The sequence below is a fragment of the Chelon labrosus genome (genome assembly GCF_963514085.1).
Source record: "Chelon labrosus genome assembly, chromosome: 3".
NCBI lineage: Eukaryota > Metazoa > Chordata > Actinopteri > Mugiliformes > Mugilidae > Chelon > Chelon labrosus.
The window spans coordinates 18,147,427-18,263,932 of NC_140339.1; the positions used below are offsets into that span (position 1 = coordinate 18,147,427).

The window sequence follows — 116,506 nt, forward strand, 5'->3', positions numbered from 1 at the left end:
GTTCCCTCCAAAAGCATGGCCATAAAATGTAGAAATCCATAATGGATTTTAATAGATATATCATTAAATATAGATATGGTTAAAGTAGCGAAACCCCCCAAAATGGCACAAATACTGTGGTTGCTGTCTGCTCTGTATTCTACTGCGGAGAAAGGTTGGGTTTGTTTGTCAGGTTTTGTGGGGTTGATATTGTTTGTCACCTTTTCCGGCTGACAATACCAATGCTGCCTGACTTCATCACTTTAGTAAACAGTTCCATCAGTCAATGACATTTACGCTGCATACCAACAGCAAAAAGGTAAAACAAGTTCACAAACACTAGATGCTCCATCATCCTTGTTGTTGTGTGAAGTATGAAACCTACAGATCGTAGCTTTGATCAACACAACAACGGGAGCCATTGCTTCTTTAAAAAAAAACAACAACAACAACAAATACGTTATTTGAAGATGAAAATCAGTCTTGAGACTTAACAAGCAGCGTTTCAAATTGAACCCGTCGGGCCCCTCAAACATACCAGGGATTATAGATATTTATACTGTCAGAGCTGTTCACAGGCATGATCTGATATAGCCTTAAGCAGTGCTGTAATAGCCAGGCTTACTGGGCGACCGTTGTGAATGCCAAACTGAAGCTATTTAACAGTTTTTGTGAGAGTGCCTTGCATCCGTGAAATGTGGAATACTGTTAGCATATGTAAATCCTCATACAGTTGAAACCGGATGTTTACATACACTGTGTTAAAAGACACATAAACATTTTTTCCTCACTGTCTGAAGTTAAATCAGACTAAACCTCTCCTGTTTTAGGTCAGTTAGGATTACTAAAATTATTTCTATTTGCTAAATGCCACAATAATGAGAGAGGGAATTTCTTAGAGAATTTTTTATTACTTTCTTCAAAGTCAGAAGTTTACATAAATTTCCTTAGTATTTGGTAGCATTGCCTTTAAACTGTATGACTTGAGTCAAATGCTTTGGGTATCCTTCCACAAGCTTCTCGCAAAATAGTCTGGTGGAATTCTGGTCCATTCCTTGCAACCGAGTCAGAGTTGTAGGCCACCTCACTCGCACACGCCTTTTCAGATCTGCCCACAAATTTTCTGTGGGATTGAGACCGGGGCTTTGTGATGGCCACTCCAAAACATTGATTTTGTTGTCCTTAAGCCACTTTGTAACTACTTTGGCAGTATGCTTAGGGTCATTGTCCATTTGGAAGACCCATTTGCGCCCAAGCTTTAACTTCCTGGCTGATGTCTTGAGATGCTGCTTCAGTATTTCCACATAATGTTCTTTCCTCATGATGCCGTCCATTTTATGAAGTGCACCAGTTCCTCCTGCGGCAAAACAGCCCCACAACATGATGCTACCACCCCCATACTTCACAGTTGGGATGGTGTTCTCAAGATTACAAGCTTCCCCCTTTTTCCTCCAGATGTAACCGTGGTCATTATGGCCAAACTGTTACACTTTAGTTTCATCAGATCACAGGACATGTCTCCAAAAATTAAAGTCTTTGTCCCTGTGTGTATTTGCAAACTGTAATCTGGCTTTTTTATGTTGCTTTTGGAGTAATGGCTTCTTCCTCGCTGAGTGGCCTTTCAGCCCATGTCGGTACAGGACTCCTTTCACTGTGGAGAATGACACTCTCTTACCAGCTTCAGCCATCATCTTGACAAGGTCTTTAGCTTTTGTTTTTGGGTTGATTTGCACGTTTCGGACCAAAACACGTTCATCTCTGGGACATAGAACCCGTCTCCTTCCTGAGCAGTATGATGGCTGGACATTCCCATGGTATTCCCATCTATACTTGCGTATAATTGTTTGAACAGATAAACGTGGTACCTTCAAGCATCTGGAAATTGTACCCAAGGATGAACCAGTCTTGTGGAGCTCCACAATTCTCTTCCTGATACCTTGGCTGATTTCTTTTTATTTTCCCATGATGTCAAACAAGGAAGCAGTGTGTTTGAGGTGTAGCCTTAAAATACATCCACAGGTGTGCCTCCAATTAACTCAAATGTTGTCTGTTAACCTATCAGAAGCTTCCAAAGCCATGACATCACCATCAGGCCTTTCCTTCATTGTGTAAAGACGTAGTAATCTTTGTGTATGTAAACTTCTGACTTTGAAGAAAGTAATAAAAAAATCTCTAAGAAATTCTCTCTCTCATTATTGTGGCATTTAGCAAATAGAAATAATTTTAGTAATCCTAACTGACCTAAAACAGGAGAGGTTTAGTCTGATTTAACTTCAGACAGTGAGGAAAAAATGTTTGTGTCTTTTAACACAGTGTATGTAAGCATCCGATTTCAACTGTATGTATCATACTGTAGGTTGCCTATGCATTTTACCCAACGGAAGGTGGCAAAAACATTGAAAACTCGTGTGCAAATTTTAAAGTGGCCTCCGAAAACTTTTCACCCTGCCTCTCTAGTGTTTTCAGTTGGTGTTACTGTTTTGTGCTGCTGTTGCAAAGACTTGATTCTGTTTTCCACGGATCATAGGAACCATCTACAACAATGCAGGGCACTAAAACAAGCCCTCAGCCTTCGAGAGAAGAAAGCAGCATTAAAGCAAGTAGAAATTGAGTATCTTTTGAGAAAAGTATACTGGGTCAGTGTCATGTTTATTCATTCATTAATTTTCTGTAACCGCTTGTCCTCTTGAGGGTTGTGAGGGGTGCTGGAGCCTATCCCAGCTGTCACTGGGCGAGAGGCACGCCAGTCTATCGCAGGGCTAACACAGAGAGACAGACAACCAATCACCAATCACCAATTAACCTGACACAGATAAACTCACTATCCTCTCTCTGTTCCACACAAAAGAAAGTTACTTCTTTCTTTGAGCATTTATTTTCCGCGGAGAATCCAAAGCTGTTGACGAAAATTAAACAGTGACGGCGAGTCTCTTAGAAAAGCAATCTAAATGTCATCTCCAGTTTAGTTAAAAACTTGGGAAACCAGTGTTTGACTCTTGCAAGTGTTTCAAAATGTGCTGGAATATGTGCTATATTTCACGTTGCATGCAACCCTTTACAGCTTTTATCAATCAGTAGCCTCAAGACCACTGTTATCCTGTCATATTCTTATCTATGACCACAAGGGTCTAGCCGTCGGCTAGCTGTCATCTTACACTGTTTGAAATTATACAGACATAGATGACATGCATGGAAATGGAAAACATACAGTAGCCCAAATTGAAAGTCGCAGTAATAGTTGCAGTAATAGAATGTGCTGCTCTTTCCCCCCCCCCCCTCCTGTCATAGATATTGACCAAGGAATAGCTTATCTAGTCATTCAAGATGTGCATTAGGCAACCATGGCAACACTGAAGTATGCCAGTATGTGTGTGAAAGAGGATCAGAATGAATGCTGCATATCATACTGTGAATAATTTGTCAGCCCCTCATTAAAAGTTAGTAAAACCGAAACGCCGGCCACACTCATTATTTGACAGTTTCTCCAACAGCGCCTGGGGCATTGTAATTTTAATTGCAGTACAAATAGGGCAGTGTCTGTGACAAACATGATGCTGTGCAGCATTATCTCCACAATAAATCGGTTGTCATGCAAATTAACTAAATAAAGGAAATTCTTGATTTTAAAAATCCCATTTTATTTTAAAATATCTGCACAGTCCACACTGAATTATATTTAGTTGGTATGATCCACGGGCGGCACAGTGGCGAGGTTAGCACTGATGCCTCACAACGAGAAGGTTTCCGGGTTCGAATCCATGGGCCGACTGGTCCTTTCTCTGTGGAGTTTCCATGTTCTCCCTGTGTCTGCGTGGGTTCTCTCCATCCAAAGACATACTCATTAGCCGTAGGTGTTGGCCCTGTGATAGACTGGCGACCTGTCCAGGGTGTACCCCTGCCTTTCGCCCGATGACAGCTGGGATAGGCTCCAGCAGACCCCTGCGACCCTTAACAGGAATAAGCGGGTACAGAAGATGAATGAATGGTATGATCCAGTTTGTAAGAGTGTGAGTTAGGGTTTCATGTTAGCAGTTATTATGCTGCATCGTCATTGTTGGGATTTTTAGGTGCATAGGAATAAACTGTAGCCAAATGTGACCATTTCCCTTGTTAGGTTAGTTTTAAATTAACCATAATCCTGATGGTTCAAAAGTTCTGACCGCTATCTGCTATTGGTCAACTGTTTAAGTGAATATCTCACAACTGGCCACCTTTACATGGACAAATTACATGTCCCACAAATAATGCATAATACATAAATCTAAAATATCTAAATCTGAATACTGTATATATTTTCTGACATGTGCAGAAAGAATGTATTTACTCCAGCCAGTGAAATGCAATTAGATAATTATTTAGTTCTTGGGTGCTAATATTTTTCTTGCTGAACAGATGATCAAAGATTTACACCAACCTTCTCAATCCTACTGTAAATTCTTTCTGCTCTCTTTGATTGGGTTTGGTTTCATGAGGCATCTTTGTCCTGATTGGGCTATTATTCCTATTATTCCATTGATCTGCTTTAAATAATGTTGTGTTTGTTGTGTTTACATCCTCTGTGTATTTTGCCAGTGTGTTAATTCCATCAAAAAGACAAAGGCCCATCAGTGATCAACAAGTGTCTGTTCATCTATCTATCTATCTATCTATCTTTGTCCGAAACTCAGTGTTTTTCTGAATTGTATTTTATGTTCTGTGGCAATGTTTTGTTTATTCTTGCTTCCTGTTATTTATATGCATGGCAGTTATGCTATGCTATGCTAAAGGTCAGTGAAAGGCTGTAATTATGGTCTCCTGCATGAGAGGTAGACATGATACATTCCGTCTGTGTCCTGTCTATGACCTCCACATCCTTGCTTTTTGATTTTAATAGGACACATTATATCCTGTGTTGGCACCCTCAGTTAGCACTGGATGTTAATTACCATGTCTGGATTTGTCCTACATATTTATTTATATATTTATGGAGCGACTGGGTGTCTGGCTTTAAGGAGTTGGAACACATGGCAGCATTTACATACTTTCGAACCAAAATATACTCACTGAAATGTCTGTGGCTATTTCAAAATCCATTAATACCAGATCATGATATAAGATAAAAACCTTTATTTGTATTACTGATCAAAACTCCACTTTCTGTAACTACAGTATGAAAGCTAAACACACATGTGCGCCTCATGCAGCTTACTGTTGACCTGACACGTAGTCGCCTTCGGCACAAACACTGCAGTGAATTGCCAATTAAACACGCCACCTACATCACTCCTACTTTGTTGCATAGTGAGTCACCAAAACACCAGTGTGGTGCAGGTGAAGATGAATCCCTCCATAAAACTGCAGACTACAACTTCAAAGCTGCAAGTTGAATTGGAAATTTTCTAACTGTAAATTGCACAATAAATTCAGTCTACATTTTTTATAGAATATTTTCCTCGAGCGCCTTATAAATAGAGCGTGGGATTGTGAGTTGCCACTATTTGTGTCTGCAAAGGGTATCCATAATGTCTAATTTCTCCCTGGTAATAGGATGTTGGTACAGCTGGATTCTTATAGCCCTGCGCAAGGTGGTAAATTCGATCGTAGGACAGCAGAGATCAGTCTGTCAGCTGTAAGATTTACATTTTACATGCTCTTAAAGTCCTTGTCCGACACCAAGGGTGCCAGAAACCCCTGCCAGATTGCCAGACACCAGGCCAGTGATGGGCCCACACAGCCATTTTACGGCTGTGCTTTCTAGGCTTTATAGCCCATGCTGATGCACTGAGGACACAAGCGAAAAGGAACATTGATTGACCACTTGGACAAGGCCGAGATGCCATAACTTAAAACTGCAGCCTGATTGCTTTTTATCCAAGTAACATGATAGGCCTTAGGATCCGCTTTAATCAAACATCAGTGATGTTTGTTTATATTGCAGCTTGGCATCACACCAGTTGCTCTATATTCCATTCTATCTATCCCATTTTCACTGTGGCATTTGTTAAATAGGCAGACTTCATTCATTATGGAGGCTGCGCATAATCAAACACAACAACACTTTTTCAACCTGTGGATGTACAAGAAAAAACTTTATGTTTTCATGTTTACTTCATTTCTAATGATTTGAGACATCTAAATGTCTTAAAAAGTAATAAATTAGCCAAAATGTAGACCTTGATTGGCATTTCACAACATATTACATTTTGTAGCTACATGTTAAATGGGAATAATACCTTTTTTATGAATTTATTCATTCATATATATTGCATGGCTGAGTGGCACTTGCGGATTTAACCGTGTCGATTAAACATCACGTTCTCTGACTGCTATCATTTCTTCAACACTATTCATTCATTCATTCATTGATCTTCTTTACCCGCTTATTCCTGTTAAGGGTCACGGGGGTCTGCTGGAGCCTATCCCAGCTGTCATCGGGCGAGAGGCGGGGTACACCCTGGACAGGTCACACTATTAATTGAGAAGCATAATTGGGATTTGCAAGTTCTTATATATGTGGAAGATACTAAATTTAAACCAAGACTGAGGCCAATCGCTCGGAGTAACTGGCAGGTGTATTGTTTGGGGTGCATTGCCCAGTGCATTGAGGACTTATACATTTATCTGTATAAGAGTGTGTATTTTTGCCATATCAAAATCACTGTGTAATGAATGTAAGCAAGCGATGTAACTGCGTACAATTCAAAGTGCTGTTAAGGTCTTAAAATATACTGTAAAGGTTTTTTTAGAAGTCATCATGCATTATTTCTGCCGATATCAAGTTATTTGCCACAAGTTCCAGAGAAATTACAAGTCAAGGCTGTCAGGCTTTGGGTGTCAAAGTTTTACAGCTCAGGAGAAGTAGGGTATTTTCAGTTGTTGATGTATTTGGTTTTCCATCATTCATTTTTTGTAATCTACTGAAAATCTTTCTTTTCAATAAAATAACTGCTTCTAAGACAGGGTTAGGGTGGTTGTCGGCTTGACTGTAAGGTATGAAGTATCAAGTGGATAGATGAACGCCCGAGTCTGTTTTTAAATGTTTATTTTGACATGTCTGCCCAATGATGGACTAAAGTTAAGGTGAAAGCCCAGAAGTTGTAATTAATTTGTCTTTATTCCTCTAATTTCTTTCAAGCACCTTACTTAATGAAATCCCACAGCTATTAATCTTTTGACATACCTCTGAGCTACTTTGTCAGCGAGCCACCGTGAGTGCCCAAACCGAGCCTGACATTTGACTAATTGCAGTCATTTGAGAATGATCACTTCTGTAATGTATTGGAAATGCACAGCAGCGTAACGCAACATGCAGCCCACCCCCCGCACCCCTTCTCTTCTCTGTCATGACCCACTTTATTGTTGGAGTAAGGTGAAATCTGTCTAAAAAACTTGACTAATTGGAGCAAGGTAAGTGCAGTGGTAATTATTGCAATCAGAAGCTCTTTTTTTTTTTTTCTTCACTAGGTCCAGTCTTGATTATTTGCAAAAGATGAGAATGAGTCCATGCCACATGCGAGTCATTCACTGCTGCACGGCTTATTCCCCTCCCTTCTGTTCCACGGTGGAGCCGCTTAAGAATGACTCTTACCTGTCCTTGCCACCATCCAAATTGCTGCGTTTTTGATGAAGACCTCAGTCACAGCCTCCTGGGCTAGAGTGGAGAGCTCATTACAGCCAGAGGAGTACATAAGAAATAATGAATAGCGGAGGGTAAGCATGCGTATATGAGAGAGCGAGAGAGTGAGTGAGAGAGTGTAGGGCGTCGACTGTGGAGAAAGTTGTAAATATGAGCTATGGGGAAAGCCCTTTGTAAGGTGAAATAAGGGCCACTTGGGGACTCGCCGTATACATTGCACCTGTCTTATCATCATTTAACTCTTATTTGTTGGACTTACTAAACTGTCAGCAATTCCCTGCCTTCTTGGCCTTTTCCTGTAAAATGCCATGGAAATGCTGACAAGCTGCCAAACCACAGCTGTCTGGGAAAAGACTGCCGCTGCTTTTCCTTGACTTCAGTGTTTTGTCAGGATTAGACGTACGTACACACACACCTAGTTGCATTTGTATTCCAAAGTCCACCTATCAAATGTAAATTCACTTAACAGCAGCTTTTTCTAATTGATTCTTCCTCTTCTCAGCTCACTTAAGAAATTGGTAATATCCCTTTTTTTCTCATCATGCTCCTCTCTGAAACATGCTTCTCCTATCCTTGAAGTCTGTCAGTGATGTTTCCTGTAATTGTGTATTTTCCTGGACCAATTCAATTGTCTCTTGATGTATTCCTCGCTCAGCTGAGCGTGTCATTACACACATCATTTGTGTGCAATTTAATGCGGTATGCAACAAGGTTACATTTCTGTGGTGGTTCAAATTGAGGACTCATAGCATTTCAGGCGCAATCATTTCTGTCTCTGTCTCTCTTTTTCACTCACTCTCAGAAATTGCTTCGGCAATGATTCCGCGCTCCTCTGCTTCACTCGGTCATGCCGCATTTTGAATTCACATTGGGAGATATTCCAATTATCAGTCAGGTAATGTGATGAAAATGGTGACTTTCTCTCTTTAGCCCGGGTGTGCTGATCAATTCTTCTCATGTGTACTGCATCATGAAATGATATCCATCTGTTGTTTTGCTGTGGGTTGTATACAGTACTCAGTGATGATTGTAACACAGTGTGTTCCTGGTTTCTGGTGAGCTTAAATAGGAAGAACTGCAGTTGTCTCTGGGTCATTTAGCATTAGCCGCTACATTTAGGTGACAAAAGGACGGTTTGACACATTAAACTGCGGCAGTCACAAAAAAGTATTTACCCTTTTTTTCAGTCAGTTGTTTGAACTGCATTCACAGAGTGTTTTCATCCACGGTCCAGCCTAAAGGCTGAAAATGATTTGGTAGCTTTATTTGATAGAGGCCATATGGAGGTCTCCTCTTTGACCTATCATACAATAGTCCCTCCTATTACCTTTCTTTGTTTTTCTTGACACATTGCTCAATCACGAGGCCCCGGCGTATGTGAAAGTGACAGGGTTCTCATTAACTTTAATTATTGCGTGCCAAGTCATCTGAAGGCATTGTTTAGTACCAGGAACCGCCCAGCCCCCCACTTTCAGCCACGGGCCCTGTCCTCCATCACCTGTGAAGGTCTAATCTTATCTGCGGCTGTTGCATGGCTGTTCATTAATCACTCTCCCAGACCAATCAAATGGTGACTGATAGTTGACGTGGCCTTGTCCGGCCATCCCTCAGGTGCTGGGAGTTCTTTGGTTGGCCTGGGTACTGTAGCTCTTGCGCTTGATTTTTGACGTGTGTCTGTGTGTGAACAAAGCAGCGATGTCCTCTACGTGGGACAGAGCGTGTGCCGTGTCACGTGTGCCAATGTCCAGTGCACCGGAAGTTCACCATACTATTCTGCTGCTAATGACTCTGTCTCATAAGGAGCAGTGAGCCCTTAGCCTGACTTTGACCAGACTGCATATAAATATGGACACTTCCTGGCATCATTTAATTAATACTGTGCTTTGCACTGAATCCCACCAGTTACAAGGAAATGTTGGAATATACACTGTACATATTTTTTTTTTTTTTCCAACTCTCAAGGTCCTACGGGACTGCTTCAGAGCGGTTGGCATGGCAACATGCAGTGAACGCGATGTCACATTCTGTTTCTGTAGCGTCAAATAACTAATACGAAATCATCAGTTATGTATTAACTACCTAAAATGACTGAAACCATCCTTGAAGGGCCTAAGTCCCATCCACTACCATGGAGGGGGCGGAGCTTATGACCTATACTGCAGGCAGTCACCAGGGGGAGCTCTAGTTGCTTTGGCTTCACTTTTGAGGAGATGTTCCAACGTCCATCTTTATACAGTCTATGGTTTTGACAGAGTTTTAGCTGTGATCTGGGTACCAAACTGTTTAGCTCAGCGACAGTTGTCTTTCCTGGACTCATTTCTTATTCTTGTAGTACGCCATTAGGATTTCATTTTAGGGCATGTGTCAACGGATGCAGAGATTAAAAACCTCTTCATGCAAATGGATAGTCCTACAACCAATCAGAACCATTTTGTTGTAAACTAATTCAACTCCTCAGCACTCAGATGATGTGTTTAATTACTTCACTGTCCATCACTGCATAAAGCGTGGCCAAGTGAACATAATCAGTTCCCAACGGACCGACTGCAGACCAGCAATCTGCTGCAAACATTTTGTGGGCGGGGGGGATGTCGGGCTGGCTTCCAGGCTAACCCTTCCCACTTACTTGGCGGAAATGGAAGCACTAAGTCATCGTTGTATTTCTTGGTCAGAGTCAGCAGAAGATGTGCTGTGACTGAAATCCACAATTGCCATGAATGGAAAGGGGTGTCAGGATATTGGGGGGTCAGGGAAGAGGGAGGGAGATAGAAATAGTTTGCTCTCATAGCAGCAGGATATAAATGGCACGAAGATGAAACAAATCAACCTTAGGTAGCCCCGGCCGTTAGCCAATCCATAGTAATCAGTGAGACTGCATCGAGCTCTCCGCTTCATGGACCCTTACCAATCAGCAGAGAAAACAGAGAGCTGTCATTTGTTTTCCTCTGCTCGCTGATGGAGACAGAGGCCAGTGAGAGTAAAGTGTGGTAATTATATATGAAGGGGGGGGGTGCATATTTCTCTATTTTAGTGCCATTATCACCTTTTTAAAAGTAGTTTTGCGCCACACTGTTTGTCAGTCGCTTAACGGAGTGTCCCACTGGCTGTGATTAGAGGATTGATCAGGGATGTGAACTAATGCATGCCCACCGCTGATGTCAAAACACAGATGGCATGACTCACTTTGCAGCTCTCTAAAAGAGATTTTGTTTAGTCTTGTCTTATGGACAAGTCTGGCCAAATAACTTCCAGGGGGATGTGCGGCATCTATATTTGTATCGATCTCCATTAATTGCTGTGACAGTGAAATATGAAATTAAACACGAGGCGATTTATAATTCATAAAATATCACTTATCTCCTCACACAATGTGCAGGCACAGAGGCGGTGAAGACACAGACGAGAGACGTGCACGTATGCACGCATACACGCATACACGCATACACAAACGCACAACATCTGCTTTGTATGCAGTGGCGTCGTAAGATGATCTTCCTGATGATTTGGCATCGGTGTGCTCAGGTTTTCATAACCTTTGGATGCCTCCCATCCTTGTCCTACAGAGAACCGAGGACAAAGCTCTGCCCTATTAGAGATGAATAATGAGCCTGTTGGCAAAAGAGACATTGCTAATGTTTTGTCCAAATATCTCAAATCTGTCCCCAATGATAATGTATTCTGCGCTGGTGCCAAACAGCTCTATATTTGAAGAGGTGATTTCATTGCAGATATGACTTATAAAATCTTTAGACTGGAGAAGAAGAAAAAAAAAAACAAAAAAAAACGCCGTAATGTCTGGCGGGTGTATAGGCATCGCAATAAGGGCTTAGTTTGTTTTCCTGTAATTGATGCTTTGTCTGTGTGGCGGCATAGCTTTGTTTGTTTATGCTAATGGCTGTGATGACCTGTTGGTCCCCAATCTAGCAGGGAAATGGCAGCCAATGCTTTGGGGAGTGAGCCATTGATCTCTCTTCAGTGCCTCTTTCTTCACAGGTACTTGAGATTAACTGAGCCAGAGCGAGACAAAAGAAAACATTACAAAACCGGGGGAAAAAAAATTAAAATCACAAAATTACTTCTGCCGTATGCATATATAGCACACCAGCCTTAGGCTAATTAATGCTTGTGCGGCTTCGAGCAAGCTGCCTGGTGTAAAAGTGCTCGCTCTGCTTTCCTGATATCGGGCTCTCGAGGCTTGATGCTGCCTAAACAGCACAGCTGTAATTCCACTAAGCAGTGCACTATGCAATAACTATTAAACAGAAGCACACAAACAAAGGGGTGGGATGTTATGGTTGTGCTTCTCTAGAGCCCCTAATATTCTACAGTGTTGCAGTGACCAGTTGTACAAGACCAGGCACACCACATGCTTCGATCAAAACAGTGTAGCCGGCGTACAAGTGCTCACACTCCAGTAATTCTGAAACACAAAAAAAAAAACCCAAGGGCAACTTGACTTGTTTGGTTTCTTGAAGACATTTCACAACTAATCCAAGTAGCTTCTACCATCTTTTGATTCAGCTTTGTTCTTTGGACATACCAAGACCTGGAGAACTTTCACAGACCTTTGAAGCCCAGCACCATTCTGAGCAATTATTGCCTTTGTCAATCTAGTAAAGAAGCATAACACACTACCACCATCCATCTCTGCCTCCTGTAGAAGTCCACACCACCGGGCAACAGAGGCACAAAGTCCAGCTTCATGGGAGTCTACAAGAATTTTCCCCTTAAGGACTCGCAACATTTAACTTTTTCTTTTCAAACTGGAAAACACGACTAGGGTGAGGCGACCAGGCTCACAAAGCTGTTCCCCAGGGTAGATTATTGCAAAAAAAAAAAAAAATCTTTGAACAGGAACACTTTTTCTTTTCACCATGAGCTCTCACTCTTGGACGCACACTCTTTGAAATGTCAGTTCTTTAGGGCAGCCGTTCTAATTTTTGTTCCGCTCAGTGTAAGTAAATAGGTCTGACTGTGAGTTTTTGTTCCCAGATCCCGGGAGGTTGGCATGCATGCTCAGCAGAGAGACCTCTCGCTGCAACCTCCCTCTAACATATTGATCAGGAATGGCTATTGGCGTTAGCCCTGTGAATAAAATGCTGCTCTGCTGAGTCTAATTCCCCACTGGGCGACTGAATAAAGAGACAAAACCTTTACCGCTATTTCTGTGGGCCTCTATTTAGCCCGTATCCCAAGCCTAATGATGCAACCAGCCGTCACGGAGTGGGGAGAAAAAAAAAAAAAATGGAAATGTCACTTTTGTGAACGACACCGTCTGAAATGACTTTATATATCTGTTTTTCTGCCTGTCACTCACATGTTTCAGCCTACGCAGCAGAGCAAGAACGGATCACAATGAGATGTTTTATGAAATCAAGGGCAGGTAAATAGTGTTGTTTTCTGGCTCTGCGCTCAGGCTGTTGACATCAAAGAGAGGAAGAGGCTTGACATGTGCATCTAGAAACATTTCTCTGCTGGAAGAAATAATCCCCTCGACATGTGAAATTACTGGAACATGAAAAAAGACAATGTTTATACAGATTCAAAGTATAGAATGAGCAACGTTTTGTATCCACATCATAGGAACAAGCATAATTTTTTTTTCTTCTTCTTTTTTTTTTTTTAGTGACTTATGCTAGTGTATGATGAGGGGAAAGGACCTCTTCATACTTTTCATACTTCCAATTTTCAGCTTTTAAAATGTTCGTGTAAAAATGATTGCTTTTTGTAATCTGTCATTGTCTCAAGTGATTGCACACAGGGAGTCCGTTCACTTTGAACATTAGAACAGGCACTAACCTTTTGGTCCACCAGTAACTCATCCCAGTAATCTGCTTTACTTTATTAATTTCATTGTATTTTCCCTGAGTCTCAGAATGACTTTAGGTAGTCGAGTGATTTCCCATATATCATTTATTTATTTAGTAATTAATTTATTTGTGTATTAATCTATGAGCTATGTATTTAATATTAAATAATGCACAGTCCTCTTCATGAGATTTATGATAAACTTCGAGCTGTCTCAGTGGTCCTTTGTTTTCTGTTTGGCTGGAATATAGGGCAGTACAGTTTGGGTGCTCTTATCAGAGACAGTTTGTGTGCTGCTATTTCGTAACAGTTTTTTGCGGCAGCCGGGGTTTAAGAGACCTTTTCTGGGTAGTGTGTGAGCTCCTGTCGTCCCCTTCACGGGCGAGGAGACATAGGAAGGGTCCAGACAGTTATGGAGGAGTGAGTGCTCGGAGGAAGAACGTCTGGGGGCGACCGAGCTAGCCAATAGACTTGGCTCAGTGTCGCTGTCTGGTGTGGTACAGCCACTCTTGTCCTCTTGCAACTCCTCCTGCTCCTCCTCCTCGTCGTCGTCGCAGCACAATGCGTGGTACAGGATTTTGTCGCTGAAGCGGACTCGCTCTCTTGTGCCGGAGGTACGCGAGGTCTTGTGGCTGTGCGTGGAGCTGCTGGCCTCCTCGCTGGACGAATCTGGAGTAATAATGCGCGGCCCGTTGGGAATGGGCAGTCCGCCGTTCATCTGGGAGTAGACCGAGGCAGTGGTGGGGGGCGGGGTGGGGGTCTGTGTCTGGGTGGGGATGGTCCCGCGGCCCAGATCATGTCTTGAATCCCCTGGTTGCTCACTGGATCTGCGCACGGCTGCGCCAGCGGCCTCCAGGTAACTGCAGAACTCCCAGCTGTCCGAAAGCACATCTGCATTGAGGAAGTCCAGTCTAAAGGCCTCTCCCAAACCCCGCTCACTGCTGGACGTGCTGCTGGCCGTGGCCACCGTCCAGTCATCTGGCTCCAGGTCAAAGTCAAAGTCGGACGTTAGTTTATCAATCTGACCCACCACCTGTAACGGGAAGAAAGAAAACACAAGGGAGAAGAGCTGGTGAGACAATAGAGAAGTAAAGTATAGCAAAAAGTGGAATAAGAAGTGATTTTTAACCACCGTCTGCTTTCCATACAGTTATCATCAAGTCTTCGTTTGGTTGTAAAAGACGAAGCAATTCAAGCTGAAGTGATCTGTTCCACCTGTACTATGGCTTTCTGTACCACCTATGCAGTTTACACAGAGGGTCCATTAATACTACACACTTTTTAGAAGTAATACAAAAGCTAAATGCTCTTCCTTTAAACAATAGATAACAAAAAATTAATTGTAACCTAACTTTAATATAAATCTCTGTGACAGTTTATCCGATACCACATCACATGAAATTTCCAGATGCTTTACATCCCACTGATTTGGCCCCTGTGGGCAAGTTTAACAAAAGCTACGATTTATTCACGGCTGCTAATAGATCTGTGTTTGCCCGTACAGCTTGCCATCACGCTACTTTCATTCATAAATCCTTAATTGTTTGTACATGTTTTGGAAATAGTTTTTATTTCCACCAAGGCCTCCCGTGGACAGGTGTTGTAAATTAGCTTTATGCTACATCGACACTAAATTAGATATCCGCCGGAATGAGGCTGTAATCGTCAAAGACGCTGCCGAGAAGGTGAGAGACGAGAACCGAAGAAGCCTTCGAGATGAGCGGTTAAAGCTGTGTATCCTGAATCCAATGTCTGATCCATTTTGTCTTCAGGGTGGCTTCCAGGATGAATGACGTGAACCGTCACAGACCTATAGCTTTACAGTATAAACCCTTAACCCAGTTCTTTTGATGCGCGTATTTTGATGTTTTATGTCAACTCCAGTGCTGCTGTAAGGTCCATTTCAAGCAGAATACACTCAAATGTTCACCTGCTGTATCACGTAAAAGCGTTTCATTTGCTGCTGCCTCTAAAACCCGACTGCCTCACTGCTTAACCTCACTGCTTCTGTCATCAGCAGCCACGGTGTTGAGTGTTTGATGAATCGAAAGCACTTCAGCTGAAATCACGCTGGTTTGCTGACAACACCTAAAATCCAAGCCCTCTATACTTGACATTTTAGCACCTTCAATCAGCTCTGTTCTGCTCTCAACAACAATCTATTGTGAAATGAAAACACTCCGCAGTCGTGTAGCTTGTAAATGATACATTTCCCCAAACTATTCAGCAATTAAGCTCGGTGTGTTTTTGAACTCCGGAAAGTTTTCTAGACCGCGCGCGCGTATGGGTTTGCAACATAATTGCAGCTGAATAGCAGAGAACGTGTAGTTTCACCCTGAGATTTGCAGAACATGATCCTGTTTCCCCCCCCTCTCTGCCTCTGTAATTATTTGCAGTGTTTGCTTCTTTCTGACTCTTATGACTACAAAATGAGCGTGGCTGTATCAACAACTCCGAGCCTCACCCCTGCATGTGTGATCACAATGCAAATTCATTCTTTGTCCAAACTTTAAAGGAGAAATTATGACTCGCTCGCTGTAAATGCAAACACGCTGATAAAGTTGGAGTAACTGTTCCGCTCGCGTGCTCGCTAAAAGCTCAAGTGCAAACACGGCGAGTCAAATCCGTGCGCTTGATGATCTTTCGCAAATATCTGGAGACAGGGATGAGCTAACATAAATTTGCTCACGGAATCCTTGAATCAAAAATGAGAATGCCGACTTAAAAATGTAAGAGGAAATAAACCTTAAATCCGTCTGAAGGATGACTTGATGCTTTTATTCTCCTGCCGTATTTTTCCGTGCGACTCCTGAAGCCTTACCTCCAGAGGTATTTTGTTCTGTTTAGTCAAACCGGCTGCATTAGAGTCTGGTTGTGTACCTCTGCATGTTCAGCGCTGGCTCATCTGTCAATGAGCTTCTCTGCAGATCTGCCAGTTGTGGCATCTTACACCTCATGAGTACCTGGACTGTGCTTCTCTATTGGCAGACTGCCTGGAGGGAATTGGGCTGTATGAATCCTCTAATCCTTGCATTACTCAGCCTGTTTGCTGTGTGATTTGCAGACTTTCACTCGTGCAGCTGTTAATGTAAGATGCTTCTCAGGGCCAGAGGAGCATGAGTAGCTTTGTTTACTATATTACTCAACTTAATTTAATCAGTGTTAAAATATTATCTATAAGAAGTATTTCACAACCTTGTCATTACACCACAGCAGGCCGTCGGCTGGTTTGTTGTTTTACACGTCTTGTCGAATGCATTGGTTCAAAGAAAGACAAAAGGTACTGGATGAATATGGTTTCTAGTTTCAGTGCGTCCACTGGTTGTTGCCGTACCTTTGCAGCAGATCATGACCCTGCTTACTTCCTGCTTTAAAATGCATCCCCGCCGGCCTCAGCTGCCGGTTCGCCTGACCCTTCCCCGCGGCATGCGGTTGGCTAATTTAGTCTGGTAACTGTCTCGGCTCCGAGGGTCTGCTGAATCTTTCTAGGTCACTATGCAGCCCCTGCTCAATGCAAGCAACAATGAACTCCTGTCTTTGCTTTTTCTTCCAGTCAGAGAATGTGCCGTGAAGGAGCTACGGAGTGAATTGGACGTGCAGATTGCTTTAGCTCAAAGGATGAATGAACACATCAGGAGCAAGTCATGCGCACAATGTGTTTGAAATAGAAAACGCTTTATGAAGATCCACAAGAGTCAAAAATAGAAAGTAATTATGGCGCTTTATTTAACCAAGGAACTCAATCGTATCCGTGTATCACACCACATGTCTTTTTTTTTTGAGATTGTATTACTGTATGTCTGATGTGCAACTACAAAATAAAAGCCGGAATCATACATCTGCGTGGGTAGACGGTGGATATAAACTTATGGACTTTTATCTATAAAGTTATAACCTTCTCAAGATTACTAAAAACCAAAGAAAGGTATAAATACAAAACATAGATCAGCCTAACCGCATACATGTGCACACCACCGAAATAATAGTTCAAGGACCCCAGGATTTTATTACAGCACTCAGGCTGTTTGCATAAGAATCTATCAGCTTGGCGCTCCTTGACTTGGGAGTACTTTCCCTCTCCTTTGACGTCCTGTTCATTATAATGTCGCCATTGTGCAATATTTTCCCCGCTTGTTGATGACTGCCTCCGCTGTGTTCGGTGATATATTTAATACCTTGGAAACTTTTTGTTGCCCTCACATGAGCTGTACCTTTCGACAACGAGACCCCATGGAGGGTTTCTAAGGTCTCCGTGGCCCAGTCCTGCAAGAACAGCTGAGATTTATTTGAGATATCAGACCTACTTCAGGCGAAGACACGCGTGCACGGTTTCAACTGAGCATGAACACAGCCACACACCCAGTTCTAATAGGATGTGCACAATGATGCAGTTAGGTTGTTATTGTTTTTAACTTTTGTGTCACACTGGCTTTTAGTGAGGTTTGTAATTTCACAAAAAAAAATTTGTTAATTGTTAATAATGGTAATTATTCTGAGTCGTATTCCTTTGTTTCCTCCAAAATGTTAAATTCTGGATATGCAGCTTGGAGCCGTGATAAACCTCTGGAGTCAGGCTGTGTATCCCCCACAGACTTTATGGCACTATCACTCTACGAACTTTATGGTGCAGTGATGGCATATCCTTGTGACTGAGAAGGCTCCATTTGCAACACAGTTAGGCAGTAATGTATAAGCGTGGCTATAAGTACTGGGGATTTGAGTTTAACTTCAGTCCTTAATTTTCTCTCAGTGCCTCTGCTGACAACTTCACTTACGTTGCGGTAGACAGTGCTACTAAATAGCGCGATGATGGCTGTAGAACAATATCCACGGTTTCCCGCGTGTGAATGGTGGGTGCAAATTAAATAAATAAGATGTTTTTTCCGGTTATATTTTAGAACATGATCTGTCTTTTATAGCTGTTGGATTACCCAGCAAAGTCCAAGCACACATGATCTTGTTAGTCCATACAGAGCAATAAGTGATATTGTAATTTTTTTTTTTTTTCTGTGTCACTGCACTCTATCAGCCAGCAGCCACGAGTCAACTGCGGTCACAGCATCTGATCAACACAGAGTTCATTCATTTCAGAGCTCTCAGAGGTGCTTTAAAAGAGAGGCTGCCTCGGCACCATCAGGCGGGGGTTTATTACTGTACCTCAACACCTGTCTGAGATGATTGGGCTGGGTAATTGAGGGTCAGACTGAAAGAGGGCACTTGGAGCCTGGTCTGTGACAGAAAGGCAGAGTGATGGAAAAGACGGGCAATGATAATCTCACACAGAGCGACGGTCAGTAATGTAAAAACTCTTGAAGAGCCTCCTCTCAGGCGGAGTGGTGATTTGGGAAATAGATTCAGTACTGTCCACTATCATTACAAGAGTCCTTTTCTCTAATATCCAGCTCCACCTGGTATCATGATTTATTTATTGTGAGTGGGTACATGTTTCTTTTCCCCCCGAGTGAGCATCTGTTCTTTCACACCGCTAATTGAAAATGTACTGGAACATTAGTACTGTAATATGTTATTTGCTACGAATGTTTAATATGTTGTGGAGGAATACAGGTAGAGGTCAAAATCGGCAAATGTGAAAATTAAGTGTAAAACTGCCTCTGATGAGGAGGGGAATACATACCACATGTTCTAATCACCGAGTTGAACTTTAAACAGATGTTTAATGCGAATAGCTTGTTTTGATGTGCATTGACGGCGTTCTGTTTAAAAAGATTTTTGTTAGCGGTTCGGTAAACAGATGGAAATTGCCATCCTTTGCGAGTCTCGATATAAAAGGGCATCTTTAACGTGCGTTTCTAATGATCCCAGCGGAAAGGGTTTCAGGTTTTCCGCATTCATGTCGGATTACATATTCTAGTATTTACTAGGAAATAAAAGCAGCTCTGGAGGATGGCGTGTGTAGCCGCGCGGTTTGTACATATGTAAAAAATAAATCAGGTGTGAGCAACCAAAACTAAATGAGTCATAACACCCTCACTGGGTTCATTTGCAATGCACGCTGTATGCATTTTCTATGGATCACTTCATTGCACTGTGTTCGAGTGGCCTCTCTCCATCTGTTCCTGTGCCATCCATTCTTCAAGGAGTCATTCTCAGAGTTCTCTGAGACAAGTTTGCAGTGCTTGTTGGTTAATTATGCAGCATCCAGCGTCTAGCGTGGATCTTCCTTTTTGTTTTTTATGGGAAAGTGTAAAATGTTCAGTGGAGCCATTCAAACAAAAAACACTGTGTTATTTCTTTCTCAACATGTCACAATAGATTTCCAGCCTGCCCCCGTGCAGCACTTCCAGCGCTGGAAGCGGTTAATGCCAGTTAGAACGTCTCAGCAATTATCAAAATGGCCTTGCATGCTGGCTTCGTAAGTAAAGCGTTTGCAAATATTGTTTTAATGCAGCGAGCGCCTGCAGTTTTGCACTTCCTTCTTACTCTTCTGTACCCCCTCCTTATTTCCCCTCAATTTAATTCTCCTCAAGACGAGAAGAGGGGGGCTCTCAAGCCTCTCACGTAGTAGTGATATGGTTTATCTTATCCCCCAGAAGCTAATTTATCATCCCCGACTTACTCTGAAAGGACATATTTACTGGATTCACCAGAAAAATTGTCCAGTGGCTCGTAAACATCCGCAATCTTTTCCAGACATCTTATTCACTATTGGGTGAAACGCGTTTTGAGAGCATTTTGAGTTTTGCTGCATTTTTAACTTCACCCATCTGAATGTGATCAGCATAGAAGTTACATTACATGAAAGCTCACGTCAAATTTGCGAACTAAAAGCAGGTGGCCTGACTTAAATATATACGCTTGCTTGAAGTCTTAATGATGTGGTATGTGAACATAATACAGAGTGGATAATTGTAATACTGTCGATTCCAGCCTCTGTCATTTAAAACAGAGTAAAATACTAATGTAGCCGCAGCACTATTTCCATACACACAATGTTTAATTTCAGAAATCCCATTTTGCATTTCTCCTGTGTGAATGCATAGGAATAAATGTTGCATCCTTCCCCTTTACAGACACATGCTTGATAAAGACGGAGCTGCTTAGTGTGATTCGGTGTTGAACTGATGATATGCATTTTTCAGAAGTACAAGAGAAAACAGTATATACATTTTTTTAAAGAATTTGTTTCATAACCATTTGGTGCATCTCTGGGCCGATGTGCTGCTGATCTGTGACCATTCTGTGTGATATGTTGCACAAATCAAACAATCCCTGAATGATTTGAATTAAGTATTAATGTATTTGCATATTTCTGTGTTTGTAGCGCTCGCTCCAGCGCTGCATATGACTTACTGTCACATACTATGAACTAACTAACTCATCCATCTACTTATGCGGCACTGTCAACAAGACTAATTAACTAATAATTCCATGTATGCATATTGTGCTAGACAAGTATTTGATTTTATAGTTGGGATTCATATGTCCAGTGAGTCACGGGGGCTTGGAGACATTACAGAGCAGCCAGGAGGGACCTGATTTAGGTCAGGCCATCTTGATTGGTGAGATGTATTGCGTCGCGTTGGCACAGGGATGAAGTGTCCTTTGAAGTGTTCACTGGAAGCATTTGGTGTAATTATCCTGTCATGAGAGGGGCTATAAGCCTGAGACTTCATTAGGCACATGCCTCCTGCTTTTTCATCTTTTCTCAAAAAAAAAAAAAGAAACACTCATATTTATTGAGGCCTTAAAGTGCTAAACAACGCCGTGATGAGTGTGGGGCCAGTACCTCCTGACAACTCACTAATCAAAAGCATCATTACTAACTTCACCGCATAATGGGCCTCATTTATCCCCCTGGATGTTCAGGAGAGGTGGGCTTCTGCAGTGCTTGAGGCTAGGAAAATCAACCACTTCCTTAGCCAAATTTAGGTCATTAGACTTGACCAACTCATCTACCGGCTGTAAATTTGGGAGGTTTATACTATCATCCTGGAGAGGGGTACAGGGGTTGTACAATCAGTGAGGGAGCAAGATGGGAACCGTTTTCCAGCAACAGGGAGGCAGCAGATGCAGCATGTGTTGGTGCTGGCAAAGCGCACTGATCATTTATTGAGGTTCTCCTTCAGTGCGTCTATCCGTGTTGCGAGGCCTAGTGCCGGTAATGACCAGAAAAAGATGGTAGAGGCACGCTGTGGGGCTCCTCAGTCTGTCTGCTTCCCAGAGATAGCCGGAGGATTAGGCTTGTGTACACGGGTCACGCTGGTCACATGCGAGGCAAAAAGGCGCATGTGAGTGCAGCCAGGCCACCGTGACCCGTTTTAATAAGTTGAGTTTTGATTAACAACACGGTGTCTTTCTGCGGAAGAAGGCCAGCGAAGGTCTGAGGTGGTTGCAGTTTGTCAGATAGCTGCAAAAAAAAAAAAATGTACGTGCATGTGGCGGGTGGGAGGGTAAAGGCGGTTGACCTGTACTGGAAAAAAAAAAAAAAAGGGAGAGTCTCTAAGGCAGAGGGGAGAATACGACACTGTGGGAGCTGGCTCAGCCCAATCCAGCAGTAAATCCCTCATCCTGACACCTCACACTGCCAGTTTGTCTACAGGCCAAACCAGTAAGCAGATAAGCAGCGAGTCTATCCTGGGAAGAAAAAAAAAAACACACACACACACACACACACACACACATGGTGCAGCGCTATAGCTACATGGTTATCCCATTTTGTGGCAATGACTAATCATAATTTCTGGGCTGGAAAATAAATTTAGATTTACTGTAGTTACACTTGATTTGATTTGTTACATTAACAATGCCTCACCGAATTCTTACCACGGCAGTAAATCGGCGTAAACATGTACATAAAAACACTGCAGCCTAAAATAAACACTTTTTTTTCTTCCATGCTGTCAAAGGCTGTTTGCTTCAGACGCCGCGTACAGTTAAGCAAACAGTTAATGTTGACTGGAAATTAAATGCATCCACATCTCATTACAGACTACTATTATTATGTTTGTGATTATGTCGGAATACTTGTTTTGGGTGCGTCTTGGAGTTATTTACGGCATCGTCTTTTAATAGTCACTTGTAGAACAGCTCCGTTTCAAAGTTATTTTATGAAGGAATGAAAGAAAGATGTGGGACGGATGAAGAAGACGCGCAGGGGGCAAAAGACTGATAGACAGGAAAACCATCATCTTCTCCAAGCCTTTTTTCACGTCTAATTTCCGCCACTTTTAAGGATCTCATTGTCAGCTTTGTTCCACTCCTCTCTGTATCTGTGAGGACCATATTCATATCTTTAAAAAAATAAAATAAAATTGCCTGGGCTAAAACCTCTTTACAGCATCAGAGTTGATTTGCACCCCACTCGCGCGGCCACATTATCACTCATATCCAGTCACGCACGCTGCCATCGATGCCTTTATCGTAAGTGAGGATGAAACTGCAAGCAACCCACTCAGCAAAATATTTTGCTTTAGCCAGTCCCTTCAGCCAACAGTTCTATTTATGCTTGCGTGAGAAATGATCCATGTCAGGAGTTGCCACGCAATAGCTATCACCTGCTCTCTTTTTGTAATTAAACATCGCTCTTTCCAGATTTCTGTCATGGCTCCTATCGCAGACTGTCTTCCTGGGCTGGGGGCAGATGATATTGTCTAATGACAGTTTTGGCAACGTGGCAGCGCTGGGTGTCACATCACAATTCCAGGGGTGTAAATGGATTTGCACACCCCCCAAAATTTGGAATAACACATAAAGTTGCTAAAAAACTACCCTGGAGGCTAACTTTTTATTATTTTTTTTTTCTCCCAAGAAAATGTGTTTACAGTTTTCCGTGCAAAACAACGCCGCCAGATGCGTGAGCTCTGAAAGCACGTGAATGACGCAGTGTGTCTGTGGGCAATCTGATACGTAGATGGGTAAAAGTGGACGACTCTGCCATCACAGCTTCTGGACCGTTTCCAGCAACACTTACACACATTTGTTCTTGGTGAGCAAAGGCAGCATCAGTGCAGATTGCCTCCTCATTCATGTAATCTGTGTCACGTTCGGTGTCAGCTTCACACTTTCAGCTGTTCATGCTGCCATTGTATGCAGCAATCGAAAGGACTAAGTAGTGCAGAAGTGAATTAAGACACAGTTCCTGGAGCTGCAGGATGTTAGCTGCTGGGAAATTGAGTACCGTGAAGAGATTGTTCCATGAGATTGTTCTGAGCAGCAAACCATGGCAACAGTGAAGCGACTCCTCGCCCCTCAGAGCAGAATAGGCCACCATTCTGAAAATGCCTCATACTGGTTTTTGTTCAGCCACTGCTCTGGTTAAGTTTGGCAACGGCAACTCTTAAAGGAGGAACATAAAGGAAGAATTGCTATTATGGTTAAAAAGTGCAAAATGTGGTTTCAAAGCCTGCGTTTTGTCAATTATGCTTCCTGAATTTCTTCAAAGGATTTGTGCAGAGGCGTAGCAACTTTACGCAACTTCCATATTTGCTGTTGAGCAACTACAGCCAACCCCAAAATGGCACTTGTCAGGAAAACGTGGACAGAGGTTGTTTTAAGCATTTGAATAACCGGTGCTGTCCACTGCCTGGTGATGACAGTGTCTGCATTGAATATATATGAACCAGTAGGAAGCAGTGTGCAGTGAATATTCCACAGTGAACATGTAAGTATGGATTTAGTATAATATTCAGGAGAAAGCTATCTGCAATTTCCATTTTATGACATGCTAGATAAAGTACAGGCCAAATCTGCTTTTATTCATAGTCTACATTGAGTGTTATGAACTCTCTACCTCTTTTTACTCAAATGTTTGGCAGCACTTTACTTATTATATATAAGATCTGAACTTGTTAATATGTGTAATGTAATAACAGCAGCCAGTAGATTAAAGTAAAATGAACGAATGGATGGTTCAAATGCAAGGAAATAATTTCTACATATGGGATCAATACAGCATAAATCCTTCTTCTTCTTCTTCTTCTTCTTCTTCTTCTTCTTCTTCTTCTTATTATATACACCAACAGTCAGGCAGGAAAGTTGTCTGACATCATGTGGAAGCAGATGCTTGTGTTGCTGTAGCTCTCTGTATTATGCTCACAGTTAATGGTGCTAATTAGCCGCCGCATAGGTAAAAATGTGTGATTATCGATCGGCAATCAATGTTAATTAGTAATCTTTGCATGTGCCACAAATGATTAATTATCTGGCTGCTTTCCATCGAGCTGTTGCACAGTCGCTTCTACTGTAGGTTTGCCTGCGAGTTTAAACCAAGCTAATGGAAACGAGTCAATATGACGTCCTGCTAGTAATCCACCAGCAAACAGTCCAATTTTAGAAAAAGAAATAGTGAGGTTTTTTTCTGACGTGTGTATTTTCAGTGACGACCGCTCGTCACTCTTAAAGAATATACAGTCTATACATAACGACGTTATAGTGGTCTTCACAAACCCAAGCTGTCAAAAATCAAGCTGAAGTATGATTAGTGAACTGAAAAGTCTGATACAGGCTGCACGCAGCAAGTTTCACTGCACTACAAATAATCAGTTTTCAGCTTTTTTTCCCTGTTGGTTAAACACAGGGTTTGATTTCATTGCTGTGCTTTGTTGTTCGGGCCACAGCTTTGGAGGAACTGTCCAGGACTGAGAGCAGCAGCTAACCCTACTATTAATACAGGCCATGCAATCAATATGCCACTGGCATTTCTAGGTTTCCTTGGCTTGCAGTGCTTATCTTAATGGGAGTGTGCTCCCATTTTCTTTTATTGTGTGACCACATATATCATTACCCAACAAATATAGCCGGATCTACCGCGCTGGAGTGAAAACACTGAGGCTCGGAGGGAAAAAAAGGAAATACTATGCAATTTATTTTTATTTTAAACTTCTCTCTGCGGCTTTACGGAAGAAATGGTGGCGAATATTCAATTGCTGCTTTGTTTATACTCCTTTTTTTTTTTTTTGTCTTTGCTGTATGCTTTGGCTGGCTGCAGCAGCATTATTCCATTTGAACCCTAACAGAGAGGATGATGTACTGTACATTAGTGGGCAGAAACAAATTTCTGTGGATAGGTATTTCCATTCCTCCTCCTTCCTGCTTTCCTGGGGTGGCCTGGAAATGATACATGCTTAGTCACATGGTGCATTATCTCGCTAAAAGACTGTGACAGTGTTGAGATGCCTCGAATCAGCCAGCCAAGGTTGCGTGATTTGTAGCTTTCAGAAACTTCTCGGCTGCTATCAAGGCAACTAATGCAGTATATACCACAAAGCATATCATTGCATAGCATCAACGCAAGAGGAGAGTGAGCTGCTATTGTCGTGTCATAACAAACCCTGAGCTCTGATAATTCTAATTTTTAATAATTCGATGACCAAGTCCGACCTAGCACTTAGGTAACGTGGGTTTGAACCTGGCATAATTCACTACTATCATAGGCCCTACATGCTGCACAGTTTGAAATCGTATGCAAGATATGTTTATTCTTAGATATCTCTTTTCACACGATCGCTGCACTAAGCACTTACTTGTGGCCACCGTGTTAGCTTGCACAGCTCTCCTCTGACCTCTTATCAACAAAGCATTCTCGCCCTCAGGCCTTTGACTGTGACTCAGTGTCTGGAGGAGTGAGCTGTTAAAAATGAGCACTGTATTTTACCTTCCCACGGTAACAGATGTGTTATCATAGGGTCCCATTTACAGTGATGCATTATCCCAAGGTGTTATTGACTTTTCAGGACGTACTGAACTTTACAACAACTCCAAGAATAAGTCACAAGTGATTTTTGCCTCACAAAGACATATTTCTTTACATTTTTAAAGCCAATTCTTAAAGCCAGTTTTTAAAGCCGGTTTCTCCTGAGCCATAGATGGAGGAAGAGCACCCTTCACTTCAAGACATAACAACCTGTGGCTGCCGCATTAAAAAAATAATTGCGGATTTAATTTGTATTCTCGTAAAATGTTTGTTTGAGCTCTTACACCCAAATGAGTTTTATTTGGTGTGGTGCTAGTACTTACGAACCAGAAAATGTGCCCATATCTCTGTGAAATCACCCTGGCCTCCGTTACTGCGTTTACAATGTCGCACTCACCCAGTGGAGCAGATCAAGGATTGCTCTCTTGATGACATAAATAGAGCCTAATAGAACTGTTCATGTGCGCACGCATCCACACTGTAACCATGCTGTAAGTCAAGGTTAAAGTATTAAAGAATATAGAACCGTAGGCAGAGAAAATTGTTTCTTTGATCCGGGTTGGTGCAACATCATTTACAGGAAACAAGCTTGTGTTTGATAAATTTTCTGCAATCTCTGAATTGATAGACAGAATTGTCCCAGTAAATGTTCACATCCTCACATTCAAATGAGAACAATATGGAAAGAGAACTGTATGCATTATTCAGTCCTATCCCAAATGTTTATTGTTACTTGTTCAGTAAAATTGTCCTGATTTGTGGCAACATAATATACACCGATCAGGCATAACATTATGACCACCATACTAATATTGTGTGGGTCTCCCTTGTGCCTCCAAAACAGCTCTGACTCATCAGAATATGGACATGGACCTTCTGAGGGTGTCCTGTGGTGTCTGGCAACAGAAAGTTGTTAGTGGGGGCCTTTGGGTCCTATAGGTTGAGGGGAGGGACCTCTGTGGATCAGGCTATGCTACGGGGTGGGGGTGCCTGGTTTGGACTAGGTGAGTGGTACATGTCTAAGTAACATCCACACAAATACCAGGTCCAAAAGTTTCCCAGCAGAACATTATATTGTCACAAGATGGTCAACGTTATTTACTTCTCCTGTCAGTGGTTTTAATGTTGTGACTGATTGGTGTATCTGATCATTCACAATTAGCCACAACATTAAAACCACCAGCCTAATATTGAGTGGGCTCCAAGTCACTGGGAGCTGACCCTTTGGGTCCTGTTGGTTGTAGGATGGGTCCTCCATGGATCGTGCTCATTATGGTAAATTCCATGGATGCTCAATTGGATTGGGGTTTTGGGAGTTTAGAAGTCTGGATAACACCTGGGGCTCTTTGTCGTGTACCCTGAGCCGTCCCTGAGCCGTTTAACTCATTGTGGCGGGGAGCATTGCAGTCAGTAGGTGGGTGGTACGTGTCAAAGTAACATCCACATGAATGGGAGGGCCCAGTGTTTCCCAGAAGAATGTTGCGTTGTAATACAATGGTCAATGTTATTCACCTGTCAGCGGTCCTAATGTTGTGGCCAATCGATGTATATTACATCTATTATTTCTCTCTGTGGAAACAACCCAATACACAAAGGGTTGTGGCACCTTCACACATTATGATTGGAAGTGAAAACAAAGACCTTGATTGATGGCCAGCTCCTTTTTTCTCCCACCACTGTGCTGAAGTAGGCCACAGATATTGGCATGACTCCCTCTCCTACTTCTTTCTCTCAAAACAATTTGTCATTGCTTCCAGGCCTCTGCCATTTCTATCTGTGACAATCTGTAGGGCGGTCGCCTCAGAGAGTGACAAAACCTGTCACAGTGCGTCACTTTCACTCTCTCACTGGCAAGCGGCACGACATCTTTGAGTCGGCGGCACCTTTATCAGATATGGCAGTTCCTAAAGCTCTGCCTATAACAGCAGGCAAGTTCGAGGAGAGGAGCCGGTGACTTTACAGAGACCTATTTGCAAACAAAATCACTGGGAGACATTCCCCACAAGGCACCATCTGGCTGCCACATATACCTGCCTCCGTTACTCCCTCGCCATCGCGGGCTTCTCTATTTATAGACGCTCTCCTGTCCACCCACCCACCCACACATTGCATCTTGTAAAACAGCAACCAAAATCTAGCAAACCGAAGAATCTCCTTCAGGCAATCAGTCATGGGGGTGACAGGTGTCAACACATCTCCCCTGTAATGTGTGGATAACATCTTCCTAACAGACTACCGTCGCCAACAAAAGAAATGAACAATCAGCCGGCTCCTTGCCAGACCTTGTGGAGAAACGATGACCTTCTTTGTCATTATCTGAACTCTTCTCCTATTTTTAGCTTGGCTCTGTTAGTGTAAGTAGTGAGATGAGCAATAGAACAGAAAGAGACACCGAAACATAGTGACGGTGTTAGGCGTGACTCAATCTCTGTGTGTTACAGGTAGAGAGAATTCGTGATGATTTTGAAGGTTATCCGTCAACCGCCAGAGTTATCAATAAGGCAATTAGTGTCTCATCTCTGAGAAGAGTATGCTGCGTTCTGATCATCGGTGTTATGTTATTGAACGTGCATTCACCAGCAAGGGAATGATATCGAGAGCCCTAACGCAGAACACAGGCGCGCACTCGCAAGCTTGTCAGACATCTGCTGCATTTTGATAAGGGCCACGGCGACTATATTTTGAATCCTGTAAGAACCCTCACAGCAATGTACCGCGTTGACGGCGACGCTAAGATGTCACATGTAATTAAACGTAAGCGAACAAGAAGCGCCTGACTAAAAGACGTTCTCTGCACTCAAACACAATTTCTCCTGTATTTATTAGCACATTTAACATATCCTCTTTCCATTTATTCACATTCTAAGGTTTTATCCTCTCAGAGCAGGAATGAACTTTAGCAAAATTCCTGTGTAAAATAAAAAAATAAAAAAATACAGCCTTTGAATGTGAAATTAGTCATCAAAATCCAGATGTTCTGGCACGGTTCCTCAGTAAGAAGCTGTAACAGCCTTCCTGTCTCCCTCTTTCTCTCTCCCCCTCTCTTTCCCATTTTTGGATGGATTTCATCAGCCATCGCGTCGGGAGAACAATAAGTCAATGTGCATGGATCAGCTCCTTTAATTACATATTGAAATATTACTCATAAGCTCAAAAACATATTGATTACTTGCTTGAAATCTGCAAAGAATACATATATGTTCCCCTCAGAGCAATATCGCGGCACATTTTCCTCCCAACAATTCTCTTGATTTGCGTTTTAATGTGTGTGTCTTGATAATTATAGGTTGCCGAGTTGGCAGGGAAACATGGTGGTGTGTGTGTAGAGAAGCGCTACCTCAGTCACACAAGCCCTTCCAGCAAGAGGAGCCTGGTAAACAAATCTCACCAAAGTGAGAGGGGGGAAAAAATGTTTAACTAGGGCAGTGTTTTAGTGCCTCATTAGCATTTTCCTACCATTTTCTGGACACATTTTTGAATCATCTTGTCCCCAGTGTAGGAGAAACCATTATCAGTGTCCGTATCACCAGATAACCTTCTAGTGTATGCGCAATCACAAAAAAATATCTGTTAAGTTGGCTCATTTGCATTTGACTAAACCAAATGTCAAACTTCCCAATGTATGAATCTGGAAGGTCAAGCTCACATACAGTAGAGAAGATGTAAATAGGACGTCCATGGTTTACCCAACAAGGCATATAGTCCATTGTAGCATGCATCACTGATCCATCAGGTATCCTCGCGTCTGCTACATTCTGCTCTGCCGTCTAGTTAGAGAAACCACGCAACACAGCGGGGTTCTCTACCTGCATTCTCCAGGAACATTAAAAGGGCCAATTACCTCAGACAAATAAGCAATGTACGGTGAAGGTGAAGGACGGGAGAGGCAATTTTCCATCCTTTTCTTCTCTCACTTCATCTTTCGCCCTCCCCGCTTCAAATTGCCAGTCCATAAACAGTGGGCCCATTGTACTGTGCTGTTGACACAAATTGGAAGGAGTGAAGAACGGAAATGTATTGTTCTATGTAAAGCATATTCATCTTTTCAATAAAGTTGGCTTTGGCAGGGAAGAGAAAGTGTGAAGTCAGGCGCAGCATGTAATTAGCCAGTGGAGGTATGGTGGGGAGGCTTCATCGAGCCATCTGTGGGGGAACGTTTGCGAGGATCTCTCTGACTAAGCTCTCGTCGCTTCTTTGTCTTCACCTGCGTTTCTCCGTGACCCTCTCCTCTAAGTGCTCGGGCTGCCAGCAAATTACATCCTCCAAAGCTGCTGGAGCGCTTGTTTGCAAGTGCGCATGACGCAACAGCTGGTGCTCACCAAGGCATCTTCTGATGCAAGCTCCTCGCTTTCCGCACACATTTCTGCGAGCTTCCTGGAAACATTTGAAAAGCAGCTAACATTAATAATCCATGGATTCTGTGTTCATGCGTGAATGCGGCAACCAACCTACAAGTGCAAGTCCTTAGCAGGCCACTGTTTTGACACCTTTCAGGGCTTCTCCCTCTCCCTCTGGCAGCTGAGCTTTGATTGATGACAACTAAAGGAGTGGTGAAATCTGAGGGCTGGATGGAGAGATAACTGACTGGCTGAGAATGACTCAGTCTGTGGCAGAGAGTCAGTCTGCTGCAGCCTGGAGGAAGAGAGCGAGACAGCAGTGCAGCAGCGAGAGGAAGCAGAGAAGGGAGAAGGTATCACGGGGTAAATGAGGCCTCACGGTTTGGTAGTGCATATAGCTTCATCATCCTTGGCGCATGTTTGGGAGGCAAACGTGACGCGTCCAGTGTTGCTTTATTTGAAGAGAGAAGCGTCACGGAGTCAGAGCGATGTGACCAAACACACAGCGGGGCCTCGCCAGCAGCAGTCTATCTAATCAATCTGCTGTGGGAGGACAGAAAACACACACAAACAGCGTCACGCCCACAATAGGAACCCGCAAAGCTACAGTATGTGCACAGGCTCTCGGGTTACACGCGGCCAAACTTGCATCTTCTGGCAGATACTCATACACCCACGCAAACACATGTATCAATCAAGCTAGCTTTTTTTCCCCCCCTTGTCAAATAGAAACACACTTTCACACACACACACACACACACAGACACAATGGGTACATAAACAGCACGCAGCAAGTCAAACTGACTGTCAGGCTGACTCCTTCTACTTTAATCCTGATGGAAAACTGTGATTATTTGAATGGCAGCGTGTACATCTAACCTCAGGGTTTTAGAGATTTATTTATAGGCCAGCAGTAACCCTTAGACTGTGCACGGCACCTCTGACTGCATCCCTGACATCATCATGCAAATTCTCTCCGGTGTGACCTTGAATTTTATGCGGTGAAAACTACACGGATGCAGAGAACGTGCAGTGTGATCAGGTCAGTCACGGCGGAGGAAAATGCCCCCCACCCCCGCCTCCTTTATAGCAGGCATTTATGCTTCACGTTTCCTTTTTTTTTTTTTTTTTTTTGTTATTCACAAGGTGAAGGCTGCCAGTAACGTCCGAGTCGCGGTGAGTGCAGTGTGGACACTGGTGTCGGGGGGCTTTGGCATGCTCTCCCTCTTTAAATAGCCCCAGATCTAATCTGCAGACAGCAGCAGAGTTCTGACAGATCCTGCCTTGGTGCCTCCTCCCACTAGGTGACACATTCTTTATTTATTTTTCCTCTCCTCCGCTCTGGTATTCACTCCATGGAGCACTGGCCCCTCAAGCTATTGTCAGTTCTGTTCTCCATCCATGTCTGAAAAACCAAATGGATTTACAGGGTTTACTGTCAACCCCTCCCTTTTTCTGGGCTTACGAATGTGGCACAGTCTTCAATTTCCACTCTTTTATTTCCACGCTATCCATCCCATCATCGTGACTCAGTCATTCTTCCCATTGGGGCAGTGCTGTTGTGCCACTGGCTTTTTTTTTTTTTTTTTTTTTTTTTTTAAAACATATCTTTCACGGGTGACCCCATAATATGTTTTGACCTGTGTACAATACGGGTGAGCTCAATATATAAAGTTTATGAGGCTTTCATGGCAGTCTTGACAGCTTTGAACCTTAATGCAGGAGAGTGCTGTTTTTCTCTCTTTCTACTAAGCTCGATAAACTGGAAACCGCCATCTGTCTATCACGGGCTAACTGTGATCAAATCAACAAACCGTGTACTGTAACGTGGAAAGAGAGAGAGAGCCAAAGAGGAACCACAACAAGCTGCAATCAGTCAGTCAGTCAAGCTTTGAGAGGTAGCAAGCCCTCAGTACGTCTAGTTTCTGTAGTAAACATGTCGGTAGATGATAGTTCCTGTCTCTTTAAGGAAGATTTAAGCATAAAACTTGATGTTGTCACTGCTAAAATACACCTGTAGCTATTAGTTTCCAGCATTACAATTTAGACATGAAGCTGTTACTATATGGTCACTAAAATAAATATATAATTCGTAGAAAGACAGGCACCATGGCTATAGTTTATAGCTTATATATGCTGCTTCTAAAACGAATCAGCAAGACATGGGAAAAGTCCATCTTGCTCAAACCACCATTTCCTCACTTCACACCATGACATCTGTAACCTGTTAGCAACATCACACGCCATCTCAAAGCTTCTCTCGTCTTTGAGTGGGCCCCGGTTTCTGAGTAAGTCTTCCAGTTCGGCGTCTTTCAAAAAGAGTAGCCCTTCATTAATAATTCCCGTAACAGTTTCACCTCGTGGCTTAAGTAACCACCGCACTAGCAAAAGGACTTCAAAGCCATGGGATAATCCTAAGGCAGCCGTCTCGTAAATGTCGGCCCGCGTAGCCATTTCAATGTAAATTCTGTACATACCGTCCCTCACTATTCCGCGGTGACAAGCCTGGAAATTAACCAATATGTAATGCTGCAGCGTATCTCGGCAGCGCAATTCTGCACTCTAGTTGAGGCAGCAGCTGTGTGGACTTTGCCGGGATGAAAGAGAAGAAAACAAGGAATATGGTTTTGCTTTATGCAATTGGGTGATGACACGGTGGAAATCCATTTCTATGAGATATTCTCTCGACCCTCCTTACTCTGTGCACAATTAATTTGATACAAGCTAGAAGCATAAATCCTAGATGATTATGCCGTGTTCAGGACAACAGCAATGAATATTTTCATCTTCTCAGGACTCAAGAACAGCAGGAGACGGGGAAATTAGTTTTGTTGTATTATGTAGATGCCGGCACATTCTGCAGCATCGACAGGATTCACTAGCTGAGATGTGGGGGTGTATGTGTTGGGGGTGTGTTTGGAGGTGAGGGGGTTATAGTATTAGAAGTAAGCATTCCTTTTATGTTTTTTTTTTTTTCCCTTTATTTCCCTAGAACAAACATAAGGCGTTCTATGTGGTGGTGGTCCACGGATTATTATCTATTGATTACTGAGTCTCTCGAGCATTATGTAATTGGAATGTTAATGTAATCGTAGCCAGCCACCCCCTCGATTTCCCCCTAGAACACGAGCACAATTAAAAGCGGAGTCGTTCAGGCTGGAAAGTGGCCAGCTGTAGTGGGTTAATAGATGGGTTTGGCCAGACGTCTGCGAGGTGACCGCTAGCTGGCAGCCTGCTGGATAAGGTTGCAGATTGTAAGTGGACATGTACTTTACTTCCCTCTGTGTGCAGTTGTCACTGCAGATGATGAAGCACCCTGAATCTTCCCCCTTCTCTGCCTGTAGCTCCCTCGTCTCGCCCTTACTCTACCCTTGCTAACCCTTCATTCTCTCGCCAAGGCCGAAGCAACTATGCTGACATGTGGGCACCATCTTCCCAGCCCCCTGACTTTAGACCCCAGAGTGGAGTGTCTCTATTGACTCAAGGGAGTTCAAGGACTTAAAAAGAGCATCATAATAAGAGAGACAGAAGGGGACAGAGGGAGGCAGCCGAAGCCAGAGACCGTACCCTTTGATAACCCATGCCCCATCTTTCAGTCAAATAACCCATATTGTCAACAGTGCTTACTTGGCACTGCCCTACTGTACTTATAAATACACATGCCCTCAAACCTAGAGTAAAATCAGTGCAGGCTCAGGCGTTATCTGCTTTGACCTGGAATGACATGAAATGGCATGCTAAAATATGTACATTGCTCTAAATATTCACCCAGTGTGTCCTGGTTACAGCTACTTCTTATTTCAGCACTGCTCTGCTTAGTGGTTTCATTTGGCATCTGCTCTCATTTCCAGAGTAAAAAAAAAAAAAAAAAAAAAAGAAGACAGAGAGAGAGAGAGAGAGAGTGAGAGAGCTGGGGCTTGGCGTGCTCAGTCAGTCACAAATGTTACTCTAGCTTTCCGTGTAGTTTTTGGAGTTGATCTGTAGCGCTGCGTTACCGGTCTTGAATGCATGCGTTGGTCAGAAATGAGCAGTAAATGTTCCCTGGACATATTGCTGCATAAGTACCCGGGAAAGGTTCCCATACAAGCACTTAAGGCAGAGTGAATTATCAATGTGTTGCTGTGCATTATTAAAATCCAACGATTATAACCAGCTATGTCTGTTTGACAAGTCTTAATATAAATTAAGAGCTGTCATTTCCTCAAAACAAAGTTCGTCTAAATCAACAGCGTCTCCAAATGTTAAGCCCATATTGTGAAGAAGGATCGAAAACCACGAAATGCTGATTTTCCATCGGCAGCTCTAACTCGTCAATGATGCATGTGAATATACTGTACTCCCTCAAAAATCTGTGCGGTGAAACAAGTGGCTGATCTGGCTCGAGGAGTATTCACTCCACTCCGCTAATGCAAAATGGAAGGAAATCAGAGTATGCCAGCAGGGTAATAAATAATAGTTAATGTTCATCAAAGTTTCTGATACCAGTTTCTGATGCCATCAAAATGCACATGAAATATTCATTTAATGGGTGACACTTTGTTTGGATAGTCCACTGGTGAAAATTGGCGCCCCATTAAGTGACTTTAATGTGTCACTGAAATGCCTCGGGTGTTTCAAGAGCTGCTCATAATTGCGCAAGAATCCGTTAGTATATCTCTGGGCTACAGTCAAACTTATGGTTGGGGTTACTGTAGTGTCTTTAAAGCTTTAACGCGGCGGAGAACGAGGAGCAGCAGTACGGTAGAGGAGTTTCTTGCAGCTCTGTCTTTGGCCTCGCTCTGGCCTGATTAGTATTCTGTCTGCGGCGTGGGGCACTGGGCTAAATTTAACCAGTAAAAAATAAGGAACTGGACACAGCAACTCTGAGAGAGGAGAGCTGACCGGACCTGAACTGCTCCAACACCCGCTGGAGGACCAGTGTTTGTGTTTTTTTGCCCTTGGCCATCTTTCTGGCGCTTGCGCAACAGTCCCGTATCTGGACTAGATTGGGTGCTTCTAATGACATGCCTCAGTGCTGTTGGCAGGGTGCTTCAGGCCCACATTTACACCAGCACAGCCCGACTACTGTATCGCTGGGATTTAGCTCAGAGATGGCTCATTAATAAATACTTAGTCTCTCAAGTTGCATGTCATTAGGGAGGCACATTAATCAGTGGTATGAATAAACATGGGGACATGCATCTCAAGCGCTCTCATATGCAGAGTTGATATTAACATACCTCTGTCTGCATCCGTACAATTAACAGTTGCCCGCTAATGAAGGAATAAATGGGGATAAATACAAGGAAAAAGAGGGTTTGATATGTAATATGTCAGCGCTGCCGTAGCTTTTAGTTCCTCATCTTTCTATTGTCACTCTGAACATGTCCCTAAGTACCTTCCGATAGCGACGACAGATCCTCCTGCAATCATTGCAGTCCACCCGATTCATTAGCCTCCAGATACCCAGCGCCGATCTCAAAAACTCACCATTCTGCTGCGAGTAATGAAAGTGGCAATAAATGGAGAGCTTTGTGGGGAGCGGGAGAGAGTGGGGTGGAGGGGAGAGAGAGAGAAAGCGTCCATCTATCAATTAAATGACAGGGGCCAGAGTGTGTGCGGTGAATTAAGAGAATCCGATGGCCCATTTTTCCTCTTTCATTGGAAATCATCAACGCTAAATACAGCAATAGCAGATAAAGGCAGGGAATCCAATAAAGTATAAAATGGATGGAAAATACAGCCACTGGCTGGCCGTCGCAAAAGTTTACAGCAGGTCTGCCGTCACAAGAGTTCTCCCTTGCTTCAGAATGTCTCACTGTGAGGAGCTGCTAAGGCTTGCTGTGGTGGGCCTTTCATTAAATAAATGATATTTCCAAACAGAGCTGCTACACCAGATTATTTCATTCTTTATCGTCCACAGTGTTGTGAGCGCACACACCTCCCAAAAAAAGGCCAACGTTTTCTCCAGCAGTTCTGAGCCTTGAACCGTTCCTGACAGTTATTTTGACAGTGCGGCATGAAAGGAGGGTAAGGAGTGGGTGGTCGGGCTGAATGACGAGGTTGTTAGCGGTGCCAACGTGGCTTTCCTCTTCCTTCAATGAAGCTTGTTTTCGCCTTTAATGGCTCGATGCACCTCAAAGAGATGATACCCGAGGCAGCCTCCCGTTGTTGGCTTCTTCTTTCATTCTCTCTCTCTTTTTTTTTTTTTTTTTTTTTTAATCAGGCTGAAATTATCTGTTGCTATTTTATTTGTCTATCCGAGATAAATGACATTCGTATTGAGAGAGATATACGTGAGTAGAAAATAAAATCCAATTTATGCATCTTCATGGATCAGAGGTCTTAGTATCCAAAGTATTCGAAGCCAGCTATTCTAATATAATATGCCACAGATTTACCTTATTAGCTTACCTGTTTAGAATGCAAGACCGTGACACCGCAGTGCTCTGACATCGTTTATTCAATTATTAGTTTGCGCGAGGCCTGGCTGCCCCAGATCTCAGATACAGCTGTGTTTTTTTTTTGATAGCTGGATGTTCACCAAAGTTAAGTTTGGCTCCGCAACAAAGTTTGTTATTCCTCAAGGATATCCACTTGTGTCCTAGAGTTAGAGATCAATAATGTATCCTGTGCTTCTACTAGGCTCTCTGATAAAAAAAAAACAACAATGTATTTGTGAAGTGAAAGTAACATTTATTGATCTTTGCCATCCCCCTATTCTGTGTGTAAGCGCATAAACACTGGTTTAAATTCATTACTCAGACTGCGTCCACCATGGAAGGTCAGTCGACTTTGACAGCAGGAGTTAATTGTTAAAAAAAAAAAAAAATATGGCAACAAAAGTATGCTAAAAATAGCTATAGCTTATGGGCTGTTTGCTACTCTTTTCCGTCTTCCTGAGTTTAGACTCATACATATGTATAGTGCTGAGGCAGTCAGGCAGGAGTGGGCTGAGAACAGCGTGTGGCTGTGTTTTGCACTGTGTATATCTAATTGCCTGACCACCAACAGTTATAGGCATATTCAAATCCAACACTAAATGTTTCCTGAGCTGCTCACCGCTTCCCAATCCCAAAGCCAACGTCCCCGGAGCCCCCCCGTGCATGCGAGGCAATCGGCCCGTCTACCTGCGGCGAGTAGAGAGTGCAGTGAACCTTCGGCAATCTGTCAATCAGGCGGGGACTGTCAGAACGAATTTCAGAGCATCAGGCTCCCGCTACCTCTCTTGCAGGATTTGGCTTCAGAACTGTTTCCCCACTGTCAGTGATGTGTCCATGCAATTAGACTGAAGGGAGAGGTAATGGTGTCACCCTCCTCCAGGTGTCCGCATGGGCGGCATCTGGTCAAGAAGAGGAGACGGAGTTTGACGGGGTGCAAATATCTCAGAGGCACGATCGCGCACGAGCGCCACCAAGTCTTCGCGTGGACGTGTCAAAGCAGCATCTTTTTTATCTCTTGGCTGCAGGCATCAATTAGTGCAGTCGGAGAGCTTTGTGTGGGATTTACATTCACAGCTATGTTATGTGCAAAGGTCATTCTGTCTCATCCTTGTGTCAAAGTAGAGTGCTAAGAAAAAGTTTTGAAACTAGAATCCCTTCCAAGTCTCTCACTCTTTCATTTTATTTCTCCTGAGAGACATGCTGATGAGAAGAGTAACTTCCTTGACTTTAGTGACAAAAAAAAGAACAAAATGTCAAAAGTGGTTTATCTTTTTTTAATAAGTTTCCATTCAACATTTTGTCTAAAGTTCTGAAACAATCAGCTGGAACAGCATTAACTAAGAAATGAAGCTCCGAGAGGAGGAGATTCCTTTTTGAGTAGGATCAAAGCGGGGCATCCTAGTGGCAACTCAGCTCTGGATACAAAGCCCGAGCAGAAAGAAGGGGCACACTGATCTGAGCAAAGTGGTAAAATTAGACTTTCATTTACATATCAAATGTGGGGGAAATATGGATATCACAGACTTGCAAAGGGATTCCTTAATTGATTTGGGAATGTTATTGCGTATCACAGCACACGATTCTCCACACGTGATCATGTGTTGGTGCTGTTTTGTCATGTGTTAAGTCATTTAGAGATGGTGAACTTCTGTTTTTGAATGCTGCAGTTTTAAAATTACTCATTAAATTCAGTTTCTTGTGTACTTGTGATCCTTATATTAAAGGACAATTTCTGTCAGTTTAGAATGACAGCATGACTGTTTTGTTGAAGCACTGGACTTGTGCTTTGCGTCAAAATGAAACGGGATACATTACAATGTGGCATTATCAGTTATTGATGCATACCACTAAAATATACTCAAAGGTTGTAGTTAATTCAGCATTTCTTGTAGTTCCTTGCATTGCCTAACGTCTTAAAGTAATGGATTATTGTTACTATTTATAAATTGCATTGTAAAAAACTAAAATGTGTCAGTAATACTGAAATTTTAAAATACTGTCGTAGTTTTTGGATAATGGTTTGTTCATTGTATACAGCGCCTTCATACAGCACCTTTCTTCCCAGAACTGTCTCCAATAACCATATTGTGGTTTTAAAGGACGTCTTAACTTTTGGTGTTGACATTGCCCTTGATTATTATTATTTTTGGTTAATTTCATCTTTCTTCATAATTCAGATGCACTGAAAGCACAGGTCTGCCACAAATGTGTGTGTGTGTGTGTGCCACCACAAATTTAGCTCCTGGCAGCCCATTTAATATTTCCTCCATTTAGGTCATAGCAGATGTCATTGACTGAATGTAGACCAAAGCTATTTTTGGTTTGTTACAAATGACTCTGCAAAGGAAAAGTGATGCAAGACAGATGGATCGGATGTTTCTTCGGGGCAAAGGACTTGAGAAATTCCAGCATCAAATAAGTGAAGTCTGAAAGATTAAAATTAAAAAAAAAAACACAAACAAGCACACGGATGGAAGAAGAGAAATTTTCCGTGCTCCTTTGTGAACCCTTGCAAATATGCTTTGACTAACAGCCGCTCCAGTCAGCTCCCAGTGAGATGCCTGAATGACAGGTGTTAAACAGCAAGGCTGTTTTTTTTAGTGTTGTGCATCTGCGACTGACTTGCAGCCATAGAATTATGGGATGAACTGCTGACCCTCTGGCTCATGCACCCCGAAGAGGAACACAACTTCCCCCCCGGCCCAGTGCACACGGCTCCAACTCTGAAAAAGAACCGTTGTCTGCAGGCCAAGAGATAAGCTGTCAGTCTCTTTTCTTTTTTCCCCCGTCTCTCCCTCACTCCTCCTCTCCCCCCCTTCTCTTTCTCACTCTGCCTCCTTCTCCACTTCATCTCTCAATTCCCCGTGTCTAAATATTTTCCCTGGCCACAGACACTAATACGAACTGCGACGGACATCGGGCGCCTCGCCGTGCCGTATCCTCGCCCTGTTTGTTTTGTGCTGACAAAAGCCTCCCCCACTCAAACCCAGCAACGGATGACCTGTGTCTCTTCACCCTCACCTGACTCTGAAAGTCCTGACTGTGGGCAAACCACTCCATCAAGCTGCCCTCTTTGCCAACATGAACAGCTGATTCTAGGAGTTATTGCAGCTATGACCTTGACAGCCACTATGGAGGTCACTGTTGCAGGTGTACACTGCTTCATCGTTCATTCCCTCCTTCTAGTCCACGTCTAAAGCCGAACACAGACCCCTAAACTTTAGGTAAATTAGTCTTTTTGTAAGTCACAAGTGCACACAGAACTGGTAATAAAGCTCAACCTGCAGATTGGACTCTATGATTTATTTGTAGTGCCAGAAAATTTAGTGTAGCTCTGCAAGAGTTGTTGCGGTCATGATTAACCTTAAGTCCTTGGTCACACTCGGATTGCAAACACTTATTTCTTCACACCAGACACCTCACTGTATTCACTGACAACAGGAACCATCAATGTACTATTTTACAAAAGACATTTTGACAGAAGATTCAAGGACAGCAGAATAGAAATATGATGCGCTGTAAAACTTGTTCGTCCTCATTCATCAACACTGCAACAAACGTGCAAACTTATCGCTTAAAAGAATCTGCCCATATCTTATCCTGTCCGAAAGTCATTCTTAGTATCTTTGCCAACCATCTCATTTCCACTGAATAATCTGCGCTCCTCACTGGGAGCAACAAAACTGTGAGTCATAGTTGAATTGAGGACAGTGGAGAGGCTTTACTTGTCAGACTCTCTGCTATTTTGTACTTTCCTTACCACTCACAGTATTCAAACATGGATTTTGCTCTTGTTGAAGCGAATGTATGCACGTGCATTACTTGCGGCTGTACACGTGACTCAGTGTGGACAAACGTGATTTTGTCTCGCATAATGAGCTCGCTGAAGAAGTGGCTATGGTTAACGAAGTACAATTGGAACCCCCGCGGCTGTTTTGACTATACTGCATGATGTAGTTTTGTATGGAAGCTAAGAAAAACACAATAATTACTTGAAAGGAGTCAATAAAACTATACCAGTTTCAATCAACCTTAGAGTGTATCTCCTTGCCGAGTTCCAAGCTTCAATGCCAAATATCAAGGTGGGCGCCATCAATAGACTGTTTAATCAAGTGGCTTTTTGTATTGATACTTATCTTTAAATTAATAAAATAAATCATGCAGGCAGCCTAAAGTAATATCACAATTATTTCTGTTTGGATTACCCTTTTTGTTATCCATCAGAAACCATAAGCACCTAGCAAACCATTTATAAAATCCAACAAACTGCAGGGTGAAATGCAAAAGATTTTTTTTCTGTTTGTGACCAATAGGTTTTTGTTTGCGTGGAATATGTCATTTTCCAAATATACTTACGCAGCTAGGCTCAGTTCATATAAAAACTTGAGTCTGGCAGCACTCAATTTCATTGCAGGGCGTGTTTCAACCTATACAGAGAAAAAAATACCTCTGCAGAAATTTGATAGTCCTGTAACCAATCGGAGCCATAGTCCTGTAACCAATCAGAGCCATAGTCCTGTAATCAGTCGGAGGCATAGTCCTGCAACCTATCAGAGCCATAGTCCTGTAACCAATCAGAGCCATAGTCCTGCAACCAATCAAAGCCCTTGTGTTGTAAACAAATTCAATTCCACATTGCTCAGATGATGTATATGACCACGTCACTGTTACCCATCCATCCATCAACACATAAAGCCGATTCGATTGGCCCAGCAGATATTTGCCACGGCATAATCAGGCCCCAAATGGGTTGCCTCCAGACCAACTATACCCCACAAAAATATTGTTGCTAGGGAAAGTTTGGGCTGCCTTCCAGGTTAGGCTCCTGCAGCCGTGCATGAAAATTAGAATTTCTCAGTGTAGCAATTCTTCAAAAGGAGACCTTACTGGACACGCTGTAAAAATGAAACACCGCGTGAGCATCTCAGAGAGCGTATGTCGGATTTCTGACCACTTTTTAACCTCTTTCTGACGACATCAGCGCCAGTATTTGAACTATCGCAGTGAGTTTAGTCTCATTCTTGGTTGGTAGCCAGTTCCTGGGAGTCCTTGTTGTGTCCTCATCGGTTGTTCAGCAAGAACTCAACAAAGACTCTCTGGAGATGTTAAGGGCTAATAAGGCAACACTGCTTTTCAGAGCACTCGCAGTCACACTCCACACTATCTACACTTATTAATGTCAGAATAAATTAAATATCTTTCCTAATTAGGCATAAAATGAATCACTTTTAACTTTCATTATGAGAGGTATTATTAGGTCAGAGTTAAAGTTTGAAATGTTTCCTGCATTGATAGAATGTACTTTAAAATATCTCATTCTGAGATTAAGTGGATAAAGTGTTGAATAATGGTAGAAGTCATGGTTATTATTTAACATAAGGATTAAATAACTACTCACAAAATAATCACATAATAATCAGTCGATTAATCTATTGAAATACTAATTGCTGTCCATGGTTTATCTGTACATTGCTGTAGTCCAACAGCTGCAAGGTTATAAAACTGATTATTGGCAACTAGCTGAAGAGTCTAGTGGTAATTCCTGTGCTCTCAGTATTTTAAGACCCCTTATCAGATCACATTTTATAATCATTCAGCCATTTGACAGCAGAATCGTCAACCCACGCGCCTCCCACCTGTGACCACTGACTGCTTTGTTCACTGGAACAAAACAAGAAGCAATCACTGCACAACAACTTTCTTATCGGCTATTTCCACTCAATATCAGTGGTATCAAGCCAACATGGGATAATCGAATCTGGTTCAGAAGATAATTTATTATAAAAAGTCCAGAAAAAAAATATGTATATGAAAAATGAATTCACTAGGATCATTAGGAATACAGTACATGAAATATCACGCATTTGAATGTCGACTGTATACATCAAACGAGCAACATCCTCTGTAACTGAAAAGGATGTGGTAATGATTGGCACAGCACAATCATGAAAACAGAGACGACAGTCCAGAAAGTTGTTAACCTTGAGATTCTTTCTTTTTTTCCCAATCTGCATTTTGCACAATCATAATGAGTAATTTTTTCCCTCGTATTATTCTCTCTAATCAGACCCTTGTAACACACAGTCCCCTGAAGCCCGCATCAACCTACAGTCTCATCTCCAGTTAATATCCTTGAGAATAACCGCAGACAAAAAATCTAATTATATTTTTCACCCTTATAGACCTTGCTTCTTTGCATAAAAGTCAGAAATCTTCATCATCTTTTGCTATGAACTGCCAGCTGCACAGGTGACTGCGCCGATGACAAAAAATATTAATCACCCAAACAGTTTGTTGACGTGTTCTGTCCCCTTCTGCTCTTAGCTGTGTGTCTGAATAATTAGCCTGTCCTCTCCGCTGTGCCTCTTTGATTTTGCCCTGCCCCGCGTTAGATAGTGTGTTGTCATGCTATTGACAATGACAGTGGTGGCAGCCATCCATGCCGTGCCGCTGGCAGGGTGTGAGCTGCCAGTGCAGAGCAAATTCAGAGAGGGAGAGATGGGCGTGGGAGAGTCCAGAAACATGGAGCGCTGTCTCTGAAGGCACCCCGCGTGGTTTCACTTTTGTGGTTTTACAGCTAAAACTCGGAGGTGCCGCTCCTTACGGAAAATCACAGTGGCTGTGGTTGAACATGTACAAACATGTCATTATGACAAAGGCCACTTATAATGAGCTAGGAAAAAAGGGATCCTTCTTTCGCAAATGAGCTGAATTCATACGGGAAGTAGAACTCATTATTATGGCCAACTTATTCACCTGCAGCCTCGGCACCTGCTCCACCAACACTTACTGGCACAAGCCTCGCTCCATGTTGGATATGGCTTCCCTTTGGATACCATCCCCAACAAAATCCAACAGCAACAATCCAACTTGCAAGCCAGCGACAAGCCACCCAGCCAAAACGATTTAAGTCAGAGTACACGACGGATTCCAAAGCAAGGAAAAAAAAAACACTTAAATTCAGGAACCTACAATGAGTGCCCACAATCTTCTACTACCCTGTATATGCACCCAACTCACAGCATGCAAAGAGTCTTCCTGAGTGAACAGGTGTTACAGCTTGATGCGGCTCAGTGTGTCACTCTGTTTTACTTGGCTCATTCTCCATGTGTATGTTTAATTTTTGTGATTCACAGGTTCAGTGCAGCTGTCTGCGGGGCATTTTTGCAGGGTTGACTGCTTTTATGATGACTAATACCAGATTGCTGTGCTTTAGCTCTGCAGGATAATGGAATCCAAGTTTTAAAAGTACATCAGTGGGCTTATTGTAGACTTTACCGGTCTTGTAAACCTCACTTGTATATTAAGTGAAAAACAAAACTGATTAACGTAGCAAGACGGGTCCCTCTCAGGTCTACGGCGCAGATTAGCTATGACATCTTAGGCCAAGCTCAGACGCCCTGTTTAGATATTCAGTCAGACAGGCTCCTCACAAAGTGTAGTAATTAATGACATTTAAATGTTAAATGGATCTTGGTCTGGTTGGCATTAATTAGGTGGATTAGAAACAAATCCCAATAAGACAATCTAATGTTCTGGCATTTCTAGAGTTGTGGTGCTCACGTGGCGAGGTGCTTTACCTCTGCATTAGCCTAATATTTCCTCCAAGACACTGAGATCTTGCAATCAGAGAAATTAATGCAAATTCAGCTGACCCCTCTTTCGCTACAGTATTTATTATATAATTGTGGATGAGCAAAATAAAATTGCAGCAAACTTTACAGATAAAAGGAAACTTCGCATTTGTCCTTCAAGCTTAATTTCAGCCTCAGCTGACCAATTTACACACAAATACGTTCACACATACGATGCTTTATTTCCTCCAAAGTCACATTCAGAAGCAGTGCTTGCTTCCAGGTGGTGCACTACAGCTAACAAGCTCCGCTAAATTAAATTACAGCAAACAATTTCCACTGTGAGACAAACAAAGACCTGGCATCATATTTATGAACTTCACGAGAGCACTAACCAAGCATTAGCTTATCCCTCGAGAACACCCAACGTCCTGGCAGGCTTTTGGGTAAAAACTTTGGGCTTTTGGTCCTCGAGCTAAATAATTATTTGGAGAAATTGTAGTCGAGGTGTTCAAACATCAGGAAGCGTATGGGTATTCTTGTGTGAAAACTTCTATAGATCCAATTTCATTTGGCTGACAAGCAGACTTTGAGTTAAGAATTTTTCAGAAAGTTTTAGAACTTCTTTTCGGTATGACTGTCCAAGGTACTCCACAGTTACTCTGATATGTGCCAGTAAATTGGGTTTATGCTGAAGTCCCCTCCATTATCACGTATAAAAGTGACAGTTATGTTGAGTAATGTGCCTGGACACACAGTGTTACCTCTACAATTGGTTCTCCATAGAATTTCAGTTGTTTTCATGGGTCCAAATTGAGACATCGCTTATTTTTATGTCCCCATAAGTCATAATAAATATAGTAACTCAATTCCTAATGATAAAACTATCAGTATTCCACATATCTCTGAAGTGGAAATTTCTGATAGTAAGATGCTTTTAGCATCAAGCAGCTGAGATGATTCAAACTAAATCGTAGAGGAAAATTTGAATTCATACAACATAATCAACTCTAAGTGAAGACAGGACAGCTAAGTAGATGTTGCCAAACGATGATGCCAAAATTTATAGACCCTAAAAAATGAATTTTTCATGGCAGTGCGCCCTTGTTTCGTCCTCTGTGGGTGTTGTTTTTCCCGACACAAAGAATTTATGTTCGGGGAAATGTGCTTGGTAATAAACGGTCAGAGTCTACGCTAATGTATAAGTCTGACAACTTCCTTATAGAATCCTCGGACATTTGTGTTTTGGGATAATAAAATCGGGGCTCAGTACAAATGCACTTTGTAACAACAGGAGTCGAGGCGTCATTCTTTAATATCCTGTGAAATGTTATCTAAAACACCAGCATTAACGAAAGTGAAACATTTCAGTGAACTGTTCTCGTTCATAAACTCAATAGATTACAGAAGCATCGCCTACTGCAAGCAGCCACTGGTTTTGTTGGATGGTTTTGTCACAACCTGCCTCAAAGGACTTACAAAATGTGGAGAACACAAATGAACCTTTAGCTCCCACTGCAGCCAAACCAAGTCAAACCAAAAGAGGGAGAAAGAGAGAGACTGCTAGGACAGATGAGGAGGTATTTCTTGAGGCCTGGAAACTGTCGCAGCTTCTTGGATTTTATTTTTGCAAACTACTGACAAATTTGAGACTTTTTTCCATTTAGATTTTTCTAAAATAAAAAAAAAACAGCGACACAAACCCCAAAGATATGTGGAATAAATGAACTTCCCACTTATATATTATATATTTCAGTTTCTAAACCGAAGGAAAAAAAAATCAACCCAAGGGTTTTATGAATCGATATTCAAATCAAAAATCTTTTTTTACAGCCAGTCCTGCTTTATTCATACAAATGATACAATTTGCTTATAGAAAGTAACCAAAGAACGGCAAATTGGAATCACGTTTGAATTGTGGGTCTATACATTTCTACAGAATACTTAACACATTTTAGTTAAATACTAATCGTAGTACTTCTGGTCTAGTTACCCACCATGATGCATCATTACAGATGCTGTGCCAGAATTAGCACAACAGCTGTGAGTCACACTATTGCAACTTGTCGAGCTCTTTTTGGCAACTTTTCTCACCACACAGAATGAACCATCAGATGCAAAAACATTTTCCTCTGGTTCAGATTTCACGAATGCTGAATATTCATACACTTAGTCATTGTATCTTGTCTTCGTGCACCTGCTTGACTTTGCTGATATATGATATGTGAATAAACCCAAAAATCCCCGACAGGCATTAAAAGGGGTTTTTAAAGGCCTGAGGACACAGCCGCTTAGCTTTGTGCCATCTAAGTTCAGCGTTTGCAGCTGAACAATCTCATTCAAAACTGGGTTGATTTGTGATGCATCACAGACTACGGCTAAAAATAAAAGGAAGGACAAAAAAGCCTCCTGATGATCCCTCAGTGTAACACAGTTCCAAAGATTGTAGCTGGATTAAGCTGCTACACTGGTGAGTGGGTTGGCCCACGCCGCCCCGAGCACTTTCACAGGCGACGGAATTGGATGAAAATGTAGCATCTCTTCAGATCAGATCACATTATTCATTGCCGTTCCTCCTTTTTGCCTTTCGTGCGTCTGCACACTTGGACAAAATTAGTGTCCTCACCTGGTAAAAGAGACAGCCAGTCTGATGGCCTAATGGAGAGAAAGCTGTCCCTCTGCGTACAGTATGCTTTGACACAATGAAATGATGTCGCTATTCTTGGAGGCTGCTTGTGCACTTCGATGGATGCCATTTTTCACACCATTAACTACAGCCTACTGGTTTTATTCACAGCGCAGAGATAGGCCAAAACAATCCTAAACACGCCCACGAACGAGCACGATTGAAACAATTGATCTAAGCTGTTCCACCCAGTCTGTCGCAATTCTGTGCAGCAGGAGAAACCATTATCTCCATCCGCCCTTCATCTCCCCCTCTCCCTCTGTTTTTCTCTTGCACATATTCTCTGTCTTTCTTTGCTTTTGCCTTTAAGACCCTTTTTTCATCCTATTCGGCTCTACCCTTGCCTTGGGACAAGCAAAGGGGCTTGTAGAAAGTACAGAAGCATGGTAAAAAAAAAAAAATAAAATATCCCTGCTTTATCCAGAACTAGCCCACGGTAGGTGTGTTAGTTGATGCAAATCAATGAGCACAACAAGTGCAATTTTTGGAGTGTTTACCTCAGCAGAGGTCTAACCTAAAGCCCTCATTACAGTCTGCGCTGAGTGCAGGGTTCGCGGAGGGAGGCCGAGCTCAAAGGACCAGCTAATCCAGTGGGTTTTACAGGCATGATGGGCTAGTCAATATGCTGGGCCTGCATCCTAAAGAAGCTGGAGGCCCACAGCAGAGCAAGGTAAAGTAGGCCCAGGGGAATGCTTTGCGTGGTGCAGTTTTTATTCTCGCCACAGCTTTCAAGGTTAGACGATGCTAAATTCTTAACCCGTTGTTTACCTCTGCGCCCTCCCTCCTCTGCGATCGCCTTTCAATCCTCAATTCTGCTTACATTTTAATATGGGCACCGGGGAAATAAAGATCCTATACTGTTATATGCACAAGATGTATAAAAATCTCCTCTTAGCGGAGATGGGTCCCATTTGTATCAGCTCGTCTGCTCCCTCGCAAACGCGAGCACATCTATGGCCATATAAGAATCTATTTAAAAGCGGCTCAACCGAGAGATGATCGGACATTCTACTTCAAATCCCCAAGCAGTATTTCATCAGTCCTGAGCATAATTGAGCTCCTGATCCATTCCGGGGATGGACAAATTTATGTGGAGCTCAGCTTTAGGCGGCAACACAGGTGTGGTGATGGCAGGGGTGTTTTGTATTCAGCGAAGGATAGATAAGGCTGGAGGTACCTTGTTCTTGTTGTTTTCCTGAGCAAAGAGAACTCTGCTGGAGGCACGTCACCAAGTTTAATTTAGGAATTTAATTTCCACACACAAAAGAGGTCAGAGAAGGAGAAACAAATTGACAGACACAGCAGGCCGGTACTTGTCATTTCTTTCAAATAGCTTTTAATGAGAAGAAACCCTTTGGTCCAGGTATACCGGGTTGAAGGGTACTTTCCTCGGTGTGTGGCTGCGCTTTCAGCACTGCCCCGTGAGCATTGTTGGCCTGCAAGGACAGCTGGTCGGCATGTTCACATGTCAGAGATTGGGCCAAGCCGTGCCTTAATCTAAAGTAAATGGATTCAGTATTGGAGAACAGACTGGGCCATCCTCAGTGGAGATCACTGGGCTGTGGTCAACTGGGCAGCAAACCCACAACGTTGGCAGCCGACTCAGAACGGTTGTTTTGTGGAAAATGATCCATCGCAGCACAGCTTTGTGACTGATTGTAATTTCTGATTGTAGGCAGTCATTTGGACAAACAAAAAGAACCGCGAACACCTGCCAAGTTTATTACTCAGCCATATCAAGTCATTAATAGCTAGATTAAATTGGGTATTTATTTCCAATGTAATTACTCCAGCACGTTGGCACATACATAGTAGAGGCACGTTTTCTAGGGAAATGAACATGTTTTCCTCTTTTTGTTCCCTAATTCAGTTTTTATTAAGACCGGTATATTTAATTTGTTGAGAAGATTGAGCCCATTGCCTAAAATGGAAACAAATGAAAATGCGATTATTGTACTTCTTCCATCTGCAATGACCAATTTTCCCTACAATATCATTCCCAATGCCCTGAAATGTTCCCCTAAATGTGTGTTTTTTTTTTTTTTTTTTATATGGTTCTACTCTGTGAGTGAGAGTGCTAGTGATTACAGGAGCCCACCTCATGGTTAAATGTTGAAGTGTTCTTACTAAGCACTTTTCTGCTCCCTGCCCTACTCAGCAGCAGCATCAGCAAGGGGAAACAGAGTGAGGAGAAGAGATGGCCCCTTAACCAAAAAAAAAAAAAAAAAGGACCCTTTGATTTTGGTTTGAGTCTCCCTTGGGCTGCTTCTGGGATTGGAACAGATTTGGTTCAGCGCTGAGCGCAGTAGCTTCAGCGGAGAGGGGCCGTGTTCCCCGCCCGCCCAGACCTGGATGTGTCATAACTGGTTTCGAACTTGATCTTAAGACACTGCTGGCTTGCGAGCTTACAAGATTGCTGTAAGGCTGACTGATCTGAGACCAGGTTTTTGGATAGTTCACTATCCAGACTTCAGACACACAGCATTTAAAGACCAGTAGTAGCCTCCCTGATCAGACCATTCAGTGTTTTCTTTGACAGACTCCATTTTAGCCCAGAGGCCTTGATTTGACAGCCAGACCAGTGTGATCATGAAGCTGGTACTGGTGGATGAATAGGAAATGAATAGACCGCCCATTTGTGATGCATACACCGATCAGGCAAAACATTATAACCACATTCTTAATATTGTGTAGGTCTCTCTTGGGGCTCCGAAACAGTTGTGACTCATCAGAGAATGGACATGGGCCTTCTGAGGGTGTTTTGTGGTGTCTGGCAACAGAATGTTGTTGGTGGGGGGCTTTTGGGTCCTGTGGGTTGAGGGGAGGGGCCTCTGTGGATCAGGCTTGTTCCAGTGCGTCCCACAGATACTTGATCAGTTTGGGATCTAGTGAATGTGGAGGCCAGGTCAACACCTTGTGCTGTTCTTCATGTTTTATTTGAGTTGTTCCTCAACCATTTTTGTGCGTGTGTGTCAGGCTGCGTCCTGCTGGGGATGGCTGCTGCCGTCAAGGAGTGTCATTGCTATGGGGTGGGGGGGTGCCTGGTTTGGTCTAGGTGGGTGGTACATGTCTAAGTAACATCCACATGAATGAATGCCAGCACCAAAAGTTTGAATTATCACTAGATGGTCAATGTTATTTCCTTCTCCTGTCAGTGGTTTTAATGTTGTGGCTGGTCGGTGTACATTTGGCCCTCATGGATCTGCCATTTAGAGATGGAAGCTTGTCAAGTTGTTTTCCAAAAACAAGCAAAACCTGACTTCTGCTGCTGGTAATAACAAGTGAAAACATGATGACTTTTTTTTTTTTTTTCTTGCTCAAAATCATTCCTGACATACTTAAATCTCTATTATATAACTCTAAAACTGCTTGGTGGCCGGTCTCATTAATAGAGCTGTAACTCAGGGCTTCATTCCTAAAAAAGCTGACATTTGGAGTACACTGATTTCACCTGACACTAGTGTTTTGCTGCCTCTGTCCTCTTCCTCTTCCTCCGGGCCAGCGGCAAGCCAGTCTCCAGCATTGCATGAGCATATGCACAGAAATACCAAAAGGCTGACTGACAGAGACCAGTGTTCTGGACACTCTGTGCTCTGCTACTGATAATTGCTCTTTGTCCAGCTTATTTCCCGTCCTCTCTCTCTCTCCGAGCGTTAATTCTACGAGTTCTGATTGCTTTCCAGTGTTCATTTGTCTTGAGATGAGCACAGACGTGAAGCATCGCCTCCTCGTCGTGCCATCGTTCTGCATGATAACTACATCCCCATAATAACAGTCCATCATTCCTGTATGGTTCCATATAAACACGTGCACCTCACCGCCAGCCCCTTTTCCATCCACACCCCTGCTGCCATTTCCCCCTTTTTTTGCTAGCACCTAATTAAACTATTTTAATTTACCAGTCTGAACCTCTCTAATAACCAACATAGTTGCACTCAGACATTTGTGTTTCCATAGCTGCCCTCACATTCACTTAAATTCTATTTTGGCTAAAATAGACCACTTCAGGTTACAGAGGTTACTTTGCATCCTCTCTTGTCGTACTTCCAGAGAGTCTAGAGTTTACATGGTATCTAAATGAATTATACCCGTAGAGTTGCCGCTCCTGTCTGTGTTATTATTACAAATGGAGTAGTTGATCAGTATATTACCTCCCAATATCCTTCCTGAGCTCCTTCTCATTTTACCTGTCATGGAGCCTGTAATGAGATTTACAAGTAAGACAGGCTGCAGTTGACAGCAGTAGGCATTTAAATTCAGCAAACTTGGAAAAGCTGCCCTGTTGTTCTTTGTTGAATTGTTGTATTGTGCACTACAACAGAAAACAGTGATACGTTACATGCCTCCATTTCAATATTTTCCATCATAACCATGTTATATGTCCTGACTACTAATATTTATAGTAATTTAGAGTGTGTTTGCTTAATTCTATATTGGTAGATGACTTTTTTTAGAAGTAATATCACAATTTTATGTATTTATCTGCAGGCTTGTATAGGTCACCATATGGCGTTGGTTTCCAAGCTGTTTTTTCCTTCAAACAAGTGATTAGCACCCCTTAAAAAAAAAAAAAAAATTAAAAAAGACAGAAGCCACAATGTTCAGTATGATCTACTGCTCACCATTGGTTTTAAAACTGGACTTACTGTTACAGTTTGATGGACCAATCACATATCGCTCTGCTGTTTTATTTTGCTGCTGTGTTAATTTTAGAGAATTGTTCATATTGGGACCAGAGGACTGGAATGAATTAAAACTCCTGTATGCTGTTAAAATATCTCAGAAAAAGCTCAGGCTCATTTCGCCCTATTTCGTTGGTATTACTTTTTAATTCAACAATCATTACTGCTCTTTCGCTCAAGTTCCCTTTAAATGGCTGAATGTTGCGGAGTTTTTTTGCTGAAATCGTTTTCTTTCTAAAAACGTTTCTGAATGTCACGCACCAGCCACGCAGCGGTTAAAGTTTAATGCCGGGTTCACCACAGGTTTCAATCGGACTGCTCTGAGCGTTGAGACTCAAACTCACCAATTTTTGCCAATATATAAGATGTGAGCTGGGAGCGTCCTGCTGGGAAGGGATGCTAAGCAATGAGGATGATGAAGTCTGGCAGACAAGAAAGTAAGCCCCAAGAATGACCCCTTTTTAAGACTTTGTGCCTTTACGAGGAAAAGAAACCACTTCTGTGTGGACAGACACGGCCGATGTGAAGGTCTTTCTTAAAGGACAGTTGTAGTAACTCTGCTTTATATCTTCTCCTTGACTGTGCTTAATGTTTAATCACGCCGATGCTCATTAATATGAAGCGTCTTAGGCCACATTTTGATGAAAAAAAGCTCATTTTGAAGACGATTCCAAATGTGCCGCGGTTCGTGGTGTTGTAAATATATTGGTCATTCTACTTTATATTAAACAGCGGGGTCTAGCTGCGTTCCCCTGAGATCCCACAGTCCAAGCCAAGTATTGGCAAATGAATCAAAAAATAAATTAAATAATTAAAAAGAAATGTGTCACCTACTTTTATGGTTGTGAAATTCCCCTTGGGCCTTGTTAATCTTTTTTCGTTGGTGTTTAAAATATTTACTCAATTAAATACCGGTAAACATTGTAAATCCTCATTTAAAATGCAGTAAAGAAATTGTCCTTCTCTGCACTTTAATGGCCTAGAAATACAGAGATACAGTGTGTTTTTTTTTAACTGTTGGTGCTTAAGTCTACAGTATACCATCCAGACAGCAATAACTTGATTAGAGAACCTCCCAAAAGTTAACATTTGAACTCATTTGACATTTAACGGTATGGGCTAAATGCTCTAAATGAACACTGAGATATGCAGTGTAAGTGCCTTAGAGGCAATGGACAGGATCAGAAAATTGAATGTAGGCAGATTCCTTCTGCAGTGTGACTAATAATGTGTTAAAATTAGTTTTTTAATCGCTTCTCGGATTCCGCTTTTAGCCAGTTGGCACAGTGACTCTGTACATATGTGATCTTGAGCTATGAGAGCGGTACCGTGAAGTAAGTTTAGTAACACGCTCGTAACTTCTTAATTTCTGGGCAGCTTTGCGCTTTGGAGTGTCAGCCTTAACTCCGCGGAGCGCTGCGGCATCTCCGGTTCCCCGAAGACCTTGTGGGTGATAATCAGTCATTACTGCTCCTTCGCCGAGTTATTTATTTCACTACGTTCGCGCAGCAATTCATCATTTATTTATGTGACAGTTGTTATCTGTTATGGTGTTCCTTTCATGTGGCCAAGAAGGGGAGTTTTTACGGAACATTAGGCTTCCATGCATCTGATGGAACTACACTGATTCTGTTTCTTCGTCTTTTGATGCAGCCGGGAATCTCCCAGGTCACTTCATTTGCAGGATATTGACACCAGCGTTATGACTGCCACTGCAGCTAATATGATTACTTTAATGTGTGGGAATGTGCTCTCCCAATAAAAAAGAAAAAGAAAACGACATTTGAGCCACTTTGCAGAGCCCTCTGTAATGGGGGTCTGGGATAAGAATTGTAATATGCGCTGGAGCTGGCACAGGCACAGGCTGTGTTTTTGTTTATAAATAGCTCCAGCCAGCTTTATTCCACTTGCAGTTGTCCCATAATCATCAATCACTCCCGCACACGGGCCGGCTTCTCCTGCTCACCAGAGAGAAGGTGCGCTTCGAGCGGTGCCCCTTGCACCTCCGACTGCGCGAGTACATAAAGTAGAGCGTAGTGAGCGGGGCAGAGCTGGGAGTCGGGGAGAAGGGAGAGGGATGGGGTGGGGGTGGGTGTGGTGGGGGTGGGGGGGTCACTACGTGCACCAGCATTCCCCAATTCGCTTCTTCGGCAACATTAAGACATTTAGGTGGGAGGCTAATCATGTGACGTGCTCGGAGGACGCGGGACGGGGTCAGACGCAAGTGCTTGCTCGGGTTTCATTTGTCTCCGTCTCTCTAGCTGCCTTCGTCTCTTTCTGCGGAGTAGCTTTGCGAGGGGAGCTCACAGCTTTGAGGACACTGCAGGGGGAAGATCCCAGAGAGATTTTGTACTCTCGCACACGTGAACCGATCACTATCAGCCACCACACACACACACACACACACACACGTTTAAGTCGACACGCACAGTATGTTCGGTAGCTGTTTCTTGTTCAGACTGTATACACACACACACGCACAAATATTCCAGCGTTACCATGGCAGTTGTGAAAATACAGTAAGAATCCAGATGATCCTTAACAAAATGGTTATATAACTATTGTCCTGTATCTTATCTAAGCCTGCGTCTGTATTTCCTTTTAGCACGGCTTTGCTGCTTTTCAGCAGCTCTTCACATCTACTGTACCTCCCACAAGACGCCGCTAAACACATGAAGGACATTTGTAATTGCCAAAGAGCAACTGTTTGCTGAATGTAAAAGGAAGACAGCCTCGTTGTGGTTGCAATCCACAATAGCCTCCTACTACAAACACACACTCACAAAAAAAGTGGGATCCCATCACTTTAGTATCTTAATCTAAATCTCCACGCTGTGAGAAGAATTTTACACTTAATTAAATGCAGCCCTCTTGAGAAGCACACCCACCTGGCACCCACGTTCTCTCCCTCCCTGCGTCTTCCCCGATTACCCCCCCCCCCCCCCCTCCTCCCCAAAAGCCGGATATGTGGAAACTGATTCTGATCCTCACCTCCCGGAGTTCCTTTGCCACATCCTTGAGCTCCTTGAGAATGCCGTCCAGCTGGTCAATCACCATCTTCATGTGGCTGCGGATGCGTTCTCTCGGGCTGGGGGTCTCAGAGGTGTCCCGGGCCGGAGCTCTGCTGAGGGACATCCTTTACAGGGCGACGTGGGGCCAGTGGCCAACAGGCTGAGGGCGTGGGGGAGCCGAGTCGGGGTCCATGTCTTTGGCTACGAGGAGCCTCAGTGCTACTGATCCGAACAGGGGCCCCGGCCACGCAGGGAGACCTCAACATCTTAAAAGCACCTGGGCAGCCAAAACACCTTGACGCGCCCGCACTCTCGGCACCGGGTCACACTCTGACATCCATGCCTTCTGGTGGACACTTCCAAAGATGAGGAGAAAAGGAACATGGGAAAAGTCAAACGCAGTAAATCCATGGAAAAAGAAGAAGCAAAATACACGGGCTAAAGCTGGTGTGATACTCTTACATAATCGAGTTGAGCCAACTCATCTCATGTGTCAGTGTGTACGTTTGAAATTGTTACCGGGGAGATGTTATTTAAAACGCCTGTCTATGCAGGGAAGAGACTTTTCCCTTCTTCCACTTGTCCACTACAATCTTTTTCACTTGAGAAACACAGTGACATAATGGCAGGCTAACATACAAAAGTGAAAGCAGAAAGGGGGCTCATGGTAGCCTCCTTCGTGGAGGAAGCTATCCAGCACAGATAGAAAAATAGAGCTCCCAGCAGTTTCAAAATGTGTTTTATTTTATTGGCGGCCAGCGGGGACGAGATTTGCCTTCTAAATATAGTCCCTCAGTAAGGGCTACTGTCTTAAGGAGGGAAAGGACAGATCCTGTTGGGGGAAAAAAAAAAGGAATATTCCTCTGTGCAGTGTGGTGCTTCCTCCTCCAGGAAAATAAAAAGACTCTCAGTAGAAACTCACATCAAAATAAACTTTGCTTCACATCCATTTTCTTCGCAGATGATGACCTAATCACGTTGTCCTTCATTTCTCGTCCGTGAAAGGGACGAAGGCAGGTCTTTTTCACGCAGCGTCCGATTGCAACCCCCCCCGCCGAAACGCGCAGCTCATTCAGTGAGTCGTGGGATCAGAATGAATTGATTTCTAAGCCGGCGGAACGTGACCTGTGATGGGAATTTGAGGAGGGATAAGAAAAAAATCATGGTTCCGATGAGACACAGCAAGAACGGAGTGGAGGGGAGAAATGGGGGGGGGGGGGGGGGGAGGCTGGAAGGCGAATGAGCACCTTCCCCTGGAATTCGGGTGACAGCTTGTCTTATGCAACGACGCTCTCCAAGTCCTCTCACAAAAAAACACTGACCCACAGCGGTCCACAGGGGTGTGCCCAAAAACCAAGGGAGCAGAAAGAGAAAAAGGATTCTCTCCTCTCCTTCAGTTGTTGCTAAGGGAACCCGATCTGCCTTCTTGTGCTGTGATTGGATAATTATTTTACTTCTTATCCGTGTAGTGTTGTGTTTTCTCAGTGGACTCTCTTCAGAGAGGCAGGGAGCTCCGTGCCATCCAGCAGGACAACATAAATCCCATGAAAGCTTCCCGAAGGAGCCCCGGAGAACAAGCAGTGGGGGGGGGGGGGAGAGCTTCTCACCAAATCCAGGGCGATGCCACTGCCACTGCCACAGGGTGTGCTGGCCAATCACACATGGCACCTGGTCAGACGGGAAGGAAAGCAATCACTTATTCTCTCTTGTCTCATCTCCTTTTTTTCATTTTTTTTATAATTTTTTTCCTCTCTATCCCTCCCTCGTGCTCCAAAATCGCAGCGGCACCAGTACAGTACAGCGAGGGAGACTCAGAGAAGGACAGGAATTAACTTGACGATTTTTAGCTACTGTCACCATGCATCTCTTGCTTGAGCAGCACTTGCCTCCACACACACACACACACACACACACACACACCTACTCACCTTTCCCGTGCATCACTTTGCTGTTGCTATGCCCAGAGCAAACTGTCCAGGCACAGCAGGATCACTCAGGCTACATACAATCTGCTGCTTCTTTGGAAGTCTCTCTGTCGCACACACACTAACACCTTCTCCTTTCACCGTCTTGCTGTTCTCCCTCTTCCTCATTTTTGTCTCACACTCCTCTCCGTCACACACGCACACACTCCCAAACACACACAGAGTTCTCTCTCTCCCCCCCCCCCCCCCCCCCCGCCCCCTCCCTTACTTACTGTCTTGACAGAGAGAGAAGCTTCTATCAGCAGGGTTATTTCACTCTCCGGCTGTGGCTCATCAGAGGAGGAGTACGAGTGGAGGATGAAGCTGTGGAGGAGGATGAGGAGGCAGGAGGCATGAGATGGGAACGATGAATGGCCCTGATGGCACTCTTGAGAAGGGAGAGAGGAGGCTGAGGATGACTAAGAGCCGGAGCGGCGAGGAGGGCTCCTGCTTCGGGCTTGCGATGCCACAGCAGCCGCTACCATCACTCAGATAACTGCGCTGCTGAAAACACGCCACCCGTCATCCCCCCGTCCAGCGTTCGCCCGCATCTGAAGGCAGCAGACAACGGCTGTGGTGCTGCCGTGAGAAAAAAAAAAAAGGGGAACTGTGTGATTCTTATGACAGCCTCTCCCTCCCTGCCTGTCGGCCTGTTTTTGTCTCTCTCTCCCCCCTTCTCTGTCACTCTTTCTTCCGTCCCCGTCTCTCTGCCCCTGCGCCCTCGCTGTGTCCTCGCTGACTGCCGGATGAAGGGAAGCTGATGCCAGAGTTTATCGTGGGGCTCAGGCTCCTGCCAGCACCACTCGGCTCCTCTGCTCGGCTCTGTGGAGGAGGGGCTTGGTTGCTTTAAAGGCACAGTGTATCGCACAGTCCCTCTCCTCCTCTCCCCGCTGCCGTCGACACTCCCTCACTATCTCCTCTCACGCTGCCTATCTAGCCTTTGTCACAGTTCTGTCGAGGGTGTTATCTCTCTCTTAAATCAAGATGAAGTCTTCCACTGCCGCCAGCCAAGCCGTCTCAAGGGACGGGGTGTCCAAAGATTCCTGGCTGTTACATCATTAATATACAGAGCAGGTTGGTGTTTGATGACCTCATCTGACTGAGAGACTGAAATGGGGAGGGAGGACCAGCATGACTTTTTCTCTGCCTTGTCCTCTTCATCAGGATATTTATTTTCAACACAAGACATGGCTCCGCACAGGCCTACCAGAAGAACCACCCTAAAGCAAAATTAAATTTCCCATTTAATTTAAAAATAAATTAGATAAACGCACACTGGTTTCTTGAGGGTTTTGGCTGATAACTGTGGAGAGCAGCCAGAGGCTCAGTGCGTTCCTTAGCATAACTGCACGTAGAAATGCAGTGTGGATTCAGGTTAGGTGGGTCCTTTCATGCAGATGAGTGTGTTCTGGTGTCCTCTGTGGTTTCTACCACTAAGATCACAGACGTTATGCTGATGCTGTAAGGCTAATTGGGGGAATATTCGGCGGTATAACAAATTCTCTTTCGCGTGTTGTCTTTGATTAATAAATGATCGAGTTTGGCTTTTTAGTTTTATAGTAAATAAATGCTTCATATTCTGTGTTATCATTTTCCCGAGTACACGATCACATTGTGTCATATCAGGACTTGATCAAACTTTTAATATTTGGAGTTAGGGGGGCTGCGAAGGATCCGATAGCTTTCCTTGCGTTTACACCCGACTGGTGCAGCGCTGCACTGACGAGATGCTTCTCACAAACTGTTCCCTGAAAGAAACAGGTGTCCTTGAGCATGCTGCCTTTGTAGCTTCACTGCTTAGTCTCGCTGCACATATGGGAGGCTTCCTCCGTAGAACGCTGCAACAGTTTACAGTTGTTGTTTTTTTTTTTTTCCTTTCTTTGTGACATTGCAGGAACAGATTTTTTGCTAGGTGATGGTGTTTTTAAGAGAGGTTTGTCCAAAAGAGAGAATGGGATCTAAATGACCTCTCAGTGGAAAGGCTCAGGTGCACAACACTGATAGCTCCGTGGCAGAGATGCCTACTTTGGAAGGGATTATTTCCACCCCCCACAGTAAAATATATATTTTTAATGCTCAAGTCATCCTGACTTGTGAGTTTTACTAGAAATCTGGAGCGGGTCCAGCAAAATAGTAGTCCCACTTAATATTTCTGCCTTGGATTTATTGTGCCATGCCGTTTATGGAGACGTTTTATAGAACGTAATTTTTATTTTTTATTTTTTTCTAGTTGGGCGCGGGCTGACAAACAAGCACAAAGATGCATAAACACAATAATAATACACGGGCGCAGACCCACAAACACACACTCGGAATACACACACATAAACATTAGAGTTGGCCTTCCTTTCCAGGGGAAACTATTATTGGTAATTTGTACCATAAGTATGGAGCCCAGGAGAGATTTTATTTGGCTATCACCAATAAGTTTACCTCCCTATAAGCAATCATATCGTATTTTGTTTGATACAGCAAAGATCTTGTTCTTTATTGTGGCTCTTTTTCCTGGCTCCCCACAGTTCACATCCACTGGTACACGATGTACACAGGATTTATTTTTTATAGCATCGTGGAGGGATGCGAGCAACAAGGATCAATATATATGCACTGTCTCCCCATGTGGACGGAGCATACACATATACGATTACATGGCTGTGTAGGATGAACTTCAGAGTACTTTGGATTATTGATGAGCAAGCAGACTGTTGTCAGTTTAATATATATAATAGAAATGCCTCACATGTGGAAAGCACTAAAATAAAAAAAATATGCCAGAATTAATTGCTTATTTTGACTTTAAAATACTTAATATAACATGACAGGAGGCAGTTCACTGAGCCAGACTTTTGATTTTATGATTTATTTGTTAATATATTTTAAACAACACTTTGACATTTGTGCTTCTTCACTTTCTTGGAGAGAGCATTGATGCCGCTCTCATGTCAGTTCAGTTGATAAGACGACTACAGCCAGAGGCCAGTTTCTGTAGCCCAGAGGAGAATGTGGCTCAGTGTAACAAAACCAACCAACTAAATTAATCAAGTGCATCATTTAATTTGGACACACCCAAAAAATAAAGTTAAAAAAACAAAAAAACACCTATGGCAGTGTTGCTGGCAACGAGCCGTCCTGGAGTCTTGTCATCACTTTGAGGTTGCTAGGTAACCAACAGAGACTTCAGAAAGTTATTGTCCTGTGGACGCAGCCAGGCTAGCTGTTTTATTTTGTTCCCAGTCTGTTTGCTAAGCTAACAAGCGGCGGTATGTTTATTATACTTAACCATGACATCTTAGTTTCAATATTGTCATCCAGTTTGATCTACTTCTGTAAGTGATCAGATATCTGTGAGTTTTATTGAATGAAAATAGGGACTTGTATAAGTTTACTGCTGTTTATCTATCAATACATCCCTCTTTCCTTCTTATTACCTTTAATTTGCTTCACGGCTCAAAAGGTTGCACAGAGAATATCCTGTCATCTTCATGGACTTAGACTCTTCTCCATCATCTGAACAACATTCCTAATGCCGTGTACATCCAACACTGCTAATCTTCGATGCCATAGCAGAGCCTAGAACCGTCCCTGTATCCATATTTGAGCTTCAAAGTGAGGCTCATTAGCATACATTGGCACCCAGTCTTATCGTGCGCATAGCTGATATCGGACATCCGCCCATTTTCTGATCTCTTGCTGACTGTGATCCGTTTGGTTTCATTCACGGGCAAACTAGCATCATGCTACGTTGTTTTGCAACCGCTGCCTACTGCTGGAAATCCCACATCCTGATCATCAGAATCTCATCAAATAAATCCTGGGCGAGTGATTATTTTTACTCTGAATTTCTGCCAAATCCATTGTAATAATCTGAGATATTTTGTGAACAAACAGAGAGGCAGGCGAGGGGGAAAACATGACCTTCTTCTTCAATTGTCAGGGGATTAGCTACATTTCATGGCATTATCCCTTTAATTACTTTGCATGCATTATGCTTTTCCTCTCCTGGCCATTGTGTGGCAGTGTGGTGTAGTTGTGACCTCCTCCTTTTTTCTGTGCTCTGACTCTAGACTAAAATGGTGGACAGTTTGAAAAGTTGCATATTGCTTGGTGTTTGACTGATGCTCTGAAATATGTACTCTCACGTCATACTACTTCTACCGTGTCGTGTGAAGAAGTCGCATGATGCCGTGTCGGAGGATTGTTGGGCATAATTGCGCTTTTTAATGCACATTCAACATACTGTATCTTCATAAATTAATGACGATACATGTGGCACTTAGTTAGTGCTTAGCGTTATTTATTTATAGGTATGTATAGTCGAATGGTTCCCACTGATAAAATACACTCCCACTGAGAGGCTTGAAGTAAATCACATTTCCATAGTGGAATATTTGGCTTTATGATGACTGACGGGGAATGATGATTTGTAAACCAAAGGCACTGAGAGGCACATCTGGCGTCTAAAATATGCGCAGCCAAACATAGATGTTGTAGCTTGCTTACGATTTCCTGTTGTGTCCTTGGTTTCATACAAACACTAAGGGACAGAGAGCTCAGACCCAGCCTGTCTGACAGTGACACCAGTCTCTCCTCTTGGCCGTCTACTGACCTTTTGATATTTCACTCTGCAGCATCCTGTGTGTGTGTGTCAGTCTGTATGTGTGTGCGGTTTTTAGGAATCATGCAGCATGCAGACGAGCGCAGGCTGTCTCAGACCACAACACCTTGTGATGGATCAGCGCTCTTACACACTAAAATGAAGCTGAAGCGTTTGATTGATTTCTCATTTACTCTCCTCACCAGTGTGAAAATGTGGACGGCGCGCGCAGCTGCACGTGGGGCCCCGTTTGGCCCGAGAGGACCTGTGGCCTCGTTGCGAAGGGTGGCCTTGTGTCATGTTCGAGACATGCCAGGAGCTGACACTGCTCACCAGTCCTCAGTCTGCTTGGCTTGGATCAATGTGGGCTTCTATAATTTAGAGTGCTGCATGATAAAGGAGGGGTCAGACAGGGGGCAAGTGTGTGTGACAGATGGCTGTTTTTTTTTTTTTATTATTTTTGCCTGCTACCGATTTGTACACATGCAAGGGATATAAAAACACATTCAAATGTCAATGCACCTGCCACCGAGGGTATTTGAGCCCATTTATCCACTTCATGCTGTGAGAGCAACATGCAAGGAACAACGTGAATCTGGGGTATGAGATGCTTGAGTGCAGGTTTGGAGAAAAAAATAAATAAATAAAACACTTATGCAACTAAAAATCTACTGCAGACTAACAGATGCCGTTACCAAGTTGTAATAACACATCTGTTTATTGCAAGAATTAGATATGAATAGCTGATGATGTTTCATTTTCATCGAGTGACACCGACCTATCAGAACCACAAATTAATCCGAACAAGAAATACAAGAAATAATCAGTAATATGCACAAACATGGTATCGCACTGGCTCAGTTTCTGGACGAGCCATACTAGCTCACTATGTCCTTTTTTTTTCTTTTTTTTTCAAGCGGTGAGTGCAATAGCCCAGATTTTCACAAAAAGTGCATTGCATTGCAGCGTAATTACCAGCTCCCACGGCAGATAAGATAACCGGATGAGAATTTGTCATCAGTACTTCCTACTTTTGAGACTGCTGCAGGTGGTATCTTCAGCGCTGACCCATGCCGACCTCATAGCTTCTGTGACAGCTTTTTCATTTTGGTGGTGCAGGTGTGCGTTAAGTGATTTGATTCGTAAATGTCACAAATCCTTGGCCGTGCTTGCTTCTTTATTTCCAGAAATGCTTTCATCAAAATCCTCCTTTATCGAAGAAAATGGGGCTCCATATGTGACACAGCACCTGGGTGTGTTCAGTTACCGTTCATGCAGACCAGTTTAGATTCTTGTGTAGAAAACAAGTCAAGATTGTGCTGCCAATATAAATACATTTGCATTACTTAGTCTAGTTAAAAGATACATTTAGTTTCATCTTGATTGTTCAGCTTGCAGGCCAACAAAATAAAAATCATGTATCTCTGTGATCACTCATGAAAAATGCAACTAATGTTATCTGCATTAGCCTGCACGCAATCATACTGAGGAGATGCAATCAAGCTCTCGATCATTTTTAACACAGAAATGGTTAACAGTGTCTAGTTAACCCTAAATGTTTACAGTGTACGGTATATTTTCATGTAAATTTTAACCTGCAAAGAAACAACTACATCTGACAAATAAAACTTGGTGAGTACACCTACTACCACTGTTAATACCCTTCTACTGGCGATAGCTATAATGTGAAATGGCGACAACAAGTCCTCAGCTCCAATTAACTCCAGCGCAAGAGCATGAACACACATGTCGAGCCCATCAGCTTACTGTGGCATCAACACAGCACGATTGTGGATGGGGTCTGTCACAGTTTGGCCCTGCTCATTGTGGGCCAGTGTGGTTATCTCCTGCTGTGAGGATGCGGTGGAAATAGAAATGAGCTCAGCATGCCCAGACATACTGTGGCTTCCATTATATATGATTTCACTGCCTTAAGGATGGAAAGCCGTATGCTCCGAGAAACCTGATTGCAAAAGTCCTCCTCCATTGATTGATGTATCACTAAATATTCACATTACTGCCCAATTTGCTCTCAAGCAGGCTGGTCCAGTAACATGATAGCATAATAATCCATAAATACCAACAAGTACATTATGATTTTTACATTTAATGAACTATCCTTTCACGAAACATGTATGAACAACCTTTTCTTAAGAAAAGATAAGTGAATGATTTCAGTGTATAGTTGCCATCTGCTGTTTAGTTATGAGTCTCAGTGTTGTGTTATGGCCACACACTTACCGAAAGAGGGAAACCCGTAGTGGTTAAGAGTAGCAATTACTTTTATTGAAAAATTGCAGTTAATATCTTCTATATAATTTTCGTACTGTGCAATTTCACCCCAAGGGCCAGATTGGACTCTTTGGTGGGCCGATTTTGGTCCACGGGCCATATGTTTTACACCCCTGATATATATAGTCATTTGGATTCTGCTACTCTTTTCTTTACTGCTTTTTTACAGCCTGTTAATCAAGCAAAAAACTGTTAACAAATTCCCTCTATACCACAGGAGAAAGCATTGCCCATAGGGACCCTGGGGTTTAAGTGTAGTAGCTGGTAGGTAAGGATTTCATATGTTCAGCTTTCTTGCAAGGACACATTTATCATGATTAATTGGACTCATTTGCCTTGATTGTAGCTGTGCAAAAGCTGCTAAGAAATGTAGGATTCATAGCAGCAGCAGGAGAGGGCTTCGCCTTGCATTGTGGAAGGTGGTAGAAAAACCATGTCAAAGCAAAGTCTAGTCTTTGATGTGGAAGATAAAGGGGATAGTACAACAGAGAAATCCAAAGCTACCGGTCACACAAAATATCTTGAAAATAAGGCTATGCAACTCATACGTGTATGAATTATTCAGAAGTTGAGTTTAAAATTAAATTGGGCAAGCTCTGTTGTTTTTGGAAGGGACACATTTTGACTGTTGTGTGAAAGTGATTGCTTCATTCAACTGAGTATTTTTTCATTGTCTTTTTGTAGGGCTGGGCACAGTCTCTGAAAAAGGCAACTAGATTTTCCCCATCAAGCTGATGTAGGGCTGACTGATTAGGATGAACCACAGGTCAACAGTACCCCGTCAAGTTAAAAACACGTGGCTTGGTAGCACATATCTGGGATCAGAAGTTCTCAGCATATGGATAAACCCCAGCTTTTTCACAGTCTTTAACGATATACATCGAAACTCTCGCCCACTCATATGAGATAAACTTTTAAAATGATTCTGTCAATGTTGGGTAATTTTTTGCAGATGTTTCTGTACTGTTGCAGTCTTGCGCTTCATCTCGTAGTAAATAAAATGCGCCCCACTCGGCTGCATGCCTCTATTTGAAATGTTGACATAAACTATCTTTGCTGCTTCAGCTTTTACACAAACTTTGCAACTTGACCAGAATTTAAATCACAGGGAAAAATCTGTTAACACCTGCAGCTCAGTAGCCATACAAGCTGAATAGGTCACGTCATTTTGAAACACCTTGACCAATCATGTTTCATAGAGTGCAGTGGGCAGTGCTTGTTATACTGTCTTTCACACTCAAACACACAGGCATGTCTTACTATCTTTATGGACCTCCATTGACAGAATGCATTCCATAACCCCTTCAGATAACTGCAAGGTGTAAATACCCCTCTCTTTGACCCCAGCCTTTCACTGTCTGAAGCCTAAAATCCTTCAAACCGCCCTGTGGAGCAGTGAGGACTTGGGGTATAAATTAAAGGATTATCTTATCTTGTCTTAACATGATAGATTCAAACTAACATTTGTCCACACAAACACAAAAAGACACATACAAACCACACAGAGGCATAAGCACTTTCCCCTGTCGGCTTGTGTGACTGGGATTGTGTGACAAGAGTTGCTAATTTGCAGGTGCTGCTATCATCCCCACTCTGCCATCGAAAAAAGCATGGAGTAACCAGCTCTGCATTTATATTATCTGTGTCAGTTGGCATCTCTCAAACTGCCACAGCACTTGAAAGTGGATGAGCGAATGTCACTTGCAGTTATTCTCAATATTCATGCAGACCAGGGAGATTTTTACAAATCCTCTCAATTGTGCTAGGGAAAGGATATTAAAGCTCAAATTCACAGAAAGATAAAAAAAAAAAAAAAAAAAAAAAATGCCTCACCATAATCCATAATAACATTTAATCCTATAGTGTTATTTGCGCAGTTTGTTACGATCACCATGCATCAGTGCTTTAACAATCAGCCAGTTTTATGTTTATCTTTCAATCTTCCATCAATTCCCCTTCGTGTTCAATTTGCTCAGGATGCCCTCTCTGTCTCCTTGTGAAATGCTAAGTAGTCGTCCCCTTTTAACCCTGCCCTTCTCTCAGAAGCTAAAGTATCTTTGGTGCGCCGTTTGCCAAAAGCTATAAACAAGTGTAATAGAATTGCGGGTTAGCCGAGATAGCCGACTGTGCATCTCCCATCACCCCTGGCTCCCCAGCCGTGTGCTAACAAGCCCGGCAGCATCATTGTGAATTCATAACAAGTCGCACCAATGTGGGTCATCTCTGCTGCCTCTACATCTTCCTTGTTGCCCCTCCTTCTTTCCGTTTTCCTCTTCATACTTGTTTTTTGGGCTCACCTGTTTGCCTATTTGACAAACATTATTTGTCTCAGCTGGGCAAGGGACTTGAGTAAATAAAGAGTATTCTCTTCCAAGACTACCTCACTCGAAGGGAGAATAAAAGTGTGTTTGTCACTTCTACAAGCAAGAGTTTAATTAAAGAGGGCGCCGTGAAGTAGTGTATTTTGGAAAACAAATTGTGTTTTTAGAATTCATGTCATTTTTCAAGTGTCATATCTGTTTGATTTGTCGTGCAACACACCGAGTCCTCTGTGTCCACCGGGGATTCAGAGATTACCTCTAAAATAGCAATGCACTGTTGTGACAATTGTGTTACCGCCTTGTCAACGGCATGAAAAAATCTGAAATGAAATGACATGCAGCAAAAAAGTGTACCTTTTCTTTTTTTATTATTATTAACTGTCACCTTTCCAGAGACATTCAAGTTGATAAATTCTTGACTGTGTGTGTCTGCTGTCTATAGTAACTGCAGCCATTAAAGTAAACAAAATGATCGATTTGCTTTTGATGGAGATTGTTTAATTTTAATTCTTCTTTACCTCAGCTGAACATTTGGTTCATATATTTTTTTAATCAAACAAATCTGTCTTTTTAAGTTGTCGTCAGTTATGGTCCATCTCACCTTTGGTGATCCCCAAGGCTCCATGCTAGGCCCACTTTGTAGTGTGCATGACATTTTCATAAGGGTGATGCACAAATATATGGTACATTAAAAATATATATTTTTTTCAGATTTTCCTCACAGAACACTGGAAATTGAACTTGTTCGTAACGTATCCGTATCATGTATCCTTATTTCACAATATCCTCTTGTCTTCCGATTCCAAATGTCATGCCTATAACCACAAACCTAATATTTATCTTTGACCTTTCCATTGAAAGACATGTTACAGAAGTAGTTCGGTGATGTTGCTATCAGCTGAGGAACACTTCAAAAATGTTCTCTTCCACTCTAATGTTAAGGTTTTATATGCTTTTATGTCATCTTGAATTGTTTTTTGTATATTCACTGTATTCAGGGCTGACCCTATAAAAGCTATTTCATATCTTCTTGCTGTACAAAATCAAACTGAACAACTTTTATCAAATACTACCAGACAAGATCATATCAGTCCTGTTTTAGACTCACTGGTTTCTTGGCAGGGCTTCGCTGGCTTATCCAAAGTCCCAGAATAAAAAAAAAATCCAGAAACTAAAAGTGACTTTTTTATTACATAAATTAAACACCACTTCCTATACCTCGAATATAAATCACCTTTAATCATGTTGACACAAGCGAGAAGGGAAATGTTGTACATTAAATGTACGCCTGGTATCCTCATTACATATGACTTTGCTGTTCTACAGATCAGCCCTTGAGACTGTTTTCCTAATCAGCATCGACAAAGTCCTCACAGTTCATCAGACCCAACCTTCAGGTGCTGGCTAATGATGCCTTTTTAATTCCTCAAGAGGAGTCATTAGTTGATTCAGATATGTACGGGGTCTGAAAAGGAAGATGCATTCAGGCAGAGGAGAAGGGGGGTTGCTCCAATAAATGTGCCAGTGAAAATATGAATATGAAAATGTACTGTGATCCAAGGGCTGAATTATTCAGCTCAGCCCTGATGCCTACTGCCACTCTTATTTCATTGCCTAAGGCGGTTTCTTTCTCATTGCCATAGTCTGAAACATAGCAGGAGATGCCAGAGGAAGATTCTTATCCTCTTGGTAACATTTGTACAGTAGAAATCAAGTGCAGGTTTAAGGACACAGGTGGTGACATTTTACATGAGTCAACTGAACAGTTCATTATGATCTCAAACTAACTTTTTACTCACGTCATCAAAGTTGCTCTGCCTTTCCGACTGTTCTGTCTGTTGTTTCTGCGTCATGAATTCAAATGATATGTGAGCAAACAGATGTACACCAGCATCAGTTTAGCCTTTACTTTACAACATAGGTTGAACTGGAATACACCACAATTTACACCAATCAGGCATAACATTAAAGCCACAATGTTATGACAGGAGAAGTAAATAACATTGACCATCTTGTGACAATACAATGTTCTGCTGGGAAACTTTTGGACCTGGCATTCATGTGGATGTTACTTAGACATGTACCACCCACCTAGACCAGACCAGGCACCCCCACCCCGTAGCAATGACACTCCTTGATGTCAGCAGCCATCCCCAGCAGGATGCAGCCTGACACAGGGACACACACAAAAACGGTTTAGAACAACTCAATAAACATGAAAAACAGCACAAGGTGTTGACCTGGCTTCTAAATTCCCTAGATCCCAAACTAATCAAGTATCTGTGGGATGCACTGGAACATGCCTGATCCGCAGAGGCCCCTCCCCTCAACCCATAGGACCCAAATGTCCCCACATTCTGTTGCCAGACAACAAAGGACACCCTCAGAAGGCCCATGTCCATTCTCTGATGAGTCACAACCGTTTTGGAGGCACAAGGGAGACCTACACAATATTAAGAAGGAGGTCATAGTGTTATGCCAGATTTTATAGCTAATGTTTATTTCATCAGTTCTGTAAAGCATACAGCAAAAATAGTCTCTTAAAGTAATTTTGCCTTTTACCCAAAAGGCATCTTTTGTTCTAAAGAGGCAGGTGGGGAGTCCCAGACTTTTTAACCTCTTGTGGGAGCGTTTAGGGTTGTTGAGGTCAATTGCATTTGTGTTGAGCTGTGTAGAGAGGGACCTCGAGACTGCCTTGGCTGTAGGTGGCTGATAGGTGGTGTCTCAGACCACACCTTCTGTTTGATCGTTCCATAGATGGCTTCTTTGACCCTTCTCTTGAACATCGGTCTTCTCTGGCCAAACGTGTATGTTGTCCTCGGCTCAGAGGTAGGTGACTGCTGAGCACTGACCTGAGGTGTTGGCTCTCTTGTGTTGAGCCATGCACTTGTGAGGTGGTTGTTTTGTTTTCCCACTGCACATGTCTGTGCATTGTACTGCATACACTATTGCTCTGCTTGCAGCTCAGTGTTTTGTCCCTAGGGTTGACAAGGTTCTGCCCTAGTGTGTCACTGGACTTGGAGTGCACAGGGACTACACTCCTGAGTTTTTCAAATTCTTGGAGGATTCACCTAAGTTGTTTGTTACATTGTTCTTTCCCTTGATGTATACTATGTGTCTTTTGTGTGACTGACAAAGGCTGCTGACATCCTCCTGAGTGAACTTGATATTTTGGTCAACTGTGGTCAAATTTTTAGTGTCCTCTTTTAACCTGAGTGTCATCTTTGAACTTGAACCCGTGAGTGGAAGGAGTTTCTGTAAAGTTGGTCAGAGCTCTCCTCTCAACCTCCCATCAATCTGTTCAGAACATGAGAGGTGAAAAGTCTTGTTGTTTTTGTTTGCCATGCTAGTACAGTGATGGATACAGTCTCCCTGACATTGTTTGGTCTATTGGACCACCCATTTTGTACCACACTCAGAAATCTCAATATTGATTACATAGATTGCTGTTTGATGTTTATGACCCCCATCCTGACAATCCCCTTACATTTTTTTAAAGGTCATATTTGATGTGATGTCTCACATGACTTCCATTGAGCTGGGTCAGAACAGCAAATTGGAAAACTGTTGTCTTTTTGTGTTCATGGTCTCCTGGTCAGTGATCTTTTCCTGTTGAAACTGAATCATGTTCACAGTGCTCCTTCTGGCCAGTGGTCACAACAGATGGATATACACCAATCAGCCATAACATTATGATCATAATCGCTGATCAAGTGAATGCCGCTGATTAATCTCATTGTCATGGGACATATCAATGTATGTTTGGAAGAAAGTAAACATTTGACAATTTGACAAGGATCAGATTGTGCTGGTTCTAATAGAAGGGTGTCCGAGACCAGTCAGGGTGCCCATGCTGACCTGGGTCCACTGTTGAAACCGCCTACTATGAACATCAGAACTGGACCATGAAGCAATGGAAGATGATGACCTGGTCTGATGTATCACGTTTTCTTTTTCATCAAATAGATGGCTCTTTCTGTGAGAGTCACTTATCTGGGGAACACATGGCACGTGCTGTGCGCTTGGTCTGCAACGATGTTCCTGTGATGGTACAGGTATCAAAGTAACATCTGCATAAATGCCAGAAACCCAAATAACATTATATTGTAAAGAGATCATCAGGGTTATTCACATCACTGATTGATGGTTTTAATGTTCAGGCTGATCGGTGTATGTGTGTATATAAGTTTTTTTAAAGGCCTGGGAGTCAGCACCCATCTCAAGCTTGACTGATTTGCTCAAAGGTCATGGAGATTGGCATGAGTCGCGGGGTAGAGGCCGGAAAAGTAGAAACTAGCCACATGTGCTGTCCAGACCAACCGCTAGATCAGCTGTTATGATCATTGACCAGGAGGAAGTTTGATCAAAAGAAGATGTTCGTGTCAAACTGGCTCAGTCAGACAGAAGGCCACTGTTTTATAAATATTCATATTCCAATATTATAAAGTGCCAGTTAATCTCCCCAGCAGTGATGAAACATGCCCTTATTCCTATCATCCTTCTCAAATCAGTTCACTATACAATTTACTATAGCCTCAATCTGGAGGAGAATTCAGGGTTGAGTGGGGCCTCCACCCTCCGATTCTCCCCACTCTCATCAACACATCACATAGACAGAGTACCCTGCCCCTCTTTCCCACCCGCCCCTCTTCACTGACTCATCACAGCCGCTCAACATGTGTCAGGCTAGCCAGCGGCCTCCATCTGTCTCCCCAAGAGCCAGCCAGCCATGTCCATCCCAGAAAGCCACACAGGCAGAGAAAAAGTAATTCCCAAGACAAAGTGCGTTATGCCATGCAGCCGTTCCCCTTGAAAATGAGAACTCCATTTGGGGAGCAGGGGTAGTTTAGCAGGCAGACCGCTTGCCTGTGTGTCAGAGAGGCTTGGAAACATGGCCCCGGTACACAGTTGAGAGCTGCATGGCTGTAGATAGTGAGGGGAGATTTGTCATCCTGAACCACATGGTGACATGATGCTGGGCTTTTTTCAGTGTAGAGGAACAAGCACACGCGAGGTCTAAAAAGTCCATATGGTTACACACATGCACAAGTTAAACATTTACAAAATACTATGCGAACCTGTTGCACATACGTATACACCGATCAGCCGCAACGTTAAAACCACAGACATTAGAAGTAAATGACTTCGACCATCTTGTGACAGTACAATGTTCTGCTGGGAAACTTTTGGACCTGGCATTCATGTGGATGTTACTTAGACATGTACTACCCACCTAGACCAGACCAGGCACCCCCGCCCCATAGCAATGACACTCTTGGATGGCAGCAGGCATCCCCAGCAGGATGCAGCCTGACAGAGGCACACATACAAAAACGGTTTAGGAACAACTCAAGAAACATGAAGAACAGCACATGGTGTTGACCTGGCCTCCAAATTTACTAGATCCCAAACTGATCAAGTTTCTGTGGGATACACTGGAACAAGCCTGATCCACAGAGGCCCCTCCACTCCACCCATGGGGGGCTTTTTTTTTTACATTATTACCTGTTATTTCATTAGATAAGGATCATTGAATACACAGAGACCTAGGTAATAGTTAACTCAGCTACAAGTTAAACACACACAGATGCATTTGTCTTTAATACACGCTGAGGAAACACACAGCTGGCAGTTTCGGAAAAAAACAAAGAACCCTCAACATACAAAGCCCACCCATACCCTCTTTCTCTGTTGCAGTGTCTCTCGCACTGTCACACAGGCAAAGCTCACACACAGTATCTCAGCAGGTAACCAGAGCAAAAAACAACAAAAAGATTAGTACCCACTGTGCGTTGTCTTTTGCAATTTAAAATGTAGAATATATAAATGCAAGGAGCAGACATTAATGCCTCCATCCGCAGGGCTAATGAGAGCGTGAATAACATGGAAACCGATAAGGAGCACAGGACAATGGAGCACGGGGCTGCGGAATGTCTCCGCTGAATGGCACGGTTTACGCTGAGGGATGGTTTAAGCCAAGAACAGATAACTGGAAATCTTATGAAACATGGATGCATTTTTTTCCTTATTCGTATCTCTAATAGCAATCCAGCCATGTAGCTTTGTTGATAACAAGCCGACATGGAATCGTCGTCAAACTCTTGGCGGTTATCTAGTCAAATGCGAGGACGACGCAAGTGTAGGAAACCTGAAATTATTGAAGACGTACAAAGAGATGGTATAGTGGTGAAGGTAAGATTGTAATCAAGTCATTTTCGAGGCCAGTAACTTATCTTCTGTGCTCTGAGCAAGGTTAATAAATAAAACTATTTTTGCTTGAGTAGAATGCATCACAGTTTGATTATTCTCCATCAACAGAAGAGATCGTCGAGGAAGATATAGAGATAGAGGCTGGAGAAATGAAGGAAGGGTAGAAATTATTCAGCCGAAAAAAAAATATCACTGCCACTTGCACAATGACAGCCGTATAAAACACTCACGCACACCTTATCAGTGTTGTGCTCAAAATTAATCTTGTAGCCTTGATTTATTTTTAAAGGCGTATTTTCTTGAAAACTCTTGAGGCAACTGAGGCGGCATTGAAAAAGGTGACATTACCCCGTCCCACTCGCGGGGTGCTTATTTACTTATAAATCATATTTCAAGGCAGACTGTAAAATTAAATGACTTATCAGGGTGGTTGTTTTTTTCGGCTTTGGGTGAGGAATGATGGCGCGTTTATTACAAAGACAGAAGGGGGGAAAAAAAAATCTTTGAACACAAGATTTTGAATGTGGAGAACGCTATTATACAACAGCGACAGCATGCACAAATCTGCACACTTTCCCCACATGAAAGAACTCCACCGTTACCTCGCCTTTTAGACGTCATGTCACCATGCGTGGACTACATTTCACATGTATGTAAAACGGGCTTGGGGTTGTGCTGACCTTTTCACTCCTTTGTCTCCCATTATTAGCGATTACTGCCAAAAAATATGACATTAATATCCCCTTCTTTGCGAGTTACAATATCCCCTGACCCCACATTCCCCTCTATCTGGCATATCCACCACCTTGTCTCATTGAAATTCTCCTACACGTAACAGCTTACCAATCGAGGATCATTAAATTTTAAGAGCAGCACTACGGTGTTATCCGAAACTGGATCATGCAGTGAATGTGAAAGCCTGAATACTTTGTTGTCAGTCTTCTAAACTAACAGCTGAATCTCCAGCAGGCACCGCTGCCTCTCCTGTTCTCAGTCCTCTGTGTATTACAGCTTGCTCAGTGATGATGCTGATGTTTTATTTTTTTTTTTTCTATGGAGAGAGATCAGGCTATAAGGGAATCTTGCTGACACGCAGGGTAAAACCAGTTTTTCTTATGTCTAATAATCCCGAGGAAGGGCCATTTATTATAGCGCCCTCTGAATTTTATATATGCGTTGCATTAATCACAGACCTCTCCAGCTGAAGGTCCTCTCAGTTTAAAGATGGTTTATTGTATTGCTGAGCCAGTAAATGCATGATTTCGTGGCCGTGCGTTCGTGCCTGTGCTAATGTGACTCGGTTTGCGTTTTTAAATGTACCTGTGCGCTCATACGTATATGCATTTGCATTCCTTCATGGGAGGAAAGAGAGAAAGGGAGTGCTGCAGACTTTCATTATATGTGGTGGCTGAAAGTAGCCCGTGATGACTTGTAAGTGCGCGAAGGCCACAGCTGTGAGGAATATCAATAGCAGGAAGACAACGGTGTGATTGTTTGTCGGTGTGTGCGGCGGTGAGTTGTGTGCCTCTCTTCATGTGGGTTATTGAATAGTGAATGCATCCCATGTGTGGCCATGCAAGTCTTTGCAGGAATCCAAACTTATTTACATGTATGCATTCCAATACCTCTGCCTCATCTGGTTGGTCTGTGCAATGGAGATGTTTGGCGATATCTTTCATCCTTTATATAACTCTTGGGGGTCAGACTCCCCACAAAGACAACAGGGGCCCCTATCAGGGTGCAGTCACTTAATGCCAGTCTGTCACTCATCACGAGGCGCCCCTCCATCTCCTCACTGCTCATATGCTGCCCTCTGCTCGGCTGTCTGAGTGACCGGCAAATGATGAGAAGTGACAGCCAAGGACAACCCAGTGCTCGTCCACGGCCTTGGAATTGAGTCACCATGCAAAATAGCAGCATACCCACAAACACACACACACACACACACACACACACACAGTGAGCCAGACAGGCATGTGTACAGGCAGGCACCCATGTTGTGAAATTAATATTCGGCGTCAGCGTTTTCGCTAAACGTGTGTCTGCTCGTATTAACTGAGGACACTGCTAGGGGAAGTATGTACAGTTTAAACTGCATTACTCTGCTCGAGTTCACCCACAAGAGTAATTACTTAGCACTCCACAACTTTGAGTTCTTGTATGTAACAAATGCGGAAACAGAAAATTACATGTTCTAGTTTAACAAGGAATCCGTCTGCATTTTGATGGTATATACTGATCACCAGCTGTACCCCTGGTAATTACACATAGCACTCCAGAAGACCTGCCCTCTGGTGGAGTAGGGTTCACACATCCTCCTACACAAAAACAACAACAAACTTCTGCTTTCAATAGAATCTAATTGCCTCCCTCCGTCCTCTTCTCCTGCACCAAGCTAACAAGTCTCACACCAGTCTCTCCACGTAATGTAAAATTAATATCAACATCCATCCCGCTTCTGGCAAGATATCAAGACAGCATGCTGACATCTTTCACCCCAGTAAACACATTACTGTGACATGTTTCCATGTCATATGCTACTGCCCAGAAATAACTGTATATATGTCCAAATGTTGAATGCTTCAAGGCGGTGTTTCAGTTTGTCTTAAGTACAATAAATGCAATTCAATAACTAATTAAAAAAAGAAATGAACTCTTGTGCACACCATTTGGGAAAAAAAAAATAAAAACGCTCTTGCTTGTTTGCTTGCTTCAGTTTTTGAGTTCACAACTGCAAACACTTAAACATTGTTGAATAGGTTAGCCAGCCCGAAAAAAAGGACACTCAAATGTGTCGCAAATGACGACCTGATGTAGAATGTGCTGTGCACAGTTCTACCTCTGAAACTTAAGATCATACATCGGTATATTTCAATGACAACAGCAATATTGAAATTCAGTCATTTATGTAAAACGCACGTTTGATGGAGAAGATGTACCTTTAATAATGCCACCAATCCTTGCTACAAAATCCCTGGTTTCTTTCAGTGAAATAGGAACAGAACAGATGCAGAATGGTAATTTTACTAAACATAATTTGGCTATTAGAGTGCTCTTAAAAGTGCAAGCATTTGTAATGCACTGAAATAAACAACAGGAGTGCTCTGTGATTGTCTTGATGATGCATGTTTGATCAGATACAAACAGGAGCTAAACAGGAGTTGAGGTGAATTTTGCGAGTCTCATCGTTGCCAAAGTGAAACAGCTAAACACGCAACTTATTCATAATGAAATGGTGCTATTGGCCGCTCAAAGCCAAGGTTGATTATATTAAAACATGATCAGTGAAAAGAACCTCTCTTGCACTGAAGCAAGATGCACTGCTGAACTTAAGCATGCATTATTAAAAAACAACAAAAATCATGTGTACGCAATGAAAGGAGAGTGCAAACATCACTGCCACCATTGCTAAATACAAGGTGACATAACAGGCAATATGCTGAGCAAAATGCAGCAAAATCACAAATTAATAATGAATGCAGACTTTTGTTTCTGGTGCTGAAATGGGACTTGACTTTGTAATTTTGCTTCCTCATTATGGCAGAATTGTGTACTTCTAAAAGCCAGTGCAAATTTTAAAAGCCTGGGGAATTGTTGATACAGAATTTAATGGCAGAATTTGCAGTATCTTTGCATATGCTTTTGAGGACAATTTAAGTGGAAGCTTTATAAGACACTTAATTTAAGCGGTGTGGGCAGTCCGGGAGATTCAATAAAAAGAACAGACCTTTTACTGTGGCAGAACTGCGCGCTAATACAAGGGCCCCATTTTTCAGAGACAGGTGAAACGAGAGGAAAAATAAATGATAACCTTTATGGTGAACAAAGACAACAGCCTTGAGAAGGGACCCCCCTCTGCAGATGGCTATACAGGGATCTCGCAGAGACACTGACACATCCAGACATGAAAGCGGCGCGTCTGGGATGACTTCACAAACTTCAGTGAGCTCCAGCAGTGGCTAGCTCCCCGGGGCACAAAACAGATAGCGCCTCACACAAGCTGGATTGCGTGAGGCCAGAGAGATGCTTGGCCTTGGTACACAGGAGCTGAGGCCTCGAGGGCTGAAACACCAAGCAGCAGACAATGATGTCCTCTATCCGTCTCTCTTCTCAAAGCCGATTAGAGTACTGGAAGCCTAGGAGAAGTGACTATATCATCCCTGTCCGCCTGGAGACAGCTTTTTCTCAGCCAAACCTCCAGACACAAAGTGACAGAGCTCTGAGGGATGCAGCTAAAATGACACAAAGAGCAGTGCAGTTGAGGAAACTTTGCATCGATGTGGAGTGGTTAACCTTGGAGGAGGAGTTGTTTATTGCCTCGATCAATCAGTCTGTGTATTGACAGATGAACACAATCTCAACAAAAGTTCAAGCACTTTAGGTTGTGGAATAAATGTGTCTGAGAGCTGGTTATGTGTTATTTAAGCTCTGTCTAAATGTTTGACAAGTGTGCTCAATCAGTGAGGATTGCTATTGTGGTAATTGCCAAGGTTTTTTTTTTTTTTTTTTTTTTCCCCCCATTTGAGTTGGAGGAATTCATTTTTTACTGACACTATTTTCCTGTCAGTCATGGATCTAGCCATCCACCGCAACTAGACCCAAATGAGAGAGTGTCCTCAGTGGTGGTCACATCAGTACAATAGGACTTAAAGGAGATCACAGATCTTTCCAAGTGTGCCAGAAACCACATTATCAAAATGTTGCGAAATGCTAAAGTTAAAAATTATACCATATTTTAGACATACTGTGTACTTTGTTTAACTGTGCCATTAATATTTTAACCAGTGTTTTGCCTGAGGTCAACTTCAAAGCTTGAAAATGCACTAGATGAAAAAAATACCTCTGCATGCAATTTGGTCGTCCTACAAGCAATCAGAGCCTTTCTGCCGTAAGCAAATTCAACTCCATGGCGCTCAGATGACTATGTTGTTGTTACTCTTCTGTCCATCACCACATAAAACCCATCTAAATGGTCTGATTGGGCCAACATATCATTGCAGGAGCATAATGAATTCCCAACGGAGTGGCTCTAGACCAACTTTCTGCCACAAAACCATTGTGGGCAGGGATGGCTTCCAGGCTACCTCTATCCACCAGTCCATGAGATAAATGTTATGTAGTTGCTTACTATACAGTAATAATTACCAACGCCAAGTAATGTGTATCAATTAAAGCTGAAGATAGTATGTATTTACAACTATCTTTTTGAACTCTCAGTCTCAGTTTAGGTGCTAAAACAATCGAAGCTAACTGCACAGGACAGAGTTGACAGTTATTTTCCTATAACTGAGGAGGTTCCAACAATCGTATAGCTAGGGCCTAAAATCGTTTTGGATCATGTAAGCTAACAGGTTTTGCTAATGGAAATGTATTCATGACGACTTAAAATTTGTTCATTGCACCTTTCAGTGTCTCTACTCCAGAAAAGAACCAGTAAGAAAATCGGAAACAGACAAAAACTGTGGCTGTCATCGATGATGAGCTTGAAAAGACGAAGGGAATATGAAAGACGAAGAAATCATTTAGACCACTTTAAGAGCCTGACAGGAGAGAGTGTGAGTCTGTGACTGATAGACAGCCTACACAAATGTGGGTTTTATGTATTACCATATCCCATGTTTTTCTTCAGTGGGGGGAAAGGCTTCATCTTGTCCTCGGATTAATGCTATCTCTGAAAACTTTCCCAATAGCACTTTAAGAGTGCTTCATATCTTTTCCCCAGAAACGTGTTGGAAGAGCAAGGTCTGTTTTCTATTCTGGTCAATATAGTTACCATTATTATTCGGTCAACTAATTCACTATTACAGTCACAATTCACATTCTGTTGTGTGAAACACATTTTGTTGGAAACTTCGGGGTGACTGCTTGCAGGGTTAGCTATTAAACTACTCTAGCTACACTCTTAAGAAATTAAATGTTCAATTTACTTAATGTAGTTATGGCAACCAGTCTTAATCTTAATACCATGGTTTACGTTAATCGAATCAAACTGTGTAAAGCAAATGCTACATCGTAGAGTTAAGTTGAATTAACTTAACATTTTGAAATTAAATTTGCTAATGGCTAGTTGAACTAACCTAGCATGATTGAGTTGAATTTATTCAACCAGACATCTCTCTTTGAACTCAAGAATTTTTCACACGGGGAAGTGAACCTGTGACCCCTGGTAGTCTAAAATACGCAGTGGTATGTAACCTTGAAATCTCACAATACCATGTTAATGCAACAAAACCTGCTTATTTTAACTCTCAAAAATTAAGTAATAGTAGTAATTTCACCCCAAAACAATTATTTAATTCAAACAACACCAGTGTTTCTTCTCTTAGAATGTGTGAACTCACCATTCACTTGTTGGCCAGCCTGGCTGGACTACCTTCTCTCTATGTTCTTTGTAGCATTGATGTGATATTTAAATCCTTGAGGGATATACAGACTAGCAATGATGTGGAAACAATGTCCACAGCTTCATTTCCCTCCACCAAAGTCCTTATGTTGGTAGTGAGCTTGGAGCGTCTAGTGGATCCAGATGGAGTGGCGGTGATGTTGGTGGTGGTCTTTTTAATTAGAGAGCAGTGATGGCAAGATGAGTTGGGTTACCTAGTCAACCAGAGCCCAGTGACCAACTGCGTGTTGCTTTGTGTGTGGATGGGGCTTCGTTCGTCCAAGCATCCAGGCTGACTTTAGGTACAACATACCAGTCAAGAAAATGATGCGCGCAGTCGGCTAAGACAAGATAGTATCTGACCTTAGAACCTTTTGAACTCAGATGTGACACAGTACAGAGTCTCGAACAAACCATCTTTGGCTCAGACACTGTTTATCTAACTATCTATCTATTGTCTAACTCTGTCTTTTTGCTTGTCTGCCGGTCTGTCTGATGGTCTGTCTCATGTATCTATCTAGAAATAGCTTGCAGAATAGAAGGGACCAAAGCAGTCCCTTGGTCTTTTGTTCCTTCTCGTGTTGTTCTGATGGCTCAGAGGGAAAAGCAGGACCAGTCTGCTTTGTTAACACTCCAATCAGGCTTGCAATACACTGTTCACAAATCGAAAAGAAAATATGTACCCCCCCACTCAGTCTTTTTGTCTGGCTAGCTCTCTCTAACCTTTATCTCTCTCCGTCACTCTATATATCTCTCACATAAAAAGAATGCTGTACTTTCTAGGTCCATCATCAAACTTGGCACACATGTCATAGAAGGACATGTCAGTCTAATGTGAAATGTATCATATAGTAAAATGAACAACAAACAAAAGGTGAAGGAATGCTTTTTACCTTTATTACCTTTAGTTTTGCCTTTCTCGCTTGAGTTTTGTCACACATACATCTCATACTTGACGTTTAAGTGCACGAAAGAAATGTCGGCTCCAATGACATGTATAATGCACAGTCCCTCCCAGGTGCATTTTCTATCCACTAACACTACATTAATTTAAAGTACAGGCAGGGAAGAGGGGGAAAAAAACGTCAGGAAGCCACACCGTCAATTGTTCCAGGAAATGACCACTCGGTACAGAGAGAACTGTCAACCTAATCAGACCTGAAAAAGCATAGTTCACCTAACAGACTGACAGCCACTGTCTGGGAAAGGTGCTACTGTCAAACCATCACTTCTTTACCAAGACTCCTACTCTAACCCCTGCCTACTATTTATTTTAAAAAGATGTATCTGGATATCTCTATACAGGCTTAATAGAGCTTATTATAAGGTGTGGTTATCCAGAAAGTTTGTGTTGCTCACAAGCTTTAACCTCCAACAGACTGTAGGACAAACTGAAGTCCTTTGTGCATTAAGTCAGGTCTACATCGGTTTGTCCTCTGTGCCCACCGATATGATATTATCATAGTACATGATGTAAAGGTGATAAAACCATACTTGACAAAGAGCCTGCCTTGCTACCTCATTCAGTTAGCCAATGTCCTTCTTGTTTCTTCTCCTTGGTGAAGTGAACTAGACTGACTACAGAAAATCAGTGTGATTATAGAGGTATGATCACTGATATGGTGATGGTCATTAAAGTGGTGAGAGAAGAATCCAAACCCTTGTTACTTATTCTGCTACCAAGCTTACAATGATAAGACGTTTACGTGTAACTAGGGTTTAATCCCGGGAAACGGGATTCCCGGGAAATCTGATCAAGACTATTTCCCGATTCCCGGGAAAGGTTATGACGGGAAACGGGAAATATATATTTATTTTTTGTTACACGTGCGCTTCTATTGTTGTCTTACGTTAACGTTGAATTCAGTGCAGCAGTAGGCTATAGCCTAGAAATCCACGCACCCTAGCGGCAGCAAATGTCATTTGCAGCAGTAGTCTACCAACCTCCTAATGATGTCTGCCGCCAGCTTTGTTAGGCCATAAGGTGAACCCTGTTATCGTTTCATCCCGCTCCACAGTCTGGCATCTACACAATCTTTAGTTCATAAAACATAACGAGTCATGCTAAGCTACCCAAAAAAAGTTCATCGCAAAAATTCCAGTCGATTGCCGATGCGTCTATGTTTTATGCAGAACTAGTTTCTTCAGAGCGTAATAAGATCTTGGTCGCGAGTGGTGGCACGGTTGGTCACGTGATCGTTCTACACCAATACGGTAGCTGCTTTTTGGCAGATAGGCTGTCACGCACGCAGCTCACTTGATCACGCAGCAGAATTGATCATTCTAAACTTTGTTGATATGGACATAAACTGTGTTTCTTGCCCTAATAATGTTACAAATAATATAAAACATGCTGGGAATGCATATTTGAATGATATCGATACATTACTTGGGCAAAAACAACAACAACAAAAAACAGCTGTTTCCCGGGATTCCCGGGAAATGGGTCGTCTTCTCCCGGGATGTGATTCATCAAATTTTCGGGAAAAATATTAAACCCTACGTGTAACCCAACAGTGATGTCAAAGTGTACTTGCACAGTACATTTTTAAGACGTTTAAACTGCTGCACTCTGTTACAATTAACAGTATGTACTCAATTAAAATTACTTACATTCTTCGCTCAGATATTATATAATGTATAAATACAACTTATTGGATGTGATAGTTTACTGTGATCCCCTTTCCATACTTGGTGTAAAAAAAGAAATAAATAAAAAACTGATGTGAAGCTTTGGTAGTCAGAGTTAGACACCTACATGTAACGGTGGGCCCCAGCTACACAATATCAACACAAATTTTGACGAATTCAAAAGTGTGAGGGGGGCTTGACTGAAAATGGGGCTGTCAAGAACCGTAGACTGTTCAATCTTTGAGTGTATCATGGTGGACAGCAAGTGATGCCACAAGTTAGACAACTCACAGCATCCTGACAAAAAGACTAGCCTGTCTATACGCTGAATGAAAGACTGTGTTTTTAGACTTGGGGAAACAACACTTTTCCCCAGAAGCTGGTCCTATCGACTGCACATAAAGATGCCTAAACCCTGAACACAGTTGCCATGAACAGGAAAATTAGCTACAGGCTGTATATCCCGTTTATTTCTGCTGTCACGTTGGGCATTATCATGGAAATCTATGGAGCCAGCCGCAATAGGACGTTTGAGGAACTTGAGGTTCGATTAATGTTTCATCCCTGGATGTTGCTGTCTGGTCAGTCCTGGGCACTTCACTCCTTGTAACATTGTACAGGTTGTGAAAGACGGTGAAAGATGGCAAAGTAGAGTTGGTCAGAGACCACCGTTAGTTTTTCTTGTCTCTCAGCCAAGTTGTGACAAGAATTTATTACTCAATAACTGCCTAATCTGACAGCTATTAAAGACACTTGGCACCTAAGCATTGTACACAGTAAAGTACTGTATGTCTGGCTGTGTTAGGTTAAATGTTATGTAGATGCCTGCAGAATATTTAGGCTTTTTGATCCGGCTTCCATCATTAATTGTTTTGTTCTGCTGCCACCTTTCCACCCATTTGGCTTCACTTACTGTTAATCAACTTTCCCTCAATGTTGAGGGAGTTTTAGAGCAGTCGGAAACAATAAGTGGAAGGAGTAGAGTGCATGGCCCGCTAATGGGACTATTTCATTCCATTTAAAAGGGCAATATTCAGCCCAGCTGTTTAAATAAGCATTGCTAATGTACCTCAGGGGCTTGGCGATGGGCATTATCTACCAAGCGGAGCTCCATCTGGCAGAGGCACACTGATTTTTATTTGTATTCCCCGCTGTTTTCACTCAGGTTCGTTTTATAGAGAACAGGGCAACAATACCGTAGCTCTGCTATGCAGTTTGAGGATCACAGGGGTTCTTCTCTGAACAAAGCAGTGCCTGAGCTGAGCCTGATGTATGCTGCTTCTCCAATTTGTCCTCTAAAAACAAATCAAGACTGCCTTCACACCCATTCAAGCATATTTGTGTACACTGAAACCATGCAAATCAATGACTGGAAACAACAGGCAATTTCTCTAAACACTGAAATTTGCGTTCCACAAGAGATCTTGTTTGCCAGTTGGGGGAACATGGGCGAGATTGCAGCCCCCTGAGCAAGGCATTTAAATGAGACTGCCGCATCTGTGTTTGCTCAGCTATGGGGGTTAGATCTTGCTACAAGACAGGGAGCTAGAGGCTGGATGATGAGCTTGTGAGGTCTGTGTTCAGCTTGGTCAGTTCCTCTCTGACTTCCATCAGATTCTCTGTTACAGGAATTTAATTTGCATCACACGCCTCACCGGCCAAGTCTCCCATTTTATCAAAGCATTTTCAGAGGCATCACCACCACTGACTACTCTCGGTCTGGTCTGAAATGCACCTCGGCATTTAAGTTTTAAGATGGATTCCAGTGGTGAAAGCAATGCCTCGGCTATTTTGTCTCAAAAGCGAAATATCATTTTCAATTTTTTATGATTCCATGCACTGTATATTGTGGCTCGGCTCAGTTACACAGGAAGGCAGACACACTGTCAAAATTACTTAACCCACTGGAGAGCTGATTTTGACCCAGTCTGTCAACCCAGTCAGAGGTATACCGCCTCCCTCTCCGTCAGTGTGCCTATCACAGAGAAGAGGCTGTGTCAGGGAGATGCACTTGCGTCAACTAACCTAATTGGACATGAAATGCTATTAGCCCCTAGCTATTGCGGTTCAAGTTGATTGGGGCTTGTCATTACAGATTCTCATCTCCTGATTGGGGATAGGTGAGTGCGGATTTTCATCGCTGCATGAGATGTTGCTAAGTTCCTCATTCTGACAGCTGAAATCTGTGCGTCTTGGCTTCATCCTGTGTTCCCTTATGGTCATGCAGTATACGAGGACAAACAAGGTTTTACCAAACTTTATCACTGCTCATAAATACAATCCACCCCAGTCTCCTTCATGCTTCCGCTCTCATCAAGCATGCAACCAAGAAAGGAAGCGCTCCTGGTGTTCCACTTCTGGCGTCATGTACAAGAACACTGCAGACACTTTAAAGGCCGGGGGATTGTTTCAGTTGTTGTTATAAATTAGCCTGTACTCACTCTTGAAAATCCATGGACTGGACTCTTATCTTAAGTAGTGTTGGCATCTTGATCATTGTGTTGAAATGATTAAATTTCTCAAATAAATTTGCGACTTCTATGATCTAAGGAGAGTATTGTGTTAAGTTTCATAAAATAGCCCCAAGTCTAGATTCAGTTTCACTGTTTCCAAATAATTCTTATACAAATCCAAACTTTTGATATGTCCCAAAAATGAAATGGGTGAATTGGGTGCATTTGCATCAGCTGGTTTAGAGCGAATAAACATGCCTGTATAATGTCATCAGGAGGTAGCGGTACAGGCTATGTTATGAATGGCTGTACAGAGTACGAACATTCATTGCAACTTTACAACAGAAAAGTCCACAGAAAGTCATGAGTCTTAACAATGCAAACTACAGGAGGTGAATATTCAGTATATGAGTAGACTGATTTCAAATAACCTAACAAACAAAAATGACCTGCACTATTTGCTGACAGTAAAATATAGTTTGGAAAGAGCACCCAGACTCTGTGACGTTATACGGCTCTGGCATTCGTTTTGCTTCTCCTTGTATTTCCCCTCTGGCTGGTCGTGCCTTTCTCTGAGTTCACGGGAGCAGTGATGCATGGTGACCAGACGGAATAATTACCCAATTCCAGCTCCATTGTGCAGGAGCTTTGTGCGTCGCTTTGCTGAAGCCATGACCGCCACACTATGTAGACCAGTCGGCTGTCAGATTAGCGCAGGCTGAGCTTTAGTAATTTATTTTAATCTTACCTGTGTGTCAACTGAAAGGCTTCACCATCGCACTGATTGACAGGTGACATAATCTCTTGATGGATAGTTCTGAGCCAGGATGTTGACGATTATGGCTGGGTTTTGTCTCTGTGTGTGTTTGTCTGTGTTTGTGTTTGGAGCAAGCGCTCCACTTGGGCATCAGAGAGTGATGAGCCGTTGAAAGTATTAGACATGTAATCAGTGGGGCTGTTCATCTCTCCATTTGGGTGAGTGAAATCCTGAGGGGCAAGTGTGGAGTGTGGATACCCCCCCTGAGGGCCCAGAGCACCACAGCCTCTCATGCTTGCCTTTGTAGAGCCTTGTAATGCTCACACAAGAGGGGAGCTGATGCAACAAGAAAGGACCTAACAGAGTAGATTTTCTTTCATATCACTCTCCTTCCTTCTACATCTGCTCCGCACTGCATACAATCTTGCGCAGTCTCTTCTACTTTTCCCCTTAAGACTCACCTCCCATCCCGGCCCGTCTCTTCCCACCTAGTTATACAGCCCCTCCTCCACCTGTCCAGCCATTTCATTATGCTGCTCTTGAATATACTGCAACCAATTGTGCCAAAGGAGTTGGTTTGCTATAATATGAAAATCTGACCTCATCTTGCAGAGGTCACGGGCAATAAACACCAGACAAGAGGGGGGCCCGACAAAGCTTCAAATTCTAATTTTCTCTTAGCACCTTGTTGGTTCGCGGTGTTACCAGGGTCAGCTCACTTTCCCCTCCCTGTGGTCAGTTCGAGCCAGAAGAGCGCGGAGCGTTTTATTTCCGCGCCTCTGCCCCCCCACCCCACCCCCCTTCTCTAGCATCCAGATTTATTGATATTGACCTTTTGCTGAAATTAAGCGTGTAGATCCCTGAGCAGCGCGAGCAAAGTTTAAACCAATTAAAGAGCACTTCACCAATCAGCAAGTCAAGGCTAGAGCTGTCTCACAGGCCGGCCTGGTAAAATTAAAATCATTTGCACTGTATCAAAGCCTGTTCACAGGGGCACCGCCGCCTAAGTAATCTGATTAGGCGAGCCGTCGAAAAAAGAGCAAAGGATCACCTTGAGTCTGTAAACATTGTGACGGCAATGACAATAAAGAATCTGAGCACAGAGAGTCTCTGCGAGGTATCTAAACTAATGTCACAGAACCTTCTGTCTGAATGCAAAACAAATCTAATTACTCTGATTATGCTATTTAGGTGTATGTGTAATTGTTTGTGTTTCTAGTGACTCCTTACGCTCTTTGTAAATGAACCGAGGAGAGGAGGCAGTGAAGTTTGAAATGATGTGACAAGGCATCAAAACGTATCTTCTTAGATAATATGTGTGTTTCTATCCGTCTGTTGTCGTGCACATTTTGAATTTGCACAAAGAAAAACTGTGTGGCAATGTGAGGAAGCAATACTGTAAAAGGATAGTCGAATTGCTAAAGAGGTAAACGCTAATGGACACATATCTTATAAATAAAGTACCAGTGCATTTACATGCTAGATAAGGTGGATTTATTTGCTTAACTGTGCTTCTTGTCATGTGAATAACAAAGGCTGCACGCAGGGAAAGAGTTGCTTTGGTAGCAGTGCCGTGTTTGCATGTAGCTGTGTCCCAGACAATTCACTGCAACCCGCCCGAAGAGTGATCAATAATCAGCCAATACATCAGTTGTTATAAATGAGCCTGTACTCACACGCTCTTGAAAAACCATGGACTGAACCCTTCACCGGGGTTCAGGAGTGTTGGCATTTTGTTCATTGTGTTGGTAAGTGAGTTCACATGAGGATTTCAGCTCTCACATGCAGTTCGGGCCGCTAAGTATTTTGTCACAGTTTTAAGTTGTGTAACCGAGATTCCCCTCAGATGATGCGTGTCTGCTTAGAAATCCGGACGGAGCTCGGTAATAAATTGCTGCTACTTTACCTTGAAAGGGGGCGGCCGTTTTCGGAAAATGTGGCGGCGGTAGCGGTGATGGAGCAGCGCTGGGAGCAGCAGACGCCGCCGTTCGACCTTCTCACTCCGCGGTTGGAGTGCTGGCTGAGAGCCTAGCAGCCACTTTCCAAAATAATTCTGTTAGTCCCCATTTTCACTGCTATGACGGCACTTGTTGTCTTTGAAGATGAGGCCGGGCTCCCGTGTCCTTCATGCGTGTCAGACCTTCCCCACATATCAGTCTTGTCATTTTTAATGTCATTAGCTCTGAGCTGTTTCAGAAGGCTCCTTCTCATGTGTTCTTTGTATCGATTCCCTTCTCTAGTATTTAGAGACTGGTCAATTACCCTGTGTACTGTTACCTCATCCCAGTACTACATGTGCACGGTCATGTATGGCATATTTCTCTTTTTGCGTCTATTCTTATGTAGCCCTGTTTGTTCATTTAGGTGTAGTTGAGCCAGTTTGAACTTTTCTATTCTGCTCTAAGGCCCAGCTGCTCCCCGGGTGATGGCCGTGTGTGCTCTGCATACCAACAAACCTGTCAGTCTGAAAGACACGGTGTACAGTTCAGCACAGCGGCCTGCTACTGTCAGAATACAGAGGCACCTTTACCAGGGCAATGCAGAAAAGAGGAAAGAACATGGAACTGTGCCTTAAGTGCATTTTGATTGCAAATGGGGCCCTGGAGTTGTAGTGGAGTCTCTTTGAGGGCCAGCAGGAGGGACCTGCTCAACAGCGCATCGGCACTGGTGCAAAGCTCTGCACCCAGCCACTTCTTGTCATCAGGCTAGCATGGCTCGGCTTATGTATGTGCATATTTATACCCATTTGCATTTATTCATGAGTTTATTTGTTCCCTTTCTTGTCACGATAAGCTGACTTTTGGTGGTGGACTTGGCTGTGAATAATCCACTGGAATTGGATCTTTTCAACTTGCGCTTTCATATTAATATTCAAAATAACATTAATATTTTGATTTTGTTTTATTCTCATATGTTCCATCAGACTGTTAAGCTAAATGTTCTACTGTATGGAGCATATTCTTCTGTATTTGTGGAGGCAGTAAAATAATTGGTAATTATTTTTTACACTCCAATGTAATACTCCAGTATGCTAATGTTCCCTGCACCTCGACACACACAGAGAAAGGATGTACAATTTAGAAGTTCCTTTATCAGCAAGGGGCACCCAAATAAAAATAACACAGCTAGACTTTAATTAAAATCAGTCTTTAATACAAGTCACTTTTCAGGCAAGCATGCACTGTAAGACAAAGCCACTGACCTAATTAAGGCAAGACAAACTTAAGAAGCAGCTGCAGGCTTCCTGTGGAAGGTTATCCTACACCCATTTATTACTTCTAGCCAAGAAAAAAAAAACATTTAGGCACCAGTTTCCTAAGCAGTGGCAGATCATTTCTACATGTGTAATGACACAGTCAGAGTTTACCCTTATTTTATACCAGTTATACTAAAAATAACCAGGCCGATGCTCTAAGGGTGCCCTTACACCTGCAACATTTAGTCAGTGTTAATCGTTGCGCGTTTGATCTCCGGGTTTGGCTTGTTTGTGAATATAGTAACTCGCACTCAGGTGTGGAGAAAAACAACTGCATTTAAACTCTTGAGAGGAGATGTGGTCCTGGTCTGGCCCCAAACCAACACTGAGGAAGTTCGCTTGTGGTGGGAACGTGATCCAACCTCAGTCCGACCCCACTATGATGTGTACTCCTTGAGTTTGGACTGTCCTTACATCAGCTCAGCCATCTGAAGTAGGGCCAGGTGAAGCTACTGATTCGATTGGGATTCGCAGGGGCCTGATTCAATTCAATTTAACAGTTTATCGGTTCATTTAGAGATATTCAGTTTCGAAACAATTTTACTTTAAACAGAAGTTTAGCTCTTAGATAGATAGATAGATAGATAGATAGATAGATAGATTTTATTTGTCACATGCATAGTTATACATAGTACAATGTGAAATGTATTTTTGTACCTGCAGCCAGTAAAAAAGTAATGTAAAAACTGAGAAAAGTAAAATAAAATGAAATACAAACTGTAAAACTTGAGATGTAAAACTTAAAAGGGGGTAGCTCGTATATACATCCATTAACCTGCCCTTAACCTGCAACGTTTTGTATAAATGTCCTGCAGGTTGGGGATTCTGCTGGTCCACTCTGCTGAATGGACCAGGAAGGGCCAGGATGTCCTGCCTGGTGCTATTTCCCATCCAGGTGGTGATGCTTCCACACAAGGTCCTCTCTATGGTGCAGGTGTACAAGTTCCTGAGCACCTCAAGAGGGAGCTTAAAGTCTCTGAGGTGTCTGAGGAGGTAGAAACGCTGTCTGGCCTTCTTCACGATGGTGTTAAGGTGTTGAGTCCATGACAGGTCCGGTGAGATGGTCATTCCCAAGTGTCTTATTGGAACATCTTCGCTTTTGAGCAACTCCTCTCTGTCGTCGTAGTTTTTTAATTAAATCAGCTTTCTGGCCTGACAGTGCTTTCAGGGTTGTGGCTTCTGTCTCTCCTATCTCCCTCACAAGTGGGCTCATCTTGTTGGACGGTCTAGTGAGATCTCTAATGAGAAAAATGCAAGAAATGGCATATTTTTTTTTTTAATTCAATAAGAGGACTTTATGAATCGATAACAAAACTTTCATTATTTTTAAACCCAGCTGTAATGTGAAGGTACTTTGCAACATTTTCAGTGTGGTATTTTCAAGATGTTGCTTTGAATTGCGTTCAGCATTCTGCTGGTGTATTGCCCATGTAATTACCATGGTTATCATAATTTCCCAACCTGCCATTGCCCCATATAAAATTGCATAGCAATGTCCTCAGAAAAAGGAGCTTCTACCTGTATTTACCTTTCTGCTAATGCCCTAGACATGTCTCAATAATAAGAAAAACGAAAGTTCTCAAATGGTTTGTAGTGATGCACTTTGCTTCGCTTGGATTTTCGTTTGTGTGAAAAGAAATTGAACTAAGGGGAAACTCATAGTTGAGTAGCAGAGAGATACAGTGAGTGTCTGCAAAGCTCTGTGTCACACCAACACAGTACCTTGCTGGAGTCTTTAGACAGACCCTGACACCAGCATGCTGTCATTGTGATCATGGTTGGACATTGTCATTAGCACAAATTGCAGCCTCCAATGGCCGAAGACATTTTTGTCACTGCATACGACTAATGCAAGACAGGCGTTCATGCACTCATATTTTATGCAGAAATGCACAGGACTGGTTTTCCTTAAAACAGTGAAGTAGCAATCCGACTATCATGCCATCAACCTCAAGAATATTTTCTCAGATTTAGACCTCAGGTTACTTCAGCAGCCGCTCTGTCTCTTGAAAAAGAAGACGCTGCTTATTTGATGTCAAAACAGGAAGCAGGTCAAAGAGGAAGAAAAAAAAGTGGAACTCATTCTTTCAGTAGCGCACATCAAATAAAGCAGATCAAAGTTAGACATTAAGAGCAGAAATGTATCTCTGAACTTTCTCCCCACTGTAAATTTGTGTGCCTGCCTGCCTGTGCGTCTATATGCTGTTGTTATTTCACTGACACTGACAAGGAAACATCCAACGGAAATACGAGATGTTCTGTCTGTCACATGAAAGTGATCACATCTTTTAGCCTTACTCAAGAAAACACTGTATCCCACTGTATATATTTTACTTTTGTACAAGTTAGCAAACCACAGGTGCTCACCAGGGGTGTTTTTTTTTTTTTAAGGTTGTCAAATTTTTTTTTGTTTCACTCTTGGAGTCCCCTTTCATTCCCAGCATCATGCAGCTCAGTGTCTTTTGCAAAGCTGCAGGGTGATTCAGCTGGATGTTTACAACCTTCTCATATAACATTGATCGACGCTGCATGGGTGCACAGGAGGCTTAGTGCGTACTCTGTATGCTCGGCGGTAGAAAGCTCTTGACCTTCTATTGACAGTTCTTATACTGGGTGTCACCTTGTGGATCAATTCCCCCTCCACAGGAGAAAACTGAATACCACCCCACCTCTGAGGAGCCGGTGTACACAGCATGTCAAAATTCCATGTGGTTGATGGAAAGGGGGGGGTGGGGGGTTGAGGCGGTTAGTGAAAATCTAATCGTTCCCCCAATGCTCCGAATAAATCTGCCTGCAATGCATTATTCCAATCAAAAACGTAATCTCCTAAATGTTTGTATTCATCAACCCTGTCACCTCTGCTAATCCACGCCTTTGCTTACTTCTCATTGGCATCCTGGACCTAAATGCTGCTTTCCACATAAGTCATGAATATTTAACATCGCTGCTGACTCATAGGAGAGCGTTTTTCATGCCAGCACCTAACAAAAGATTTCCATTTTTTAACATGTAAATATGGCAGAGACAATTACAAAGCAGCAACAAGAGGCTTTTATTCCATCAGTGATTCACAACCCTAATCCCTCCTCTCAGGCGATTTGTCCTCCCACTGGTGGAGATTGAAAATGTGACGTGTCTCGAGCTTATGGACCAAACCGCCGTACACTATTTATCCTGTATTTGTTTGTCATTCTCTGCGACCTTTATTTTCCCTTGGCCCTGTGACAAATTGTGTTTAATGTGAAATGTCTTGACTGATATACAGCCCAGTGGGTTTTTCAAAACAGTGTACTAAACCTTACCTCTTTGTACATTATCGTGTAACATTTACTTAGATGGCAAACAAACAAAAAAACTCAATCTGGGGAAGACGGAAAAGTTTCTGCTGCGAAGCCAACGGGTGCCGCAACTCTTTTAGTCTGCAAAGTGAGTGGGCAAACCCACAGGAAGTTGCTTTTCCAGCTGAAGGGGAAAGGTGAGAGAGTGAGGTCAGGCTGAAACATCATGGCCATAGTTCATTATCCCAGAGTGAAGCAAGGCTCTCAACAGTTCCCTCATAAGATGGGCTGATGATTGATCACCAAAAGCGAAGATTGCATGTGCCAGAATCCACCCGTGTGCACCCGGTAGTTATGTGAAATGTGATGCACATCAGGCAACAAGGATCGTTCAAGAATGAAGATTACTGTAACCTTTTTTATTAGAATTATAAGACCAAACCTCTAATAAATTGAGATCTGCATGTAAAATCTTCAACTGTATACCAGTCACAAGTACACAGTATGCTATTAAAGACTTATTTTTAACTAAACAGCTCAATGCTGCTAAGGAGGGTTAGCTATGATTCTCTCTTACACTGATAAGTTTTGTTCTCCTTTATTTTAATCATACAAGTACTCCATCTTAACAAGATGCAAAAGCTAAAGTGAATTATAGCCAATCCCGTTTCATTTGTCTGTAGAAAAAAAAAAAAAAAAAACTTCCGTGTTGCATCCTTAATAAGGCGATTGATTTTATTTGACACATATTGACTTCGGCTGTTGGGCTTTATTATTTTGCTCAGGCAAATTCTGCCGACTGCAAGGCACGAGCCAGGAAGAGAGAGAAAGCGCCTTAAGATGTGGTTCACCAGCTGTGAAGAATGCGGCATTCTCATTTTTTAGCGTATACATTATGCAGTGCATCGTCCCAGCGTGATTGAATAATATAAGTACCACACTGTGTCACTGCTACAGTGATGTTGCTGCTTCAGGCGTGCTCCTCCTTGTTTTGGCTGAAAATGACCTTGGTGTACATGAAATATAAACTTTGTGGTGCACTTTGATGAAAACGAAAACCGATAGGTGTCCTTTTATTTTCATGCTTTCATTGCTCGCCCCATGAATTTGTTCCACTGACTCCAAGCAGTATGCATGCCGCAACCTTTTCCCTGACGCTGTTTCATAACACAGCATAATTATAAACCTATATTAGTCACTCAGAAAGTATATATGTGTAAGGGCTAAAATCCTCCTTAAACTCGGCAGATTTGTCAGAGTATTATCTTCCCTGTATATCCCAGCATTCCTGTCCCACAGGGAAATTCAGTAATCTGGAATTGTGCATTGAGAGCCAAGGTATATTGTCTTCCTCTTATATTATTGATGACACTGTGCTCCTGCCCCTGACAGAGCAGGATGAACTGGTCTGCAATGAACCTCGCAAAAGAGTCAATGACTTTGCATCAATCCATTCGAGGTGAACGTCGACCATGAAAGATACTGTATATCAACCCAAGGTGAGGAGAGAAGAAGATTAGATAGGAATCAATGAATATTATAGCTTGAAACTTCTTCTTCTTCTTCTTCTTCTCTTGTAGTTAAGTAGTAGTTGAGCCTGCTCCATTGGACCTTTTTTCATAATATTCTAATATATCTCATCCTTGAACTCAGAAACTTCTTTACTGAAGGACAAGATGGATTCTCCATGTCCACTCCTTTCTGTGCTTTGTCTCTGTCCCCCTCGTCTTTATTTAACTGCACTAGTCACAAGTGTGGTTCACATGCTTGTCCCCCTCAAAGCGGACACTGGTTCATTCATTAAGCTTGCAGTTTTCTCCAGCTCACTTGACTGACAGATCGCCTCTTCTCTGCCCGTCTCTTCCCTCTCTCACCTGTCACAGCTCTGTTCATCCCACTGACATCTCACCGGCTCTTGCTCTCCAGATCAAAGGATTAAGCCTGGGAGGACAGCAATTGCTCTGCTTTACCTGGGGGCTAAGACAGCAAATAACCAAAATGTAAATCACAATGCAGACATCTTCAGTCCTCATGATTGTAATAAGGATGTTTTTTTTTTTTTTTAGCAATTACACAGCAATTATGCTGAGCCTATTTGAAAGTCTGGAGTGCATTTGCACATGCAATATTTGTAGGAAATTTAGAGCAGCGTCGTTGAGGGCTTCGTGTGACAGTGCTGTCTGAGTTTTCCCTCCATAAAGATTGAGTCACATATGTTCCAGTCTGGGAACCCATCAGCTTCCGTCTGATGACTTCTGGGTTTAACAGCCAGTGTTTTTGGGCTTCCAGTTTAGCCGGTGGCTATCTGGATAGCGTCTGGATAGTGGACATCTGGGCTGACCAGCCATTCCATGTGCCGCTCATTGGTTGCAATCTTTGCAACTTGAGACACGGGAAAGAGTTTAACGAATACAGCAGCTCTGTTTTTAGCTGGCTTGCCGGTCACGTATGTACTGCTTATATCTGTTTATAGGGATTACATACACAGATCAGCCACATCATTAAAACCACTGACAGTAGAAGTGTATACCATTCACCATTTTGTGACAAAGCAACCCCACCCCATAGCAATGACACTCCTTGATGGCAGCAGCCATCCTCAGCAGGATGCACACAAAAATGGTTTAGGAACAACTCAAAAAGCATGTAAAACAGCACAAGGTGTTGACCTGGACTCCGAATTCTCTGGATCCCAAACTGATCAAGATCAAGTAAGCCTGATCCACAGAGGCCCCTCTCCTCAACCCATAGGACCCAAGGAATACGAGTGGAAAAACAATATTGAGAGACCATTAAGATAAACCTGGTCATGCTAAACTAATGCTTGTGCAACCTAATGCTAACTCTAATGTTAGTTTGCTTTGTTGCAGTCACCCTCCAACAATTAACATTTTATTGAGTAATGACACAATAATGTAAATGATAGCGCTATACCTTATTGAAAATGCATACGTAGGTAGATCTTAAACATGTCTCCGTTGCAAGATGCAGAGAGGCATAAAATCCTCTCAGAACTTGAAGTGATACGCAAGGAAGAGTGGAGCAGTACAGTGCCAAAACCTTTGCATGGGCTGCAATTGCCATTTAATTTTTTTCACTTCGTAAAGTGAAAAGCAACAGAGCATGAATATTTGAAGAACGTCTCATTTTTAATGTATGTTTGCTGCAGGGTTGTATCAATTGAATATGTAACTTGCTCACATCTTTTGCGTACAGCAGTGTATTGAAAGATATACAGCACCAGACAAAAGTTTGGACACATTTTCTCATTCATTTACATCTAAACGTTAGCTCAGGCAGACCATGGGGTCAAACTCAGCTCACAAATCTAGATTATCAGCTGACAATCTATAGGCCACTATTGTCGAGATATTTTAGCGTCCCTTCGCTTGATGATTCTCAGCAAGGGGCTTTGCAACCCACCTCCACCCCAGCTCCTCCTTTTATGCTGTGTCTGTCTGTCAGTGTCATGCTTTCCATGTTGGATTCATGGAAGGACAAAAGATTTCCATTTTCCAGAACAGAGCCATACCACCAACAATAGTTTACTGTAAAAGCAATAAGTTTATTTGACTAAAGTGTTCCTGACTGAATGTTTTATATTTTAGATTATTCAATGAAACCAACCTTTTCTTACTGATATCAGCTTTGCACACTCTTGGCATTCTCTTTATCAGCTTCATGAGGTTGTCATCTGGAATGGTTTTCATTTATCAGGTGTGCCTTGTCAAGAGTGAACTTATGGAATTTCTTGCTTTCTTAATGTGTTTGACACCATCAGTTGTGCTGTGCAGAGGTAGGGTTGGCCCACAGTCCTCTGCGGTGAAAATCCTTGTTTGTCTGCTATTTTAATCCACATTATGACAGGAAACTACGTAACACAATGGTTCATCATTGCTTTAGGATATGAAGCTCAGTCAGTCTGCAAAATTTCAATAACTTTGAATTTATCCCCAAGTGCAGTCACGGAAACCATCAAACGCTCTGATGAAACTGGCGCTCATGAGGAACCCCCCAGGAAAGGAAGACTAAGAGTTACCTCTGTTGCAGAAGAAAAGTTCATCAGAGTTACCAGCCTCAAAAACTGCCAATTAACAGCACAGATCAAGTAGAAGACACATCTCAACATCAACTCTTCAGATAAGACTGTGGGAATCAGGCTTGCATGGCTTAAAATGCTGCAAAGAAGCCACTACTGAGAAAGAAGAAGAAGAACAACAACAACAAGAGAATTGATTGGCCCAAGAAACACAAGGAATGGACATTAGACCAGTGGGAATCTGTTTTGAGTTGTATTAGTTCCATCTGCCATGTCTTTGTGAGACAGAAAAAGTGAGCGGATGGTTTCTACATGTGTGGTTCCCACTGTGAAGTGTGGAGGAGGAGGTGTTTTTCTTATGACGCTGCTGATGATTTTGGCACACTTAACCAGCACAGCTACCCCGGCATTCCGCAGTGACATGCCATCCTATCGGGTTTTTCATCAGTTGTTTCTTAACAAGACAATGAGCCAAAACACACCTTCTAAGGGATTTTTGAATAAGAAGGAAAGTGGTGTAGTACTGCATCAGATGAGCTGGCCTCCACAATCACCCCAATTAAGATGGTTTAGGATGAGTTGGACCAGAGAGTGAAGGCAAGGTAGCCAACAAGTGTTGAAAACCTCTGGGAATGCCTTCAAAACTGTTGGGATACCATTCTAGGTGACTACCTCACGAAGTTGACTGAGAGAATGCCAAGAGTGCGCAAAGCTGTCATCAAATCAAAAGGTGGCTACTTTAAAACATCTAAAACATCAAGCATATTCTGATATTTCTTTTTGTTCGTTTACCACATAATTCCGTATGTGCTCCTTTATATTTTTGTTGTCTTTAATATTAATCTACAATGTAGAAAATAATAAAGATAAACCACTGAATGAGAAGGTGTGTCCAAACTTTTGACTGGTACTGTAGATACTTTATTATTTATACAGTACAAGGGCCTGTTGGTTGTTTTAAGATAACAATGACCTGAATGATACAGGAGCTTTGTCCTTCCAGTCAAGTCTGGTTATTTCCAGCCCCGAGTACCATAAATCATCCTTCCTCTGTTGTAGCACCACGCATACATTTCACCATGCATACATTTCACTCCATTCTCACGAGCTCGCTGAAAGAAAATCTTCGCCAAGTGGAGAATGATATTTGCATATCAGTGAATGGCATCGTCAAATGCTGTAAATCCACAGCTCTTGATCTTCAAGATCTTTGTTAGTCGCCAATTTTTGCAGGATCTGAGGATCAGCATGTTTTGAACCGCATGAAAATGGAGCGCTGGGAACACGAACATGTACTGAGATCAAGACAGAACAATTTATTCACAGAGCTTGCATGAGACTGATCAGCCTCTCCTTCAGTAACAATTCTGTTTGTAGCCCAGTTGCTTAACCAGTTGCCCACAGCAGACAAATTGTTTAATCTTCCGGCTTTATTTTTGGGCTTGTAACAAACAATTTTAGGGAACAGACAGAAAGACTGTGTTTGTATTTAGTTTTAAAGCATGACTTTGATTCCAGGCGGGTTAGCTACAGTGTAGCTGCAATGTGGTAATCTATTTGGGAGGCATGGAGTCTGGACAAACAACAGAACGTATTTGTTTTGGTATGACCATGGTTAACCTTTCAGTTAATGGTTGTTAGTTTTCAGAGCAAGAACCAATGGCTCACATATTGTAAGTCTACATTGCACATGTTTGCCATAATTCATCATTACCAACACGTTTTCAAAAAATGCAGGGGTTGAATTATGTCATTAAGGTGTTTTCCATATGAAATGTGTTGCCGGAGAGAGGGAATATTTATGGGAACGGCTCCAAATATGATCCTCCTCTAATGACATACTGGAAATTGTATGGAGTATGGAGTGTATGTGTGGTTCACATGCACATCCATTCATTTGTGTTTGTTGTGACATGCGGCATGCGTTATTGCTCTTTCAGCTATTGAGTGTCTGTTCCTTACAGTAATCTCGAGGAAGGTAAAAGGCAAATCAAAAAAAGCAAAAAGTCAGCTTTTTTTATTTGCACTCTGAAACACGTCTTCATTTTGTCGGTGGGCGCCTGCGTTTTTGTGGAGTGATGAGACTGATTGTGTGAATTTTGAGCGCTCAGCAAAGGTCTTGATGGACGTTGAAAGGAGAAATTTCCAGTGCCCGAGTACAGTAGATTAAAGATTACATGATGGAGGCCTGAATGGAGAGCTTGGACTTCTTGCTAGATTGCAAAATCTTTAAATAGCGTCTGATATTTAAAACGGACTCTTTTGTTCATGCAGGAGCGAGAACTCCAAAGCAATTCATTACGATGGGCTCTACAGAGAGAGGAAACCTTGACAGCACTGCTCCATGGTCTTATATTATGCAACTACTGCATATTAATGGATTCTCTTGCTGTATTTAAACCGAAAACCTAATTATTGCTCTTTTTCCGTAAAAAGTGCTTGTTTTTCCTCAACAAAATTCATTCATTGACGGTTTACTAAGCTCACGTTTGCTTCAAAATTAGCTAGCAGTTATGTTAGCAACAATGGCTTTACAGACATTTATTACTGTAGTAAAGTAAATACAACAACTTTCACGTAAGTGTTTTTTTCTTTTTTCTATAATTTGTAATGGTTGTCAGGAATGTCTGATAAATCTGAATCCAAATGTACATCATGCTTGTTTATCCAGATGTAACCGACTAACGACAGTCTTACTGCTTACTTGCCATGTTGCAGAGGTTCACACTATGATCACTATCTTTTTCTATATTTTTAGAGCACACATTTGAATCTTTTCTGCTTTCTCGTCCCCTCTGTAACTCTCCCATGCTCCCTTCATACAAGAATCATGAATTGGTAAAGATGCATGACTTCATGTTTGGCACTTGTAAGTAATTATTGTTAGCATCTTCTTGTATATTGCTATCAAATGCTACTAAAAACATTTTTCCAAGCTTCAGTAACCTGACACGCAGATGGCCCTGAGCCATCAGGGAAGTCATGCTTTGAAGCATTTTGAAAAGGATATTTGGAATGATAAATCATTTGCCACCATCTCACAGCTTATGGCAACCAATCCAGTAGTTACTATGTGGCATAGTAGAGGAAAGCCATAGAGACAAAAGGCTGAGAGGCTTTGAAAGCCTCCAAGTCCAAGTTGAGTCCAATCACCTGATTCATTAACTTACCATATTCTTTTCCCACACTGTTTTCATATTAATGTCTTTATCTCCCAAAATTGCGATCCAGTCATCTAAGTCAATGGGTTGACCGTTGAACTTCTGACTGGATGCACATCAGCAACCATTTTCCTTTCACTGTTGTTACTACATAGAGTGGTGAATGGGATTTAGTGGCTTATAGCATTTGTTCTTCTGTTGTGAAGGTGTTTGCTGATTTATCAAAATACTCTCTGCTGTTGAGAATTTTCCTTCAGAAAGCTAGTGGAGAAATGGTTTCCATATGAACACCAAAGTTGTACATTTTCTCAATCTAAGGGGCCAGTGGTGTCATAGGGTTTTTCTGGGGAGGAGATAAAGACAGAATTTTGGCAAGTTTATATTTATATTTACAGAATTCAACATCAGTGGAGACCCATCCCATCTATTAAAATGTGATGAATCTGAATTGCAGGTCTATTTTGTTTGGAAGAAGTTTGTACGGGGGGACAAAAATCCATGTAAAGTCAGGAATGAATAATGTGCTGAGATTATACGTGTTGTCTACAATAACTGAAAAAAACTGTTATTTCTGGGTCATATTTAAAAACAGAATATAATCTGGATCATTAACATCTTTACATCCGTCCATCTGAGCCAGTGATAGCCTCTACTTGGGACAATATGTTTTCAGGATATCCTCGTACGCCGAGATTACACCTAGATTTGGTCAACATCACTTTAACCTGTCAAAAACACACTGTATTATTTGATGGCTTTGGCCAAAATTTCACACAAATGTGAAAGAAGAGTTCATGCTCTGGAGTTCCTCTCCCTTAAAGACAACCATGACAGGGGACCTTCTGTTTTTTTCTGGTATTCCACCACAAGCTCATTGATTTTGTTAATTGTCATTGTAGCATGTGATAAAGCTCTCTATCAGTCCTCTGTACGCCTAGAGAACTGATAGAGAATGATCAGCCACAACATTAAAACCGCTGACGGGAGAAGTAAGTAACATTGACGATCTTGTGGCAGTACAATGTTCTGTTGGGAAACGTTGGGCCTGGCATCTGTGTGGATGTTACTTAGACATGTAGCACCCACCTAGACAAGAACAGACACCCCCACCTTATAGCAATGACACTCCTTGATGGCAGCAGCCATCCTCAGCAGGATGCACACAAAAATGGTTACCAACTCAAAAAACATGAAAAACAGCACAAGGTGTTGACCTGGCCTCCAAATTCACTAGATCCCAAACTGATTAAGTATCTGTGGGATGCACTGGAACAAGCCTGATCCACAGCCCCTCCCCTCCCCTCAACCCATAGGACCCAGAAGGCCCATGTCCATTCTCTGATGAGTCAGAACTGGTTTGGAGGCACAAGGGAGACCTACACAATGATGATAACTTGATGGTAACTTGGCAAGTAAACTTGGCTGTAAATCTTATATCTTAATTCAGTAACATCAACCATTTACTTTTGCATATTCAAGGATGTGGTTCTGATTCTCGAAAGTGATATATCTTTGCTTGCAGTGAATTTCAGAAAGGATATTGTTCTGCTATAAAGAACAAATGGCACGTCTGCGCTGTTCCTTTTCCATTACACTTCCTAAACCTTTAACATTAATTTCCAGAACACCACAAATCCCTTAAACATTGGTCATTTTACTGAATCCACCCACAACCCCTTCATTAGTTAGAATTCATGACATGTTTGTGTTCTGCCTAGGGAGGCATTACGTGCTAGGTTTTTCAGACATGAATGGTCCGTGTATTAAAACGTCGGTTCGTCTCTTTGTTGCAGACTGTTGGATGGAATTAATTTGAAATGCTACATACGACATGGTCCCCATACTTGAGTGGGCTGCCGCTGCATAAGCTGAGGTAACTGAAAAGGAAAAATTCAAAAAAGAAAAATTCTGCAATATAGAAAAGCATAAATTAAAGGCAAAGAAATAATAATAATAATCAACTGGCAAAGGCAGTTTTTCCAATATGGTGATCTCCTCTCTTGTGAGAAATATGAGTAATGTTTTTCAAGGAGAATATGCATATTTTTTTTATATCACTGGGAATAATGAGCCAGCACACATAGCTGTTACAGGCCTTTTTCGTAAGCAGATAAACTGATGCTAAGCTAATAGTGTGGCTATTGCTGCGTCACCAGGGGTCGATGTTGTGCCCATATTTAGGTCTAGTATTTGGTTCACTGCTACAGTCTTGTGGCTGCCAAGGGCTGCAGTTGTACACGAGGGAGTGTGAGCAGTTCCGCTTTGGTTGTTGTGTTGAAAGAGAGCATGCTGCATTGCCTCAGGTAAGGAAGCATGGTGGTGCATTTGCATTTCCTTAACATCCTTATTGGCATAACTATGCAGAGATCTCTGAGAGACTCGCAATGACTGTTTGGATGACTGCTCTGACAGCTAAACCCTCGCTTAAACTGTCACATTTGCCTAGAGACTTTCCCTATTTTGAACAAAGCTATACCAGGTGTTTTGTCATAATATGGACCTATTTCTCTTATCGTCACAATGTACTAATAGGCTTCTGGCATGATGGATCATGGGCTGAAAGGCCTGTCAGATCACTAGATATCTAATCTTTTTCCATGCATTATAATGATTTGAATTAGCAGATAACATGCATGCAGTGCCTTTGCTTTACAGTGTGATTGGTTTAGGAGTCACAGGCTTTTTTTTTTTTTTATAAAGGCTTCTGACTAAGTATGCTTAGTTTGCAGATCCGATGTGTGACCCAGTTGTGAGTCTTATTTTTCTGGATTTACAGTGCCTTTTAATACATCACAAAATGGGTGCAGTTGGATATTTACTATTTACTACTCACCGTTTAAGTATTCTCTGCAGTAACACACCATTTAAATGAGTTAGTTCCACTGTGGTTTTCATCACATGAAACCTCTGCTTCTTAAATGGCCCTTTCTCTCAGGAGTCTTTAAATTGATCTTTAAGTTGTGTCTCCTAATGTCAGGTCTCGTAATACTGATCATTTCCAATGCACTTTAGATGCAAAGCACTGCCAACACCTTTCGGGGGTAATATGAGAAAGGAGATTGCAATGGAGTCTACCCGTTTCCCCAGGGCCTGTAAATCCATGGGGAGCATACTTGTCTGGTGCTCTCTTTGAATAAAACCGAAGTGTCCACAATAGATTCGTCTTCACCGCTCACCACCATGAATATGTGAGGCTTAACACAGTCTCACTGATTCACTGAAATTTCAACTCCTTGTAATAAGTATTACTGGTATAACATACATGAAAAGGTAAACATTTCAGTTTCAAGGACGGAAAACAATTAGGTGCATTTCAAAGGTTCCTTCTTAATGTATTGTTGCGTTTAGAAAAACTTCAGTACCTTTCATCTTCCACACCCTGCACACACTTTGTCTAGGTGTGATAAAAATGGGTTGGTATTGATGTGAAAAATCTCACAGTGGACATCGTGCTGTCCACTGTGAGACACAGTGCTGCTTTGAGCTGATCGCTGACATAAGCGCAACAGCTTGCTGACCTACTGATATTAAGTAGATGTGTTTACCATGTTCACCAATGTGGCATGCTATTTGAATTCGTTTTGTAACACTAAAGTTATTCTAATACATCTTTAAGGGGAATATTAATGTCCACATAGCTTAAGAAAATGGAAAATGTCAACACTAGACACTAAATGAAAATGTATGCAATTTATCGTCTAGAAACCATGTCTGCAAAATAATAATAGTAAAAGAAAATGTGATCTCCTGCTCTAAATACAAAAGTTCACCCACACCCTTAGGATACAACTTATGATTCATTGTTCCGTTTCATAACACAGATGCTTTACTAAGCAAATTAATATAACTTTTCATCTTTTTTTCAATTTTTATTTATTTATTTATTTTTTTTGTAATGTGTCCCAGTGGAGCCCTGGGATAATTACTTTCCGTTACATGCACTGAGATCATGTAACACTTTTAATTCTGATGTGTTTGCACATTTTGCTAAAAGAAAATAATAATTCCATCAGCTGATTTTAAGGTTTCTCTCCATCAGCGATTCCGTTATAAAAGCAATTTCACCTCCCGTGTCTGAATCCCCTCCAAAATAGTAATTAGCCAGAGACCCCCACCACAACCCAATTATCTCATCAATTAAGTTTCTAGAAGCAAGTGAGGACTTAATTAGGAAAGTGTCCATATTGGAAAGATGCTCAAACCCAAAGCTGTCAGCCCCACAAGAGGTGACTGGAGGTCTAGGCCACCACTGTGTCTCTCTCCCCCTAATGGAATCTAAATTCAGTACTGCTGCTCAACTAAGCCTCAGGACCTCACTAACAATACTATTGATGCACTGGAAATCTCCCTGGTTTTAACTGGGCTTTTGTCGTTGAATCTCAGGGGGGCAGGATCTCTCTATATTATTCTGCATTTGCAATATCAGTTAAATGGGCCGAAATTATCTGAAAAATTAGCTCACGGATCGTATGTACAAGTACACAGTATGATTGTCAATTTATGTGCACATCAAAGCAAAATAAAATGACAATAGAATAAATCAAGAAGGTTGTACACAAGAAGATGGTCATGCATGAGTGAAGCCATTTATTGATTTGCACCTTGCCCCCCGTTGACCTTTAATCAGCGTACGCTTTACCTATCCCAACTCTGAACTGATACACTATACATGTTCCCTCTTTGACACCGACAAGCATAATTTGAACAAAGCGTCCAAGGTTAGATCAATCAACCCTGAATAATTCAGTACATTATTGAGCGGGCAATAACCAATTCTATATATTCTTAACCGTTTGTGATTGGTGGAAGATCAGCTTTGCTATAAATGAAAAATGATGTTGATTTAGAGACTCACTTCTCAGGGTCTTTGAACCTTTTGATTATAAGTACAGAGCTCTGTAGAACCAAGGGATTAAAAAAACTTTCTACTTGTAACTCTAGATTCTGTTACAGCCAAGAGTCGATCGGTTTTCTAAATAAAGAACAGTTTGTTGGTAAAAGACTTCTTTAATGTGTGTTGTATCTGCCTCATTAGGCTGAAAAGTAAGAAATTTTTGGACCAGAATTGCAGAAGCGCGTATTTGTGTTACCACTCCTGTTTCAGTCAGAATTCAGGAATCTGAAGATTTTTCTGGATTCAGCTGCTTTTCTGGCTGGTATGCTTACACTCATAAATCTAATTTTAATCAGTAAGACCTATTGAAATAATATCAAAAACATGAACAGGTTTTTAAACTTTATGAACATTATCTAGCTAGTGTCTGGCATCTAGTTGTCAAAGACACAATAGGGTTAGTACTTCTTCGCTGGAATACGTCCGTACCTAGACTTGAATGTCAACAGACCTGTGCAGGCCCATCAAAGCACTACACATTTTTCATATATAATAGACAGGGAATCAAAGAACCCACCCTCCGAACTCAGAGCCAGTTATACAATGTCTTTTGCTGCCCCCACTTCACTATCTGTGCGCCTTTCATCCCATCCTCTTGGAGAGGGACAGCGGATTCTCTTTCTTCTGCTCCTCGGCCTCTCTGTTTGATCTCTGTAATTCAGCTAATGAGGCTGGGCCTCTGGCAGGCAGCTGGCATGCAAACTAAAGGCAGCAGCTCTGAGATGTGCCCCAAGATTTCAGTTAGCCACATAGCGCCACCCCATCTGACTCAGCAGCCAACTCTGAAACATCCAGATCCCCATTGAACAAGGTGGAAGAATCACACTTAATTACCTGCGGTTGGAAAATCCGTAAATTAGAAATAATACAGTCTAAGTCAGCTTGATCTCAGCAGCTAAACGACAGAGAGCTATGAGTTGGAACTATCACAACTATGCTGGCAAATTCCCTTCATGCTTACATGTTTGGAGTACAGAGTAATTAATCTTTTTTTTTTTTTTTTTTTTTGCCAGGACTGGCTAATTTGTCTTGCATGATGAAATGTTCTTCTCCAAAGAATGATTTTAATTTCACTGAAATTGTCAACGCACAGTCAATCGTCCCATCGGTCACACCCATGTTAGCTCATAGGTGTTGTCCTCATCCATTCTGCTTTGGCACATGCCAGCACCAACCTACATTGTGGGAAAAAATAACATTTGTAGAGTGGAATCTGAGACGCGCCAGACAGATCTCTCTCGGGGCTCGTGAACGTCTGAGTCAGCGGTCTTCGAGGCAAATGCGAACCTCTCAAAAATGCTAATCTTTGGTTTCATCCAGGTTTTTCTTCCAGATTAGTTGAACTCATGCTGAGCCGCAGATGAAGAAACACAAGTAGCTGGCGGCCATCCTGCTTCTCTGTCCTACGCATGTGATTAAAAGGAAACCAGATGCTGCTTCCTGTTATTGTTATTCTTGGGAAAAAAGGACGGTTCCTGCAGATGTTTCAAAAGATATAAGTCCCCTTGTTTTAGAGAAGGTTTAATGATTGTTATTTTGAACAGTATTAAGAAACCCTATTGCACAAAGTATGTTTAAAATGACTACAATGGTGTCGCCCACAGCATTCAAATGAAACACGCCATCCACAAATAGGCAGAGGATGATGGGCTCATCATTACTAATGCCAGGTCTCTTTGCTAGTGTAGCCATTTAACCTGAGGTTTGTTCACTCAAAGCTTCACTCATCTCTTTGGAGCAAGGGTATAGAAGCCATGCCTGCACCATGCCCTGCTTGAATGCCATGTCCTGGAGCCAGGCACAGATGGCATGAAAGAAACTCTGAACTGCAGAGAAAAACCGAAGGCATCCACCTGGGGGCTCACAGGGTGGCACCATGGTGGAACAAACTCAATGTTCACACCACCAGTATCTAGTTCTTCTTCAACTCAGAGGCTTTTTGAGTTCACAGACTGCAGCACTCCCTGCTTTACATTTCTCCGCCGCAAATGTGAAATGGGAATGTGACGGACATGACTCAGCATATGTGAAGATTCATAATTTCACTGCTTATTTTAGATTTGAATTCTCCACACGACGCTCACAGGTGCAGTGAAGGAGTAAACACAGAGTTATCACAATGTGCTCACGCAAATTCATCAAAAAGCACACAAAGCTGGCAAAAGATGTAATTAATGAAGTCATTCATTTGTTTAATCAGACACGACAGAGTAGCGTGTATTTACATATTTATTCGACTGAGAAAACATTATGTCAGAGCCCTCAGCACAAATGTCATCAAAGGCGGAAATTTGAAATTCCAATTCTTTGCATGAGAGGCATCACCAAAGGGAGGAAATGGGGGGAAAGGAGCATTGAATGTATAATCTGTCGAAGAATTTGCTCAGCAACTTGCTGGAAGTCTCAGGTGATGCATCAGCTTCGTTAGGAGGAGACTTATCGTGTGATCGCATGCGTACATGTTTAAATGTTCCCCCGGAGAACAGAACAGCCAGAAAACATGGAGCATATGATCAGAAAGTGGAGGAAATATAGTGCAAGTGACATTCAGGCTCATTCGGTACTATCAAAGTGTGTGCCCTAAATCCATAAATTGCTCCATTTTACTAGAGTTTGTGTTGAAATCTGAAGAAAGAGGTACTTTCTAATTCTGTGTACAAAACGAAACAGAAAAAAAGAATCACCTCAACTCTTTATATGGCTTAATTGTTGAGTATATGTGGATGGCGAGGCCTGCTTGCAGAATGGCTGGAATCTAGCCTGTAACTATGACCTCCTTTTTCACATGCCCGAACTAAGCGCTTTTAATGCAACTAAGTGAATTTTAAAGGTAACAAAACTGCAGAGATTAGGACTCAGGAGCACATTTGATTGTGTACCTTATAAACTGGTATCCATCTGTAGGATGTCATTTGAAAGAGTGAGACCCCTGATTATTTCGTCTTTAAATCAAAGCAACAGTATTATTGTACTTATTGTGATTCAAACCAAGTCCCTTTTATTTTATGGCTCCTATTTTTAGTCATGCCAACAGCAGGGATCTATTCATGCAGCGCTGGCCTGTTGGTCTGTTGGTCTGTCCATCATTGTGGTCCGGACTGAAATATCTCAAAAACTGCCCTGAAATTTTGTGGCGACATTCAACATACCCATAGGATATTTTGTGATACCGGTGACTTTTCATCTTGTGCCACCATAGGGTTCATATTTGTGATTTTGCGTAAAACAACTATTGGATGGATGGCTCGTGACATTTGGTATGGAAATGAGCATCCCTCAGGATAAATAACGAGTGATAACTTTGGTGCTCCATTACTTTGATTCCAGAGACATCGTCAAGGCAATGGTTTTTCTATACTTTCTGTACCTAAAAAAAAAAAAAAGAATGACATATCACCAGTAGTGCGTTTTGGCCATGATGTGCACTCTCTGCATGTATTGCGAAGGAACACCTGTCCCTGTAACTATACATCAGCGTGTCTTTGCGAGAATGACACTGATCGGTTGGGTGTTTCTGTACATTTATCATGCTCAGTGGTGACAGTCTCTTTAATTCAAATTCTGAGATTTAATTAAATTCAGCTGATGGAGTTCGGGGTGGCAGCAGAGGCAGCAGTTGTGGGTATGTAGGCGTGAAGACCCAACCATACATGGACCCACAATAATGAGTTGAAGCGGGCCATCAGTGGGTGTGGTGTTAAAGTGCTGAGCATGGAAAGTGAAGGTGAGCCCCGCAGGACTCATTTGAGAGGAACGCAGTGCTGAGAGCAGCTCAGAAGCCACACACACACACAAAAAAATCACAATTACGCATAATTACAGCTTGAAAACTGTGGGCAAAGGGGCTCTTTATCTGCCTATATTGGCTCAGCACTCCACTGTGCCTCTAATTGCCACTCTGCTACTTGAGCATATCTCTTTCTGCGCCACTTGCCATATATTGTTGAGACATGCACAAGGCATACCTTCAGTATGCTTTACTGGTTTAAAAAGCTAAAAAGCTTTGTCACTTTTTTCTTATTTTTCCATAATTAAAACTTTTCTGCACCTGTCCTTGCTCCACCATGGCTACAGTATGTACAGCTTAATAGACCTAACATTTGTTTTTACCGAAATCTACCCAGCTGCTTTCCTTTGTGCGTACGTACACGGCTGCAGCTAGGGCATTGATTCCCTTTGCAAGCATTCATGCTAAAAATGTCCACCCATACATCTCCTCAATGCAAACACCATCCACCACATGTGGCAAAGTGTTAAGCTCTGTGGAAAGAAGAGTTGACAGACTGTGTGCGCGGTCTGTATATGAATGAGTGTGTACATATATGTGCGTTCAGCCCCATTCATCTGACAAAATGACAGGAACCTCCTTGGCTCTATACAGTTTTGCAGCCATTATATTTTGTTGCTTAAGGGCTCTTTCATGTCCTCTTGTTAGTGTGTCTTTTAGCTCTTGATACTGCTTTCATCTTTTCCCTTTTCCCATAAGTTCTATAGGACTTGATGATCATCAACACATCAAGCTGATAGGATTTTTTTTTACTTCTTCTTATCTGCCTTCGTATCTTCTGATTCCTTGTAAAGTACACTGTGACAGGTGTGTTAAATGGGTTTTTCTGAATAAATCCTAGCGGCACCTCAGCAGTGCTCATTATGCAAAGCAGTGATCAGCTGTTCTGTGACTGTGGCAGTCACCTAGATATTTTGCAGCTATTCTTTGAATGGCTGTCTCTGTGAATCCACTTAAAAGCTATGATGGCTTGTGGTTTTCATAAATACCTAATAAATTGTGATGGTGAAAACTAGGGAAAAGACTCATTGTATTGTCTTTATATTTATGAGTTTATGGAATAAATCTGTGCTGTCACTGTCATGTTTTATTATTTATCACGGTGATTGTTTGAGCCTATAAGAAGCTAGCCTTATCTAACGGGTGTGGCTGGAGGGACGATGCTTAAGAGGAAAAGAGGAGAGGTGCATGTTGCTGTTTCATTGTAATGCAGACATGTCAAACTCAAGGCCTGAGGGCCAATTGTATCTGGCCGTCAAGATAATATTTTATATCTATCAGAATTACCCAGCAGGTATTTTGAATGTACCCTTTTGGCGTCAATCAGCTCCACCCTCCCAACTTTATTGACAAACTCATCAGTGTCATGGTTGTCTCGGCAACCATTCAGCGTATCGGTAGAATACTGCAGCGCAGCGCTCTGAAGCTACATCAGTCCATGCGGTTGACTCATAAAAGCTCAAGCCACAAACACTAGAGCACTGAATACGTTAACAGAGATTCTTACACAAAGACGTACTGTAGTAATGCTGTGCCAGTTCGCAGACAGCGGGCTAAATCGGTTAGCCTACTGTTCCACGGTAGCACACGCAGCGAATAGAAAAATTACAAAAATAAATGACAACACCACGACAGCTAAACACCAGTCGGTTAACATGCATCCTAACATACAGACGTACTGAAAGTGTCCATTAGCCAACAGCAGCATGTTTGACGCAGCCTTAAAATAACTTATCAGCATTTCTGAGCTGGCAGACATGCCACACACCCTACTAGAAAAAGCTCCAAAAATTCGATTTTCATCCCCTGTATCACAGTTTTTGTTCTCATTACTTGTTTAATCAGTGAGCTTGGTTTTATTCTAAATTCATTATTATGGCTTGGAAAAAGTCATTTTTTTGTATGAATAATTTCTGATGATACATCTGAAAAGACAAATTATGTCTCATTTTAAATAAATATCCATTCTGGTTGGCCCATGATTTGGAGTCAGTTCTTAATTTTGGCCCTCTCTCTGATTGAGTTTGACACCACTGCTGTAAAGGAATAAGACAGCAGTCAGGTTTTACCAGTATTAGCTGCTATGCCGTTTGATAGTGTACATTATGCAGTGGAAACTACTGTAATTAAAAAAAAATAGGTAGCCACATGGACATTGCCCTTTTTTAAGATAAATAACTGTTGGATAAACACATTTATGAGATTAAAAAAACAAACAAAAAAAAAACAGCAAATACAGTTTATCATCCACAATAATGCATGACTGCAGAAGTGCAGGCATCATCAACTTTAAAAATGTACCTCACTGGAATTCTGACAGTCCTGAGATGGATTAAGTCAGCGTCCAGTTTAAATCCTTACACACCATTTCTAAATGATAATAAATGATTTTATATACTTTATTGTTCTTTTCATAGACATGAACTCTGAATATATATGCTGCTACCAGTTACAGAACAGCTCACTGAAAACACCATGCTGATACTGAGTAGGGCCGTGACTCTTTGTGACATGTAAGTGGCCAATATGTTAAAACATTTCTTTGAATCCATGTTGACTTGAAAACATCACATCATTTCTGCAGATTTGTCCACTGCACACACTGTGAATTACACCCAATAATTGTACTTTTATATTCACGTATAGTGACTGTGAAGGCCACAAATACAACTGCCTTATTGTCATGTTTGTGAAACCAACTTTCCCTTTCCTTTTAAGACTCATTTGGTTCATAGAGTCATGCTACCACTTCAGATATCTATTCCTGATAGGAAGGGGGTCCAACAGTTCCTGTCAAGTCAAACTGGCCTGTCGTAGTCTGTCATTATTCTCACTGTTCTGAGTAAACCCCAGAGACGACCATGGTGAGAAAATTCCGAGAGATCAGCAGTTTCAGAGACATTAAAAACCACTCCATCTGGCACCAGCGATCATACCACGGACAAAGTCATTGAGATTGCAAGGATGTGAACATTAACTGATTCTCCCGACTTGCACTGCCACATGATTGGCTGATTCAATAACTGCAGGAACGAGGAGGTGTTGCTTGGTGAGTCTATGTTTTGTGTTATTTTTTTATGACTACGCTTGGAGAGCTTCAGGTGTTTGGTTTATTTAGCTGTACAATCATTTTTATATTTCTCCCTTTTCTCTCATATTTTTTCTGATATGCACGGTCACATCCCTGCGTGAACTCTATGTGCACACCTGTCCGTGGCAGTTGTTGAGCTCCTTCCAGTCCTCATGCTACTGTTCCACAGTGACGCTCCATTTATACTGTAATTGAAAATGCTATAAAAGACAACCTTTTAAAATAATAAACTCAAAGAGGAAACGAGACATTTCAGTTGTTGATATGTTTACGCTCTTTATTCTACCTATCCATTCATACACACACAAGGGAGAAGGCAAGCATACTCAGAGCAGTAGGTAGCAGTTAAAGGAGATACGATCTAAGGGCACATAAGCCGTGGAGGATGAGGGGTGACCATACCATTGACTATTCAGTCCCTAGCCTGCTACTGTAACAACTAGGTCACTAATTAATAAAAAGGTTCATGGTTTTGGTCTTACTGAAGCATAAGACAGGGCAATGTTGACAGTACTAGCTTTGATCAGATAGTTATGCGGCCTAAACTAAAAAGGAAGGCATATGACGCAAACACCAGCCTCCAGTGTGAGAGAGCCCAACATCTGCATTATAAGGATGTCAAACCCGCCAGATTAGATGACATTTACATCAGCAAATATATTTATTATTATATTTATTTAATATACTTTCCAGTGGCGGTCTTGAAAGTTGACCTGGAGCTCTTCCTTTGGGACAGAAAATGTAGTCATCCATATCATCTGAGCACCATGGAGTTAAACTTGTTTATGACACAATGGCTTAGATTGGTTGTAGGACCATGCAGTTGCATGCAGATTTACTTGTTTTTCTCTCTATCAGTTATGAGTCTTGTACTGCAAGCTGGTTTGCTATGTTACGTGTTAATACACAGATGCGTTCTAGAGATTAATCTTAACCACAAGCATCAGCACACTATCACAACACATTGGTAATACTGCTGTTCCCTCTGAAGTTTTTTCCGTAGGTGACTGTTTTATACTCCAGTGCACACTTTCAAAGGTTTTTTTTTCTAGTCCAGTTCATGCAGTCCCTTGATAAACTGTGTGTTGGTGTGCGCAAGTTTCTATTGATGTACTTTCTTTATCCTCTTTATTGATATCTGACTTATTGCTTTTCTTATTTATCTGATTTTTTTCCCCCTTTGGTCTCACTTTGTCATTGTTTTCCCAGTGCCTAATGTTACCCTGACCCATTTGCTCCCTCCACAGCAAAATCCAATATTTGCAGATACGCTCCCTGCCTCAGCCTCTGTAAATATGTTTTCAAAATCCCATTGATGTGTTTTATTTTTCTCTCAGTGCAAATGGAACGCTTGTAATTAGATTGATTATTTTAATACATCAAGACCAAATTAAACCTCCTGCGAAAGAAACTCAATCATCTGCTACAGTAAAAAGTTTCCTATTTCTGTGCCGTATATTCAGACCACCGGGACAATATTTTTTATCGAATACATACCTAACATTATGCATGCAGCGGTGTTGAATGAATAATATGCGTGCCTTTGGTCCTCGTTCCTCTTCTGATCCAAGGCGTTGGTGACATAAATCCATCTGTCACTTGATGGAAGAAAATGTAAATCTTCGATCCCTTTGCACATCATGTTTAATTGGCTCCAGTCTTCAAACAACTCTGCTTTTAGATGAATCTTTATAAAGATGGGTAGTCTGGCCCTCTCATTTAATACCCCTCTGTCAAATTCTAAATGGACGGCATGATCTCGGAACACCCCTGAAAATTTGCATCTAAACAATGTAGTTCTGTCCACTGGACCCATATTAAAAATGCTGCATATATTCCTGTATGCAGATTACAGATTATCAACAACAACATGACAGTATAGTCAAAGCAATCAAAAATAAGGTCATATTACTTATTTAAAATACCAAAAACGAAGGAAAAAAGGTATATATTAAACATGACAGTGTTGGGAGCACTGATTTTCTAAATTAAAACGTAAAATAAATCGTATTGCGTTAAATGGGTACATATTCCTCTACACCCACTCAAAAGCTCCTCTAGGTCTACTACTGCCGCAGTCATCTTTTGAAGGGACAGAATGTGTAATTTAATAATGCATAAATGATAGAATGGCAAGTTAAAAGAGAAGACCTGCATTAAGAGGACAGAGCAAAGCTTAATGCAAACATTTAAACACCTCCAATTATTCAAACAAAAGGAATCACAAATACAACCAGGAGACTGTTTTCAAAAGGAAAATTGCAGCATTTGTCATTTGTGCAAACAGTTCAAATTACCTACCATGTGCATGCTTTTCTAATGAGCAACCACTTGAAGTTGTACAAATAATAACTGTGCTCTTTCAACAACTAAACGAGGAAAACTCTGCTGCAATGTGTCAGCCAGGGAAGATGGTTGAACCCATATTGCGTTTGCAAATGCCTCTTATTTGAACTAAGTCATATTCAAGAGCTTTAAAAAAAAAAAAGTAGGAAAAACATATTAAATTATAAAATATCAATTCAGTCATGTAATTATTTCTGGTCTTGGTGTTTAAAGCAGACTGGGTCCATGCTATGCTAGACACTAGGTCTTCTGCAGGGGCTCCCCCATCTCCTTATCACTTTCCCAGCTTCCCCTGCTTGAGTTGAGAAATCTAATATTCCGCTTCATGGTTATGGAACAGACTAAGCCACAGCTCATGGTTTAGCAGTCTTTAATTGCATCAGGGAAAAGCATGAATGTACATTTTGCTCCCTAACTCCAGCTCATCGAGTGTTATGTATATATTAGTGTAGGCAGGTGGGGAAGTCAGTGCAACTACAGCTGTCAGCATTACTGCAAGGAATGAGAGATTGGAGCAGACGATCCCCGGAGGTCTGTATAAAGATCCCATGCAAAAGGTTTCTCGCTTTATTGCACAGCCTCGCCACCTTTACGCTCATAAACTCTGCTTGCTTGCTAGCGTGTAGAGATTTTCTAAACAAACATGTGAAACAATTACCAACATAATATGTTGTTTCTTCAACTGATGTGAATTGAAAGAGTAATAAAAAGCCCAGTGTGTATTGGTGACACTCTGTGAGCTTGAATGCCTTTTAAAAATGTTTGTGTAAAATATATTTTTGCAGCACTTTTCACTGAGTAACAGCTGTGCTCACCATTTTACAGAATGTGCATTAAAATGGGAACTAATGTGCACCCACACTCCTTGAAACAGCATTATGGCCCTCAAGAGGATACTGATCTGTTTGAAAATGGCTATCCATTTACCTGCCTTGGTCAAGTGTTGCTTTGTATTTATTTCTAACCGCTGCTTGGAGTAGTTTACCTTGCTGTAGTACACATGTTAATAATAATAATAATACATTTTATTTATATGTGCCATGTTGAAATAGGAGGCAGCAGGGATGCACCAGTTATAGAGGGTTAAAGTGAGAATCTAGAGTGGGCAGACTTAGCCCAGAGGTCTTGATCATTTAGACTTCTCTGTCCCTACTTATTTCATGAAGTGTCCACAAATGGGATTAAGAATGGCCACTGCTTGGCAATGCCAAGTACCTGCTGTTCTCCGAATGAATTACCAAAAGCCAAATTAAGGATGTAGACCGGGTTGGGGCATTATGTGTGTCCTCCTGATAAAAACAGCAGCATCAGTCATTTCAGCATGTGCCCCAGAACAATACAAGGCCATGCTCATGTGGCAAAGCCCTCTAGCAGTCACAGTAATTATGATAGGAGCAAAGGAAGTAAAGTGATGATAGCAGAGTGACAAAATCACTATGGGCAGAAGGTCAGGATCGATAGATATGTCAACCAAGCATCACATTTTAGTAGAGGAGACTGCTCTGATGTAGCACTTCTAACAGAAAACGCTTTGGCGTGTTGTCCCTGGAACATGGTGCCTGAACACCAGGTAGGACCACCTGCACCTCAGCATGGCTACTGTACCGTAGCCATCGTCATCTTAGGTGCTCTGGCATGAAACAAAAACTGGGGTAACTGTTCAGTACACACAGCTCCTCATCATTAAATGATAGTACTTTGTATCACATCAGTCACATAAGCTTCAACTAAGGTGAGAAAGGATCCTTGGAAAAAAAACACTTCATCTGGTTTAAATATATGCATCTGCACTTTCGGGAAACACTTCAGGAGCCATTGCCTGCAGGAAACTTTTTTTTAATTCAGTTTATTTTTGCATAATTTTACCTCTTTTCCCCTGTTTTGGAATGTCCAGCTCAGTGTGCACCGTACTCTCAGTCAGAGCCAATGCTAGCGCAGGCCTAAGGAGGGTGTAGACAGCCATCTGCTACTGCTGTGTCACATGGGGTCCCCAGCCGCTGCTTTTAAAACAGTGTAACAGCAAATGACAAACCCTCGCCTGTTTTTTTACCACCTGTGAACACAGCCAGTTGAACATGCTGTAGTGCGCAACCAAGTTGGAGGTACCGATGAAGTGGCTGTCTGCGATGATGGATGTAGTATGTTTTCCCTTAGCATGCGGCTTACTAACGCTTACTAGCATTATCTGAAGCAGGTATTGAAAAAAAGATGAAAGTGAATGACTGGGCAAGGGTGGGAGGATGTTTCTTGATCCACACTCAAGCTAATGGTTGGCCGTTTGCTGGTGCAACGCTAGCTTCCATGGCCTTGTTTTTGTTGTGTGTCCCCACATTGTTGGCAGTACTTGGACCCCTGTTGCTGGCTTTTCAGATGAATTAGGTGAAGTGGGGTCACTGTCGGACTTTGTTGCCAGTGGTAAACACCCAAGAACCATGGTGTTCAGGGGAATCCTCACACATCAAAGAAACACCTTGGCAGGGCAAAAATGACTACCCTGGACACAGACCATAGTGCTGTTCTTGTTTCTGCTCCTTCTACTCCTGTTGATTATAGACTGTGCTTTCTGCTCACACAAGACAAAAAAAAGGACAACACATTGATATTTCATGGGTAAACGGTAAAACTGTTGAGTAATTCTTGCTTTTTAAGTCTATCATACAGCTTTCTTTGACTCTGCTTGAAAAATATCTTTTCAGGGTCAAGGTTTAATAGCTGGACTACAGAAGCTGATAGTGCTTTCTAGGGTTACCAAAACCACCATTTGTTGCTGCAGGCAATTTAAAGTCTCCAAAAATCTTTCTTGAATTTCTTAGAAATGTGGGAAGAAAACCACATGAACAAGGGAGACAATTCTAACCTCTGAGTCCCTGTTTCCACCGGTTCAGCAGTTTCTGCCTTTTAATTCTACGTGTGCAGCATCTTATGTATATTTTGTTGATGGTGTTTTTAAAGACATGCAAAAAAGACGGTAAGCTAGGAATAATTTGGAAGCAGGGTCTGAACATAATCAAATGGGGCATGTTTTATCTAGTTTCCACTGAAGTAGTTTGGAGCTATTTGAGTTTTCTCCCATATTTATAATGCACAATGTATATAAACACTCTAAGCTAGCAAAACCTGGTGGACAACAAGGAGCCACTGTTGGGTAAAAGTGTTTTTCTTAAAGTTGTGGACAGACTTTGGGTGTTGTGGGCAGGTCCCAGGTATAAATGTGGTTGACAGCTTAAATATGATGATTAAAAGTAGTATGCATACTCAGCAAAATGTCAGAATCTTAATTCACAGTACTGCATGCCCTAGCATACCCTGTGTTTGTACATGAACACTGTGAACACTATGAAAATGCCATATTTGAATGTGCAAGTGTTACAAGGTGTAGTGAATCTGACGGGGATGTAAAGACTGCATAAAGATGTTGTATTTCAAACAGCAACACAATTTCAGAATAACATAATGTGAAACAAACTTATTGGATATGGATCTGGTGCACCGCAAGACAGAGGTGTTGTGTGGTTAATCCCATTTTTGCTTGATGCCTCCATGTCAGCATGCATTTGACTGTTCAACAAGTAAAACCGTGCTAGGAGCAGATGTGTTATATCAAGTTTTATATTTCACTTTGGCTAATCCTACTCCTGCCTGGAGACGATGTGCTTTCATCATGCAGCGTGCTGCAGTCTACATTGATATTCCTTCATTTAATAGGTAATGTTTATGGATTTCATGTGAGGTATGGGCTTGTCAGCATCAAGATGTAATCAAGTGGTTTATGCGTGTCCTGCTTCTGTTTCGTGGGGTTACTGTTGGTGTATGTGTGAGTGTGCCCAGACTGAAAGAAAAATATTCACATTTAATGTACCCTACTGCGGGGAGCTGAATTTTTCATCGAGTCATATGGTCTACACTCATGCGCGGAAAAGCAGGCAAATGAGACGACTAATAAATGCCTTTTTACTCCAGCCAGAATGCCGTTTCTCTTTTGATAAGTAAAGGCAATAGACCCTACTTGGGTCTTCTTTTGAAAGTAATCAGCAGTTTGGAAAAGCACTGTGTTTAGATGGACCCTGTACTAGCACTGTGACAATCCTATTAAGGAAACACTGTGTGCTGTTAGTGTGACGCAAATTGGCTACAAGTAGTCTGGCTGCTCTCCAGGCATGACTCAAGGTGACGGTGGCAACACACAAGCACAAACTTACTGTCCAGATCAATACAGGCATATTGAAGGCGTAGAGCACATAGCCATTTGTTTAATGTGGTACTCTGTAATGAAACTAAACGGAG

At 42.2% G+C, this 116,506-nt stretch overlaps 1 protein-coding gene across 1 annotated transcript; it reads right to left on the reverse strand.

Annotated features, from left to right (window-relative positions):
* Window positions 1-13,616: 13,616 nt before the first annotated feature.
* On the reverse strand, window positions 13,617-55,115 carry insyn1 (inhibitory synaptic factor 1; the record flags this gene model as incomplete). The annotated part of the gene is made up of 2 exons (XM_084541689.1): window positions 54,747-55,115; window positions 13,617-14,435 (listed from the first exon to the last, which is right to left on the reverse strand). Exons 1-2 carry the CDS (start codon window positions 54,888-54,890, stop codon window positions 13,617-13,619), a joined length of 963 nt encoding a protein of 320 aa, XP_084397815.1. The 5' UTR covers window positions 54,891-55,115.
* Between the last annotated feature and the right edge of the window lie 61,391 nt (window positions 55,116-116,506).